The sequence below is a fragment of the Chionomys nivalis genome, chromosome 2, assembly GCF_950005125.1.
Source record: "Chionomys nivalis chromosome 2, mChiNiv1.1, whole genome shotgun sequence".
NCBI lineage: Eukaryota > Metazoa > Chordata > Mammalia > Rodentia > Cricetidae > Chionomys > Chionomys nivalis.
Window position 1 is genome coordinate 89,751,528 of NC_080087.1, and position 121,896 is coordinate 89,873,423.

The 121,896-nt window shown below is 40.1% G+C and overlaps 1 protein-coding gene across 2 annotated transcripts; it reads right to left on the reverse strand.

The window, feature by feature from the left end:
- Nucleotides 1-20,977: 20,977 nt before the first annotated feature.
- LOC130869599 (zinc finger protein 431-like) lies at nt 20,978-108,974 on the reverse strand. 2 transcript variants are annotated; one of them, XM_057761886.1, is made up of 5 exons: nt 108,862-108,974; nt 85,875-86,001; nt 85,619-85,679; nt 81,964-83,432; nt 20,978-22,360 (listed from the first exon to the last, which is right to left on the reverse strand). In XM_057761886.1, exons 1-5 carry the CDS (start codon nt 108,886-108,888, stop codon nt 21,192-21,194), a joined length of 2,853 nt encoding a protein of 950 aa, XP_057617869.1. In that variant the 5' UTR covers nt 108,889-108,974; the 3' UTR covers nt 20,978-21,191. The 2 variants fall into 2 exon arrangements, with proteins under 2 accessions (XP_057617869.1, XP_057617870.1); XM_057761887.1 differs by lacking the exon at nt 20,978-22,360 and having other exon boundaries at nt 81,806-83,516.
- Between the last annotated feature and the right edge of the window lie 12,922 nt (nt 108,975-121,896).

Sequence of the window (121,896 nt, forward strand, 5' to 3'; positions counted from 1 at the left end):
ACAGCACTTAAGAAAAAATGGAATGAAATTCTTAATCTAGGAAACATTGAAAAATATAGCAGTAATGCATTTAAAGAAAATGAATATTAAAGCCGGGCGATGGTGGCACACGCCTTTAATCCCAGCACTCGGGAGGCAGAGGCAGGCGGATCTCTGTGAGTTCGAGACCAGCCTGGTCTACAGAGCTAGTTCCAGGACAGGCTCCAAAGCCACAAAGAAACCCTGTCTCAAAAAACAAAGAACAAAAAACAAAAAAAAGAAAATGAATATTAAAAATGATACCAAAAATTGATGCATTAAAATGATTAAAAAAAAACCACAGTAGAACACTTATTTATACTAAATTTGAAAGGTAGTAGGCCCTTTCCTGATAGAGAGAATGCCATTAATAAGAGACTGTATGACTTTGTTCCATGGAAAATGTTAGCTCCTGAAGGATGTAATGTGACAGTGTTACACTCAATTGCCTGTTTCTCAAACCTTTCAGCTGACTTAACAATGTCAACTAAGATTGTACACATCTGCATAGGAGAGTTCTCTAATTGGAAACTGAATACATAGCAGTTCAAGCTATCCTCCCGAAACTGTACACACTCAAACCCTGTCTGTCTTCATTCACGTGGAAGGAATTAATACCTGCAGGGATATTACAAAGAAAGTCACTCACCATGCCCCATCAGTCCTTCTTTGTAATGGAGATCCCTGCAACTCACTGGCTTCAACTTCAGTCTGTGACCTAGCTATTATCTAGTCTGTTTCCCCCTGCAGTGAACACAGAACAATGTTTCTCCTCATCTGTTCTGAAGGGAGAAGCCATGCTCCACACACAAATCCTTTCCCTGCTCTGCAATGGAGAGTCCACTATGTGACTCAAACACAGTTTTAGAACTGTGTGGTGCTGCAGACTTGAAAACCAAGGTTTAGAGTGTTCAGTAAAGAGGAGAACAAGGACAATGTCTTGTGGGGCTACAGACAGGGTTCAAGCACATTGCAGTCAAAATAGGAGACCTTGACTCAAAATCACTTTTCAAAAAGACTGGAAATGAATTCTAGAATTAATATACCTTTATGGCACAACAGGACTTTATGTTGGTTGTGATCCTGTAATGGCCCCTTGAGCAGAATTTAGAAGCCAGCTTTTTAATGGAGGGATGTGCCTTTGTGCTGGTTGTAAATCAGGCTTGTCTCCTTTGTTATGAGAATGTAGCTGGTTAATCCTGGGGGACAAACTTGTATATTTTATCATACTAATCTCTAACTGGCAGTGTTAGAATACCATTTCCTTTGGGGTATTTGGGATGCAGTTCTCCCTTACCTAAATTCTACTTAATGTTTCCCAAGAACTGGTAATTGCTTATACCATCAATTCTATTACCATCAATTCTACTCTCCTACATCATGGTTTAGCAGTGGAGTGTTACTCTGTACAGGAAATACTGTTTACAAGCTCCACAGAATTAACTCCAGATGGATCCTAAACCTAAATAGTAAATGTCCAAGGTGCAGAGCTTCTGGAACAGAACAGACTAGGGCTATGTGACTTTGGCAAATCTGTGTTCCATTGCGACAATACAAGCACTAAGGGAGCCTGCATTTCACAGCAAAGTCAACAGCAATGGTATTTCAAAGCACAGTCCCATTCCCAAATCTGAACAGGCGCAGTAAGGATAGTGAAGTTACTCAGAGGCTGACAGCCACTCGGAAATTTCAAACAACCTGCGGAATAGTGCAGGATCACACAGGCCCTGATGGGGCATGCAGGACCAGCAGGACCAGGCAGAAACAGGATGAACTCTGCATCTGGTCACCAGCTCCCACGCGGCCAGAGGAGGATGCAGCACACTGTCTCCCATGGCTCAACTAGCCGCCTCTTCCGCTCTGAGAATAGTCCCAAGCTCACCACATTGTCGTTTTCCAGCTTGCCCATGCTCCTTGCTCAGCTTCCTGCACTCACATCAGAGCACACAAAACCACTGACGCCAGCTTCTCTTCAAAGTCAAACTTGAAAATGGCTGCCGCCGGAAGAATCATGCACAACTTCTGACTGGCAGGTTACCAGGGTGGTCTGATTGGCCAGTGAGGCCTTAGTGACATGAACACCTCCCATAGAGTTATACTGTGCTTAAAGACACAGCTCTTTTGGGTGGTGAAGGTGCTGGTTCATACCTTTCATTCCAGCACTTGGGAAGCAGAGGTAGGTGAATCTCTTTGATTTATAGACCAGCTTGTCTACAAGAGCTAGTTACAGGAAAGACTCCAAAGCTACAGAGAAACCCTGTCTCAAAAGATAATAGAGAGATGGATGGATGGATGGAGAGAGAGAGAGAGAGAGAGAGAGAGAGAGAGAGAGAGAGAGAGAGATCTAAAAGAGCTAATTCTGGAACAGTCTCCAAAGGTGCAGAGCGACCCTGTCTCAAGAAAGAAAGAAAGAAAGAAAGAAAGAAAGAAAGAAAGAAAGAAAGAAAGAAAGAAAGAAAGAAAGAAAGAAAGAAAGATTCTGCAAGAGCTAGTTCCAGGAAAGGCTCCAAAGCTACAGAGAAATCCTGTCTTGAAAAACAAAAAATTAATTAATTAACTAATTAAATAAAAATTTACAAAATGAAAATTAAAGACACAGCTCAATGATTTCTGACCCTGCCTTACATCCCAAAGACCTTTTCTAGATCAGCAGAGATGCGTTTCCATAGCATGTGCCCCTGGCTCCAATAGCTGACCCTGCTATCTTCCTGATCTCCACAGGCACTTCCCATTCTTCTCCTTGACACAATGTGGCTTTCTAGCTTATACAGGCCACAATATACTATGTCCCTGTCCCACAGGTGGAAGGATGTCCAGAATATTAACAGCTAAGGGGAGATTTAAAGATACAAAGGAGATATTTGTTATTGTGAGACCCTTACCCTGTGGAGGCCAGCCATGAAAACTAAGTCTCGGCACGTCATCGAAAGGAAATTCTTTACTTCCAACAGTTATCACCTGGGACTCTGGCCATCAATAAATTTAAATGGAGTCTGGAGTCTCAATAATTTACTTTGAGACAATGCCTGGCAGGGCGAGATTACCCAACCCCTACCCAAGAGCAGACCATTCAAAGGAAATTCCTAGCTTTCCAAGCACTGTAGATAGAAACACCTACCAGCACTTCACCAGGACACCCCTAGACAAATGTCAGCCAATCAGGGGTGCTGAACCTCAGAGACACCTCACTATAATGATCTGTCTCTTTAAGATACAAGCCATGCCCATTCCCTCACCCATCCCCTGAGGCAGGTCTTCCTTCCTGCTTACAGCCTTAGTCTCTCTCTCTCTTTTTTTCCATCTCCCTCTCAAAGAGGCAGCTTCTGCCTCTCCCAACTTTTCCATTCCCCAGCTTCTGTCTCTCCCTTCTCTCTCATCTCCTCTCTCTCTGCTCTTATCCCCCCTTTCCCTTCCCCTCCATAATCCACCTAATAAATGTTCAACCTCACTCTGCATGGTGTGCCTATCCATCTGTTTCTCACCTGCCACTGCCATTTGGCTCACTGTGGAGGGCCAGCCACCTTCGGAGACCTGTGGTATGGTCTCGATGCTGTCCCTGCCTGGGACTGGCTGCTTTTGGGACCCGTTGCCCACTGCCTGCCACCACTGGGATTCTTGCAGCAATATTTAATAATCCATTACACTTACCCCCACTTTTACTACTATAAAACCCTATTCTAATTGAGCTCCGGACTCTCCAGTTATTCCAATACGTTGGACATGTGGAGAGACCGAGTTTGCAAACTTGATTAAAATAAAGGCTCTTTGCTTTTACATATGGGACTCAGTCTCCTTTGTTGGCTTTTGTGGGGACCCACGGATTTGGAAGACATTCTCACTCATGCACAAACATATGCAAAAAATAGCAATAAACTTGTTTTCAAAAGTGCTTGTGATTTATAAAGCAATTAGAGTAAAACAATTTGCTTTAGCTGTCCACTGATTCTTTCAAAATCTGTTATCTTGTAATTTGTTTTAAAATGTTTTCATTCCCTTACTCTGATTGGAAACTTAAAGGCAGTCATCAATCAGGGGGAGCAAAATGGTGTCTAAGTGATCCCAATAGACTTTCATTATTATAAGATGAGATTTTTTTTAGTAGTCAAAACGATTTTCTACAAAGTTAAGATATGAGAAGGTTTTAAGTGAATCTCTCCAACTTTGGTGGAACGGCCCTCCTCACCCAAGCCATTTTCTATTATTGGTAAAGAATAAAGAACTGAAGTATATCACATGAGTGCTGGTCAGTGATTTCTTAAGAGTTTGATTTTGGTTAGAATCTTTTAGGTTTTATTTAAAGGAGCATAATATGTCTTTGTGTCTTTGTCAGTGATACCCATCTATGTTGTTAATTTTACTCCTTGTTAGTTAAGTATATTGTTTATTTTCTGGAAAATAAGGGTCTCACCAATTTTGTATTCAGATTTCTCATGTATTGAGCTCCTTGAGTTTTTGTTGGTTTGGGACATTTCTGTGGAGAGACCGTTTGGTTTTCTCTTCTTTATCTTAGATGTTTGCCTCTTTCCATTTCCAGGCATATCTATCTTCATGTTTGTGTTTTTGCTGCTTAAGTGATTGATATGATTAGTACATTGCCTTTGGATCTTTAATACCTTCTTGTATATTATTAACTCTTTCTTCTAATTAGCCTCAGCTGTCAACATAACATAACTTACAGTGATCTGAGAAAATACCAATTGAGAGTATGCCTAGATCAGAATATCTGATTAAGGTATCTGAGAGAGATTGTGTTGATTTTGATTGATATAGGAAGGCTCCTTCAATGAGTTGGTGATATCTCTGAGCAAGAAGCCCTGGGATAGATAGGAGAGCTTGTTCTAGAGCACAAGACAGTGACAAAACAAGAGGGAAAACCAGAAAAAAAAATGGTTTCACATATTTTGCCATTAGTTATTAGCTTGAGATCTACTCTAAGTTGTCATAAGAAGGAATTGTGAAATAGGGTTAACAACCAAATAAACATGTTCATTACCTGAGTTGTTTTTGATTGCATAATTAAATAACAGCAACAGAGAAGAAAGATGGAACAAAATGGGACTCAAAGGCGATTTTGTTGCTGCAAAGGACCTGGGAATGTTGACTCATATAAGAATGCTGAAAGCCGGATGGAGGTGGTGCATGCCTTTAATCCCAGCACTTGGGAAGCAGAGGCAGGCAGATCTCTGTGAGTTCGAGACCAGCCTGGTCTACAAGAGCTAGTTCCAGGACAGGCTCCAAAACCACAGAGAAACCCTGTCTTGAAAAACCAAATAAATAAATAAATACATAAAAAAGAATGCTGAAGATATCAAAAAACTGGACAAAGAGCTTAATCAGCTGTTCTTGTAAAACCTAGAAGATGGAAATGTTGAGAATAATGGCAGACACTGGAGGTAAAGGTCATAGGATTTTAGTGGGAAATAGGCTCTTCAGAGAACCATAGAGTTGGCCCAACCTAACTGCCTTGAGAGACCTATGTCATAGGATTTTCAGGTTAAAGTCCATGGTTCCTAGTTCACCATATATATACCCCAGTTCTTGAGAGACTTTTATATTTCCTCAGGGAGTGAAGCATTCAGGCTGATTTGTGCTTCTTTTTATGATCCCTTAGTAGTCAAGGAATCATGAATGCTTAACAGGACGATTGAACTTAGACATTAATCTTGTGTATATTGTATAACTTGAAAACTTCATTATATCCTAGATAAACAGAGGTTACTAGTCATTTTCACACTGCCAAGACCTGTAATAAATAAAACCCTATTCTAATTGAGCTCCGGACTGTCCAGTTATTCCAATACATTGGACATGTGGAGAGACTGAGTTTGCAAACTTGATTAAAATAAAGGCTCTTTGCTTTTACATATGGGACTCAGTCTCCTTTGTTGGCTTTTGTGGGGACCCACGCATTTGGACAGAACACACCCCTCATTCTCAAAGAGATGAGAACAAATTTCCTAGCAAAATGTTTTAAAATTAGAAACTAGCTTCACGTTCCCCTAAAGATAGTGGCCTTCCCTCCCATTTGGGAAATTCCAAAGCACAAGGACATCCGGCCACCTGGCTGGTGGAGACTGATAAAGATGGCCTGATTCAGGGGCAGGGTAGCCTTGCTATGAAAACAAAGAACAAGCTGCCTAAACAGGATGGGAGAGGGAGCAAAAATCTTGCCCCCATGCCAAAGCCCCATGACAGCTTAAGGGCTAGCTTGTAGTCTATACCTTTCAAAAAGCAAAAACAACAGAGGGACTCAGAATTCCTCTCTACCTTGGGATCTGTAACAACACCCAGTGCTCTTAATTGCTGAGCCATCTCTCTAGTCCCACTTTTTATTTAAATTTATTTCAATAATGGTATGGGAGGTCCTTCTGTCTATAGGTTGATTTTATTAGTTAATGAATAAAGAAAACTGGCTTGGTCTATAGCATGGGAGGAAGAAGGCAGAGTTAGGAGAAGCCATGGAGCTGCTGGAGCTAGACACTGTTTGGAATCTCGCTGGTAAGTCACAGTCATGTGGTGATACACAGATTAATAAAAATGGGTTAAATTAATATATAAGAGTTAGCCAATAAGAAGCTAGAATTAATGGGCCAAGCAGTTATTTAATAAATACAGTTTTATATATGATTATTTTGGGTCTAAGCTAGCTGGAAGCTAGGAATCAACTAGAGGCCACCCTAAAACACCATAAAATGATAATTAAAAGATATTGCATCACTTTCCCCTTTTATCTCTTCATTCCCTCCTTTCCCAAATCCCTTCCAATTTCTCCCTTGATTTTTATTACTTTATAAATAATACCAGTCATAATTCCCACTTCCTCCCCTCCTCCCACTTACCTCCCTCTCCCCCATTCCTCTTCCCCCACAGTCTCCAGTCCTAAGAGAGGGAAAGATACACTGCCTGTGGAAAGTCTAATGTCCTCCCTCCTACATCCAGGCTTAGGAAGGTATGCATCCAAACAGAATAGGATCCTAAAAAAGCCAGGATGTGCAGTAGAAACAAATCTCAGTGCCATTGTCATTGGCCCCTCGGTCTGCCCCAATTGTCAACCACAACCACTACCACAATAGAAACCCAGAAAACAATCCAAAGATCAATGAAACAGATCTGGTTCTTTGAGAATATCAACAAGATTGACATATCCCTATCCAAACTAAACAAAAGGCAGAGAGAGAGAGAGAACACACAAATTAACTTGATCAGAAATGAAAAGGGAGATATAACAGCAGACACTGATGAAATTCAAAGAATCATTAGGTGTTGCTACAAAAAAGCCTGTATGCCACAAAACTGGAAAAAGTAAAGGAAATGGACATGTTTTTAGATAAGTACCATATACCAAAGTTAAATCAAGACAAGGTGAACAAGTTAAATAGACCTATAAGTCACAAGGAAAATGAAGCTCTCATCAAAAACCTCCCAACCAAAAGAAGCCCAGAACCACATTGTTTTAGTGCAGAATTCCATCAGAACTTCAAAGAAGACTTAATACACATACTCCTTAATGTGTTCCACATGATAGAAACAGAAGAGACATTGCCAAAATCTTTTTATCAAGCTAGTTACTCTGATACCAAAACCACACAAAGACTCAACCAAGAAAGAGAATTACAGACCAATCTCACTCATGAATATTGATGCAACAATTCTCAATAAAATACTGGCAAACCGAATCCATGAACACATTAGAAAAATTATCCATTATGATCAAGTTGGCTTCATCCCATAGATGCAGGGCTGGTTCAACATATGAAACTCTATCAATGTAATCTATCATATAAATAAACTGAAAGAAAAAAACCATATGATCATTTCATTAGATGCTGAAAAGGCATTTGACAAAATTCAACACCTCTTTATATAAAGGTCTTGGAGAGGCTAAGGATACAAGGATCATACCTAAATATAATGAAAGCAATATACAGCAAGCCAACAGCTAACATCAAATTAAATGGAGAGTAACTCAAAGCCATTCCACTAAAATCAGGAACAAGACAAGGCTATCCACTCTCTCCATATCTCTTCAATATAGTGCTTGAAGTTCTAACAATAGCAATAAGACAACATAAGAAGATCGAGAAGATTCGAATTGCAAAGCAAGAAGTCAAACTTTCGTTATTTACAGATGATATTATGGTATACATCAGTGACCCCTAAAACTCTACAAAAGAAGTCCTACAGCTGATAAATACATTCAGTAGTGTGGCGGGATAAAAGATCTACTCAAAAAAAATCAGTAGCCCTTCTATACGCAAAGAACAAAAAAGCAGAGAGGGAAATCAGAGAAATATCACCTTTCATGATAGCCACAAACAGCACAAAGTATCTTGGGGGTAACTCTAATGAAAGAAGTGAGAGATATCTTTTACAGGAACTTTAAATCTTTGAAGAAATAAATTGAAGAGGATACCAGAAAATGGAAGGATCTCCCATGTCTTGGATTGGTTAGGATCAACATAGTAAAAATGGCAATTCTACCAAAGGCAATCTATAGATTCAATACATTCCCCATCAAAAGACCAACAAAATTCTTCACAGACCTTGAGAGAACAATAATCAACTTTATATGGAAAAACAAAAAACCCAGGCTAGCCAAAACAATCCTATACAATAAATAACTTCCAGAGGCATTACCATCCCGACTTTATACTCTATTACAGAGCTACAGTAATGAAACAGCTTGGTATTGGTATAAAAACAGAGACATTGACTAATGGAATCAAATCAAAGACCCAGATATTTATTCACAAACCTATGAACACTTGATTTTAGATAAAGGAGCTAAATTATACAATGGAAGAGAGAATATTTAACAAATGGTGCTTTAATAACTGGATGGAAACCTGTAGAAGGAAGATAGATCTAAATCTATCACTATGCTCAAAACTTAAATCCAAATGGATAAAAGGACTCAATATAAATCTGACCACATTGAACCTGATAGAACAGAAATTGGAAAGTAGCCTGCAATACATGGGCACAGGAGACCACTTCCTATGTATAGCCCCAGGAGCACAGACAATAAGAGAAACAATGAGTAAATGGGACCTTCTGAAACTGAGAAGCTTCTGTAAAGCAAAGGACACAGCCACTAAGACAAAAAGGAAACCCCCCGAATAGAAGAAGATCTTCATCAATGCCACATCAGACAAAGGTCTGATCTGCAAAATATATAAAGAACTTAAGAAACTAGACATTAAAATTGTAAGTAATCCAATTAAAGAATGGGGTACTGAATAGAGAATTCTCAACAGAAGTTCAAATTGCCAAAAGATACTTAAGGTCATGTAAAACTTCCTTCCTTAGTGATCAGGGAAATGCAAATCAAAACATTGAGATACCATCTTCCACCTGTCAGAATGGCTAAACTCAAAAACACCAATGATAACCTATGCGGGAGAGGATGTGGAGTAAGGGGAACACTCATCCATTCCTGGTTGAAATACAAACTTGTACAATCATTTTGGAAATAAGTGTGGTAGTTTCTCAGAAAATTGGAAGTTAGCCTACTTCAAAATCCAGCAATACCACTCTTGAGAATATATTCAAGAGATGCCAAATCATAGTACAAAAGCATTTGTTCAACTATGTTCATAGCAGCAGTATTTGTAATAGCCAGAACCTGGAAACAACCTAGAAGCCCCTCAATGGAAGAATGAATAAAGAAAGTGTGTCGCATATACACATTAGAGTACTACTCAGTGGTTAAAAAAAATGACATCTTGAATTTTGCATGCAAATGGATGGAAATAGAAAACACTCTCCTGAGATAACCCAGACCCAAAAAGACGATTATGGCATGTACTCACTCATTACTGGACTCTAGACATAATCAAAGGACATTGAGCCTCTAGTTCACAAGCTTGAGAAGCTAAATACCAAGATAAACCCAAAGAAAAACATACATAGATCCTCCTGGAAATGGAAGCAGACAAGATCGCCAGGCAAAAGTTGGGAGTATGGGTAGGAGTGGGTTGGGGAGGAGAGCCTCAGAGAGAAGGGAGAAGGTGAAGAATGGGGACAATTTAGGGGAATGGGATTATTGATATGGAGGAAGGGCAGATATGAGAGCTGGGAAGAAGCAATCCGGAGTGCCGAATTAAACACTAGTGCAAATGCACCACAGGGCCCTGGAAGCTACCGCTTCTCCCTAGTCGGATGTGGTGGAGTTAAGATGAGGCTGGAGATGAGAAATAAGTGTCCAAAATGACCTGTGGGGAGTGGACCGCCGGACATCAGGGGCCGAGCTGGGAACACTGTTCCCAGGGTCAAGCACCAGCTTCCCAGTGCCACAGCTGCCTGAGAGACCCGGGGTTATTTGCTGCTGGCAGGTTAGTTCTCCTATACTGGTGGTTTGGATCACTTCTCAGAGGCTGTGGAATGCTATGAGCTGCAAGCAGGGTGGTGGATGCCTGCCTCAGCTCACACGGCAGAACCAATCGGGGCCTCGTGTGCATGGAGCTGGCCAGGCTAAACAGAAGTAGAAGGCGATTTGCGGCTTGCCACAATCAATGAGCTGTACAGCAGTTGGTTGATTCAGAGTGAACAGAACGGGGATTGCAAGAATGAGGGGTGTAGCTTGAATCTGAGGGGAGAAGGTGCAGTTTCCATCAATGAGGAAAGAAAAAGGTCTAGAGACAGAAGTCCAGTGTCCCAGAAATATAGCACTGACTGCAGCATAAGCTGGCTTTGTGCTATCACTCACAAAGTCAAGGGGCCATGAGAACAGGTGGGCACAACCCGAATGCCTACATCATCATGTCAGGGTCTTTAAGTCTGATAGGCAATCAATCGACCAATAGTGGGTTTTTTTATGTGGGGGAACCACCGCTGTCTGATTGCACACTCATGGACGCATGGCCAGATGTGTGGGAAGAACCTAACATTAGATGTTGGGCGTAGAATTCCAATGATTTTAAGCTCAAAAATAGACATTTTAGAAGGGTTAGAAGTTACAGGATTCCTATCAGTCCTCAGCTACAAGGGATATCCTGCTGAGCTGACAGCACCAATGGAAGATTAATGGCAGTATGACCCTGGCAGGTCTCTTGGTGGGTGGAAGACTGGGGAGGGTGGGAGACAGACAGATACATTAGTAGGAGAGATTTTGAGTATAGAGTATATTAGTGGGTAAGGAGATTATGGAGTGAGGTAAAGAGAGAAATAGAGAGAAATGGAGATAGAGAGACATAGAGAGAGAAAGAGAGGGGAATAGGGGAGGGGAGGGGAAGAGAGAGGAGGGGAGGGGAGAGAAAAGCAGTGGTTTCCTCTTCAATAGAGGGACACAGAAAGAAAGTAGAAGAGAAATATGAGAACTTGGCAGATCAGCTTGCCCTGGCTAGAAGGTGGGGAGATTAGGGATGGGTGAAGCTTATCTATTAAAGGACCAAGGTACCCAGGTGACAGGGAAGGTCAGCAGAATAACAAAACTCTATCATAAATCTCTCTAGTACATGTTTTCACTATCTCTGGAACCATTGTCCTATTGTAATGCTCTAGCACAATGTCTAATTGCCTTATGGATAGCAGGGGAAAGAATCTTCAGAGAACTGAATCCAGGGGATAGGCGAGATAAGTCAAGCATCTGGGCTTAGAGTCAGTCTCAGGGAGAGTACAGGGTTCTTTTTGTCAGGTGGAAGGAATCGTCACCTATATTGTCAAGATTAGAGCTACCAGGCCATCATAGACTGCAACTTCTGACCATCAGGGCCTCCTAGAAGTAAAACATTGTCAAGCCCAAATATGGGAGGAGAAAGATCACTGACCTGAATCATCATGGCCAAATTAATTAAAGCAAGAAATTAATTAAAGCTAGCATTTTTATTCATGTACACGGGCTGTTGTTGTTTGCTGTTAATCTCTTTATTCTTTCTCATATAGCAGCCTTTACTGTAGTTCTGAAGTCAGATGATGTCACCATGTATACTCTATAATCAATATTGGCCGGGCGGTGGTGGCGCACGCCTTTAATCTCAGCACTCGGGAGGCAGAGGCAGGTGGATCTCTGTGAGTTTGAGGCCAGCCTGGTCTACGAGAGCTAGTGCCAGGACAGGAACCAAAAGCTACAGAGAAACCATGTCTCGAAAAATCAAAAAAAAATATTGTATTGATATTTTTCTTTTATTATGAACTTTTATCATCAGTTTTCCATTGGTCTTAATAACTAAAATCCCTGAGTCAGTTATTGGGGTAAATGGTGAAAGACCGGAGAAGTAAAGGAGCTAGCCACTAGAGAGACTTTTTACATCTACTGAGACCTCAGACCAAAGCAGACAAGATCCTGTCTCTACAAATCCTCAGACTGAATGGGTCTCCTGTCTCTACAAATCCTGAAATCGAATGGTGTAAAGCCCTGTGCCCTCCCTCCTTATAATCCTCTGTCTGCACAGCCATATTACTTCCTGTCTCCACCTCTCTAGTGCTGGAATAAATGGCAGGTGATTCAAAAAGTATGAGTCGCTACCACCTGGCTCTATTAGATTCTTTCAGAATGAATCTATCTCATATAATGCAGAGTGGCCTTCAACTCACAGAGATCCATCTGTCTCTGCCTCCTGAGTGCTGAGATTAAAGGTATGTGCCACCACAGCTGGTCCTCTATGGCTAACAAGAGGATAGCTCCACACTCAAAAGGGATAGCTATAATGCCCACAGAACAAAGTACTGCTTCTGGCTTCCTTTCAAGTGAAGGAAGAACCTCATAAGCAGACACTACAGTACACATTTCAGAGTTCACAGTCTTCCAATTTTTAAATGAACTTGAATTCATGGGCAAGGGAACATCTCTACTCTTGTCCATTTCCAAGGCTTCTCCTACCTGTTGTCAGGTCAAGTAGGAGGGGGCCTGCAGAAAACCTCCATTTCATAAACTGTCTAATATAGGGCAACTTTGCCAAGGAAAGACTGGCAGGCAGATTTCACTCACATGCCACCAAACATCAGAATTAAATATCCGTTTTGTACCATATACAATCACCAAAGGGACATAAGAATTCCCACTAAAACAGAAAGGGCCTCACTAGTATCAACTGTCCTCTTTGAACATATTATTTTGTTGTAGGAGTCCACTTGTTTGTTTCCAACTGCTCAGCCCCAAAGTAACCACACAGAAACAGTATTAATTAAATAACTGGTTTGTTATATTATCTCTATTTATTGATGAGATCTAACATCTTAATTTAACCCATTTCTCAGTCAGTAGAACACGAGACTCTTAATTGCATATTCTTCAATTTAATCCCCACATTGGGTGTCAATTAATTGTAGGAGGCCACTTGTTTGGTCCCAGCTGCTCAGCCCCAAAATAACCACATAGAAACTGTATTAATTAAATCACTACTTGGCCTATTAGCTCTGACTTCTTATTGGCTAGGTCTTACATCTTAATTTAACTCATTTTTATTATTTTATATTTTACCATGAAGCTAGTGGCCTACCGGCAAGTTTCCAGATAACAACTCTCATCTTTCCACTCTGATGGCTACCTGACATCTCATGACTCCACCTTCTTTCTCCCATCATTCACTTTAGTCTTCCCCACCTACCTCTATTCTGCTATGCGCATGAGGTTTTTAATTAACCAATGATACTCACAGCATACAGAAGGATATCCTACATCATTTTATTCTGTTGTGGGATATTTCTTTAACTTTGCAAAGATGTGTTATATTTGTTTATATTGTGGAATATACTTTACCTACACAAAGATGTGTTATACTTGTTTATGGTGCATTTGTTTAATTATGTAAAGATGTTTAAGGCACCTGATTTGTCTAATAAAAGGCTGAATAGACAATAGCTAGACAGCAGAGAGATAGCTGGGGTTCCTAGGTAGACAGAATATATGGGAGGAGAGAAGATGGAGAAGAGAGAATGAGGGAGAAAAAAGGGAGATATCAGGGCACAGAGTAAGACATGCAGAATGAAAGAAAGGTAAAAAGAACCCTGAGGCAAAACATAGATGAAGAGAAACAGGTTAATATAGGTTATAAGAGGTAGCAAGTAACAAACTTAACAGCACACCTGACTTAACAGCACACCTGAAAGCTCTAGAAAAAAAAAGAAGCAGACTCACCAAGGAGGAGTAGAAGACTGTAAATAATCAAACTGAGGGCTGAATTAACAAAATAGAAACACAGAAAACAATCCAAATAATCAATGAAACAAAAAGTTGGTTCTTGGAGAAAATCAACAAGATCGACAAACCCCTATCCAAACTAATCAAATGGCAGAGAGAGAACACGCAAATTAATAAGATCAGAAATGAAAAGGGGGACATAACTACAGACAGAGAGGAAATTCAGGGAATCTTTAGATCTTACTACAAAAGCCTGTATGCTACTAAACTGGAAAATGCAAAAGAAATGGACATCTTTTTAGATAAGTACCATATACCAAAGTTAAACCAAGACCAGGTGAACAATCTAAATAGACCTGTTAGTTGCGAAGAATTAGAAACTGTTACCAAAACCTCCCTTCCAAAAAAAGCCCAGGACCAGATGGTTTCAATGCAGAATTCTACCAGAACTTCTAAGATGAGCTAATACCTATACTCCTTAATGTATTTCACAATATAGAAACAGAAGAGTCATTGCCAAATTCCTTTTATGAAGCTACAGTTACCCTGATACCAAAACCACACAAAGATTCAACCAAGAAAGAGAATTGCAGGCCTATCTCACTCATTAACATCGATGTGAAAATCCTCAATAAAATACTGGCAAACTGAATCCAAGAACACATTAGAAAAATTATCCATTATGACAAAGTAGGCTTCATCCCAGAGATGCAGGGCTGGTTCAACATACGAAAATTAATCCATCTTATAAAAAAACTGAAAGAAAAAAACCATATGATCATTTTATTAGATGCTGAAAAAGCATTTGACAAAATTCAATATCCCTTTATAATAAAGGTCTTGGAGAGAGTAGGGATACAAGGGTCATACCTAAATATAATAAAAGCTATTTACAGCAAGCCGACAGCTAACATCAAATTAAATGGAGTGATACTAAAGCCATCACACTAAAATCAGGAACACCACAAGGCTGTACACTCTATCCATACCTCTTCAATATAGTGCTTGAAGTTCTAGCAATAGCAATAAGACAACATAAGGGGATCAAGGGATTCAAATTGAAAAGGAAGAAGTTAAACTGTCATTATTTACAGATGATATGATAGTATACATAAGCGACCCCAAAAACTCTACCAAAGAACTCCTACAGCTGATAAACTTCTTTAGTGATGTGTCAGGATACAAGATGAACTCCGAAAAGAATCAGTTGCCCTCCTATACACTAAGGATAAGGATGCAGAGAGGGAATTCAGAGAAGCATCACCTTTCACGATAGCCACAAATAGCATAAAATATCTTGGGGTAACTCTGACCAAGGAAGTGAAAGATCTATTTGATAAGAACTTTAATACTTTTTTTTTTTTTTGATTTTTCGAGACAGGATTTCTCCATAGCTTTTGATTCCTGTCCTGGAACTAGCTCTAGTAGACCAGGCTGGCCTCAAACTCACAGAGATTCTCTGCCTCCCGAGTGCTGGGATTAAAGTGTTGTAATACGAGCGGCGGGGCTGCTTCCCACCGCCACCCGGTTAGCTTTACCCGAAATAATTACACGGAAACTGTATTTTTTTAATCACTGCCTGGCCCATTAGTTTCAGTCTCTTATTGGCTAGCTCTTACATATTGATCTAACCCATTTCTAATATTCTGTGTAGCATAACGAGTTGGCTTACCAGGGAAGATCTTAACCTGCGTCTGTCTGGAGTGGGAGAATCATGGCGACTCCTGACTCAGCTTCTTTCTCCCAGCATTCTGTTCTGTTTACTCCACCTACCTGATTTTCTGTCCTATCAAAGGGACCAAGGCAGTTTCTTTATTACTTAACCAATGAAACAACAGATAGAAAGATGACCCACCTCCATCATTTCCCCTTTTTTTGTTTAAACAAAAAAGGCTTTTACTTTAACATAATAAAATTACATATAACAAAACAGTTATAAAGCAAGAATTACAGTTACAATATTTATATCTATTTTATCTTTTATTATAACAATGGAAAACTGTAACTATAACTAACCATTTTTTAACTCCATCAAAGACTCCAGAAGGATATAATATTACCTAAGTAAACAAGAAATAAGAAAACTCTAGAAATGACAGAGACATCTTGCTGCCTGGACAGTCACCCAAAGTTCTTTTGTACCGTTGGGGCATCCATCTTTGGCCTAAAGGCCCATAGTATCCAGCAGACATTTTCATCAAGCAGGAAATTTTAAAGACAGTTTAGTCACTTTTTGCTGTGTCCTGTAGAATGTCTCGCAGACTCTTTCATGAATCAGGAACCCCGTAAGATCATCTCACCTTTAGGCAAGTTTAGCAGTCCTCTCTCTGTGGGTTCTTTGTGTCCAGTTTATACAATAGTCCAGGCAAGAGCAGTTTCTTGCCCAAATAGCTATCAAACTCCATAAGGTGCCTCTTCGATGCCCATCTTCTTTCTTCTTGAAGTAGATTGGTGCTGCCAGGAGCAGAGTGTCTCATTGTCATGAAAAACCCTAAGTTATTAAAACATTTAAAATGCCATATTCTATAATCTTTGAAAGATATGTAGAATGCCTATCTAAAATATATCTATGCACATCTAGAAAATCTAACATGACTACAAACTTGACTATTATTGATAATTATCCATTAACAACCTATATACATTACATTTTCAAGTGAACTACACAATCACAATACCTTAATCAATATCAGAAATACATATAATAAAATTGACCTTAAATTCTATACCAATGCAAATTATTCATATCTATATCATATCCCCCTTTAAATGTAAAAGAACATTTATAAACCATATTTGGGAACATGGGCGCAGTTTTTCTCTCCAAACTGCTTCCTGCTGAATGGGGGCGTCGTTAATTAGGTCTTTTATGGTATAATCTCTGTGCCAGGGTCATCTCAGTTGGCAGTTGAGTGAAGTAATTTTTTGAGGGTGTTTACAGTAACCTTTCAGGAGGGCGTGGTCTATCATACCATATTGGGATAGAAGAAATCCACAGGGTCGCATCCTCTGTGAAAACAAAAGAAGACCCTCTCCAAAGCATCATATCCTTAGACCCATATTTTGAAATCATAATACCCTTGTATCCATCCTGGTTTAGCTTGGCAGCCCATGTAATGAAATGTCTCTCTGTACTTAGCTCCTTTACAGTCAAAAATTTTAAAGAAAACACAATAATACAAAGAATCCAGACTCTCCGCACGCAACCCACAAACAGCATAAAGCTGTCTTAAATTCTCTCTGTGTCCTTTTTAAGCCCTCTCAGGTTTTCCGTGGAGTTCATTAGCACGTTGGGTGCCACTCTGTTGTAATACGAGCGGCGGGGCTGCTTCCCACCGCCACCCGGTTAGCTTTACCCGAAATAATTACACGGAAACTGTATTCTTTTAATCACTGCCTGGCCCATTAGTTTCAGTCTCTTATTGGCTAGCTCTTACATATTGATCTAACCCATTTCTAATATTCTGTGTAGCACAACGAGTTGGCTTACCAGGGAAGATCTTAACCTGCGTCTGTCTGGAGTGGGAGAATCATGGCGACTCCTGACTCAGCTTCTTTCTCCCAGCATTCTGTTCTGTTTACTCCGCCTACCTAATTTTCTGTCCTATCAAAGGGGCCAAGGCAGTTTCTTTATTACTTAACCAATGAAACAACAGATAGAAAGATGACCTACCTCCATCATTAAAGGCTTGTGCCACAACCACCGGGCTAAACTTTAAGTCTTTGAAGAAAGAAATTGAAGAGGAAAACAAAAAATGGAAGGATCTCCCTTGCTCTTGGATTGGGAGGATCAACATAGTAAAAATGGCAATTCTCCCAAAAGCAATCTATAGATTTAATGCAATCCCCATCAAAATCCCATCAAAATTCTTCACAGACCTGGAGAGGACAATAATCAACTTCATATGGAAAAACAAAAAACCCCAAACAATCTTATACAATAAAGGAATTCCTGGAGGCATTACCATCCCTGATTCAAACTCTATTACAAAGATTCAGTATTGAAAACAGCTTGGTATTGGCATAAAAACAGAGAAGTCGATCAATGGAATCAAGTAGAAGACCCGGATTTTAACCCACAAACCTATGAACACCTGATTTTTGATAAAGGAGCTAAAAGTATACAGTGGAAGAAAGAGAGCATCTTCAACAAATGGTGCTGGCAGAACTGGTTGTCAACCTGTAGAAAATGAAAATAGATCCATATCTATCACCATGCACAAAACTCAACTTCAAATGGATTAAAGACCTCAATATCAGTCTGAACACACTAAACCTGATAGAAGAGAAAGTGGGAAGTACTATATAACATATGGAGAAAGGACCCCTTCCTACATATTATGTCAGCAGCACAGACATTAAGGGCAACATTGAATAAATGGGACCTCCTGAAACTGAAAAGCTTCTGTAACGCAAAGGACACTGTCACTAAGACAAAAAGTCAACCCACTGACTGGGAGATCTTCACCAACCCTGCAACAGACAAAGGTCTGATCTCCAAAATATATAAAGAACTCAAGAAACTAGATGTTAAAAAGTTAATTAACACAATTAAAAAATGGGGCACTGAACTGAACAGAGAATTCTCTACAGAAGATGTTCAAATGGCCAAAAGACACTTAAGATCATGCTCAACCTCCTTAGCGATCAGGGAAATGCAAATCAAAACTACTTTGAGATATCATCTTACACCTGTCAGATTGGCTAAAATAAAAAACACCAATGATAGCCTTTGCTGGAGAGGATACGGAGTAAGGGGTATACTCATCCATTGCTGGTGGGAATGCAAACTTGTGCAACCACTATGGAAAGCAGAGTGGTGGTTTCTTAGGAAATTTGGGTTCACACTACCCCTGGACCCAAGAATACCACTCTTGGGAATATACCCAAGACATGCCCTATCATACTATAAAAGTATTTGTTCAACTATGTTCATAGCAGCATTGTTTGTAACAGCCAGAACCTGGAAACAACCTAGATGACTTTCCACAGAAGTATGGATGAAGAAAGTGTGGAAGATATACATATTAGAGTACTCCTCAGGGTAAAAAACAATGACTTCTTGAATTTTGCATGTAAATGGATGGAACTAGAAAACATTATCCTGAGTGAGGTAACCCAGACCCAAAAAGATGAACATGGGATGTACTGACTCATAATTGGTTTTTAGCCATAAATATAAAACATTGAGCCTATAATTCACGATCCTAGAGAAGCTAAATAAGGTGAACCCAAAGAAAAACATATAGTTATCCTCCTGGATATTGGAAGTAGTCAAGATTTCTGGGCAAAAATTTGGGAACTGGGAGGTGGGGTGGGATGAGGGAAAGGGGAAATGGGGAGAGAAAAGTGAGAAGGGGAGGATAGGGATAACTTGGGGGAATGGGTTGGTTGGGATAATGGAAGGATGGATATGGGACCAGGGAAGTATATATCTTAATGAAGGGAGCATTTTAGGGTTGGCAAGAGCCTTGACTCTAGAGGGGTTCCCAAGGGTTCAGAGAGAGGTACCCAACTAAGTCCTTGGGCAGCTGAGGAGAGAGCCTGAAATGGCCCGATCCTATAGCCATACTAACGAATATCTTGCATATCTCCATAGAACCTTCATCTGGCGATGGGAGAACATGAGTAAGGAAGTCAAGACTGCGATGGGGGCACCCACCCACTGAGACTGTGGAGATGATCTATTAGAAGATTACCAAGGCCACCTGGACTGGGACTGAAAATTCATGAGATAAAACCGGACTCACTGAATTCATGGTGGACAATGAGGGCTGCTGAGAAGCCAAGGACAATGGCAATGAGTTTTGACCCTACTGCATGTACTGGTTTTGCGGGAGCCTAGCCATTTGAATGCTCACCTTCCTAAACCTGGATGGACGGGGGAGGACCTTGGACTGCCCACAGGACAGGGAACCCTGACTGCTCTTTGGACTGGAGAGGGAGGGGGAGGTGAGTGGGGTGTGGGGCGTGGGGGGAGGGGAGGGAAAAGGGAGGTGGGGAGGAGGCAGAAATTTTTAATTAAGAAAAATTGAAGCCGGGCGGTGGTGGCGCACGCCTTTAATCCCAGCACTTGGGAGGCAGAGGCAGGCGGATCTCTGTGAGTTCGAGACCAGCCTGGTCTACAAGAGCTAGTTCCAGGACAGGCTCCAAAACCACAGAGAAACCCTGTCTCGAAAAACTAAAAAAAAAAAAAAAAAAAATTGAATAAAAAAGAAAAAGAAAAAAAAAAACAAACGACTTCATAAATTGACAAATACATTTTTACCATGAGTTTCAAGTTCAAACCATATAAAAAGGACATAATGCTTGAAAAGACTATTAACGCTGACGAATTTATTTCTACAGAAGAAATAGTCTTGTGTTATAGGCAGAGGATTCTTGTACACTCCTGGCTGCCCAGACCTGTAATAATCACACAGAAACTATATTAATCAAAACACTGCTTCTTGGCCTATTAGCTCAGAATTCTTTTTTTTTTTTTTTTTGGTTTTTCGAGACAGGGTTTCTCTGTGGTTTTGGAGCCTGTCCTGGAATTAGCTCTTGTAGACCAGGCTGGTCTCAAACACACAGAGATCCGCCTGCCTCTGCCTCCCAAGTGCTGGGATTAAAGGCGTGCGCCACCACCGCCCAGCTAGCTTAGGATTCTTATCAACTAACTCTGACATTTTAATTAACCTGTTCCTATTATTTTGTATTTTACCACAAGACTTGTGATTTTCCAGTAAAGTTCCAGGGCATCTGTCTCCTTCAGCAGATACATGGAGTCTGACTCCACTTTTTTTTCTCCTCTGTCTCTGCTTGGAATTCCTGCCTTGCTCTATTCTGCCCAGTGATAAACACAAAGCAGCTTCTTTATTATACAATGGTAACAAAATATATTTACAGCATACAGATGGGAATCCCAAATCACTGTGTATCTGATTAAAAGTGTTTTGGCTAAAGATCTTACCAAATACTTTATAATAAGAAGTCCTCAGTATCTTTTTTGGGTACTCAATTTCTATTTTAATATACAAAGATTTTAACAGATTGTTGCATACAAAAAGTTTTACTCCTATATAAAGTACAAAATTTTATCACACTGAATACATTAGGGTTTCTCTGCAATATGATTTTTCTCATGATTTAGATTATCCATACATGCAAATGATTTATCCCACTGATTACATTCATAGAGTTTATCTCCAGTGTGTGATCTTTCATGCATTTGAAGAGTACTGTGAAGTGAAAAGGCTTTACCACACTCATTGTATTCATAGGGTTTCTCTCCAGTATAGCTTCTTCTATGTCTTTGGAGATGACAGTGACAAGCAAAGGCTTTACCACACTGAGTACATTCATAGGGTTTCTCTCCAGTATGGCTTCTTTTATGAGCTTGTAGACTACCGTGTTGTGCAAAGGCTTTACCACACTGGTTATATTCATAGGGCTTCTCTCCAGTATGGGTTCTTTGATGACGTTGTAGATGACTGTGCTGTGCAAAGGCTCTACCACAGTGATTACATTCATAGGGTTTCTCTCCAGTATGGCTTCTTTCATGAACTTGTAGACGATTGTGTTTTGCAAAGGCTCTACCACACTGATTACATTCATAGGGTTTCTCTCCAGTATGAGTTCTTTTATGAATTTGTAGATAACTGTGACATGCAAAGGCTTTACCACACTGATTACATTCATAGGGTTTCTCTCCAGTATGGGTTCTTTCATGAACTTGTAGACTACTGTGACGAGTAAAGGCTCTACCACACTGATTACATTCATAGGGTTTTTCTCCAGTATGGGTTCTTTCATGACTTTGTAGATGACTGTGACGAGCAAAGGCTCTACCACAGTGATTACATTCATAAGGTTTTTCTCCAGTATGACTTCTTTTATGTGTTTGGAGACTACTGTGACAAGCAAAGGCTTTACCACACTGATTACATTCATAAAGCTTCTCTCCAGTATGGTTTCTTTCATGAATTTTTAGATGAAGGTGATGAGCAAAGGCTTTACCACACTGATTACATTCATAGGGCTTCTCTCCAGTATGCATTCTTTCATGAATTTTTAGATTACGGTATTGTGCAAAGACTTTACCACAGTGATTACATTCATAGGGCTTCTCTCCAGTATGTGTTCTTTTATGCCTTTGACAATAACTGTGATATGCAAAGGTTTTACCACATTGATTACATTCATAGGGTTTCTCTCCAGTGTATGTTCTTTGATGCATTTGAAGAGGACTGTGATGTGAAAAGGCTTTACCACACTCATTTTCTTCATAGGGTTTCAATCTAGTATGTGTTTTCTCATGCCTGTGAAGATGACTGTCACATGCAAAGGCTTTAACACATTGAGTATATGCAGAAGTTTTCTCTCTAGTTTGACTTGTTTCATGCCTACAATGATAATGGTACATGTGAAAGCATTACTACATTTAATACATTGTTTAATTTTTTTATCTGTATAAATTAATTTTACAATTTAGTCCTATTTTAAAGAGGAATTATATGTTAAGGTTTTATCACCATGTTTACCTACTTGTTTTTCCCATTTATAAAAGCTTGCCTTTCATATTTAAAGATAACTGACAACAGCCTTTATAACATGGTTCACATTTACAGAATCTTTTTTTTCTGTATAAGAATTATCATGTATTTGAAGAGAACTGAAAAAACTCAGAGCTTCCCCGCTCTTACTGCATTCACAAGGTTTCCTATATTGTGAGTAATACTATATTTGCTAAGTGAACTAGGACAAACAGAAGTATTTACGCAGTCTTAGCACTCATGGTACTTTTCTGAAATGTTAGCTTATTGATAGATTAACAATAAGAGTAGAAAATCAATTACTTGTATACTTGTACATCAGATTCAACAAGTATACTCAGCATAGGGATGGCTACATTTCTTCAGTCTGATTGGAGAGAGAGAGAGAGGTATGTTATACCTTTTCAGATCCCTATGCTCATGTGGTTTGTGTCCATAGTAACATATGATATATCTAGTAAAGGTAGAATAACAAATATAAGGTTTTCACATTGATTTCAGTTTGACTTTCTGTCCTCATAGACTTGTGGTATCTGGATTAAGGCCTCTCCACAACAGCTACACCTTGATTCATGACTCTAACTGCCCCCTCATTAAACTTAACAAGTATATGGATTAAACTACTCTCTCTATGGACTATTAGTGTAATAGAGAGTTTGGCAGATATACTTATCACCTTTTCAACATATATATCTTTTATAATATGAATAATATGAAATAAATGGATTGGCAATTTTACAGTAGAGCTCTCATTGTACTATGATTCAAATGGTAATATAGGTTAAGACATTGTTTCCTTGACTTCTTTCTTAAAAGAATGACTTGCCCAGCAATCTTGATACTTCCAATATCCAGTAGGATAAGTACATGCTTTTCTTTGGTTTCACCTTCTTATGTAGCTTCTCTAGGATTACAAATTATAGGCTCAATGTCCTTTATTTATAGCTAGAAACCAATTATGAGTGAGTACATCCCATGTTCACCTTTTTGGGAACTCGGGGGTGGTGTGGGATGGGGGAAAGGGGAGATGGGAATAGAAAAGTTAAAAGGGGAGGATGGGGAGAGCTTGGGAGAATGGGATGGTTGGGATAAAGAAAGTGTGGATATGAGAGCAGGGAAGTATATATCTTAATTCTGGGAGCCGTTTTAGGGTTGGCAAGAGTCTTGACTCTAGAGAGGTTCCTAGGAGTCCATAGAGATGTCCCCAGCTAGGTCCTTGGGCAGGAGAGAAGAGAGAGCCTGAAATGGCCTGATCCTATAGCCATACTAATGAATATGTTGCATATCACCATAGAACTTTCATTTCGCAATGGATGAAGATAGAGATAGAGACCCACATTAGAGTACTGGACTGAGCTCCCAAGGTCCAAATGAGGAGCAGAAGTAAGGAGAACATGAGCAAGGAAGTCAGGACCCTGAAGGGTGCACCTACCCACTGAGACGGTGGGGGTGGGGCTGACATAACGGGAGCTCACCAAGGTCAGCTGGATTGGGACTGAAAAAGCATGAGATAAAACCAGACTCTCTGAACATGGTGGACAATGAGAAGCCAACGACAATGGCACTTGGTTTTGATCCTACTGCATGTACTGATTTTGTGGGAACCTAGCCTGTTTGGATGCTCACTTTCCTAGACCTGAATGGAGGGGTGAGGACCTTGAACTTCCCACAGGGAAGGGAACCCTGACTGATCTTCGATTGGAGAGGAAGGGAGGGGGGTAGGAGGAGGGGAGTGAGAAGAGGGGAGTGGAAGGAGGGGGAGGGAAAAGGGAAACAGGGAGGAGGTGGAAATTTTTCAGTAAGAAAAGAATGAATTACAAGTGCAGTTCACCTATCTGAAATCAAGGTATACGATTTTGTGAGAATTTAATCAACATTGATGCACTTTATTACTTACACTGTTGCTTTTCTTTAAAACATATAGGATACATTGCAAATCCTTCAGAGATACATTTGTATTTGGTTACACATGAAAATTACCTTTTATTTCTTCTAGAACTTTGACAATGTTCTTCAATATTATGATCTTTCCAACTGTATCCTAAAAATATAGTGACAGAAAAATTTATGTTATCTTAAAAATTGTAAAAAATTTAGTGTCCATTTGAAGCAAACCTTACAAATATGCCTGATTTATTTACCCCATTCTTTTTTCTCAATAATATTACAAAAGCGTATCACTAACCAATGAATAGTTGTCTCCTTATTTGATACATGAAAGATAATTAAGTCTTACCAATACTAGTGAGGTTCCTGTAGATCTCCCCCATCACGTCTTTGTAGAGATTCTTCTGGGAAGGATTCAGCAAAGCCCATTCTTCCAAAGTGAAGTTGACATGCACGTCTTCATAGGTCACTGCATTCTAAAATATCCCATACATGTGTACAACAGAAAGCATGAGTTTGACAACACTTTTAACATATACTTCTTTGACAGCATAGTTATATAATTCTGGTGCTCTCCATACTTATTCCATGACATAGACATCATAATTTAATCACTGAGTTACTTTAGAAGCAAACTGAATACGAGGTTCACCTCTGTCATATCTGAACTCTTTGAATGGTTCACCTTGCAAGAGAAATGCCTACTAACCAACAATAAAAGATATGTAAACAGATCAACAGTACAGCCTACAGATAATAGAAATTGTTTGAATGATTATGTTCTAACTACAAAAAAGAAAAGTAAGATGAAAAAGGCTGGATGCATTGAATCATGCCTCTAATCGTTATACTCAGAAGGCAGAGGCTTGTATTTCTCTATCTACCTCTGAGTTGAAGACAAGCCTAGTCCATGCTATCACTTCTAGGAAATTTAGAAATGCATATTAAATACCTGTTTCACATAAAAAAAATCAAACAAACATAAAAGATAGAAATAACTCATAGATTTTTGCTGAAGTTTCAACAAAGAGTTATGCATTTACTTCAACTCTTTATTCATCTACCAGAAACATGAAGTGCCCCAATTTAAACTGCAACATAAATAAGGTTTTACTAAAAGGCATAGTGTGTTTAAAAAGGTACAAATGGACAAATGAAAACAATAGCAATTAATACGCTGATGACCAATAAACACAGAGCAGGAAAGATGGTTCAACAGTACAGAGTCCTCCTGGTCTTGCATATAGGTGGGCTCATGAGGGATCACAACTGTCCATTATTCCAAGATCAGGGTTTCTAGTACCATCTTTTGATCAATATAAGAACCAGGTACTCACATGGTGCATATCCACGCATACAGGTAAAATACTCTTTTTAAAATAAAAATTCAAGACAAACAAAAACAGGCAGGAAAAAGGTTATGCACCTGCAATCCAATGACTAAGAAGGCACAGGCAGTATTCCAGGACAGGATCCAAAACTACAGAGAAACCCTGTCTCGAAAAACCAACAAAAAAATGATACACAGTCTGTAAAAATTTTAAAATTCAAGATATGGGTGAAACTCAGTACAACAGCATATGCTTGATAGGAACAAAACCATCATACAACAATATAAAAACAAAAAAGTCAGGAATGCTGGCCTACCTCTAATCGAAGCACTTGGAAGTCAGAGTCAGAGGATCTCTGAGTTAGGAGCCATCGTGGTATATATATAGAGCTACTTTCAAGATAGCTAGGGATACACAGAGAAACCTTGTCTTCAAAAATAAACAAACAAAACTGAAAAGAGTACGCTAACAAACCACCTTAGCACTAGACAGCAGTTAATTCTACTGAATCTTATGTGATTTAGTGATAGAGTTCATAATGGTGGGGAAGTTATGACAGCAAAAGAAAGAAGCTCACTGTTTAGTTTCAACCACAGCACAATAGGCACAAAGAACAGGAAATGGGTTGAGGCTGTAGAAACTCATATTGTGGGATTCCCCTCTGTATGCTGTGATTATCGTTGGTTAATAAAGGAAATACTTTCAGCCTGTAGTAGAGCTATAGGATCTTAAGAGATCTTAGAGAGCTTGGAAAGGAATTCTAGACACTAAAAAATGAAGTTTAGCTGCATTTATTTCCCCAGATGGGCTTTGCTTACTGATGACATGCTGTGGCTTCTTTAAGAGAGGTTTTCCTGATTTAGCGATAGAAATCAAAATCAAAATCAAAAATCAAAGAGCTGTGCCATTTCTAAATGCCAGCATTCTGGGTCATGTTGCCAGCACAGACTCTCACTCTTTCTGGAAGAACAGCTATGGGATCTGTGAGCAGATTGCTAATTGCAACTTAGATTCCCTGTGTACCTGAAAATGGGACAATGTACATGGCTCTGAGAGGCAGCAAACATGCCTCTGTTATGTTGGACTGGGTGGAGCAAGGTGGCAGGCCATATTTGCTCTACCAATGGCACAGCCTAAGTTCATAAGAAATCCCCAGCATTTTAAGAAGCACTCCTGAACAGTAAAGAATTGCAGATACACAATAGGACAGATTCATACATAAAAGACCTCTAAATGAGACACAGTGTGTTTAAAAAATGTACATAGGCTTGGGAGAGAGACGGAAAAAAATAGAGTTATAAATACAGGTAAATGGTTTATAAAAAATGAAATGAAGTCTTTAAAAAGACAGAGTACAGACAATCATAAATTAAAGGGGTAAATAGAATAAAATAAATATCACAAAGTAATAGAATAAAAACAAATAAGGCACATAAAGATGGACTATATACAGAGTGTCTAGATTATGTATATTATTGTGTTTTCTTTGAATTTTTTGACTATAAAGGAGTTAAGTAACCAACATATATGCTTTAAAGGAATGATGTCTTCACAATTTGGGTCTAAGGATTTATTGCTTTGGAAAAGAAGTTGTTCTTTTGTGTCCATAGAGGATGAGAACCTGTGGAATCCTTCCAGACTAATGTGGTTTGATGAATCAAGACTACCCAAAAGGTTGCTGTGAACACCCCTAAAAAAATCACTTCACCAAATAAAAAGCAGGAAGCAGTTTGGAGAGAACTTTGTCCATATTCCCAAATACTATTCATAAATGTTTTTTATATTTAAAGGAGGATATGCTATAGAAATTTGCATTGGTATGGATCTTGGTTTATTGATACAAATTTAAGGTCAATTTTATTATATGCATTTCTGCTCTTGATTAAGGTATTGTATTTGTGCAGCTCATTTTGAAATGTAATGTATAATTAAAATATAGGTAAATAGAGAGTCATCTATAATAGTAATAATCAAGTTTGTAGTCATGTTAGTTAGATTTTCTAGATGTACAGAGATGTATTTTAGATATACAGGGATTCTTCAAATCTTTGAGAGACTTGCAGAATATGACATTTAAAATGTTTTAAGAGCTTAAGACTTTTCATGACAATGAGACACATGTGATCCTGGCGGCACCAATCTACTGCAAGAGGATGATGGGCATCGAAGAAGCTCCTTATGGAGTTTATTAGCCATTTGGGCAAGAAACTACTCTTGCCTGGACTGCTTGATGAACTGGATGTGTAGGACCCATAGAGAAATGACTGCTGAACTTGCCTAGAGGTGAGATGATTCTTCTGGTTTCCTGATTCATGAAAGAGTCTGCCAGATATTCTGCAGGACACAGAAGAAACTGATGGACTTTTTCATTGCAAGGCAGAGCAGGTTTTCAAATTTTCTACTTCCTGCAAAGGTCTGCTGGATACTATGGGCGTGTGGGCTAAAGATTGGATGCCCCAACAAAGCAGAAGAATTTCGAGTAATTTCCCGGCAACAAGATATCTGTCATTTCTAGAGATTTGGAAGTTGCTTACAATATACTTCCTGTTTATTTAGGTAATATTATGTCCTTGGGGTCTTTGATGCAGTTGAAGAATTTATAGTTGTAGTTAGTTTTCCTTAGTTATGAAAAGGATAACATAGATATAAGTATTGTAACTGTAAATCTTGCATGATACCTGTTTTGTTATTTGTAATTTTACTATGTTAAAATTAAAAACTTCTTTTTCATTTAAAAGGAAAAGGGGAGGTGATATACAATTCCCCGATACATGCTGTGATTATCATTGTTTAATAAAGGAACTACTTTGGGCCTAAAGCAGAGAGGGCTATAGGGCAGAACTTTGGCAGGGTGTAAACTAAACTGAATGCTGGGAGAAAAAAGGTGGAGTAAGTGAGAAGTTATGTATCCCAGCCAGACATGGATGCTGGGAACATTACCTGGTAAGTGACAGCCATCTAGCATTACACAAATTAACAAAAATGGGTTAAATTAAAACGTAATAGTTAGCCAATAAGAAGCTAGAGCTAATGGACAAAGCAGTGATTTAATTAATACAGTTTCTGTGTGATTACTTTGGGGCAAGCAGCTGAGAACAAACAAGCAGCTATCGTTACTATATCATATCACATCCCCAATGAGAAATTTCATCCAGAAAGGCTTCTCTTACTAATAGTTTCACAAGCAATCAAATGAAAGTTACCAAGAAGAGGCATATATTAAAATATATCTTCCTATCTGGGAGGTTTTTATTCAATAAATTACATTCTGACCTGGTTCACTATAGGCTCCTGGTTATTTATGAGGAAAATTAATTTAGTAACTCATAGTCCACAATAGCCCCTACCCTGTTCAAAGGTTCAAAGTCTCTTCTGATGTTCATGATGATCACGTGACAGTGACTTGTCCCACAGTCATTCAGTCCCAAAGAAACACACAGAGGTCTACATTAATTATAAACTGGTTAGCCTATTAGGACAGGTTTCTTATTAACTAATTCTTACATCTTACATTCGTCCATAATCTTATCTGTGTTAACCACATGGTTTGGTACCTTTTATCAGTGAGGCATTCTCATCTTGTTTCCTCTGCCTCTGGGTGATGACTGCAGACTCAGCCTTTCCTCTTACCAGAATTCCTGTTTTGATCACCCCACCTATCCTTCCTGCCTGGTTACTGACCAGTTAGCATTTTATTAAACCAATATGTGACAAATCTTTACAAGGTACAAGACCATTGTCCCATGGTAAGTAACATTTGTAAAAATCAGAAAACAAGTACATCTTTCCTACATACAATGGTACAGAATACCATTCACACTCCAAAGTAGAGAAATGGAAACATAGTGAGAGAAGATTGAACCAAGGCACGACTGAAGCATAGCAGGACAAACATCAAATCTCATAGCTCTGTCTCAGATGGACAGGGCTTCAGTTTCAAAGGGCTTAGATGGCCATATCCCTGCATCTTCTCATACATCTCTCTTTGGTTACTTCTACTCCCTAAATTCAGCTAGCTCTCCATAGAAGATGTCTTATAGTTTAGGCATCGCTATATCTTGTGGTATCAAAATGCAACCTAGGCTGTATCAAAATAAAACTCTGGCTGTTGTGGAATATTATTGTTAAGATGCGTTGTTTTTGTTTATGTTGTGAAACAATTGTTTCAATGATGCAAATATGTAATGCATTCTTTTATGTTGTATTTGTTTAATTCTGTAAAAATATGATACTGGGTTGGTCTAAAATACATGTTTGGCCTAATGAACAGTCAATAGCTTGGTAAGAAAGATTAAGAAGGGTGGGAAGGCAGAGAGAATAAATGGGAGTGTTTTTCTCCACAAAACTGACTTTTCATTTCTTTCTACATGACTCATTTTTTTTTCTGCTGTAGACCTAAATAAATAAATCAAAAGACAGTGTTCCCACATTCTACCCAGCAACAAAATCACTTTGGGTGTACAACATTTTGACCTAATTATGTTTGTTTCTTGCTGTGATTAAATTCTCTGAATAAAAGCATACGAGGTAATAAACAGGCTTGTTTGACTGTTATTTCCAGGTCACAACCCACAACTGTGGAAGTTTAGGATAGAAACTCAAGTTAGTAACTGAAGGCAAGAGACACAAGGAAAAAATGTTTACTGGCTTTCTCTCTTGCTTAGCCACTCTCTCAGATTCAGCTAGCTTTCTTATCCCACTCAGTTACACTTGCTTAGTGTGTGATGACCTCCACCATCAGGGAAAGAGAAGAGCCTTCCCACATTAATCACCAATCAACACAATTTTCCCCAAACATAGTAAGTAGCAATTTCGCTCTGGACAAAGCCTCAATTGATGCTCTCTAACATGACTCTAATCTAAATCGTGTTGACAGCTGAAGCTAATTAAGGTAGAGATGAAAATATATGAGAAGATTCTTTTAAACACAAAATCAATATATTAACCATAACAAACATCAAGTTTTCATAACAAATATGTGTTTCCAAAAACCCAGATTGGTCAAGAAATGGGAAAAGAGAGCCTGTAAGATCAAGAAGAGAAAACTAAAACTGTCTTTGCAAAGAAACTTCCTAAACCAAGAAATGCTAAGGGACCTCATAATATAGTATATTTTCTGAAAAAGAATCATGAAGATCTATCATTTTGTACAGAAACAACAATAAATTTAGATGATAATTAATAAAATAAAAATATATACGGTATTATAGGCAAAACAAGACACAAAGACAGGCCTACAAATACATATTATGGTTCCTTAAACAAAAATGACGAGATACTCACAAAAATTAAATGACAAGAAACCACTGGCCAGTAGTCTTCCTGTGCACTCTAGTTCTCTCCTTTGCTGATAATAGAAAATGGATTAGGTGAGGAGAGCTGTTACACCAAAATTGGAAAATTTGCATGAAACTTTCAAATGTTTTAATTTTAAACAATAGTTTTGATTACTAAAAGAATTTCATTATGTTATAAAAAGAAAATTATATTGATTAAGACCACTTAGGAACACTTTTGTTTCCTATGACTGAAGATTGCTAGTAAGTCTGCACAAAGTGAGGAAATAAAAACTTTCTCAAACCACTAGCAATCAAACAATATAGAAAAAACCAGTGTATAATTTGTATTATACACCTAAAGCAATTTGTTTTGCTCTAATTGTTTTATGAGGCAGAGTACTTTTGAAAAGAAGTTTATCCCCACATTTTGTGTATGTTTATGTGTGAGAAAGAATGTCTTCCATGTGTAGAAGAACAGAGGGTGTCATGTCAGATCCCCTGAATCTGGAGTAGCAGGTGGTTCTGAGCCTCCCAACTTGTATATTGGGATATGAACAGGACTAATAATGTCAAGTCAATGAAAAATTCTTAAAATATAGACTGGCATGAGCTGAGCAACACTTTAGCTATATCACTCTGGTTATCTATCGGGGAAAAAAACTTCTACAAACTTATAGAGCTACAATGAAAATTAAGATGGCAGTTCCTCAGATTTGGGAATAGATCTACCACAGGATGCTGTTGTACCAGTCTGGGGCATATACCCACAGATGATCCATCCTGTAGCTACTTTTTTTTACTCTTTGGCTAATTTGGGAGCCCACCATCCAGCTCCCAAATGTATCACATGGAAAATTATTTTTACCTATGAATGCCCAGTCTTAGCTTGGTTCTAGTCAGCTTTTCTTAAGTTAAATTATTCTATCTACCTTTTGCCTTTGGGCTTTTATCTTTATTCTATATACCTTTCTTTATTTCTTATTGTAGCTAACTGTGAAGTTGGTCCCAGACATTCTCCTCTTTCTTTTCTTGGTCCTCAATCCTTCTCCCTTTTTCTCCTTTTATTTATTCTCTCAGTCTGGCATCCCAACCTATCCCTCTCCTGCCTAGCTACTGGCCATTCAGATCTTTATTTGACCAATCAGATGTCTTAGGCAGGCAAAGTAACACAGCTTCACAGAGTTGAAAAATGGAACATAAAAGAATGCAACACACTCTTGCATCATTAAATAAATATTCCACAGCATAAATAGATATAATGTTTCACAACATTTCCCCTTTTGTCTAAATAAAAAAAAATGAAAGGTTGTAACTTTTCACTTTCTCCACAGCTGCCGTTTCCTTTTCATTAGGATTAAAAAATTAAAGTTAATAAACTGTGCAATCTATATTTAGTGGTATTAATTACCCCTTTCTGTTTATTAAGCATATGTTTTAGGGGGCCAGATAAAACATTAACTAGTTAATCTTTATCAATCAAAATTGGGAGTCAGATATCACGGGTAAAAACCTGAAAGATCAGAGAAGCAGTGAAGAAACCACCAGTGACTCTCTGTTCCATTTCCCTATCCAAAACAGGCCAAGATCCTCTCTCAGCCCGACCTTATTACTTGTCTCCTTTCTATCCACAGTCCTCCAACTTCTATAGTAACATTGTCAGTAAATAGCTAGCACTGTTCTCTGACTCCAAACATGCTTTTTTTTAATCAGAATATGAAAAAAATATCACACAACACCCTGCAACCTCTTATACATCTCACTCTTGCTACTTCCACACTCCTATGCAGCTCTCCATGGAACTTGTCCCATAGCTTGGGTATCTCAACATACTGTGGTCTGAAAAGTGATGCAGTTTCATATCCACCACTTCATGTAATAAACTCTCCAAATCTCTTCTTCACTGGGGATCTGATTCTGCCAACATAGTTTGGCAAAATAGTGATGACCTGATCAAAAAAGAAGAATCCTTGATCTTTATATTTGCATCTTTTATGCTTCCTGAATCAGTATGACATAGGTAATCCTGCCAAGATTTGATAGACTCTACCAAGCTTGGACCAATTTTGCTGCAAGTTCTATATGATGATGCTCCTGGGACAAGGAATTACTTTGTGTACTTCTTCCAAAAATTAAGGGCTTAGTTAGATGCAGTCTTACACTTGGAGCATCTTCCTAGGCTTCAAATGCACAGCCAGGCTCTTTCCTTTGATGGTGCTAAAATCTTTTATAATCTCTGCACCTTTTTTCACCACTGGACTGCCATATAAAAGTACCTAGTATTGTTTTTCTTAACATAACAGACTTTTTCTGATGTAAGCTGTGAATATGTGCTGCTTTTATTGGTTGATGAATGAACCTGTTTTGGCCTATGACAGGACAGAATATAGCTAGCTAGGAAATCCAAACAGATACAGAGAGAAAGAAGAATTCAAAAAGACTCCAGGAGCTTCAGGAGGGAAAAGATGTGAAGTAATAAGTCATGAATCATGTAGCAAAGCAGATATACACAAACTATGGGTTATGGGTTAATTTAAATGAAAGAGCGAGCCAGTAATAGTCTGAGTCATTGGCCAAATACTTATAATTAATATAAGCCTCTGAATGGTACTTTGGGAGCTGGCACATGGGAGAGAAACTTGCAGCTACACTTGTTGTCTCTTTCTTCTTCATTTTTTTCACTATAGACCTGAATGAGTCATCAGTAATCACCATCCAATAGAAGCAATATTTTGTACAGAAAATCAGTTTATTCCTTTGTAATTCTACCTACACACTTTCTCAAGACATGGGGAGAATAAGAAAGATTAGGACAAAAATATCACACAAATGATCTCTAGATAAATTTTTCATGAAGTCTTCTAAGCACCTCTGCTTATGTATCAAGCTAAGATCACCTGATACATAAGGGGCCACGAGGAATAAATACAGACTTGGGCTGGAAAGGCTACAGCAAGACAAGGCTGTGACTGTTTTACTGAGGACAATCAGACTTTTCATTTATCAAAAACAGAAGATAATGGCAATTTCTAGAATCACTACAGTTATAGCTTCCAGGAAGATGTGGGATTCCCCTTTGTAAGCTGTGACTATGTTTTATTCCCATTGGTTAATATAAAAATCTACTTTGGAAGCCGGGCGGTGGTGGCACACTCCTTTAATCCCAGCACTTGGGAGGCAGAGGCAGGTGGATCTCTGTGAGTTCAAGACCAGCCTGGTCACAAGAGCTAGTTTCAGGACAGGCTCCAAAACCGCACAGAAACCCTGTCTTAAAAAAAAAAATCTACTGTGGACTTATGGCAGCACAGAATAGAGCAAGGTGGGATTTCTGAGCAAAGAAAGAGGTGAAAAGAAAGGAGAGTTAGGAAGACACCATGTAGCTGCTAAGGAGACAGATGCCAGATAGAACCTTACCAGTAGTCCACAGCCATATGGCAATACAAAGATTTATAGAAATGAGTTAATCTAAGATTAAGTGTTACTTAATAAGAAGCCAAAGCAGTGTTGTAATCAATAGACTCTGTGTAATTATTTCTGGGCATCCAGAAACAAATAGCCTCCATTAACCAAATGGTGCCAAAATGAGGCAACTACATCAACACAAAATCTGACAGAGTAAAAAAAATCTAGACACAAAGAACAGAGTAATGCCGACTTCTTGGTAGCCACATATTTTTCCAGATGGGCTTTGTTATCTGGCAGCAAACAAGGGTGATACAGCTCCTGTAAGAGACATCATCCTGACTCAGACACAAAAGATGCACAGCTTTTTTAGGGAAGGGCTTCCTGGTTTGTGCTGGCAAAAATAGCTCTGACTCTCATGGGAGGTACTACACCTGGGGTCTGTGTGCAGCATGCTACAGATTTCTTAATGGAGACATAGACATGCCATGTCTCTTGTGCTTGGTCAGAGATATCACCAACTCAGTGGAAGAGCCTTCCTACATCAACAAAATCAACACAATCTCTCTCAGATACCTTAATCAGATATTCTGATCTAGGCATACTCTCAACTGGTATTTTCTCAGATCACTCTAACCTATGTGATGTTGACAGCTGAGGCTAATTAGAAGAAAAAGGTAATAATATACAAGAAGATTTTAAAGACCCAAAGGCAATGTACTAATCATATCAATCATTTCAGTAGCCAAAACACAAACATGAAGATAGATATGCCAGGAAATGGAAAGAGGCAAACATCTAAGATAAAGAAGAGAAAACTAAAACTGTCTCTCCACAGAAATGTCCCAAACCAACAAAAACTCAAGGACCTCAAAACATGAGAAATCTGAATACAAAATTGGTGAGACCTATATTTTCCAGAAAATAAACAATATACTTAAATAAAACAATGAGTAAAATTAACAACATAGATGGGTAGCACTGACAAACAAACACACAAAGACATATTATGCTCCTTTAAATAAAAACAAGATTCTAACCAACATCAAACTCTCAGAAATCACTGACCAGCACTCATCTGATACACTTTAGTTCTTTATCCTTTACCAATAATAGAAAATTGCTTGGGGGAGGAGGGCTGTTCCACCAAAATTGGAGAGTTTCACTTAAAACCTTCTCATATCTTAACTTTGTAGAAAATAGTTTTGACTAAAAAAAAATCTCCTGATCTTATAGTAATAAAAGTCTATTAGGATCACTTAGACAACATTTTGCTCCCCCTGATTCATGACTGCATGTAAGTCTGCAATTAGAGTGAGGAAACGGAAACATTTAAAAACAAATTACAAGATAACAGATTTTTAAAGAATCAATGGACACCTGAAGCAACTTGTTTTACTCTAATTGCTTTATAAATCACAAGCACTTCTGAAAACAAATTTATTGCTATTTTTTGCATATGTTTGTGCATGAATAAGAATGTCTTCCATATGTATACAAGTAACAAAAAAGATGTGTTCAGATGCCCTGGATCTGAAATGGTATATGAGCCTCAAAACTTGAGTGCGGGTATCTGAATTCAGGTCACCTCAAAAAAGAATATGTGCTAAGCCACCTGCCAACATTCATAATAACTTTTATCCAATAAACCAAAAGTCTCTCACAGATTAACAACAAAAGCAACAAAACCTAAATAAATAAATAAAGTAAACAAATAATCCTTAGAAACATGAAGCATCAAATTTAAGATAATGTATGGTAAATTTGCACCATAAATAAATACAGTACAATGGAAATTCCCAATAATTTTTAACAGGAAAGCTGATTACAAAGCTACATTCATGTTCAAGCACTCATAGTAATCAATGGGATTATGAAAAAATAGTACACACATTGACATAATATGACTTCTTTCTGGGTGGTGGTGGTACATCCGTTTAATCCCAGCACTCAGGAGGCAGAGACAGGAGGATCTCTGTGAGTTTGAAGCCAGCTTGGTCTACAGAACAAGTTCCAGGACAGGCTCCAAAGCTACAGAGAAACCCTGTCTCAGGGAAAAAAAATCACCACAACAAAGCTGAATAATCAAGAATGTGTATGGTACTTGGGAAAGAATAAAGAGTATGGAGAAAAGGCCTAGAACAAAGGCAAGTAAATATAATCAGCTATTAACTAAAAGACCAAAGGAAACTAGTCAGGAAACATGTGATCTTGACCAATGATACCCAGCTACCTATGATTCTGTGTATAGAAATTAAATAAATAAAGACTTCACAATATTCACCAAATACTTCAAAGTGACGCTTAAACTGTTGTTTCTGACCCTCCAGCTACTGGTATTTCTTCCAGAGAGGCCCCATGCTCTAGAGCTCTCTCTGCAAAAGAGATGCTCTTTTGCTATGGTTCTGCAGCCCCTTAGACCTCCTTGTGGTTTCAGGTAAACCCAGCCCCATTGATGGCCAATCCCAAAACAATATAGAATAATTTCTGCCTCCTGTAAAATGGATTATAGCACTAGGTACAGATTCTGCTCTGTCTATCTGCCCAATACCATACACACCTAAGAAACCTCTGAAGCGCCGGGCGGTGGTGGCACAGGCCTTTAATCCCAGGACTCAGGAGGCAGAGGCAGGCGGATCTCTGGGAGTTTGAGGCCATCCTGGTCTAGAAGAGCTACAGAGAAACCCTGTCTCGAAAATTAAAACAAACAAACAAGCAAAACAAAACAAACAAACAAAAAAACCCAGAAACCTCTGAAGCTCAGAAACTCCCTTTGTCCCCTGGAACTAAACATCACTGAATCACACCACTGCAGCTAGTGGTAGCAGAAAGTTAGAAGCATTTTAATCATGTATTGCTAAAAGACAATCAACATCACCATAGTTCTACCAGCTTTTAAACTATTTCAAACATTTATAAGACAAACTTGAAAGTAGACTGTAATATTCAGAACTTATAGAAGCCAGAGTTTTCAAATCTTTCTTCCCAGTGCACACCGAAAGCATGTCCCTGTGTGTACATTGGACAATGATATTACAAGCACTATACTACCATGCCAGTGCTGCAGAGTCTTCCTCTCCCCAGGAAATCCGTACACAGGGAGGCTCAGAGGACAAGGAGCCCTACCCATGCCATTACATAGAGCAACAGAACCACAGCCTGGTTCATGATCCATCCAAACCTCAGCAGAAATGACAGCTCAACAGACCTCCCCTGAACACCGTACACTCACTATGGCATAGCTTGTGTGTGGTCTTCCTTATGTAAGACTTTAAGACAATCCTAAAGCCATTTCTTGACTAATCTGAATCCTCTTAGCCTCTGTGCCAAAGTGCTTCCCTTCCTCCCCTGGGAACCAACGACCTAAGAGCTACACATGCACGTACTCAGTTCCTGAACAATTACCCATATACGTGTGTTTTGGTTCAGTCCCCTGGAAAACAGGGTCAAAATGACCTCTTACCTCACCTGATCTGGCAACAGCTTTCCACTCAATTATTGGTAATAGCCCTTTTAAATAAGCCAATCAAAATAGTCAAAGAACAACCCCCCCTTGCTTCTGTGGCCCCTTTAAAAGTAGACTGTACCAGCTATTCGAGGTCCCTCGGCTTCCCGAATGCTGGGGGACTCTGTCATTACAGAATTAATAAAATCCTCATGCTTTTGCATCTGCTGTGGTGTATGAAGTGGTCTCTGGGGGCGACTCCTTCTTGGTGTTAGGACTCTAGAGTCCAACATTTGGTTCCCTGACCAGGAATCAAGTCGCTCCCAGACATGCTCTAGACCCAGTTGGAGGTATAAAGAAACGAGCTCATTTTTTTGTCTGTCTGTTTGTGTATTGTGTTTCTGTTTCTGTGTAATTGTGAATCAGTAGTCTGAGAATTGTACTTGCGCAGGGTCTGTATTGAAATGGGGCTAAGGGAGGAGGCAGACATGTCCTGAGATCCCTTACCCTAACCCTGAAAGACGTTTCATGGGCATTTATGGGAGGGAGGGGCGACCAGGTCGCCCAATCTCCAGGGGAGACGTGATCCTCCATCTGTATTTTTGGATCTGCTACTGCGCGGCTTCTGCTATGTCTGTCTTTTTGTTCATGTGTATTTTCAGTTCTACATCAGAGTGGTGGTAAGAACACCAGCTTCTGGTTTTGAGTTTATGTCTGTCTCTTTGTATTTTTGTTTTTGTATGTTGGTTTGTCTTTGTTAAAATCCACCTGCAGGAATTCAGAACGTGGCACCGGCCCGCTGGCCATCATCAGTTCCCCTGATTCTGAAAGCAGCCCCACTGCTGGAGGAGGTGGTGGCTGCCCATCCCCGAGACTTTTGTCTTCTCTCTTCCCTGTACAAGAGTGAAAGAAACCCAGAATCCAGGCACCTCTGGTTCTTTCTGATATCCAGCCGAGCATGGCAGACTTCTCCCTCCTCCTCCCCCAGAGGAAGAAGCACTTCGTTCCTGCGGAGCCCCACTGGTTGGGCCCTAGCCCTGAAAACTTCAGTACTCAGCGTCTATGCTGGAACAGGAGAAGGATGAGAGTGACTTCCCACACATTTCCCCTTTGCTCAGTAGCAGGCCAATTACAATACTGCCTTTTTCTGCCTCTAATCTTTACTTGTAACCCTTCCTTTTCTCGCGACCCTCAGGCCATGACCGGGCTTATAGAATCTGTTCTGGTTACCCATCTGCCCACTTAGGTGATTGCCAGCAGCTCTTACAGGTGCTCCTAACTACAGAGAAAAAGCAGTGAGTTCTCTTTAGAGCTCAAAAAAATGTTCCAGGAGCTGACAGCAGGCCAACCCAATCACCAGAGAAGATAGAAAATTGAACTTCAATACTTCAGCTGGTAGGGAGCAGCTCTGTCTTTATTGGCAGAGTTCAATTGGTGGGTCTAAAAAAGGGGGGGGGGAATTGCAAAACACCCCACTAATTTGCTATTTTGGCTAAGGTAAGAGCAATAGTATAAAGGTCTGATAGTACTCCTACAAAATTTTTAGAAAGACTATTGGAGGGGTACAGGATGTACACCCATTTTGATCCCATGGCAGCAGATCACCAAGCCAATGAAGTGATGTCTTTTATAGGCCAGTCAACATCAGACAGCAAGTTGCAGAAAATGGAGGGACTGCAGAGATGCTCCCTCCAGGACTTAGTAAAGGGAAAAAATTAGACAGATAAGGAGGCAACAGAAGAAGACAGCTGCAGAGACTGTGCACCTCAGACAGAGCAGCCCCTGAGTGGCCAAATGCAGACTTTAGTGAGGAGGAATGGCCCTACAGGACTTTAGGCTCCAGACACTTCCCAAAGCAGCTGCTGAGCAGAAACGGGCCGGAGAACAGCACCGGCACCGAGCACATCCGGCTACTGAAGCAGCGCTCTGCTCACCTGAAAGGCAGCCACAGCGACAGTACTGAAATTCCCCCCCTTGCTTACGCTGTGCACCCAGGTGTCCGATTCTAGGATGTATGGGGGGGGCGAAGGGGGAGGAGTTTCCCCTCACTATGTCTAAAACATTTGACCATGGACACAAGGACTGATTATCCTGAGTGTCCCATGCTTTTATTAGAAAAAAATAAGTTGGAGACTTTGACTTCCCCTACTGTTCTTCAGGGCTGTGAAAAAATAGCAGGCTGCTCTCTGCCTTTGCCATGTCCACCTTGCTGAGGAAGGCTTTGCAGCCACTGCCAGCTGAATCCTCCTTCCTGCAGCCTTGGTCACAGCCCAAGCCTGGGAGCTCTGCTTACAGCCACCTGCTCTGGCAGGTAGCAACTGACTAAAGCGAGGAGGGTCCTGGAGATGCCAAAGCCCAATTCCAAACAGCCTTCCTGAGCTGCTTGCAAGTCTCAGAGAACAACTGCCCCCAGCTCCCAGACCGCAGCTTTGGGAAGCTTGGGGTACAGCGGTACAGCAATGCCCAAGCAGAGCTGGTTTTAGTGACACACGCTGGTAAGAAGACAGGGCAACATTGGTAAATGAGCTGGGCAGCTTACTTAAAAAACATTGACCGGATGGCAGAAAAGCTTCTTCTTAGCAGAACTAAAAAGATCAAAAAAAAAAATCTTCTCGAGGTTTGGCCTGCTCAAGGTAATCGAGGTTGATGGTAAAACTGCCTTGTTGCCCAAAAAAGTCAGGGCATAGGTAAGAGTGGGGAAAATTACATTGTACATACAGACCCCAGAGTTCAGGACAGGTAAAAAGGTTAAACAAAACCAGATTAGCCTTTAAAATCTGACACTAGAGACTGGGTACAGCTCCTTCTCCTAGCCCTGTTCTGTGTGCGAAACACCCCGTCTCAGCTTGGACTAGCCCCCTATAAGATCCAAAATAGGGGACCTCCCCTCCTTGGTTTCCTAAGGCCCCTCATGACCCATTTGCTCACAAACTCCGATCTTCAGGTGCGATTGAAGGCTCTCCAGAACTCCGAGCCCAGGCATAGAGACCCCTGGCCACCCTAACACCTGAAAATCTCGCAATCGTTCCAGAATTGACGCCTGGGGTATATCCGGAGGGACATGAGAAAAGCTGCAGCACCCCACAGCCAGAACAGCAGCTGCCCGCTCATACCTGCAATCCACGCCTCCTCAAGCCCTTGCTTTTTTTTTTTTGGGGGGGGGGGGGGTTTCGAGACAGGGTTTCTCTGTGGTTTTGGAGCCTGTCCTGGAACTAGCTCTTGTAGACCAGGCTGGTCTCGAACTCACAGAGATCCGCCTGTCTCTGCCTCCCAAGTGCTAGGATTAAAGGCGTGCACCACCACCGCCCGGCAAGCCCTTGCTTTGATACCCCTGCCCTCACCCCTGATTTCTGTCAAGTAGTGGCAGGGCTAGCCTCCTGGGATATCCAAGATACCTATCCCCCACAGCTGCCCCTGGTGGCTGGCAAAAAATATTCCCCTGGAGGAGATATTTGGGCATGGGGGTCCAGAACATAGATGCCACTTAAAAGAGCTAAATTTTTATACTTGCCCAAAACAATGCACCATATGGAGCACAGAGACCTGTGACATCTCCATCACTTGTCTTTCAGGGGCGAGCAGCGGGACTGTCTCCATGGGTGTCGGGAAAGACTTGGGGCATAAAATGGTATTTAGCTGACCAGAGCCTGCTGTTGCCCACTGGACTAAGCTACTCTTCCTGCTTCTCTGCCGGCATCTCCCAACATCAGCCCGGACACCCGGAAATCTCACACCCATTCCAGGTTGGTGATTCTGTGTACATTTGGAGACACCAGTCCCAAAACCTTAAACCTCGCTAAAAGGGACCCTACACCTATGTCCTCAATGTGGACGGTATTGCAGCCTGGATCTATCCGTCTCACATCAAGCCTACATCTCCACAGGATGATCCAGGACCTTTCAAATGAAAGCTTCAGCATACCCAAAATCCTCTCAAGGAGGCCTGATTCTGCCAGGCTTGTTGATCTTTGCCCTGATGTTTATCCCTCAGGACTTAACCTGGACCTGGACTAACTTTGATACTGGGCGAGCCTTAAGGAGTTCATCCCCTAAATACCTGGTTCCCCCAGCTAACTTTTGACCTATCTGTTTTAACAAAAGCCTCTTGGGAGGATACTGAGCAAACCCCTGAAAACTTTTATCCTGTATGCAAATATTCTAAATGATATATTTGTCCGGGGGTGAAAAACAAACTCTGCAGTATGGGGGGCCTAAAATATTTTATTGTGCTGCCTGAGGATGTAAAACCAATGTCAATGTCTCCTGGTTGAGGGTTAACAAGCAAAACTTAGTCTCTTTCACCTGTATCACACCAGAAAAAATCTAAAATCACAATCACTTTCACTGAGGACAGGCAATACTTGGGGTTTATGGTTATATGATCCAAAAAAAAATATATAAAAATTCTGTTCACCCTGTGAGTTGCTGTAACATCTCCAGTGACCATAGTACTAGGGCCCAACCCGGTATTACCTGACCAGGGCCAGCTAGCCCCTGCTGAGGTAGCCCCACCTGCCAGGGCCCTAGGCCCCACTCCTAGTGCTAAGAACCCTTCTGCAACCCCTGCTTCACTGCTGGCAAGCTCTAATACCGGCCAGCGACTGTTTAATCTAATAGTGGGAGCCTTTTCTTTGCTGAACAGTACTGACCCCAGGCTTGACACAATCTTGCTGGCTATGCTTGTCAGCAGGACCTCCCTAGTATGAGAAAATAGCCTCATCTGGCAGTTTCAACCAGATCAGTTCTTATACGTCCTGTAATTGGGGACAAACCTAACTCTCCCAAGTCCCATGATGACAGGACCTGGTGCCTTCTATTGATCTATGATGGGCCTACAACACTGGTTTCCTAATTTCTGTGTACAGATCCAGATAGTCTCCCAAATTTACAGATACCTCAAGAGTGAGATATTTGACCAAATAAGAGGAGGGAATGTAAGACTTTAAGACAATCCTAAAGCCATTTCTGACTATTCTGAATCCTCTTAGCCTCTGTGGCATAGTGCTTCCCCTTCTCCCCTGGGAACCAACGACCTAACAGCTACACATGCACGTACTCAGTTCCTGAACAATTACCCATATACGTGTGTTTTGGTTCAGTCCCCTGGAAAACGGGGTCAAAATGACCTCTTACCTCACCTGATCTGGCAACAGCTCTCCACTCAATTATTGGTAATAGCCCTTTCAAATAAGCCAATCAAAATAGTCAAAGAACAACCCCCCTTGCTTCTGTGGCCCCTTTAAAAGTAGACTGTACCAGCTATTCAGGGTCCCTCGGCTTCCCGAATGCTGGGGGACCCTGTCATGACAGAATTAATAAAAATCCTCATGCTTTTGCATCGGCTGTGGTGTATGAAGTGGTCTCTGGGGACGACTCCTCCTCGGTGTTTGGACGCTAGAGTCCAACACTTACAACTCATCACAACGAAAGTAGAGAAGAATCCTGGAGAGAACCTGAAAGCTACCTGCCACTATTCTTCCTGACTGCTAAGACTTCCCAGAGTCCCTCATTGGCAAAGACCTCCCTGCTGGGCCTCAGAATATGATCAGCTCCCCTAATGGATGAGCAGAGATGTAATGACTCAGACAGCATAGCACTTCCCGTTCTGCCCTTCCAGCTCAGTAGGCAGGGCCCTTGTCCACAAAGTTTGTATTTTAATAGACATTCATCCACTTTCCTAGAGCATACCCTGATCCTCATCCAAAGCACATTCCATTACACACTCAATGTGCAGTGCGGCCAACCCATCGCCTCTCACCTGGGAAATCCTGCAGCCAAACACAGGTCACATTCACAACTGTTGTTAAAGAAAAATGGGCCATAAGTTAGAAGATAATAAGGGGTCTTGGTAAGGCTTGGGGACAGAAAAGAGAATGTGGATATGATATAATCACAAAAAATTATTTTGAAAAGTTGAAACAGGATTTATGGCCATTTGCTTCATAAACTAGGTATTTATATTAGAGAAAATCAAATATTTTTTAAACTTTTGATCTCAGGCTTTTTATATTTAAAACCAGTAAAACAACAGTCCTGTTAGGCAGTGCCATATTTTACTCAGCTCTATTTTGGTTGAACTACTGCAACTATAGCAATTTGGTTTCATGCGATGGTCAGTTCTTTATCCAGATTCTTGATAGCCCTGGCCGTGGACAACAAGAAATGGCTACCAGGACATTTATGGAGCATCTAAAATTGATTACCTAATTGCTAATTAGGTAATTAGTACATAGCTAAGCATTGCTTATCTCAACTACTGTTGAAGTAGGTAAGTTCTCAACCACTGTCCTGTCTCTCCCTTTCTGCACTGTGAAGCTATCAGCTTCAAGCTTGATCTATATAGTCAATTCTTGCACAGATCCCTCTTCATTTATAAGGAAGTACTTAAAAACAGAGATACTGGAGGTCACTCATTAGCTGGTCTATTCTTCTTTCTCACAGACCAGTCAAGATCTGGTCCTGAAGGAGTTGCAGGACTGTCTATCCAGCACTGGGCAGCAGAGGCAGCATTAGGTGTTTAAATCAATTTTCAGTTACATAGCATGAGGCAACAGGATTATAAGCGCAGAGTCTCCCACACCAGTATGGCAGAGCCTCCTTCTCCCCCAGGGAATCCACACTCAACAAAGCTCAGAGGCCGAGGGCCACTACCCAGGTCACCATACTAATTAACAGACCCTGTCTGGCTCATGGTCCATTCCTTTCCAAGCAGCTCTGACAGCTCAGCCAATCTTTTCTTCTTGGTCTGGAGACAGTGGCCGCTACATCCACCATGGCATGGCTTTGTGGTCCTCCTTACAGCTCCCTTCAGCAGAAGAGAATCCTGGAAAGAACATGTAAGCTACCTCCTACTGATGCTCCTGATTGCCAAGTAGAATCCTTCATTAGCTAGAACCACCCAGCTGGGCTTCAAGACACTAGAAGTTACCATACTGATGAACAGAGATCAAATGTCTCAGAGAGCAAAAACCCTCCAAGTTTGTCCTCTCACACTAGCATGAGACAAGACCCTAATCTTGGAATTTTGTAGTTTAGTACAATCCTCCATTCCCCTAGAGCACTTTCTGTTCCTCCTCCAAGGCACAGGGTCCTATGTGCGCATATTCCACTACACACTTCATGTCCAGTGTAGCCAACCCTTTACTTCATAGCTGGGAGGTCCTGTAACCAAACACAGGACACATTCAAACAGTAACTGTTACACAAAAAGAGGCCATGGATTAGAGCATAATAAAGGGTCCATGGGAACAGTTGTCAGCAAGAGAGAGAGAGTGAAAATAATGTAATTATAATATCAAAAAATACAGTTAAAAAGTTGAAACAAGGTTCATGGTCATGTGCCCCAGAGGCTAGGGATCTGTATTAGAGCACACCAAGTACATCTCACATCATTTCTCTCGGGTTATACAGTCATGTTAGGCAGGACCACACCATTATATCCAGTTCTTCTAGTTTGCTTGAACTAATGTTGAAAGACCCCCAGTGAGTGGAGACTCTCACTCAATTCTCGGGATAACAGAACCCTCACCAGTAACTCACGAGAGACCATCCTTGCTGCAATCACACGAGGCTTTAATGGATGAGATGAGACAAGAGGAGAACCAGTGCACGGGGGCCAAGACTCATACCCCACTCAGGGGAAGAGTTCGACCCCGAGTGACCAGGAGAAGTGATTTTTAAGGGAAGAAACCACAGCACAGTGATCCGGAATTGGCAGGGAGTGTCACAGAAAATTCCAAAAATACCAGTGAAGATTATGAGAAGGCAACTCCCTGCCTCCCAGGACCACTCCCAAGGTCATAATCAGCTAGTTCCTAAAACACTGTACAATGGGGGAAACTCCCTGTTTCTCAAGATTATTCTCAAGATTACAGTCTAACTTTAACTTCAGGTAGTTCTTGAAACACAGTCACCAAACTGGTTATTGCTAGATTCCTGATTCTTCTCTTCCTGGTTAGATTTTTGGCTAATTTCTTCCTGCCGGGGGGGGGGGGGGGGGGGCTGGATTTATCCAGAGCTTTCTTTGGGGATACCTGGAGTTATCCAGGTCTTTCACTGTAACTACAGTAATTTGGTTTAATAATAAATTGGATTTTTATACCAATTGTTGAAGGCATGGTCTGTGGGTGTCACTACTCATTGCTAATGTCCACTGTCACAGCAGAAAAGCTTTCACCCTCTTTATTCCCCATCCTTTTCTTTTGTGACTATGCTTGCTTTACAGTTGGTCCGTGAACTAAATTCTTACACTGGTCCTACTTCACTTATAAATTCACAATAAAGTATGGAGAAGTTGGAGGATACTCTTTCACTAATCTATTTCTCCCTCCCACAGACCAGTCAAGCTCCACCTTGGAAGGAGTTGCAGGACTGTCTTTCCAGCACTGGGTAGCAGAGGCAGGATTAGGTGTTCAAAGCAATTCTCAGTTACATAGTGTGAGGGAAGCCTGAGCTACAGGAGACATTGATATAAACCAGCTGTTCTCAATCTTCCTAATGTTATGATCCTTTAAAACAGTTCCTCCTGATGTGTTGAACCCCCAACTATAAAATTATTTTCACTACTACTTCATAACTATAATTTTGCTACTGTTATGAATTATAATATGAAATATTTGTGCTTTCTGATGGTCATTTGATTCCCCAATGGGAGCTGTGACCACCAAGGTTAAGAAACCCTGCTCTAAGCAGATTAACTATTATTTATTTATTAATAAATAGCATATAAGAAAAAATCAAATGAAATCCTTAAATTGGGAAACTTTGAAAAATATAGCAGTAATGCATTTAAAGAAAATGAATGTTAAAAATGATACCAATAATTGATGCTTTAAAATGATAAAAAAAAAAACCACAGTAGAACACTTATCTATACTAAATGTGAAATACAGTAGGCCCTTCCCTGATAGAGAGAATGCCATTAATAGGAGACTGTATGACTTTGTTCCATGTAAAATGTTAGCTCCTGAGTGATGTAATGTGCCGGTGTTACAGTCAATTGCCTGTTTCTCAAACCTTTCAGCTGACTTAACAATGTCAACTAAGATTGTATATCTGCATAGGAGAGTTCTATAATTGAAAACTGAATACTTAGTAATTCAACGAATCCTCCCGAAATTGTGCACCCACCAATCCTGTCTGTCTTCATTCACAGGGAAGGAATTAATACCTGCAGGGAAATTATAAAAAAAGTCACTCACCATGCCACACCAGTCCTTCTTTGTAATGGAGATCCCTGCAACAAACTGACTTCAACTTCAGTCTGTGACCTGGTTATTATCTAGTCTGTTTCCCCCTGCAGTGAACACAGAACAATGTCCCTCCTCTTCAGTTCTGAAGGGAGAAGCCATGCTCCACACACAAATCCTTTCCCTGCTCTGCAATGGACAGTTCACTATGTGACTCTAATACAGTTTTAGAACTGTGTGGTGCTGCAAACATGCAATCCAAGGTTTAGAGTGTTCAGCAAAGAGGAGAACAAGGACAATGTCTCGAGGGGCTACAGACAGGGATCAAGCACATTGCAGTCAAAATAGGAGACCTTGACTCAAAATCACTTTTCAAAAAGACTGGAAATGAATTCTAGAATTAATATACCTTTATGGCGCAAGAGGACATTATGTTGGTTGTGACCCTGTAATGGCCCCTTGAGCAGCATTTAGAAGCCAGCTTTTTAAAGGAGGGATGGGCATTTGTGCTGGTTGTAAATCAGGCTTGTCTCCTTTCTTATGGGAATGTAGCTGGTTAGTCCTGGGGGACAAACTTTTTTATTTTATCATACTAATCGCTAACAGACAGCGTCAGAATACCATTATCTTTGGGGTATTTGGGATGCAGTTCTGCCATACCTAAATTCTACTTTGTGAATTATCGTTTCCCAAGAACTGGTAATTGCTTATACCATCAATTCTATTACCATCAATTCTACTCTTCTACATCATGGTTTAGCAGTGGAGTGTTACTCTGTACAGGAAATACGGTTTACAAGCTCCACAGAATTAACTCCAGGGGGATCCTAAACCTAAATAGTAAATGTCCAAAGTGCAGAACTTCTGGAACAGAAGACAGACCAGAGCTATGTGACTTTGGCAAATCTTTGTTTCATTGCGACAATACAAGCACTAAGGGAGCCCGCATTTCACAGGGAAGTCAACAGCAACGGTATTTCAAAGCACAGTCCCATTCCCAAATCTCTCTGAACAGGCGCAGTAAGGATAGTGAAGTTACTCAGAGGCTGCCAGCCAGCTTGAGAATTTCAAAGAACCTGCAGAATCGTGCAGGATCACACAGACCCTGCTGGGGCATGCAGTAGCAGCAGGACCAGGTAGAAACAGGATGAACTCTGCATCCGGTCACCAACTCCCACGCGGCCAGAGGAGGATGCAGCACACTGTCTCCCATGGCCTAACTAGCCGCCTCTACCTGTCTGAGAATAGCCCCAAGCTCACCACATTGTCGTTTTCCAGCTTGTCCATGCTCCTTGCTCAGCTTCCTGCACTCACATCAGAGCACACAAAACCACTGACGCCAGCTTCTCTTCAAAATGACTGCCACCGGAAGAATCCTGCACAACTTCTGACTGGCAGGTTACCAGGGTGGTCTGATTGGCCAGTGAGGCCTTAGTGACAAGAGCACCTCCCATAGAGTTATACTGTTCTTAAAGATACAGCTCTGCTGGGTGGTGAAGGTGCTGGTTCATACCTTTCATTCCAGCACTTGGGAAGCAGAGGTAGGTGAATCTCTTTGATTTCTAGACCAGCCTGGTCTACAAGAGCTAGTTACAGGAAAGGCTCCAAAGCTACAGAGAAACCCTGTCACAAAAGATAATAGAGAGATGAATGGATGGAGAGAGAGAGAGACAGAGACAGAGACAGAGAGACAGAGAGAGAGAGATCTACAAGAGCTAATTCTGGAACAGTCTCCAAAGGTGCAGAGCGACCCTGTCTCAAGAAAGAAAGAAAGAAAGAAAGAAAGAAAGAAAGAAAGAAAGAAAGAAAGAAAGAAAGAAAGAAAGAAAGAAAGATTCTGCAAGAGCTAGTTCCAGGAAAGGCTCCAAAGCTACAGAGAAATCCTGTCTTGAAAAACAAAAAATTAATTGATTAACTAATTAAATAAAAATTTACAAAATGAAAATTAAAGACACAGCTCAATGATTTCTGACCCTGCCTTACATCCCAAAGACCTTTTCTAGATCAGCAGAGATGCATTTCCATAGCATGTGCCCCTGGCTCCAATAGCTGACCCTGCTATCTTCCTGATCTCCACAGGCACTTCCCATTCTTCTCCTTGACACAATGTGGCTTTCTAGCTTATACAGGCCACAATATACTATGTCCCTGTCCCACAGGTGGAAGGATGTCCAGAATATTAACAGCTAAGGGGAGATTTAAAGATACAAAGGAGATATTTGTTATTGTGAGACCCTTACCCTGTGGAGGCCAGCCATGAAAACTAAGTCTCGGCAGGTCATCGAAAGGAAATTCTTTACTTCCAAGAGTTATCACCTGGGACTCTGGCCATCAATAAATTTAAATGGAGTCTGGAGTCTCAATAATTTACTTTGAGACAATGCCTGGCAGGGCGAGATTACCCAACCCCTACCCAAGAGCAGACCATTCAAAGGAAATTCCTAGCTTTCCAAGCACTGTAGATAGAAACACCTACCAGCACTTCACCAGGACACCCCTAGACAAATGTCAGCCAATCAGGGGTGCTGAACCTCAGAGACACCTCACTATAATGATCTGTCTCTTTAAGATACAAGCCATGCCCATTCCCTCACCCATCCCCTGAGGCAGGTCTTCCTTCCTGCTTACAGCCTTAGTCTCTCTCTCTCTTTTTTTCCATCTCCCTCTCAAAGAGGCAGCTTCTGCCTCTCCCAACTTTTCCATTCCCCGGCTTCTGTCTCTCCCTTCTCTCTCATCTCCTCTCTCTCTGCTCTTATCCCCCCTTTCCCTTCCCCTCCATAATCCACCTAATAAATGTTCAACCTCACTCTGCATGGTGTGCCTATCCATCTGTTTCTCACCTGCCACTGCCATTTGGCTCACTGTGGAGGGCCAGCCACCTTCGGAGACCTGTGGTATGGTCTCGATGCTGTCCCTGCCTGGGACTGGCTGCTTTTGGGACCCGTTGCCCACTGCCTGCCACCACTGGGATTCTTGCAGCAATATTTAATAATCCATTACACTTACCCCCACTTTTACTACTATAAAACCCTATTCTAATTGAGCTCCGGACTCTCCAGTTATTCCAATACGTTGGACATGTGGAGAGACCGAGTTTGCAAACTTGATTAAAATAAAGGCTCTTTGCTTTTACATATGGGACTCAGTCTCCTTTGTTGGCTTTTGTGGGGACCCACGGATTTGGAAGACATTCTCACTCATGCACAAACATATGCAAAAAATAGCAATAAACTTGTTTTCAAAAGTGCTTGTGATTTATAAAGCAATTAGAGTAAAACAATTTGCTTTAGCTGTCCACTGATTCTTTCAAAATCTGTTATCTTGTAATTTGTTTTAAAATGTTTTCATTCCCTTACTCTGATTGGAAACTTAAAGGCAGTCATCAATCAGGGGGAGCAAAATGGTGTCTAAGTGATCCCAATAGACTTTCATTATTATAAGATGAGATTTTTTTTAGTAGTCAAAACGATTTTCTACAAAGTTAAGATATGAGAAGGTTTTAAGTGAATCTCTCCAACTTTGGTGGAACAGCCCTCCTCACCCAAGCCATTTTCTATTATTGGTAAAGAATAAAGAACTGAAGTATATCACATGAGTGCTGGTCAGTGATTTCTTAAGAGTTTGATTTTGGTTAGAATCTTTTAGGTTTTATTTAAAGGAGCATAATATGTCTTTGTGTCTTTGTCAGTGATACCCATCTATGTTGTTAATTTTACTCCTTGTTAGTTAAGTATATTGTTTATTTTCTGGAAAATAAGGGTCTCACCAATTTTGTATTCAGATTTCTCATGTATTGAGCTCCTTGAGTTTTTGTTGGTTTGTGACATTTCTGTTGAGAGACCGTTTGGTTTTCTCTTCTTTATCTTAGATGTTTGCCTCTTTCCATTTCCAGGCATATCTATCTTCATGTTTATGTTTTTGCTGCTTAAGTGATTGGTATGATTAGTACATTGCCTTTGGATCTTTAATACCTTCTTGTATATTATTAACTCTTTCTTCTAATTAGCCTCAGCTGTCAACATAACATAACTTAGAGTGATCTGAGAAAATACCAATTGAGAGTATGCCTAGATCAGAATATCTGACTAAGGTATCTGAGAGAGATTGTGTTGATTTTGATTGATATAGGAAGGCTCCTTCAATGAGTTGGTGATATCTCTGAGCAAGCAGCCCTGGGGTAGATAGGAGAGCTTGTTCTAGAGCACAAGACAGTGACAAAACAAGAGGGAAAACCAGAAAAAAATGATTTCACATATTTTGCCATTAGTTATTAGCTTGAGATCTACTCTAAGTTGTCATAAGAAGGAATTGTGAAATAGGGTTAACAACCAAATAAACATGTTCATTACCTGAGTTGTTTTTGATTGCATAATTAAATAACAGCAACAGAGAAGAAAGATGGAACAAAATGGGACTCAAAGGGGATTTTGTTGCTGCAAAGGACCTGGGAATGTTGACTCATATAAGAATGCTGAAAGCCAGATGGAGGTGGTGCATGCCTTTAATCCCAGCACTTGGGAAGCAGAGGCAGGCAGATCTCTGTGAGTTCGAGACCAGCCTGGTCTACAAGAGCTAGTTCCAGGACAGGCTCCAAAACCACAGAGAAACCCTGTCTTGAAAAACCAAATAAATAAATAAATAAATACATAAAAAAGAATGCTGAAGATATCAAAAAACTGGACAAAGAGCTTAATCAGCTGTTCTTGTAAAACCTAGAAGATGGAAATGTTGAGAGTAATGGCAGACACTGGAGGTAAAGGTCATAGGATTTTAGTGGGAAATAGGCTCTTCAGAGAACCATAGAGTTGGCCCAACCTAACTGCCTTGAGAGACCTATGTCATAGGATTTTCAGGTTAAAGTCCATGGTTCCTAGTTCACCATATATATACCCCAGTTCTTGAGAGACTTTTATATTTCCTCAGGGAGTGAAGCATTCAGGCTGATTTGTGCTTCTTTTTATGATCCCTTAGTAGTCAAGGAATCATGAATGCTTAACAGGACGATTGAACTTAGACATTAATCTTGTGTATATTGTATAACTTGAAAACTTCATTATATCCTAGATAAACAGAGGTTACTAGTCATTTTCACACTGCCAAGACCTGTAATAAATAAAACCCTATTCTAATTGAGCTCCGGACTCTCCAGTTATTCCAATACATTGGACATGTGGAGAGTGTGGTGGCGCAAATGAATGTAGACAGATTATATAGATATATACAGCTTTAATAAGGAAATAGACTTACAGGACCACAGGTTCCCGCGGAGTACTGGAAAAGCGGAGCAAAAGAAAAGGGGCTGCTGGGCTCACGCCTGGCAGATTTATCCGTAAACATTAGCCCGAGGCGAACACGCCCCCAATGGGTGGGGCTATGTCCCTACATCTCCCCCTTTTGTCTAAATAAGATAGAACCAAACCAAATACAACTATATACAATAATAACAAATGATAAATATAACAAACAATATTGAGAACAAAACTTTTGTTAAACATTTTATCTCAAGGAGTCTAAAAAACATAGAGAGTAACTATAATTATATAATCTTTAACTCCTTCAAAGATTTGAGAAGGGAATAAATATTATTTAACAATCGAGAGATATCCAAAATGTGCAACAATTGACAGAGACAACTGACTACCTGGGCAATCACCCAAGTCTCGTTTGTAATGTTGAGTCAACCAACTTTGGCTAAGGCCTAACATAACTGGCATACCATTATTAAAGGCAAGGAACTTTTTTAGGATTATCCTACCCTGTCTTGGCAAGATAAGACAATCCTGTTTTATCCATTTAGGGATATTTTGTATCTTTGTCAGAAGTTGAGGTATGGGCTTTTTTTAACCCAAAGGCCAGTTTTGCCAAGAAGACAAGCTCCCAGTGGAGTGTCTTTGGTGCTCAACGTTCTCTCGGGAGTAGAGTGGTGTTGTCAGGAGTAATTGTGTCTCTTTGGCACAGAAATTTTAGGTTAGATTAAAGGCCATTTTTTACAGCTCTTTGAAGAGGCTGAAGATCATACTATCTATACTAAATATAATCTCTATGTAACTAAAAGACCTGATTAACTTAAAAATAAATATGACAAACATATAATTTTCAATACCTATCTAACTTTGAAGACTAAAAGAATAAACAACTGTGCAATATATGAAGACAATGATCTTTAACTGTAAACAATGTCATAGTATCAGAGGTAGAAATGTACAATGTAATATGGTAGATGTATCAATATAATATAGACAAAATTATAAGCATACTCATACAAAAATAGAGGTAGGAACATTCACATTTAATATTTAACATATCAATATACAAAAAACAGTACCAATACAATTTTCTATAAACAGTAATTCACAAATACCAATCATCCCAAAAAACCAGTTTAAATCAGTTGTTTTCTTTTTTATAGTAATGAATTTTTTTTTTAACATTAGCCTGTACCTCTTTTAAATTTTTTTTAGTTTGTCGAGTTGTGTTAAACAAAGATCTGTTTTTTGTCTGGAGAACTTTAAACTGATTTTTGAGAAGATTGTTGTCATTTTTAATTGTTTTTAAGCGTTTAACCTTGTCTCGTAAAGACTTTATTATATTTTTATTATTAAACCATATAGTACCAAGGAAAACTACGAATCCCAGAAAGATCCATATCTGTGGGCTGACAGACACTTATTGTAAAATCTCCCACATGGTACAATTGAAAAGGCTGTTAAAGTCTTGAATGGTAATGTTTTTAGACATTTTTTTTTATTTATAAAAGAAAATTATGTACCTGTAATGAAGTTTTTTTTGTCAGTGGTGGCTAAAGAAATGTACCTGAGTCCACGTGGTCTAAGCCAGAGCCGGTCTGAAACAATTAACTCAAAACAAAAATTATTGTACTGCCTGTTAAGGGAAGGGGTTGGCGGCTTTTGCTTCAAAACCATACGTGCTTCACTTAAATCAGGCAGTGAGAGTTTGGAAGAAGCAGGGAGCTATTAACTGCTCTGTGGGGGTCGCTGCTCTGTGACTGTAGTGGCCTGGAGTGGGGGAAGGGAAAGCGAACAGGGAGTGCGCTGTAAATCGCTTTCCTGAGCTCAGGCAACTAGCCGGGAAAGGTGGAGCTTGCGCCCCCCCCTGTGCCGGGTCGGGGGCAAAATAGCCCCACGTTGGGCGCCAAATGTGGTGGTGCAAATGAATGTAGACAGATTATATATATATATACAGCTTTAATAAGGAAATAGACTTACAGGACCACAGGTTCCCGCAGAGTACTGGAAAAGTGGAGCAAAAGAAAAGGGGCTGCTGGGCTCACGTAAACATTAGCCCGAGGCGAACACGCCCCCAATGGGTAGGGCTATGTCCCTACAGGAGAGACTGAGTTTGCAAACTTGATTAAAATAAAGGCTCTTTGCTTTTACATATGGGACTCAGTCTCCTTTGTTGGCTTTTGTGGGGACCCACGCATTTGGACAGAACACACCCCTCATTCTCAAAGAGATGAGAACAAATTTCCTAGCAAAATGTTTTAAAATTAGAAACTAGCTTCACGTTCCCCTAAAGATAGTGGCCTTCCCTCCCATTTGGGAAATTCCAAAGCGCAAGGACATCCGGCCACCTGGCTGGTGGAGACTGATAAAGATGGCCTGATTCAGGGGCAGGGTAGCCTTGCTATGAAAACAAAGAACAAGCTGCCTAAACAGGATGGGAGAGGGAGCAAAAATCTTGCCCCCATGCCAAAGCCCCATGACAGCTTAAGGGCTAGCTTGTAGTCTATACCTTTCAAAAAGCAAAAACAACAGAGGGACTCAGAATTCCTCTCTACCTTGGGATCTGTAACAACACCCAGTGCTCGTAATTGCTGAGCCATCTCTCTAGTCCCTCTTTTTATTTAAATTTATTTCAATAATGGTGTGGGAGGTCCTTCTGTCTATAGGTTGATTTTATTAGTTAATGAATAAAGAAAACTGGCTTGGTCTATAGCATGGGAGGAAGAAGGCAGAGTTAGGAGAAGCCATGGAGCTGCTGGAGCTAGACACTGTTTGGAATCTCGCTGGTAAGTCACAGTCATGTGGTGATACACAGATTAATAAAAATGGGTTAAATTAATATATAAGAGTTAGCCAATAAGAAGCTAGAATTAATGGGCCAACCAGTTATTTAATAAATACAGTTTTATATATGATTATTTTGGGTCTAAGCTACTGGAAGCTAGGAATCAACTAGAGGCCACCCTAAAACACCATAAAATGATAATTAAAAGATATTGCATCACTTTCCCCTTTTATCTCTTCATTCCCTCCTTTCCCAAATCCCTTCCAATTTCTCCCTTGATTTTTATTACTTTATAAATAATACCAGTCATAATTCCCACTTCCTCCCCTCCTCCCACTTACCTCCCCCTCCCCCATTCCTCTTCCCCCACAGTCTCCAGTCCTAAGAGAGGGAAAGATACACTGCCTGTGGAAAGTCTAATGTCCTCCCTCCTACATCCAGGCTTAGGAAGGTATGCATCCAAACAGAATAGGATCCTAAAAAAGCCAGGATGTGCAGTAGAAACAAATCTCAGTGCCATTGTCATTGGTCCCTCGGTCTGCCCCAATTGTCAACCACAACCACTACCACAATAGAAACCCAGAAAACAATCCAAAGATCAATGAAACAGATCTGGTTCTTTGAGAATATCAACAAGATTGACATATCCCTATCCAAACTAAACAAAAGGCAGAGAGAGAGAGAGAACACACAAATTAACTTGATCAGAAATGAAAAGGGAGATATAACAGCAGACACTGATGAAATTCAAAGAATCATTAGGTGTTGCTACAAAAAAGCCTGTATGCCACAAAACTGGAAAAAGTAAAGGAAATGGACATGTTTTTAGATAAGTACCATATACCAAAGTTAAATCAAGACAAGGTGAACAAGTTAAATAGACCTATAAGTCACAAGGAAAATGAAGCTCTCATCAAAAACCTCCCAACCAAAAGAAGCCCAGAACCACATTGTTTTAGTGCAGAATTCCATCAGAACTTCAAAGAAGACTTAATACACATACTCCTTAATGTGTTCCACATGATAGAAACAGAAGAGACATTGCCAAAATCTTTTTATCAAGCTAGTTACTCTGATACCAAAACCACACAAAGACTCAACCAAGAAAGAGAATTACAGACCAATCTCACTCATGAATATTGATGCAACAATTCTCAATAAAATACTGGCAAACCGAATCCATGAACACATTAGAAAAATTATCCATTATGATCAAGTTGGCTTCATCCCATAGATGCAGGGCTGGTTCAACATATGAAACTCTATCAATGTAATCTATCATATACATAAACTGAAAGAAAAAAACCATATGATCATTTCATTAGATGCTGAAAAGGCATTTGACAAAATTCAACACCTCTTTATATAAAGGTCTTGGAGAGGCTAAGGATACAAGGATCATACCTAAATATAATGAAAGCAATATACAGCAAGCCAACAGCTAACATCAAATTAAATGGAGAGTAACTCAAAGCCATTCCACTAAAATCAGGAACAAGACAAGGCTGTCCACTCTCTCCATATCTCTTCAATATAGTGCTTGAAGTTCTAACAATAGCAATAAGACAACATAAGAAGATCAAGATGATTTGAATTGGAAAGCAAGAAGTCAAACTTTCGTTATTTACAGATGATATTATGGTATACATCAGTGACCCCTAAAACTCTACAAAAGAAGTCCTACAGCTGATAAATACATTCAGTAGTGTGGCGGGATAAAAGATCTACTCAAAAAAAAAAATCAGTAGCCCTTCTATACGGAAAGAACAAAAAAGCAGAGAGGGAAATCAGAGAAATATCACCTTTCATGATAGCCACAAACAGCACAAAGTATCTTGGGGGTAACTCTAATGAAAGAAGTGAGAGATATCTTTTACAGGAACTTTAAATCTTTGAAGAAATAAATTGAAGAGGATACCAGAAAATGGAAGGATCTCCCATGTCTTGGATTGGTTAGGATCAACATAGTAAAAATGGCAATTCTACCAAAGGCAATCTATAGATTCAATACATTCCCCATCAAAAGACCAACAAAATTCTTCACAGACCTTGAGAGAACAATAATCAACTTTATATGGAAAAACAAAAAACCCAGGCTAGCCAAAACAATCCTATACAATAAATAACTTCCAGAGGCATTACCATCCCGACTTTATACTCTATTACAGAGCTACAGTAATGAAACAGCTTGGTATTGGTATAAAAACAGAGACATTGACTAATGGAATCAAATCAAAGACCCAGATATTTATTCACAAACCTATGAACACTTGATTTTAGATAAAGGAGCTAAATTATACAATGGAAGAAAGAGAGAATATTTAACAAATGGTGCTTTAATAACTGGATGGAAACCTGTAGAAGGAAGATAGATCTAAATCTATCACTATGCTCAAAACTTAAATCCAAATGGATAAAAGGACTCAATATAAATCTGACCACATTGAACCTGATAGAACAGAAATTGGAAAGTAGCCTGCAATACATGGGCACAGGAGACCACTTCCTATGTATAGCCCCAGGAGCACAGACAATAAGAGAAACAATGAGTAAATGGGACCTTCTGAAACTGAGAAGCTTCTGTAAAGCAAAGGACACAGCCACTAAGACAAAAAGGAAACCCCCCGAATAGAAGAAGATCTTCATCAATGCCACATCAGACAAAGGTCTGATCTGCAAAATATATAAAGAACTTAAGAAACTAGACATTAAAATTGTAAGTAATCCAATTAAAGAATGGGGTACTGAACAGAGAATTCTCAACAGAAGTTCAAATTGCCAAAAGATACTTAAGGTCATGTAAAACTTCCTTCCTTAGTGATCAGGGAAATGCAAATCAAAACAACATTGAGATACCATCTTCCACCTGTCAGAATGGCTAAACTCAAAAACACCAATGATAACCTATGCGGGAGAGGATGTGGAGTAAGGGGAACACTCATCCATTCCTGGTTGAAATACAAACTTGTACAATCATTTTGGAAATAAGTGTGGTAGTTTCTCAGCAAATTGGAATTAGCCTACTTCAAAATCCAGCAATACCACTCTTGAGAATATATTCAAGAGATGCCAAATCATAGTACAAAAGCATTTGTTCAACTATGTTCATAGCAGCAGTATTTGTAATAGCCAGAACCTGGAAACAACCTAGAAGCCCCTCAATGGAAGAATGAATAAAGAAAGTGTGGCGCACATACACATTAGAGTACTACTCAATGGTTAAAAAAAATGACATCTTGAATTTTGCATGCAAATGGATGGAAATAGAAAACACTCTCCTGAGATAACCCAGACCCAAAAAGACGATTATGGCATGTACTCACTCATTACTGGACTCTAGACATAATCAAAGGACATTGAGCCTCTAGTTCACAAGCTTGAGAAGCTAAATACCAAGATAAACCCAAAGAAAAACATACATAGATCCTCCTGGAAATGGAAGCAGACAAGATCGCCAGGCAAAAGTTGGGAGTATGGGTAGGAGTGGGTTGGGGAGGAGAGCCTCAGAGAGAAGGGAGAAGGTGAAGAATGGGGACAATTTAGGGGAATGGGATTGTTGATATGGAGGAAGGGCAGATATGAGAGCTGGGAAGAAGCAATCCGGAGTGCCGAATTAAACACTAGTGCAAATGCACCACAGGCCCCTGGAAGCTACCGCTTCTCCCTAGTCGGATGTGGTGGAGTTAAGATGAGGCTGGAGACGAGAAATAAGTGTCCAAAATGACCTGTGGGGAGTGGACCGCCGGACATCAGGGGCCGAGCTGGGAACACTGTTGCCAGGGTCAAGCACCAGCTTCCCAGTGCCACAGCTGCCTGAGAGACCTGGGGTTATTTGCTGCTGGCCAATAGGCTCTCCTATACTGGTGGTTTGGGTCACTGCTCAGAGGCTGTGGAATGCTATGAGCTGCAAGCAGGGTGGTGGATGCCTGCCTCAGCTCACACGGCAGAACCAATCGGGGCCTCGTGTGCATGGAGCTGGCCAGGCTAGGCAGAAGTAGAAGGCAAGTGATTTGCGGCTTGCCACAGTCAATGAGCTGTACAGCAGTTGGTTGATTCAGAGTGAACAGAACGGGGATTGCAAGAATGAGGGGTTAGCTTGAATCTGAGGGGAGAAGGTGCAATGAGGAAAGAAAAAGGTCTAGAGACAGAAGTCCAGTGTCCCAGAAATATAGCACTGACTGCAGCATAAGCTGGCTTTGTGCTATCACTCACAAAGTCAAGGGGCCATGAGAACAGGTGGGCACAACCCGAATGCCTACATCATCATGTCAGGGCATTTAAGTCTGATAGGCAAACAATCGACCAATAGTGGGTTTTTTTATGTGGGGGAACCACCGCTGTCTGATTGCACACTCATGGACGCATGGCCAGATGTGTGGGAAGAACCTAACATTAGATGTTGGGCGTAGAATTCCAATGATTTTAAGCTCAAAAATAGACATTTTACAGGGTTAGAAGTTACAGGATCCCTATCAGTCCTCAGCTACAAGGGATATCCTGCTGAGCTGACAGCACCAATGGAAGATTAATGGCAGTATGACCCTGGCAGGTCTCTTGGTGGGTGGAAGACTGGGGAGGGTGGGAGACAGACAGATACATTAGTAGGAGAGATTTTGAGTATAGAGTATATTAGTGGGTAAGGAGATTATGGAGTGAGGTAAAGAGAGAAATAGAGAGAAATGGAGATAGAGAGACATAGAGAGAGAAAGAGAGGAGAATAGGGGAGGGGAGGGGAAGAGAGGGGAGGGGAGGGGAGAGAAAAGCAGTGGTTTCCTCTTCAATAGAGGGACACAGAAAGAAAGTAGAAGAGAAATATGAGAACTTGGCAGATCAGCTTGCCCTGGCTAGAAGGTGGGGAGATTAGGGATGGGTGAAGCTTATCTATTAAAGGACCAAGGTACCCAGGTGACAGGGAAGGTCAGCAGAATAACAAAACTCTATCATAAATCTCTCTAGTACATGTTTTCACTATCTCTGGAACCATTGTCCTATTGTAATGCTCTAGCACAATGTCTAATTGCCTTATGGATAGCAGGGGAAAGAATCTTCAGAGAACTGAATCCAGGGGATAGGCAAGATAAGTCAAGCATCTGGGCTTAGAGTCAGTCTCAGGGAGAGTACAGGGTTCTTTTTGTCAGGTGGAAGGAATTGTCACCTATATTGTCAAGATTAGAGCTACCAGGCCATCATAGACAGCAACTTCTGACCATCAGGGCCTCCTAGAAGTAAAACATTGTCAAGCCCAAATATGGGAGGAGAAAGATCACTGACCTGAATCATCATGGCCAAATTAATTAAAGCAAGAAATTAATTAAAGCTAGCATTTTTATTCATGTACACGGGCTGTTGTTGTTTGCTGTTAATCTCTTTATTCTTTCTCATATAGCAGCCTTTATTGTAGTTCTGAAGTCAGATGATGTCACCATGTATACTCTATAATCAATATTGGCCAGGCGGTGGTGGCGCACGCCTTTAATCTCAGCACTCGGGAGGCAGAGGCAGGCGGATCTCTGTGAGTTTGAGGCCAGCCTGGTCTACGAGAGCTAGTGCCAGGACAGGAACCAAAACCTACAGAGAAACCATGTCTCGAAAAATCAAAAAAAAAATATTGTATTGATATTTTTCTTTTATTATGAACTTTTATCATCAGTTTTCCATTGGTCTTAATAACTAAAATCCCTGAGTCAGTTATTGGGGTAAATGGTGAAAGACCGGAGAAGTAAAGGAGCTAGCCACTAGAGAGACTTTTTACATCTACTGAGACCTCAGACCAAAGCAGACAAGATCCTGTCTCTACAAATCCTCAGACTGAATGGGTCTCTTGTCTCTACAAATCCTCAAATCGAATGGTGTAAACCACTGTGTCCTCCCTCCTTATAATCCTGTGTCTGCACAGCCATAGTACTTCCTGTCTCCACCTCTCTAGTGCTGGAATAAATGGCAGGTGATTCAAAAAGTATGAGTCGCTACCACCTGGCTCTATTAGATTCTTTCAGAGTGAATCTATCTCATATAATGCAGAGTGGCCTTCAACTCACAGAGATCCATCTGTCTCTGCCTCCTGATTGCTGAGATTAAAGGTATGTGCCACCACAGCTGGTCCTCTATGGCTAACAAGAGGATAGCACCACACTCAAAAGGGATAGCTATAATGCCCACAGAACAAAGTACTGCTTCTGGCTTCCTTTCAAGTGAAGGAAGAACCTCATAAGCAGACACTACAGTACACATTTCAGAGTTCACAGTCTTCCAATTTTTAAATGAACTTGAATTCATGGGCAAGGGAACATCTCTACTCTTGTCCATTTCCAAGGCTTCTCCTACCTGTTGTCAGGTCAAGTAGGAGGGGGCCTGCAGAAAACCTCCATTTCATAAACTGTCCAATATAGGGCAACTTTGCCAAGGAAAGACTGGCAGGCAGATTTCACTCACATGCCACCAAACATCAGAATTAAATATCCGTTTTGTACCGTGTACAATCACCAAATGGACATAAGAATACCCACTAAAGCAGAAAGGGCCTCACTAGTATCAACTGTCCTCTTTGAACATATTATTCTGTTGTAGGAGTCCACTTGTTTGTTTCCAACTGCTCAGCCCCAAAGTAACCACACAGAAACAGTATTAATTAAATAACTGCTTGGCTTATTATATTATCTCTATTTATTGATGAGATCTAACATCTTAATTTAACCCATTTCTCAGTCAGTAGAACATGAGACTCTTAATTGCATATTCTTCAATTTAATCCCCACATTGGGTGCCAATTAATTGTAGGAGGCCACTTGTTTGGTCCCAGCTGCTCAGCCCCAAAATAACCACATAGAAACTGTATTAATTAAATCACTACTTGGCCTATTAGCTCTGACTTCTTATTGGCTAGGTCTTACATCTTAATTTAACTCATTTTTATTATTTTATATTTTACCATGAAGCTAGTGGCCTACCGGCAAGGTTCCAGATAACAACTCTCATCTTTCCACTCTGATGGCTACCTGACATCTCATGACTCCACCTTCTTTCTCCCATCATTCACTTTAGTCTTCTCCACCTACCTCTATTCTGCTATGCGCATGAGGTTTTTAATTAACCAATGATACTCACAGCATACAGAAGGATATCCTACATCATTTTATTCTGTTGTGGGATATTTCTTTAACTTTGCAAAGATGTGTTATATTTGTTTATATTGTGGAACATACTTTACTTACACAAAGATGTGTTTTACTTGTTTATGGTGCATTTGTTTAATTATGTAAAGATGTTTAAGGCACCTGATTTGTCTAATAAAAGGCTGAATAGACAATAGCTAGGCAGCAGAGGGATAGGTGGCGTTCCTAGGCAGAGAGAATATATGGGAGGAGAGAAGATGGAGAAGAGAGAATGAGGGAGAAAAAAGGGAGATGTCAGGGCACAGAGTAAGACATACAGAATGAAAGAAAGGTAAAAAGAACCCTGAGGCAAAACATAGATGAAGAGAAACAGGTTAATATAGGTTATAAGAGGTAGCAAGTAACAAACATAATACCAAGCATTCATACCTAATAAGTTTCTATGTAATGATTTTGAGATGGTTGGTGACTCAAAAGATTTCCTGTTACATTATTTCTTGATTCAGTTTCCTCCCTTATTCAGTTTTCAAAATGAATACATCCATAATGCTTGGCAACATCAGTCTTGCAAGAAGATTGACAATGAATTCATATCTTAAATATTCTTTTACCAAGCTAATGTTTAAAATTTAATAATCTTAGTCCTCTATTCTCCAAATAACCCATAAAAGTAATTTATTTGCATGTATTAATGATGAACAATGGGTTTCTTTATGACATTTTCATATATGCATATATTTTTTTCTTTTATTGTTTTTATTAAGCAATTTTTTTGTCCATTTCTCAGACTTCCTGTCTTTTTTCTATTCCCATGGTCCCCATACTCCCAATTTACTCAGGAGATCTTGTCTTTTTCTACTTCCCATGTAGATTAGATCCATGTATGTCTCTTAAGGTCCTCTTTATTGTCTAGGATCTTTGGGGTAGCAAATTGTAGGCAGGTCTTTTTCTTGGCTTTGTGTTTAAAAGTCAATTATGAGTAAGTACATATTATATTTGTCTTTCTGTGTCTGGGTTACCTATTCAATATGATGTTTTCTAACTCCATCTATTTGCCTACAAATTTCAAGATATTATTTTTTTCTGCTGTGTAGTACTCCATTGTGTAAATGTACCACATTTTCTTTATCCATTCTTCAGTTGAAGGGCATTTAAGTTGTTTCCAGGTTCTTTCTATGACAAATATGTCTGCTATGAACTTAGCTGAGCACATGTCCTTGTGGTATATTGAGCCTTATTTTGGTATATACTAAATAGTGGTATTACTGGGTCTTGAGGTAGGTTGTTTCCTAATTTTCTGACAAATCACTATACTGATTTCCAAAGTGGTTGTACAAGTTTGCACTCCCACCAACAATGGAGAAGTGTCCACTTTATTCCACATCCTCTGCAGCATAAGCTATCATCAGTGTTTTTGATCATGGACATTCTGTTAGGTGTAAGATGGAATCTCAGAATTGTTTTGATTTGTATTTCTCTGACGGCTAAGGATGTTGAGCATTTCCTTAAGTGTCTGTCAGACATTTTAGATTTGCCCATTAAGAGTTTTCTATTTAGGTCTTTACCCCATGAAGTTATAGGGCTAACGATTTCTATGTCTCAGTGGAGCTGGCTGTAGTCAGCCTTGTTCCCAATACCTATTTAGGGCCTGGATATGTAGAAACACTGTATTTTCTCTTACACTACCCCCACCAACAATAATAAAAATAAAAAACGTTTCAACAGTTGAGCGGAAAGCTAAAGGGCAAAACACTAACTTAACATGAATAAAGTTCTTAACTAGGTAATCACTAATTAACAAGTATACATTTCACCTTTGGACAAAATATACCATGATAATTTACCATAGTAATGACTTGAGCACAAAAGTATTGGAATTTTAGTGGTGGTAATAGAGCTATTGTAATTCTAGTAAAAGAAGAAAAGGGAAGGTAACGGGACCATTCCTCAAGATTCTAGTCAATGCTCTGCGTTCCCGTAATGGTAACTGATCTCAGGAGATGCTGCAGCAGATAAGTAAAACACTAATTGAAAAGGGGACTCTATGATGCTTCTTTAATGAAGTCATCATCTATGATGAGAAAGAAATTTCTGATGTTTTGGGGTCACCTAAGTTTCTACAAATAACCCATCTTCATGTTCCATAAATATCCCCAAAAAACATTGGTTCATCTAGTTGCATTTTGATGGAACGGTTATTTGGCCTGTTACCGGTATCCTTTCTGGGTAAGCAGACATTTTTAGTCACAGCTCCCAGGAAAAGGCATTGAAACAAAAGTGGGGCAGGAAGGTTAAAGAAGCAGTGCCAGGAGTGGTGGAACATTCCTGCAATCCCAGAACTTGGATGGTGAGACCAAGAGTATCAAGAGTTCAAAGGCATTCCTGAATACATAGGGAGTACAAACAGTCTCAAGAAACTAAACAAACAGACATACATGGAAATGATAGCTTACAACTATGAACCACGTGCCCAGGATTTTGAGGAAGAAATATCACCATCAATTTAAGATCATCCTGAGATGCTCAGTGAATTCTAGGCCAGCAACTAGAGTTATACTTCAAGACCCTTATTCAAAAAGTGGGCAGAGGGGGCTGGAGAAATAATTTGCGGTAATGAAGAGTTGCTGCTGAATAGAGGACTCGGGTTTGATTCTCAGCACCCAATGGAAGACCACACACCGCTCTAACTTCAGTTTCAAAGGATCTGATGCCTTCCTCTGACTTCCATGTCTAACAAGCACCCAGTGAGTACACACTGTTCCCAAAGTCACCTTAAATGTTCAAGCACAGACCATGCTTGACAGCAAATCAGGTAGGCTACAGATCTTTGTTCTCTTCTCCCTCTCTTTTCCCAGGTACAATCCCCCAGTCCCATCCAAGTTCTACAGAACACCTGTGGCTACCTTTCCTGTACTCTCTGCTCTTATCTCCTATAGATCCCACATATCTTCCCCTTCCAAACTCTCTACCCCAACTTGCTGTTTTGTCCAGAACCAAACACCAGCAGACACTCTTTGCTAATCCAAGAACTGCTCCTGCCAGGGCAACAAGTGGGCAGATATTGTGTCCACACCTCTCCTTCTGTTCTCCAGATACAACCCCCAAACTCTTATCCCAGCTTTGTGATGGAGGTGGGTCATCTTTCTATCTGTTGTTTCATTGGTTAAGTAATAAAGAAACTGCCTTGGCCCCTTTGATAGGACAGAAAATTAGGTAGGCGGAGTAAACAGAACAGAATGCTGGGAGAAAGAAGCCGAGTCAGGAGTCGCCATGATTCTCCCACTCTAGACAGACGCAGGTTAAGATCTTTCCTGGTAAGCCAGCTCATGGTACTACACAGAATATTAGAAATGGGTTAGATCAATATGTAAGAGCTAGCCAATAAGAGGCTGGAGCTAATGGGCCAGGCAGTGATTAAAAGAATACAGTTTCCATGTAATTATTTTGGGGCATAAGCTAGCCATGTGGGCGGCTGGGTGTGGGGACGCAGCCCTGCCGCTCATATTACAACAGAGTGGCGCCCAGCGTGCTAATGAACTCCACGTAAAACCTGAGAGGGCTTAAAAAGGACACAGAGAGAATTTAAGACAGCTTTTTGCTGTTTATGGGTTGCATGCAGCAAAGAAATTGTCCTGACTCAGCAGCAGGAAAAAACTGGCTGTTTTAAAATGCCGGCTTTCTGGGCTGTGCCGCCATCGTGATCTCTGTCTGGCTCCTGCAGGATACAGAGTCTTTCAGTGGATCATTTGGAGTAAAGTGCTACGGCTTGCTTGATGGCAATGTGAACTGCTGTGTGCCTTAAACTGTGTGTGGCTCAGGGGCACCAAATGGCTCTGAGGCAGGAGCGGCTCAACTCCACCATGCTGAACTGTGGTGGTCTCAGGCAGGAACTACCGTAATTACCACAATAACAGCGCAGTTAAGGTTTCGACTGGGCAGGACACAGGTGATACCGTATTATCTGTACACGGTGCAACTTAAGTTTTTAAGAAGTGCTTAACATTTTAAGAAATGCTCCTGGATAATAAAAAAATTACAGATTCACAATAGAACTGATTCAGACACTGTTGGATGAATGTACGTAGGCTAGAGAGAGAAGAAACAAATAACAAATATAGAGAATAAAAAAAAGGGTAAAGTCTTTAAAGGGACAGAGTACAGATAGTTATAGATTAAAAGAAATAAAGAAAAATAAGCCACGTAAAAATGGAAAATTCACAAAGAGTCTGGATTCTTTGTATTATTGTGTTTTCTTTAAAATTTTTGACTGTGAAGGAGCTAAGTACTGAGAGACATTTCATTATATGGGCTGCCAAGCTAAACCAGAATGGATACAAGGGTATTATGATTTCAGAATATGGGTCTAAGGATATGATGCTTTGGAGAGGGTCTTCTTTTGTTTTCACAGAGGATGAGACTCTGTGGATTGCGCCTATCCCGATATGGTATGATAGACCACGCCCTCCTGAAAGGTTGCTGTGAACACCTTCAAAAACTTACTTCACTCAACTGCTGACTGAGATGACCCTGACACACAGGTTACACCATGAAAGATCTGAATACAGTGCCCCCATTCAGCAGGAAGCAGTTTGGAGAGGAAAAACTGCGCCCACGTTCCCAAATATGGTTTATAAATGTTCTTTTACATTTAAAGGGGGATATGATATAGATATGAATAATTTGCATTGGTATGGATTTTAAGGTCAATTTTGTTATATGTATATGTATTTCTGATCTTGATTAAGGTATTGTGATTGTGTAGTTCATTTTTAAAATGTAATGTATAATTAGGAAATATAGGTTGATGGATAATCATGAATAATAGTCAAGCTTGTAGTCATGTTAGTTAGATTTTCTGGATATATATATATATATATATATTTCAGTTGGATAGACATTCTTCATATCTTTCAAAGACAACAGAATATGGCATTTAAAATGTTTTAATAACTTAGGGCTTTTCATGACAATGAGACACGTCTGCTCCTGACAGCACCAATCTACTTCAAGAGGAAGATGGGCATCGAAGAGGCTCCTTAAGGAGTTTGATAGCCATTTGGGCAAGAAACTGCTCTTGCCTGGACTGTTGCATAAACTGGACACAGAGAACCCACAGAGAGAGGACTGCTGAACTTGCCTAAAGGTTAGATGATCTTTCGGGGTTCCTGATTTATAAAAGAGTCTACGAGACATTCTGCAGGACACAGCAGATAGTGACTGAACTGTCTTTGAAATTTCCTGCTTCATGGAAATGTCTGCTGAATTCTATGGGCCTGTAGGCCGAAGATGGATGCCCCAACGGTACAGAGGAACTTTGAGTGACTGTCCAGGCAGCAAGATGTCTCTGTCATTTCGAGAGTTTTCTTACTTCTTGTTTACTTAGGTAATATTATATCCTTCTGGAGTCTTTGATGGAGTTGAAGAATGGATAGATATAGTTTTCCTTAGTTATGATAAGAGATAAAATAGATATAAATATTATAACTGTAATTCTTGCTTGATAACTGTTTTGCTATATGTAATCTTACTATGTTAAAGTGAAAGCCTTTCTTTTTTGTTTAAACAGAAAAAGGGGAAATGATGGAGGTGGGTCATCTTTCTATCTGTTGTTTCATTGGTTAAGTAATAAAGAAACTGCCTTGGCCCCTTTGATAGGACAGAAAATCAGGTAGGCGGAGTAAACAGAACAGAATGCTGGGAGAAAGAAGCCGAGTCAGGAGTCGCCATGATTCTCCCACTCCAGACAGACGCAGGTTAAGATCTTTCCTGGTAAGCCAGCTCATGGTACTACACAGAATATTAGAAATGGGTTAGATCAATATGTAAGAGCTAGCCAATAAGAGGCTGGAGCTAATGGGCCAGGCAGTGATTAAAAGAATACAGTTTCCATGTAATTATTTTGGGGCATAAGCTAGCCATGCGGGTGGCTGGGTGTGGGGACGCAGCCCTGCCTCTCATATTACAACAGCTTTGTAGCAGGGAACCTGCTGCTGTCTCCCTTTCCTCTATGACTCCATCCCCACTGGATTGCAAAGATCTTCTTCTTGAACTCATACATTCATCTCAACCCCCAATACCAGCAGACAATCCATGCAAACATACTAGCTGAACAGGCAAGGGAAGCAGAGAAGCTAATTGAAGACCTTCAAACTCCTCCCCCTCCTCCAAACCAAGTTTCCTAGTCTCATCCTTATCTATGCAGCAGATAATGGGCTTCTTCAGTCTTCCTTTTCTGTATGCTGACATCTGTAGGTCCTATAAACCTTACCCTCCTAAACTCCCTCTCTCCATTTGTTGTTCTATATGAACCTACAACTAGGAAGCACCCCCTAATAAGCCACAGGTCACTCTGGCCAAGAAAGTAGAATGGCTGTCTGTAAATTTTCTTTTTCCTTTGTTCCTTAGACTAACCCTCAAGTCCCACACCCACTGCTATAGCAAAACTTCTGGGCTGATCTCTTTCCCTGCTTCACCCCATTCAAAAGTGATGAAATAAGCAGACAATTGCTTGCTCTGCTCTTCTTCCCCCTGAGAATGCCTTCAGACCCTAGTCTACCTCTATTCCTAACTGTAAGCTCCCAATACCCAGAAACACATTTCACCTAAAATCCCTATCTGCTTCAATGAAAATTTCCTAACAAGCAATATACAGGCATCATACATTCCAAAAATCCATAAAGAAAACAAAAACGAGGGGAAGAAATACACACCAAAATAAACCCATCAATCAGCATCTATATCTCTATTCATGCCAGTTGCAGATTCTTTCATGTCAGTGTAAAAACACAATCAATAACACTCAGGGCAATGTGACTCCACAAAATTCCTGCTATCCTCCAAAACAGCAGGCCCTGAATATTCCAATATACTTCAAGCAAAAGACAAAGACCTGAAAACCACCCAATTGAAGATTGAGGTCCTTAAAGAGGAAACTAATATAGCCCTTAAAGAAATACAGTAAAATGCAAAGAGATAGTGGAAAGGCAATGTAAAAAACTATTAAAGATCTGAAAAGAAAAATAGGATCAATAAAGAAGCCCCAAATTGAGGATATCCTAGAAATGAAAAATTTAGGAATTCAGATAAGAAGTACAGATAAGAAGTTCACCAACAGAACACAAGAGATAGAACAGAGAATCTCAAGTGTTGAAGATACAAAAGAAGAAATGGATATTTTAGTTACAAAGTTTTTTTTTGTGTGTGTTTTTTTGTTTGTTTGTTTTGGTTTGTTTTTTTTTTTTTTTTTTGATTTTCGAGACAGGGTTTCTCCATAGCTTTTGGTTTCTGTCCTGGAACTAGCTCTTGTAGACTAAACTGGCCTTGAGCTCACAGACATCCACCTGTCTCTGCCTCCCGAGTGCTGGGATTAAAGGCGTGTGCTACCACTGCCCACCTCCTCAAAGTTTCCTGAAAAAAATAATCCAGGAGCCAGGCGGTGGTGGCGCACGCCTTTAATCCCAGCACTTGGGAGGCAGAGGCAGGTGGATCTCTGTGAGTTCGAGACCAGCCTGGTCTACAGAGCTAGTTCCAGGACAGGCTCCAAAACCACAGAGAAACCCTGTCTCGAAAAACCAAAAAAAAAAAAAAAAAAAAAATCCAGGAAATCAGACTCTATCAAAAGACAAAACCTATGAATAATAGAAATAGAGGAAGAATAAAAATCCCAGCTCAAAGGCTGAAAAAATTATTTTTAACAAAATTACAAAAGAAAATGTCTATAACTTAAAGGAGATGCTTATAAAGGAACAAGAAGCATACAAAACAACAAATAGATTGGGCCAGAAAAGAAAGTATGCTTGACACTAATAATAATACAGAACAAAATAAAAGAATATTAAAAGATGCAAAGAAAAAGACCGAGTAACATATGAAGGCAGACATACTAGAATTATATGTGACTTCTCAAGGGAGACTCTAAAAGTCAGAAGGGCCTAAACAGATGTGCTTAACACTCTAAGAGACCAGATGACAGTCTAGAATACTACACATGCATAGAAACACTTTCAGTTGTCTAAGCCTAAACCCTAAACCTAAGCCCTAATCCCCCTAACCCTAACTCCTAACCCTAACTGACTGTTGAGAAGTCTTGCATTAACTGAAGCTGTAGAGGGAAGGTATGCTGATACCTAAGGCTCTGAAGAAAAAGGTATCCTGACTGTTAGAAATCAGGCCATACTTACAGCTGTGAGGGAAAGTGTATTGGATACCTCCTGCTATGAGGAGAAAAGGTATGGTCCAAAACCACAAGTCTATTCCACTTTATCTGAAGGTCAGAGTTTGAGGTTGCTCAAAGTTGTTAACAGGTGTGGTTACACGCCCTGACCTAAGGTGTGGTTGTTTTGTGTTTTTGACTTTAAGAGAGCCATACAGGTAAATCTATTCAAACATACTTCTCCTTTGAATTAAGAGGTTTGACCTAGGGAATGACTGCCTTTAGGATACTTAGTCTAGGGTAGATCTACTGCCTGAATAACAGAATGTTTTTTCTCAACAATTATGGACTTGATGTCTCAAAAGTATTGAAGCAAGTAACTGTTTTAGTTGTCCTATGCATCACATCAAAGCAGTCTTTTGTCTTCTTCCCCCTGTTGTATCGGAGTATCAAAGTATATGGAAAATTAAATGCAGGCTGACTTACAGTTTTCACTGGAACTCCCTCCCGGTACTATCCTATGTTTCTGTTTTATTCTTTTCACTTGTGTCTACATTCTCTTTACTTATTTTTCTATTCCCCAGGCCCCTACCCTGGTAAGTAGTATACTTGTCAAAGACGGTCCCTGATATATACCGACTATTGAAAAGTCAAACTATACCCGAGGCTGTGGACCAGTGGGAGAGGTTCTTCTGGCAGCATGTGGCAATACTGCTCATCTCCAAGAAAGCCATCACAGATGGGCCCTGTTTCATTCTGCTAAGAGAGCTTCAATGCAGAGATGTCCATTGCTGTTCTGCTCCACTCCCCTAAGGGGGTTTCCTGGCAGAGGTTTCCAATGCTTCTCTGTTTCACCACACTAGGGAGTTTCCTAATAGAGAGGTCAATGTCTTTCTCAGCTTCAGCCCAAATGTTACTTCTCTGCTTCAATGGAGTTAATGGGAAACTGTTGCTGAAATGTTGCAGTCTCTGGTGAAGAGTTGCTACTTCTGCCCTGCTCCTTTAAGAGAGTTTGCCAGCAGAGGTCATCAAAGCTTCTCTGTTCCAATCCACTACAAAGTTTCTTATCACTCCATTGAAAGGTCTTCACCCAAAACTCATTCAAGAAATTGATTTGGAAGGGAAGAATCCAGGAGAGGGTCTGCCTCTGCTAGGACAGAAATGGGCAGATGCCAGCTGAACAGGTACAGAACTTAGGACAGCTTTCTTATGGAGAATATTCTCAGGGTGAGGATTGGTTAGATATTAATGTCTGATCTTGAACAATGCAGAGATTGGCTGGATTGCATGCTCAGGGTTTGGTAGATCTCCAGCTTAGGGATTAGCTGGTTTTGTGCTCAGTTGGTCAAGGATAGAGTGTGTATCTTTGGCTCTTGTTTCAAAGTCAAAGTGTGTTTGTTCACTAGGCCCTTACAACCTTTTGAGTCTGGTTTCAGGGTAAGGTGTTTCTTTCATTGGCTCTGGATTCAGGAACAAAGTGTGTTTCTTTGTCTTTGTTTTGGAGTCAGGATATATATCTTTGGCTCCAGTTTCAGAGTCAAAATTATGTACTTCACTGGCTCTGGTTTCAGAGTCAGTATGTATTTCCTTGGCTGGTCCATTTACCCTATACAAAGGGCTTCATAAGGCTTTGCTTCAATGCCTCCCTGAGGCAAGTTAAGCCCTATCCTGGCCACCAAAGGAACCTGATCCTGTTCCAGGGGACCCATCAGAGTGGTTGGTGAGCGTGCTCCTGACCCATGGCAGGAGCCCAGAAACAGAGCAGGGACATTCCCCGACCCCCTTCACTTCCTAGTCATTCAGCAGGGGCTGCTCCCCTCTGCTGGGGTCTCTCTCTCTCTCTAACCCATCCCATTTTGCGCCCAGGAACCTCCTCCCTTCTTCCGCCCTTCTGCAGGGCACAGGATCTGCCAGTTCAGCCTGTTTGGGCGCTGGCACTGGCATGGGGTGCTGAGGACAAATGGGCCGACGGTAATTGCTTTGCTTCAATAGCATGTCTGCAGCAAGGTAAGCCCTTTGTTAACGAGGTTCCTGGCCACCAAGGAACCAGATCCTATTCCATAAGATCCATAGGATAGCATTTTAAGGAAGAGATGGGCAGGTGCCAAGGCAAAAATTCCTCCACCAATCTGAAAAACAACATGAAAACACCAGAACCCAGTGAACAGACAACAGAAGGTCTTGAACACCCTAATCCAGAAGAAGGGGAAAAAATTGACATTATGAAAGTGATAGAGTCCCTTAAACAGCATGTAAAAATGCCCTTATAGAAATGGATGAGAAGTATAACAAAAAGTTTGAAGAATTGAATAAATATGTAAATGATACCCTGGGAAACCAAGAAAAAACAATCAAACAGGTAATGGAAACAGTTCAAGAACTGAAAACTGAAATGGAGACAAGGAATGAAACACAAACCGAGGGCTGACTGGATATGGAAAAATCTAGGGCAACCAAAAGAGATTACAGAAACAAGAATAACTAATAGGATACAAGATATAGAAGAAAGAATGTCAGATGCTGAAGACACCATTGAGAAAACAAACGCACTGATCAAAGCAAACAGCAAATCCAACAAATTCTCATCACAAAACGTTCATGAAATATGGGACACAATAAAAAGACCAAACCTAAGAATAATAGGGATAGAAGAAGGAGAATTACAGCTCAAATGCCCAGAAAATTTATTTAACAAAATTATGGAAGAAAACATTCCCAACATAAAGAAAGATATTCCTTTGAAGGTTCAAGAAGCATACAGAACACCAAATAGACTGGATCCAAAAAAAAATCCCTCTCCATATAATAATCAAATCACAAAACATACAGATTAAAGAATATTAAGAGCTATAAAGGAAAAAGGTCAAGTTACTTATAAAGGTAAACCTGTAAGACTTACACCGGACTTCTCTATGGAAACCATGAAAACCAGAAGGTCCTGGATAGAGGTACTGCAGAAACCAAGAGACCATGGATGAAAGCCCAGAATACTATACCCAGCCAAGCTATTGTTCACTATCAATGGAGAAAACAAAGTATTCCAGGATAAAAACAAATTTAAACAATACGTAGCCACAAACCCAGCCTTACAGAAAGTAATAGAAGGAAAATCACAACCCAAGGAATCCAATATTGCCAACACTGCCTATAATAACTCAGACAACTAGCGACCCTTCACCAGCAGAACTAAAAGAAGGGAAACACACAAACTCTACTACCAAAAAATAATCACAACCTGAGTCAACAACCACTGGTCATTAATATCACTTAACATCAATGGACTCAATTCACCTATAAAAAGGCACAGGCTAAGAGATTGGATCCAAAAACAGGATCCAACATTCTGCTGTTTACAAGAAACACACCTCAACCACAAAGATAGACATCTACTCAGAGTAAAGGGTTGGGAAAAGGTTTTTCAAGCAAATGGACCTAAGAAACAAGCGGGTGTGGCCATACTAATTTCTAACAAATCTGACTTCAAACTAAAATCAGAAGAGATAGAGATGGTCATTTTATACTCACAACAGGAACAATTCATCAAGATGAAGTCTCAATCCTGAATATCTATGCCCCTAATATAAAAGCACCCACTTATGTAAAAGACACATTACTAGAACTCAAGGCAGACATCAAACCTCACATACTAATATTAGGAGACTTCAACACACCTCTCTCACCAATGGACAGGTAAATCAGACAGAAACCTAATAGAGAAATAAGAGGATTGAGGGAGGTAATGAAGCAAATGGACTTAAAAGACATCTATAGGACATTCCACCCAAATAGGAAAGAATATACCTTCTTCTCTGCAGCTCATGGAACCTTCTCAAAAATTGACCACATACTCGGTAACAAAGCAAAAAAATTTTAGTGACCACATGTGTTTTATCAGATCACCATGGATTAAAGTTAGAATGAGGCTACCCCCAGAAAGCCAACAAATTCATGGAAACTGAACAGTCAACTGCTGAACTACACCTGGGTCAAGGAAGAAATAAAGAAAGAAATTAAAGTCTTCCTTGAATTTAATGAAAATAAAGAGATAACAAATTCAAACCTATGAGACACTATGAAAGCAGTACTAAGAGGAAAGTTCATAGCACTAAGTGCCCACTTAAAACGGAGAAAGCACACAATGGAGACTTAACAGCACACCTGAAAGCGCTAGAAAAAAAAAGAAGCAGACTCACCTAGGAGGAGTAGAAGACTGTAAATAATCAAACTGAGGGCTGAAATTAACAAAATAGAAACACAGAAAACAATCCAAATAATCAATGAAACAAAAAGTTGGTTCTTGGAGAAAATCAACAAGATCGACAAACCCCTATCCAAACTAATCAAACGGCAGAGAGAGAACACACAAATTAATAAGATCAGAAATGAAAAGGGGGACATAACTACAGACAGAGAGGAAATTCAGAGAATCTTTAGATCTTACTACAAAAGCCTGTATGTCACAAAACTGGAAAATGCAAAAGAAATGGACATCTTTTTAGATAAGTACCATATACCAAAGCTAAACCAAGACCAGGTGAACAATCAAAATAGACCTGTTAGTTGCGAAGAATTAGAAACTGTTATCAAAAACCTCCCTTCCAAAAAAAGCCCAGGACCAGATGGTTTCAATGCAGAATTCTACCAGAACTTCTAAGATGAGCTAATACCTATACTCCTTAATGTATTTCACAATATAGAAACAGAAGAGTCATTGCCAAATTCCTTTTATGAAGCTACAGTTACCCTGATACCAAAACCACACAAAGACTCAACCAAGAAAGAGAATTGCAGGCCTATCTCACTCATTAACATCGATGTAAAAATCCTCAATAAAATACTGGCAAACTGAATCCAAGAACACATTAGAAAAATTATCCATTATGATAAAGTAGGCTTCATCCCAGAGATGCAGGGCTGGTTCAACATACGAAAATTAATCCATCTTATAAAAAAACTGAAAGAAAAAACCATATGATCATTTTATTAGATGCTGAAAAAGCATTTGACAAAATTCAATATCCCTTTATGATAAAGGTCTTGGAGAGAGTAGGGATACAAGGGTCATACCTAAATATAATAAAAGCTATTTACAGCAAGCCGACAGCTAACATCAAATTAAATGGAGTGATACTAAAGCCATCACACTAAAATCAGGAACACCACAAGGCTGTACACTCTATCCATACCTCTTCAATATAGTGCTTGAAGTTCTAGCAATAGCAATAAGACAACATAAGGGGATCAAGGGATTCATATTGAAAAGGAAGAAATTAAACTGTCATTATTTACAGATGATATGATAGTATACATAAGCGACCCCAAAAACTCTACCAAAGAACTCCTACAGCTGATAAACTTCTTTAGTGATGTGTCAGGATACAAGATGAACTCCGAAAAGAATCAGTTGCCCTCCTATACACTAAGGATAAGGATGCAGAGGGGGAATTCAGAGAAGCATCACCTTTCACAATAGCCACAAATAGCATAAAATATCTTGGGGTAACTCTGACCAAGGAAGTGAAAGATCTATTTGATAAGAACTTTAATACTTTTTTTTGTTTTTGTTTTTGTTTTTTTTGGGGGGGGGATTTTTCGAGACAGGATTTCTCCATAGCTTTTGATTCCTGTCCTGGAACTAGCTCTAGTAGACCAGGATGGCCTCAAACTCACAGAGATCCTCTGCCTCCCGAGTGCTGGGATTAAAGGCTTGTGCCACCACCACCCAGCTAAACTTTAAGTCTTTGAAGAAAGAAATTGAAGAGGAAAACAGAAAATGGAAGGATCTCCCTTGCTCTTGGATTGGGAGGATCCACACAGTAAAAATGGCAATTCTCCCAAAAGCAATCTGTAGATTCAATGCAATCCCCATCAAAATCCCATCAAAATTCTTCACAGACCTGGAGAGGACAATAATCAACTTTATATGGAAAAACAAAAAACCCAGGATAGCCCAAACAATCTTATACAATAAAGGAATGTCTCGAGGCATTAACATCCCTGACTTCAAACTCTATTACTGAGCTTCATAATTGAAAACAGCTTGGTATTGGCATAAAAACAGAGAGGTTGATCAATGGAATCGAGTAGAAGACCCGGATTTTAACCCACAAACCTATGAACACCTGATTTTTGATAAAGGAGCTAAAAGTATACAATGGAAGAAAGAGAGCATCTTCAACAAATGGTGCTGGCAGAACTGGTTGTCAACTTGTAGAAAATGAAAATAGATCCATATCTATCACCATGTAAAAAACTCAACTTCAAATGGACTAAAGACCTCAATATCCGTCTGAACACACTAAACCTGATAGAAGAGAAAGTGGGAAGTACTCTGTAACATATGGACAAAAGAGACCACTTCCTACATATTACACCAGCAGCACAGACATTAAGGGCAACATTGAATAAATGGGACCTCCTGAAACTGAAAAGCTTCTGTAAAGCAAAGGACACTGTCACTAAGATAAAAAGTCAACCCACTGACTGGAAGATCTTCACCAACCCTGCAACAGACAAAGGTCTGATCTCCAAAATATATAAAGAACTCAAGAAACTAGATGTTAAAAAGCTAATTAACACAATTAAAAAATGGGGCACTGAACTGAACAGAGAATTCTCTACAGAAGATGTTCAAATGGCCAAAAGACACTTAAGGTCATGCTCAACCTCCTTAGCTATCAGTGAAATGCAAATCAAAACTACTTGAGATACCATCTTACACCTGTCAGAATGGCTAAAATCAAAAACACCAATGATAGCCTTTGCTGGAGAGGATGTGGAGTAAGGGGTACACTCATCCATTGCTGGTGGGAATGCAAACTTGTGCAACCACTATGGAAAGCAGTGTGGCCGTTTCTTAGGAAATTTGGGATCACCCTACCCCGGACCCAGGAATACCACTCTTGGGAATATACCCAAGAGATGCCCTATCATACTACAAAAGTATTTGTTCAACTATGTTCATAGCAGCATTATTTGTAATAGCCAGAACCTGGAAACAACCTAGATGCCCTTCAATGGAAGAATGGATGAAGAAAGGGTGGAATATATACATATTAGAATACTACTCAGCGGTAAAAAAACAATGACTTCTTGAATTTTGCATGCAAATGGACGGAAATAGAAAACATTATCCTGAGTGAGGTAACCCAGACCCAAAAAGATGAACATGGGGTGCACTGACTCATAATTGGTTTTTAGCCATAAATATAAAACATTAAGCCTATAATTCATGATCCTAGAGAAACTAAATAAGGTGAACCCAAAGAAAAACATATAGTTATCCTCCTGGATATTGGAAGTAGTCAAGATTTCTGGGCAAAAATTTGGGAACTGGGATGTAGGGTGGGATGAGGGAAAGGGGAAATGGGGAGAGAAAAGTGAGAAGGGGAGGATAGGGATAACTTGGGGGAATGGGTTGGTTGGGATAATGGAAGGATGGTTATGGGACCAGCGAAGTATATATCTTAATGAAGGGAGCCATTTTAGGGTTGGCAAGAGCCTTGACTCTAGAGGGGTTCCCAAGGGTTCAGAGAGAGGTACCCAACTAAGTCCTTGGGCAGCTGAGGAGAGAGCCTGAAATGGCCCGATCCTATAGCCATACTAACGAATATCTTGCATATCACCATAGAACCTTCATCTGGCGATGGATGGAGATAGAGACAGAGACCCATATTGGAGCAATGGACTGAGCTCCCAAGGTCCAAATGAGGAACAGAAGGAGGGAGAACATGAGTAAGGAAGTCAAGACCGTGAGGGGGTCACCCACCCACTGAGACTGTGGGGATGATCTATTAGAAGATCACTAAGGCCAGCTGGACTGGGACTGAAAATGCATGAGATAAAACCGGACTCACTGAATATGGTAGACAATGAGGGCTGCTGAGAAGCCAAGGACAATGGCACTGAGTTTTGACCCTACTGCATGTACTGGTTTTGCGGGAGCCTAGCCATTTGAATGCTCACCTTCCTAAACCTGGATGGACGGGGGAGGACCTTGGACTGCCCACAGGACAGGGAACCCTGACTGCTCTTTGGACTGGAGAGGGAGGGGGAGGTTAGTGGGGTGTGGGGAGTGGGGGGAGGGGGAGGGAAAAGGGAGGTGGGGAGGAGGCGGAAATTTTTTTTAATTCTTTCTTAATTAAAATTTCCACCTGCACCCCATTTCCCATTTCCCTCCCCTCCTCCCAAATATTGCCCGCTCCCCCCAGTCCCCTCCCTCTATCCCCACTCCTCTTCTCCTCCCCCCACACCATTCAACCTCCCTCTCGATATTGAAGAGCAGTCCAAATTCTCTGCCCTACGGGAAGACGAAGGTCTTCTATCTATGTCCAGGAAGGTGAGCGTCTAAACAGGCTAAGCTCCCACAAAGCCAGTTCATGTATTAGGATCGAAACCTAGTGCCATTGTCCTTGGCTTCTCATCAGCCTTCATTGTCCGCCATGTTCAGCGAGTCCAGTTTCAACCCATGCTTATTCAGTCCCAGACCAGCTGGCCTTGGTGGGCTCCCAATAAATCAGTTCCACTGTCACAGTGGGTGGGTGCATCCCTCGTGGTCCTGATTTCCTTGCTCATGTTCTCCCTCCTTCTGCTCCTCATTTGGACCTTAAGAGCTCAGACCATTGCTCCAAATTGAGACTCTGTCTCTACCTCGATCCATCACCAGATGAAGGTTCTTTATAGGTAACTTGACTGCTCTTTGGACTGGAGAGGGAGCGGGAGGTGAGTGGGGTGTGGAGAGTGGGGGGAGGGAAAAGGGAGGTGGGGAGGAGGTGGAAATTTTTAACTAAAAAAAATTAATAAAAATGAAAAAGAAAAGAAAAAACCAAACGACTTCATAAATTGACAAATGCATATTTATCATGAGTTTCCAAGTACAAACCATATAAAAAGGGCATAATGCTTGAAAAGACTGTTAACGCTGACGAATTTATTTCTACAGAAGAAATAGTCTTGTGTTATAGTCAGAAGATTCTTGTACATTCCTGGCTGCCCAGACCTGTAATAATCACACAGAAACTGTATTAATTAAAACACTGCTTCTTGGCCTATTAGCTCAGAATTCTTTTTTTTCTTTGGTTTTTTTTGAGACAGGGTTTCTCTGTGGCTTTGGAGCCTGTCCTAGAACTAGGTCTTGTAGACCAGGCTGGCCTCAAACTCACAAATATCCACCTGCCTCTGCCTCCCAACTGCAGGGATTAAAGGTGTATGCCACCACCGCCCAGCTAGCTTAGGATTCTTTTTTTTTTTTTTTTTTCGAGACAGGGTTTCTCTGTAGCTTTGGTGCCTGTCCTGGAACTAGCTCTTGTAGACCAGGCTGGCCTCGAACTCACAGAGATCCACCTGCCTCTGCCTCCCAAGTGCTGGGATTAAAGTCGTGCGCCACCACCGCCAGGCCTAGCTTAGGATTCTTATCAACTAACTCTGACATCTTAAATTAACCCGTTTGTAGGGACATAGCCCCACCCATTGGGGGCGTGTTCACCTCGGGCTAATGTTTAGGGATAAATCTGCTGGGCGTGAGCCCAGCAGCCCTTTTCTTTTGCTCCGCTTTTCCAGTGCTCCGCGGGAACCTGTGGTCCTGTAAGTCTATTTCCTTATTAAAGCTGTATATATCTATATAATCTGTCTACATTCATTTGCGCCACCACATTTTGGTTGGTTTAGGGTTGAGGGGATGGGGTGATATTTTTTTTTTGAAAAAAAAAAGAAGAGGAAGAAGAAGGGGGTAACTGGTTTTTTGGGATGATTGGTATTTGTGAATTACTGTTTATAGAAAATTGTACTGGTACTGTTTCTTGTATATTGATATGTTAAATATTAAATGTGAGTGTTCCTACCTCTATTTTTGTATGAGTATGCTTATAACTTTGTCTATATTGTATTGATACATCTACCATATTACATTATACATTTCTACCTCTGATACTATGACATTGTTTACAGTTGAAGATCATTGTCTTCATATATTGCACAGTTGTTTATTCTTTTAGTTTTCAAAGTTAGATAGGTATTGAGAATTATATGTTTGTCATATTTATTTTTAAGTTAATCAGGTTTTTTAGTTACATAGAGATTATATTTAGTATAGATAGTATGATCTTCAGCCTCTTCAAAGAGCTGTAGAAAATGGCCTTTAATCTAACCTAAAATTTCTGTGCCAAAGAGACACAATTACTCCTGACAACACCACTCTACTCCCGAGAGAACGTTGAGCACCAAAGACACTCCACTGGGAGCTTGTCTTCTTTACAGAACTGGCCTTTGGGTTAAGAAAAGCCCATACCTCAACTTCTGACAAAGATACAAAATATCCCTAAGTGGATGAAACAAGATTGTCTTATCTTTCCAAGACAGGGTAGGATAGCCCTAAGAAAGTTCCTTGCCTTTAATAATGGTATGCCAGTTATGTTAGGCCTTAGCTAAAGTTGGTTGACTCAACATTGCAAACGAGACTTTGGGTGATTGCCCAGGTAGTCAGTTGTCTCTGTCAATTGTTGCACATTTTGGATATCTCTCGATTGTTAAGTAATATTTATTCCCTTCTCAGATCTTTGACGGAGTTGAAGATTATATAATTGTAGTTACTCTCTATGTTATTTAGACTCCTTGAGATAGAATGTTTAGCAAAAGTTTTGTTCTCAATATTGTTTGTTATATTTATTATTTGTTATTATTGCATATAGTTGTATTTGGTTTCGTTCTATCTTATTTAGACAAAAGGGGGAGATATAGGGACATAGCCCCACCCATTGGGGGCGTGTTCGCCTCGGGCTAATGTTTAGGGATAAATCTGCTGGGCGTGAGCCCAGCAGCCCTTTTCTTTTGCTCCGCTTTTCCAGTGCTCTGCAGGAACCTGTGGTCCTGTAAGTCTATTTCCTTATTAAAGCTGTATATATCTATATAATCTGTCTACATTCATTTGCGCCACCACACCCGTTCCTATTATTTTGTATTTTACCACAAGACTTGTGATTTTCCAGTAAAGTTCCAGGGCATGTCTCCTTCAGCAGATACATGGAGTCTGACTCCACTTTTTTTTCTCCTCTGTCTCTGCTTGGAATTCCTGCCTTGCTCTATTCTGCCGTGCCATAGACACAAAGCAGCTTCTTTATTAAACAATGGTAACAAAATATATTTACAGCATACAGACGGGAATCCCAAATCACTGTGTAGCTGATTATAAGTGTTTTGGCTAAAGATCTTACAAAATACTTTATAATAAGAAGTCCTCAGTATCTTTTTTGGGTACTCAATTTCTATTTTAATATACAAAGATTTTAATGGATTGTTGCATACAAAAAGTTTTACTCTTATATAAAGTACAAAATTTTTATCACACTGAATACATTAGGGTTTCTCTGCAATATGCTTTTTCTCATGATTTAGATTATCCATACATGGAAATGATTTATCACACTGATTACATTCATAGAGTTTATCTTCAGTGTGTGATCTTTCATGCATTTGAAGAGTACTGTGAAGTGAAAAGGCTTTACCACACTCACTGTATTCATAGGGTTTCTCTCCAGTATGGCTTCTTCTATGTCTTTGGAGACGACTGTGACAAGCAAAGGCTTTACCACATTGATTACATTCATAGGGTTTCTCTCCAGTATGGCTTCTTTCATGAACTTGTAGATTACAGTTATCTGCAAAGGATTTACCACACTGATTACATTCATAGGGTTTCTCTCCAGTATGGCTTCTTTTATGTCTTCGTAAATTATTGTGGCGTGCAAAGGCTTTACCACATTGATTACATTCATAGGGCTTCTCTCCAGTATGGCTTCTTTCATGACTTTGTAGACAACTGTGGCGTGCAAAGGCTCTACCACACTGATTACATTCATAGGGTTTCTCTCCAGTATGGATTCTTTTATGATTTTGTAGACTACCATGTTGTGCAAAGGCTTTACCACACTGATTACATTCATAGGGTTTCTCTCCAGTATGGCTCCTTTCATGAACTTGTAGGTGAGTGTGTTGTGCAAAGGCCCTACCACAGTGATTACATTCATAGGGTTTCTCACCAGTATGGCTCCTTTCATGAGCTTGTAGATGACTGTATTGTGCAAAGGCTCTACCACACTGGTTACATTCATAGGGTTTCTCTCCAGTATGGGTTCTTTCATGACTTTGTAGAGAACTGTGGCGTGCAAAGGCTTTACCACACTGATTACATTCATAGGGTTTCTCTCCAGTATGGCTTCTTTCATGAATTTGTAGACGACTGTGTTTTGCAAAGGCTTTACCACAGTGATTACATTCATAGGGTTTCTCTCCAGTATGGATTCTTTTATGAATTTTTAGATAACTGTTCTGTGCAAAGGCTTTACCACAGTGAATACATTCATAGGGTTTCTCTCCAGTATGGGTTCTTTCATGAACTTGTAGATTACTGTGACGAGCAAAGGCTCTACCACAGTAATTACATTCATAGGGTTTTTCTCCAGTATGGGTTCTTTCATGACTTTGTAGATGACAGTGAAGAGCAAAGGCTCTACCACAGTGATTACATTCATAAGGTTTTTCTCCAGTATGACTTCTTTTATGTGTTTGGAGACTACTGTGACAAGCAAAGGCTTTACCACACTGATTACATTCATAAAGCTTCTCTCCAGTATGGTTTCTTTCATGAATTTTTAGATGAGTGTGACGAGCAAAGGCTTTACCACACTGATTACATTCATAGGGCTTCTCTCCAGTATGGATTCTTTCATGAATTTTTAGATTACGGTGTTGTGCAAAGGCTTTACCACAGTGATTACATTTATAGGGCTTCTCTCCAGTATGTGTTCTTTCATGAATTTGACAATGACTGCTATATGCAAAGGTTTTACCACATTGATTACATTCATAGGGTTTCTCTCCAGTGTATGTTCTTTGATGCATTTGAAGAGGACTGTGATGTGAATAGGCTTTACCACACTCATTTTCTTCATAGGGTTTCAATCTAGTATGTGTTTTCTCATACCTGTGAAGATGACTGTCACATGCAAAGGCTTTAACACATTGAGTATATGCAGAAGTTTTCTCTCTAGTTTGACTTGTTTCATGCCTACAATGATAATGGTATATGTGAAAGCATTACTACATTTAATACATTGTTTAATTTTTTTATCTGTATAAATTAATTTTACAATTTAGTCCTATTTTAAAGAGGAATTATATGTTAAGGTTTTATCACCATGTTTACCTACTTGTTTTTCCCATTTATAAAAGCTTGCTTTTCATCTTTAAAGATAACTGACAACAGCCTTTATAACATGGTTCACATTTACAGAATCTTTTTTTTTCTGTATGAGAATTATCATGTATTTGAAGAGAACAGAAAAAACTCTTACTGCATTCACAAGGTTTCCTATATTGTGAGTGATACTATATATGCTAAGTGAACTAGGACAAACAGAAGTATTTACACAGTCTTAGTACTCATGGTACTTTTCTGAAATGTTAGCTTATTGATAGATTAACAATAAGAGTAGAAAATCAATTACTTGTATACTTGTACATCAGATTCAACAAGTATACTCAGCATAGGGATGGCTACATTTCTTCTGTCTGATTGGAGAGAGAGAGAGAGGTATGTTATACCTTTTCAGATCCCTATGCTCATGTGGTTTGTGCCCAGAGTAACATATGATATATCTAGTAAAGGTAGAATAACAAATATAAGGTTTTCACATTGATTTCAGTTTGACTTTCTGTCCTCATAGACTTGTGGTATCTGGATTAAGGCCTCTCCACAACAGCTACACCTTGATTCATGACTCTAACTGTCTCCTCATTAAACTTAACAAATACATGGGTTAAACTACTCTCTGTATGGACTATTAGTGTAATAGAGAGTTTGGCAGATATACTTATCACCTTTTCAACATGTATATCTTTTATAATATGAATAATATGAAATAAATGGATTGGCAATTTTACAGTAGAACTCTCATTGTACTATGATTCAAATGGTAATATAGGTTAAGACATTGTTTCCTTGACTTCTTTCTTAAAAGAATGACTTGCCCAGCAATCTTGTCTACTTCCAATATCCAGGAGGATAAGTATATGTTTTTCTTTGGTTTCACCTTCTTATGTAGCTTCTCTAGGATTACAAATTATAGGCTCAATGTCCTTTATTTATAGCTAGAAACCAATTATGAGTGAGTACATCCCATGTTCACCTTTTTGGAAACTCGGGGGTGGTGTGGGATGGGGGAAAGGGGAGATGGGAATAGAAAAGTTAAAAGGGGAGGATGGGGAGAGCTTGGGAGAATGGGATGGTTGGGATAAAGAAAGTGTGGATATGAGAGCAGGGAAGTATATATCTTAATTCTGGGAGCCGTTTTAGGGTTGGCAAGAGTCTTGACTCTAGAGAGGTTCCTAGGGGTCCATAGAGATGTCCCCAGCTAGGTCCTTGGGCAGCAGAGAAGAGAGAGCCTGAAATGGCCTGATCCTATAGCCATACTAATGAATATGTTGCATATCACCATAGAACTTTCATCTGGCAATGGATAAAGATAGAGATAGAGACCCACATTAGAGCAATGGACTGAGCTCCCAAGGTCCAAATGAGGAGTAGAAGGAGGGAGAACATAAGCAAGGAAGTCAGGACCGTGAAGGGTGCACCTACCCATTGAGACGGTGGGGGTGGGGCTGATATAACGGGAGCTCACCAAGGTCAGCTGGATTGGGACTGAAAAAGCATGAGATAAAACCAGACTCTCTGAACATGGTGGACAATGAGAAGCCAAGGACAATGGCACTCGGTTTTGATCCTACTGCATGTACTGATTTTGTAGGAGCCTAGCCTGTTTGGATGCTCACTTTCCTAGACCTGAATGGAGGGGTGAGGACCTTGAACTTCCCACAGGGAAGGGAACCCTGACTGCTCTTCGATTGGAGAGAAGGGGAGGGAGTAGGAGGAGGGGAGTGGAAGGAGGGGGAGGGAAAAGGGAGACAGGGAGGAGGCGGAAATTTTTCAGTAAAAAAAGAATGAATTGCAAGTGCAGTTCACCTATCTGAAATCAAGGTATACGATTTTGTGAGAATTTAATAAACATTGATGCACTTTATTACTTACACTGTTGCTTTTCTTTAAAACATATAGGATACATTGCAAATCCTTCAGAGATACATTTGTATCAGGTTACACATGAAAATTACCTTTTATGTCTTCTAGAACTTTGACAATGTTCTTCAATATTATGATCTTTCCAACTGTATCCTAAAAATATAGTGACAGAAAAATTTATGTTATATTAAAAATTGTAAAAAATTTAGTTTCCATTTGAAGCAAACCTTACAACCACGCCTGATTTATTAACCCCATTCTTTTTTCTCAATAATATTACAAAAGCGTATCACTAACCAATGAATAGTTGTCTCCTTATTTGATACATGAAAGATAATTAAGTCTTACCTATACTAGTGAGGTTCCGGTAGATCTCCCCCATCACATCTTTGTAGAGATTCTTCTGGGAAGGATTCAGCAAAGCCCATTCTTCCAAAGTGAAGTTGACATGCACGTCTTCATAGGTCACTGCATTCTAAAATATCCCATACATGTGTACAACAGAAAGCATGAGTTTGACAACACTTTTAACATATACTTCTTTGACAGCATAGTTATATAATTCTGCTGCTCTCCATGCTTATTCCATGACGTAGACATCATAATTTAATCACTGAGTCACTTTAGAAGCAAACTGAATACGAGGTTCACCTCTGTCATATCTGAACTCTTTGAATGGTTCACCTTGCAAGAGAAATGCCTACTAACCAACAATAAAAGATATGTAAACAGATCAACAGTACAGCCTACAGATAATAGAAATTGTATGAATGATTATGTTCTAACTACAAAAAAGAAAAGTAAGATGAAAAAGGCTGGATGCATTGAATCATGCCTCTAATCCTTGTACTCAGAAGGCAGAGGCATGTATTTCTCTATCTGCCTCTGAGTTAAAGACAAGCCTAGTCCATGCTATCACTTCTAGGAAATTTAGAAATGCATATTAAATACATGTTCCACATAAAAAATAATCAAAAAAACCATAAAAGATAGAAATAACTCATAGATTTTTGCTGAAGTTTCAACAAAGAGTTATGCATTTACTTCAACTCTTTATTCATCTACCAGAAACATGAAGTGCCCCAATTTAAACTGCAACATAAATAAGGTTTTACTAAAAGGCATGGTGTGTTTAAAAAGGTACAAATGGACAAATGAAAACAATAGCAATTAATATGCTGATGAACAATAATCAACACAGAGCAGGAAAGATGGTTCAACATTACAGAGTCCTCCTGGTCTTGCATATAGGTGGGCTCATGGGGGATCACAACTGTCCATTATTCCAAGATCAGGGTTTCTAGTACCATCTTTTGATCAATATAAGAACCAGGTACTCACATGGTGCATATCCACGCATACAGGTAAAATACTCTTTTTAAAATAAAAATTCAAAACAAACAAAAACAGGCAGGAAAAAGGTTATGCACCTGCAATCCAATGACTAAGAAGGCACAGGCAGTATTAATGTCATGAATACATGCCATCCTGAGAAACATAATGATACACAGTCTGGCCGGGTGGTGGCGCACACCTTTAATCCCAGCAGTTGGGAGGCAGAGGCAGGCGGATCTCTGTGAGTTTGAGACCAGCCTGGTCTACAGGAGCTAGTTCCAGGACAGGATCCAAAACCACAGAGAAACCTTGTCTCGAAAAACCAACAAAAAAAATGATACACAGTTTGTAAAATTTTAAAATTCAAGATATGGGTAAAGCTCAGTACAACAGCATATGCGTGATACGAACAAAACCATCATGCAACAATATAAAAACAAAAAAGTCAGGAATGCTAGCCCACCTTTAATCGGATCACTTGGAAGTCAGAGTCAGATAATCTCTGAGTTTGGAGCCATCATGGTGTATATATAGAACTACTTTCAAAATAGCTAGGGATACACAGAGAAACCTTGTCTTCAAAAATAAACAAACAAAACTGAAAAGAGTATGCTAACAAACGACCTTAGCACTAGACAGCAGTTAATTCTACTGAATCTTATGTGATGTAGTGATAGAGTTCATAATGGTGGGGAAGTTATGACAGCAAAGAAAGAAGCTGACTGTTTAGTTTCAACCACAACACAATAGGCACAAAGAACAGGAAATGGGTTGAGAATGTAGAAACTCATATTGTGGGATTCCCCTTTGTATGCTGTGATTATCGTTGGTTAATAAAGGAAATACTTTCGGCCTGTAGTAGAGCTATAGGATCTTAAGAGATCTTAGAGAGCTTGGAAAGGAATTCTAGACACTAAAAAAATGAAGTTTAGCTGCATTTATTTCCCCAGATGGGCTTTGCTTACTGATGACATGCTGTGGCTTCTTTAAGAGAGGTTTTCCTGATTTAGCGATAGATATCAAAATCAAAATCAATAATAAAAAAGCTGTGCCTATTGAAATGCCAGCATTCTGGGTCATGTTGCCAGCACAGACTCTCACTCTTTCTGGAAGAACAGCTTTGGGATCTGTGAGCAGATGGCTAATTGCAACTTAGATTCCCTGTGTACCTGAAAATGGGACAATGTACATGGCTCTGAGAGGCAGCAAACATGCCTCTGTTATGTTGGACTGGGTGGAGCAAGCTGGCAGGCCATATTTACTCTACCAATGGCACAGCCTAAGTTCATAAGAAATCCTCAGCATTTTAAGAAGTACTCCTGAACAGTAAAGAATTGCAGATACACAATAGGACAGATTCATACATAAAAGACCTCTAAATGAGACACAGTGTGTTTAAAAAATGTAAATAGGCTTGGGAGAGAGACGGAAAAAAATAGAGTTATAAATACAAGTAAATGTTTTATGAAAAATGAAATGAAGTCTTTAAAAAGACAGAGTACAGACAATCGTAAATTAAAGGGGTAAATAGAATAAAATAAATATCACAAAGTAATAGAATAAAAACAAATAAGGCACATAAAGATGGACTATATACAGAGTGTCTAGATTATGTATATTATTGTGTTTTCTTTGAATTTTTTGACTGTAAAGGAGTTAAGTAACCAACATATATGCTTTAAAGGAATGATGTCTTCACAATTTTGGTCTAAGGATTTATTGCTTTGGAAAAGAAGTTGTTCTTTTGTGTCCATAGAGGATGAGAACCTGTGGAATCCTTCCAGACTAATGTGGTTTGATGAATCAAGACTGCCCAAAAGGTCGCTGTGAACACCCCTAAAAAAATCACTTCACCAAATAAAAAGCAGGAAGCAGTTTGGAGAGAACTTTGTCCATATTCCCAAATACTATTCATAAATGTTTTTTATATTTAAAGGGGGATATGCTATAGAAATTTGCATTGGTATGGATCTTGGTTTATTGATACAAATTTAAGGTCAATTTTATTATATGCATTTCTGCTCTTGATTAAGGTATTGTATTTGTGCAGCTCATTTTGAAATGTAATGTATAATTAAAATATAGGTAAATAGAGAGTCATCTATAATAGTAATAATCAAGTTTGTAGTCATGTTAGTTAGATTTTCTAGATGTACAGAGATGTATTTTAGATATACAGGGATTCTTCAAATCTTTGAGAGACTTGCAGAATATGACATTTAAAATGTTTTAAGAGCTTAAGACTTTTCATGACAATGAGACACATGTGATCCTGGCGGCACCAATCTACTGCAAGAGGATGATGGGCATCGAAGAAGCTCCTTATGGAGTTTATTAGCCATTTGGGCAAGAAACTACTCTTGCCTGGACTGCTTGATGAACTGGATGTGTAGGACCCATAGAGAAATGACTGCTGAACTTGCCTAGAGGTGAGATGATTCTTCCGGTTTCCTGATTCATGAAAGAGTCTGCCAGATATTCTGCAGGACACAAAAGAAACTGATGGACTTTTTCATTGCAAGGCAGAGCAGGTTTTCAAATTTTCTACTTCCTGCAAAGGTCTGCTGGATACTATGGGCGTGTGGGCTGAAGATTGGATGCCCCAACAAAGCAGAAGAATTTTGGGTAATTTCCCGGCAACAAGATATCTGTCATTTCTAGAGATTTGGAAGTTGCTTTCAATATACTTAGTGTTTATTTAGGTAATATTATGTCCTTCTGGGGTCTTTGATGGTGTTGAAGAATTTATAGTTGTAGTTAGTTTTCCTTAGTTATGATAAAAGATAACATGGATATAAGTATTGTAACTATAATTCTTGCATGATACCTGTTTTGTTATTTGTAATTTTACTATGTTAAAATTAAAAACTTCTTTTTCATTTAAACAGAAAAGGGGAGGTGATATACAATTCCGCTATGTATGCTGTGATTATCATTGTTTAATAAAGGAATTACTTTGGGCCTAAAGCAGAGAGAGCTATAGGGCAGAACTTTGGTAGGGTGTAAACTAAACTGAATGCTGGGAGAAAAAAGGTGGAGTAAGTGAGAAGTTATGTATCCCGGCCACATAGATGCTGGGAACATTAACCGGTAAGTGACAGCCATCTAGCATTACACAGATTAATAAAATGGGTTAAATTAAATGTAATAGTTAGCCAATAAGAAGCTAGAGCTAATGGACAAAGCAGTGATATAATTAATACAGTTTCTATGTAATTATTTTGGGACAAGTAGCTGGGAACAAACAAGCAGCTACCCTTACTATATCATATCACATCCCCAATGAGAAATTTCATCCAGAAAGGCTTCTCTTACTAATGGTTTCACAAGCAATCAAATGAAAGTTACCAAGAAGAGTCATATATTAAAATATATCTTCCTATCTGGGAAGTTTTTCATTCAATAAATTACATTATGACCTGGTTCACTATAGGCTCCTGGTTAATTATGAGGAAAATTAATTTAGTCACTCGTAGTCCACAATAGCCCCTACCCTGTTCAAAGGTTCAAAGTCTCTTCTGATGCTCAAGACCATCAAGTGACAGTGACTTGTCCCACAGTCATTCAGTCCCAAAGAAACACACAGGTCTACATTAATTATAAACTGGTTAGCCTATTAGGACAGGCTTCTTATTAACTAATTCTTACATGTTACATTAGTACATAATTCTTATCTGTGTTAACCACATGGTTTGGTACCTTTTATCAGTGAGGTATTCTCATCTTGCATCTGGGTGATGACTGCAGACTGAGCCTTTCCTCTTACCAGATTTTTCCTGTTCTGATCACCCCACCTATCCTTCTTGCCTTGTTACTGACCAGTTAGCATTTTATTAAACCAATATGTGACAAATCTTTACAAGGTACAAGACCATTGTCCCATGGTAAGTAACATTTGTAAAAATCAGAAAACAAGTACATCTTTCCTACATAAATGGTACAGAATACCATTCACACTCCAAAGTAGAGAAATGGAAACATAGTGAGAGAAGATTGAACCAAGGCAAGACTGAAGCATAGCAGGACAAACATCAAATCTCGTAACTTTATCTCAGATGCACAGGGCTTCAGTTTCAAAGGGCTTAGATGGCCATATCCCTGCATCTTCTCATACATCTCTCTCTTTGGTTACTTCTAGTCCCTAAATTCAGCTAGCTCTCCATAGAAGATGTCTTATAGTTTAGGCATCTCTATATCTTGTGGTATCAAAATGCAACCTAGGCTGTATCAAAATAAAACTCTGGCTGTTGTGGAATATTATTGTTAAGATGCGTTATTTTTGTCTATGTTGTGAAACAATTGTTTCAATGATGCAAATATGTAATGCATTCTTTTACGTTGTATTTGTTTAATTCTGTAAAGATATGATACTGGGTTGGTCTAAAATACATGTTTGGCCTAATGAACAGTCAATAGCTTGGTAAGAATGATTAAGAAGGGTGGGAAGGCAGAGAGAATAAATGGGAGTGTTTTACTCCACGAAACTGACTTTTCATTTCTTTCTACACCACTCATTTTTTTTTCTGCTGTAGACCTAAATAAATAAATAAATCAAAAGACAATGTTCCCACATTCTACCCAGCAACAAAATCACTTTGGGTGTACAACATTTTGACCTAATTATGTTTGTTTCTTGCTGTGATTAAATTCTCTGAATAAAAGCATATGAGGTAATAAACAGGCTTGTTTGACTGTTATTTCCAGGTCACAACCCACAACTGTGGAAGTTTAGGATAGAAACCCAAGTTAGTAACTGAAGGCAAGAGACACAAGGAAAAAATGTTTACTGGCTTTCTCTCTTGCTTAGCCACTCTCTCAGATTCAGCAACCTTTCTTATCCCACTCAGTCACACTTGCTTACTGTGTGATGACCTCCACCATCAGGGAAAGAGAAGAGCCTTCCCACATTAATCACCAATCAACACAATTTTCCCCAAACATAGTAAGTAGCAATTTCGCTCTGGACAAAGCCTCAATTGATGCTCTCTAACATGACTCTAATCTAAATCATGTTGACAGCTGAAGCTAATTAAGGTAGAGATGAAAATATATGAGAAGATTCTTTTAAACACAAAATCAATATATTAACCATAACAAACATCAAGTTTTCATAACGAATATGTGTTTCCAAAAACCCAGATTGGTCAAGAAATGGGAAAAGAGAGCCTGTAAGATCAAGAAGAGAAAACTAAAACTGTCTCTGCAAAGAAACTTCCTAAACCAAGAAATGCTAAGGGACCTCATAATATAGTATATTTTCTGAAAAAGAATCATGAAGATCTATCATTTTGTACAGAAACAACAATAAATTTAGATGATAATTAATAAAATAAAAATATATACAGTATTATAGGCAAAACAAGACACAAAGACAGGCCTACAAATACATATTATGGTTCCTTAAACAAAAATGACGAGATACTAACAAAAATTAAATGACAAGAAACCACTGGCCAGTAGTCATCCTGTGCACTCTAGTTCTCTCCTTTGCTGATAATAGAAAATGGATTGGGTGAGGAGAACTGTTACACCAAAATTGGAAAATTTGCATAAAACTTTCAAATGTTTTCATTTTAAACAATAGTTTTGATTACTAAAAGAATTTCATTATGTTATAAAAAGAAAATTATATTGATTAAGATCACTTAGAAACCATTTTGTTTCCTATGACTGAGATTGCCAGTAAGTCTGCACAAAGTGAGGAAATAAAAACTTTCTCAAACCACTAGCAATCAAACAATATAGAAAAAAACCAGTGTATAATTTGTATTATACACCTAAAGCAATTTGTTTTGCTCTAATTGTTTTATGAGGCAGAGTACTTTTGAAAAGAAGTTTATCCCCACATTTTGTGTATGTTTATGTGTGAGAAAGAATGTCTTCCATGTGTATAAGAACAGAGGATGTCATGTCAGATCCCCTGAATCTGGAGTAGCAGGTGGTTCTGAGCCTCCCAACTTGTATATTGGGATATGAACAGGACTAATAATGTCAAGTCAATGAAAAATTCTTAAAATATAGACTGGCATGAGCTGAGCAACACTTTAGCTATATCACTCTGGTTATCTATCGGGAAAATAACTTTTACAAATTTATAGAGCTAAAAAGAAAATCAAGATGGCAGTTCCTCAGATTTGGGAATAGATCTACCCCAGAATGGTGTTGTACCAGTCTGGGGCATATATAAACCCACAGATGATCCATCCTGTAGTTACTTTTTTTTACTCTTTGGCTAATTTGGGAGCCCACCATCCAGCTCCCAAATGTATCACATGGAAAATTATTTTTACCTATGAATGCTTAGTCTTAGCTTGGTTCTAGTCAGCTTTTCTTAATTTAAATTATTCTATCTACCTTTTGCCTTTGGGCTTTTATCTTTATTCTATATACCTTTCTTTACTTCTTATTGTGGCTAACTGTGAAGTTGGTCCCAGACATTCTCCTCTTTCTTTCTTGGTCCTCAATCCTTCTCCCTTTTTCTCCTTTTATTTATTCTCTCAGTCTGGCATCCCAACCTATCCCTCTCCTGCCTAGCTACTGGCCATTCAGATCTTTATCGGCCAATCAGGTGTTTTAGGCAGGCAAAATAACACAGCTTCACAGAGTTTAAAAATGGAACATAAAAGAATGCAACACACTCTTGCATCATTAAATAAATATTCCACAGCATAAATAGATATAATGTTTCACAACATTTCCCCTTTTGTCTAAATAAAAAAAAAAAGAAAGGCTATAACTTTTCACTTTCTCCACAGCTGCCGTTTCCTTTTCATTAGCATTAAAAATTAAAGTTAATAAACTGTGCAATCTATATTTAGTGGTATTAATTACCCCTTTCTGTTTATTAAGCATATGTTTTAGGGGGCCAGATAAAACATTAACTAGTTAATCTTTATCAATCAAAATTGGGAGTCAGATATCACGGGTAAAAACCTGAAAGATCAGAGAAGCAGTGAAGAAACCACCAGTGACTCTCTGTTCCATTTCTCTATCCAAAACAGGCCAAGATCCTCTCTCAGGCCGACCTTATTACTTGTCTCCTTTCTATCCACAGTCCTCCAACTTCTATAGTAACATTGTCAGTAAATAGCTAGCACTGTTCTCTGACTCCAAACATGCTTTTTTTTAATCAGAATATGAAAAAACTATCACACAACACCCTGCAACCTCTTATACATCTCACTCTTGCTACTTCCACACTCCTATGCAGCTCTCCATGGAACTTGTCCCATAGCTTGGGTATCTCAACATACTGTGGTCTGAAAAGTGATGCAGTTTCATATCCACCACTTCATGTAATAAACTCTCCAAATCTCTTCTTCACTGGGGATCTGATTCTGCCAAACATAGTTGGGCAAAATAGTGATGCCCTGATCAAAAAAAAAGAATCCTTGATCTTTATATTTGCATCTTTTATGTTTCCTGAATCAGTATGACATAGGTAATCCTGCCAAGATTTGATAGACTCTACCAAGCTTGGACCAATTTTGCTGCAAGTTCTATATGATGATGCTCCTGGGACAAGGAATTACTTTGTGTACTTCTTCCAAAAATTAAGGGCTTAGTTAGATGCAGTCTTACACTTGGAGCATCTTCCTAGGCTTCAAATGCACAGCCAGGCTCTTTCCTTTGATGGTGCTAAAATCTTTTATAATCTCTGCACCTTTTTTCACCACTGGACTGCCATATAAAAGTACCTAGTATTGTTTTTCTTAACAAAACAGACTTTTTCTGATGTAAGCTGTGAATATGTGCTGCTTTTATTGGTTGATGAATGAACCTGTTTTGGCCTATGACAGGACAGAATATAGCTAGATAGGAAATCCAAACAGATACAGAAAGAAAGAAGAATTCAAAAAGACTCCAGGAGCTTCAGGAGGAAAAAGATGTGAAGTAATAAGTCATGAATCATGTAGCAAAGCAGATATACACAAACTATGGGTTATGGGTTAATTTAAATGAAAGAGCGAGCCAGTAATAGTCTGAGTCATTGGCCAAATACTTATAATTAATATAAGCCTCTGGCCGGGCGGTGGTGGTGCACGCCTTTAATCCCAGCACTCGGGAGGCAGAGGCAGGCGGATCTCTGGGAGTTCGAGGCCAGCCTGGTCTACAAGAGCTAGTTCCGGGACGGGCACCAAAGCTACAGAGAAACCCTGTTTTGAAAAAACCAAAAAATAAATAAATAAATAATATAAGCCTCTGAATGGTACTTTGGGAGCTGGCAGATGGGAGAGAAACTTGCAGCTACACTTGTTGTCTCTTTCTTCTTCATTTTTTTCACTATAGACCTGCATGAGTCATCAGTAATCACCATCCAATAGAAGCAATATTTTGTACAGAAAATCAGTTTATTCCTTTGTAATTCTACCTACACACTTTCTCAAGACATGGGGAGAATAAGAAAGATTAGGACAAAAATATCACACAAATGATCTCTAGATAAATTTTTCATGAAGTCTTCTAAGCACCTCTGCTTGTGTATCAAGCTAAGATCACCTGATACATAAGGGGCCACGAGGAATAAATACAGACTTGGGCTGGAAAGGCTACAGCAAGACAAGGCTGTGACTGTTTTACTGAGGACAATCAGACTTTTCATTTATCAAAAACAGAAGATAATGGCAATTTCTAGAATCACTATAGTTATAGCTTCCAGGAAGATGTGGGATTCCCCTTTGTAAGCTGTGACTATGTTTTATTCCCATTGGTTAATATAAAAATCTACTTTGGAAGCCGGGCGGTGGTGCCACACTCCTTTAATCCCAGCACTTGGGAGCCAGAGGCAGGCGGATCCCTATGAGTTCGAGACCAGCCTGGTCACAAGAGCTAGTTTCAGGACAGGCTCCAAAAACGGCAGAGAAACCCTGTCTTGAAAAAGAAAAAAAAATCTACTTTGGACTTATGGCAGCACATAATAGAGCAAGGTGGAATTTCTGAGCAAAGAAAGAGGTGAAAAGAAAGGAGAGTTAGGAAGACACCAGGTAGCTGCTAAGGAGACAGATGCCAGATAGAACCTTACCAGTAGTCCACCCATCTGGCAATACAAAGATTTATAGAAATGAGTTAATTTAAGATTAAGTGTTACTTAATAAGAAGCCAAAGCTATTGGCCAAGCAGTGTTGTAATCAATAGACTCTGTATAATTATTTCTGGGCATCCAGAAACAAACAAATAGCCTCCATTAACCAAATGGTGCCAAAATGAGGCAACTACATCAACACAAAATCTGACAGAGTTAAAAAAAAATCTAGACACAAAAAACAGATAAAGCCGACTTCTTGGTAGCCACATATTTTTCCAGATGGGCTTTGTTATCTGGCAGTAAACAAGGGTGCCACAGCTCCTGTAAGACACATCATCCTGACTCAGAAACAAAAGATGCACAGCTTTTTTAGTGAAGGGCTTCCTGGTTTGTGCTGGCAAAAATAGCTCTGACTCTCATGGGAGGTATTACACCTGGGGTCTGTGTGCAGCATGCTACAGATTTCTTAATGGAGACATAGACATGCCATGTCTCTTGAGCTGTGGCACAGAGAATGGCTTGCAGAGCTGGCAGTAAACATACCTCTGCCATGTTGTACTAAGTAGAGCAAGCAGGCAGAGCTGAGGACTTGGTCCTAGCCATGCCTGTTGAACATTTGTTTTTGAAAAAAAAGTACTCCTGGTCAGAAAATAATTACGACTATGCAAAAAAAGCCAGATTCAGATAAAAAGTATTGTAAATGGGTCACAGTGCATAAATGTATGTAAGCTTCAGAGAGTGAAGACAGTCATAGATTAAAGTATAGAAAAATAAGCCATATAAAGATGGGAAATACACAGAGAGTCTAGATTAAGTGCATTATTGTGTTTTCTTTGAGTTTTTTGACTGTGAATGAGCACAGAGAGACATTTCATTGTATGGGCTACTAAGGCCAACCAACATATATACATTAAAAGTATCTTGACTTCAAAATTTGGGTCTAAGAATATGTTGCTTTGGAAAAGAGGTTCTGCTTTTGTTTCTGTAGAGGAGGAAAACCTCTGGATTCCTTCCAGAATAAGGTAGTGTGATGGACCAAGATCCCCTGAAAGGACTCCATGAACCCTCAAAAGACTTTGTCCAACAAAAAGCAAAAGCAGTTTGGCGAGAATTCCTCCAAAATGCCCAAATATTGTTTATAAATGTTTGTTTACATTTAAAGGAAATATGATATAGGGATAATTCTTTGTATTTGTATAGACCTTGGTCTATTGATACAAATTTAAGGTCAATTTTGTTAAATGAATCTCTGCTCTTGTTTAAGGTATTATATTTGTTCAGTTCATTTAAAGATGCAATGTATAGTTAAGAAATACAATTTAATACATAGTCATTTACAATAGTTAAACTTGTAGTAATGTTAGTTAGGTGTTCTAGATGTAATGAGATATATTTTATATGGATTGGTATTCTTCAAATCTTTTAAAGACATACATAACATGGCATTTTAAATGTTTTAAAAACTTAGGCCTTTTCATGACAGTAAGACATGTCTTCTTCTGGGAGCACCAATTATTTCAGAGAGGTTGATGGGTATTGAAGAAACTCATTATGAAATTTGCTTTCAATCTGACAAGGCTAGCCATTTGGGCAAGAAACTGCTCTTGCCAGGATCACTTGGTGGTATGTTGTGTAAACTGGACATGCAGGACCTAAAAAAATGACTGCTAAAGTTGCCTAAAGAAGGTGAGACAGTTTCTGCTTCATGAAAAGTCTGGTAGACATTCTGCAGGACACAGAAAAAAGGTGACTGAGAAACTGGCAATATAGGTGGAACTGTCTTTGAAATTTTCTGCTTCATGGAAAGGTCTGCCAGATGCTATGGGCCTATAGACTGAAGATGGATGCCCCAATATTACAGAAGAACTTTAGGTGACTGTCCAGGCAGCAAGATGTCTTTGTCAATTCTAGAGTTTTGGGTGTGCTTATAACTACTTAGGTAATATATGTCCTTCTGGAGTCTTTGATGGAGTTGAAGAAAGACAGTTTTATAATTATAGAAGATAGATTAGATTTAAAACTTTAGACTCACAAAGATAGAATAGATGATAGAGTATTTTCCTCAGTTCGCCAAACGTAAATGGACTAAATACTGTAACTATAATTCTTGCTTGATAATTGTTTTCTTGTATGTAATCTTGCTATATCAGAGTTAAAACCTTCCTTTTTACTTTTTACTTTTTACAGAAAAGGGGAAGTGATGTGAGATTCCCCTCTGTATGCAGTGAATATGTTTTATTCCAGTTGGTTAATAAAGACACAGCTTGAGCCTATGGCAGCACAGAATAGAACAAGGTGAGAATTCCAAGCAGAGATAAAGGAGAAAAGAAGGCAGAGTAAGGGAGATGCCACCTAGCCACTGAAGGAAACAAATGCTGGATGGAACCTTACTGGTAGGCCACAGCCATGTGGTGATACATAGATTAATAAAAATGGGTTAATTTGAGATGTAAAAGTTACTTGATAAGAAGCCTAAGTATTAGATGTGCAGTCTTGAAATTAATACAATTTCTGTATAAATATTACAGGTCTGGGCAGTGAGGAAATGACCAAGCAACCTCTGTTTATACCAGGATGTAATGAAGATTGCAAGCTATATAACATACACAAGATTAATGCCTAAATTTAATTGTCCTGTTAAGCATTCATGATTCCTTGACTACTAAGGGATTATACAAAGAAGCACATTTCAGCCTGAATGCTTCACAGCCTGAGGAAATTTAAAAGTCTGTCAGGAACTCAGAGGTATATAGTGACACAGGACCATGAACTTTAACCTGAAAAACATACAACATAGGTCTCTCGAGACAGTTAGGTTAGGCCACATGGTTCCCTAAAGAGCCTACTGCCCACTAAAATTCTATGACTTGACCTCTACTCTCTGCCATTACTCTCAACATTCCCATCTACTAAGTCATACAGATGAAGCTGATTAAGCTCTTTGTCCAGTTTTCTGATAGTTTCAGCATTCTTATAAGAGTCAACATTCCCAGGTCCTTTGCAGCAACAAAATCTCCTTTGAGTCCCATTTTTGTTCCAACTCTCTTCTCTGTTGCTGTTATTAAATTGTGCAATCAAAAGCAACTCAGGAAATGAACATGTTTATTTGGTTGTTAGCCCTATTTTACAATTCCTCCTTATGAGAGCTTAGGATAGATACTCAAGCTAAGAACTAAAGGAAAAACATGTGGAACCATTGTTTTCTGGCTTTCCCTCTTGCTTGGTCAAGGTCTTGTGCTCTAGAGCTAGTTCTCCTATATATCCCAGGGCTGCTTGGTCAGAGATATCACCAACTCATTGGAAAAGACTTCCTACATCAATCAAAATCAACACAATCTCTCTCAGATACCTTAATCAGATATTCTGATCTAGGCATACTCTCAATTGGTATTTTCTCAGATCACTCTAACCTATGTTATGTTGACAACTGAGGCTAATTAGAGGAAAGAGGTAATAATATACAAGAAGATTTTAAAGACCCAAAGGCAATGTACTAATCATATCAATCATTTCAGTAGCCAAAACACAAACATGAAGATAGATATGCCAGGAAATGGAAAGAGGCAAACATCTAAGATAAAGAAGAGAAAACTAAAACTGTCTCTCCACAGAAATGTCCCAAACCAACAAAAACTCAAGGACCTCAAAACATGAGAAATCTGAATACAAAATTGGTGAGACCTATATTTTCCAGAAAATAAACAATATACTTAAATAAAACAATGAGTAAAATTAACAACATAGATGGGTAGCACTGACAAACAAACACACAAAGACATATTATGCTCCTTTAAATAAAAACAAGATTCTAACCAACATCAAACTCTCAGAAATCACTGACCAGCACTCATCTGATACACTTTAGTTCTTTATCCTTTACCAATAATAGAAAATTGCTTGGGGGAGGAGGGCTGTTACACCAAAATTGGAGAGTTTCACTTAAAACCTTCTCATATCTTAACTTTGTAGAAAATAGTTTTGACTAAAAAAAAAATCTCCTGATCTTATAGTAATAAAAGTCTATTAGGATCACTTAGACAACATTTTGCTCCCCCTGATTCATGACTGCATGTAAGTCTGCAATTAGAGTGAGGAAACGGAAACATTTAAAAACAAATTCAAGATAACAGATTTTTAAAGAATCAATGGACACCTGAAGCAACTTGTTTTACTCTAATTGCTTTATAAATCACAAGCACTTCTGAAAACAAGTCTATTGGTATTTTTTGCATATGTTTGTGCATGAATGAGAATGTCTTCCATATGTATACAAGTAACAAAAAAGATGTGTTCAGATGCCCTGGATCTGAAATGGTATATGAGCCTCAAAACTTGAGTGCGGGTATCTGAATTCAGGTCACCTCAAAAAAGAATATGTGCTAAGCCACCTGCCAACATTCATAATAACTTTTATCCAATAAACCAAAAGTCTCTCACAGATTAACAACAAAAGCAACAAAACCTAAATAAATAAATAAATAAAGTAAACAAATAATCCTTAGAAACATGAAGCATCAAATTTAAGATAATGTATGGTAAATTTGCACCATAAATAAATACAGTACAATGGAAATTCCCAATAATTTTTAACAGGAAAGCTGATTACAAAGCTACATTCATGTTCAAGCACTCATAGTAATCAATGGGATTATGAAAAAATAGTACACACATTGACATAATATGACTTCTTTCTGGGTGGTGGTGGTACATCCCTTTAATCCCAGCACTCAGGAGGCAGAGATGGGAGGATCTCTGTGAGTTTGAAGCCAGCTTGGTCTACAGAACAAGTTCCAGGACAGGCTCCAAAGCTACAGAGAAACCCTGTCTCAGGGAAAAAAAATCACCACAACAAAGCTGATTAATCAAGAATGTGTATGGTACTTGGGAAAGAATAAAGAGAATGGAGAAAAAGCCGAGAACAAAGGCAGGAAAATACAATCAGTTATTAACCAAAAGACCAAAGGAAACTAGTCAGGAAACATGTGATCTTGACCAACATTACCCAGCTACCTATGATTCTGTGCATAGAAATTAAATAAAGACTTCACAATTTTCACAAAATACTTCAAAGTGACACTTAAACTGTTGTTTCTGACCTTCCAGCTACTGGTATTTCTTCCAGAGAGCTCTCTCTGCAAAAGAGATGCTCTTTTGCTATGGTTCTGCAGCCCCTTACACCTCCTTGTGGTTTCAGGTAAACCCAGCCCCATTGATGCCCAATCCCAAAACAATATAGAGTAATTTCTGCTTCCTGTCAAATGGATTATAGCACAAGGTATAGATTCTGCTCTGTCTACCTGCCCAATACCATACACACCTAAGAAACCTCTGAAGCGCCGGGCGGTGGTGGCACAGGCCTTTAATCCCAGGACTCAGGAGGCAGAGGCAGGCGGATCTCTGGGAGTTTGAGGCCATCCTGGTCTAGAAGAGCTACAGAGAAACCCTGTCTCGAAAATTAAAACAAACAAACAAGCAAAACAAAACAAACAAACAAAAAAACCCAGAAACCTCTGAAGCTCAGAAACTCCCTTTGTCCCCTGGAACTAAACATCACTGAATCACACCACTGCAGCTAGTGGTAGCAGAAAGTTAGAAGCATTTTAATCATGTATTGCTAAAAGACAATCAACATCACCATAGTTCTACCAGCTTTTAAACTATTTCAAACATTTATAAGACAAACTTGAAAGTAGACTGTAATATTCAGAACTTCTAAAAGCCAGAGTTTTCAAATCTTTCTTCCCACTGCACACCAAAAGCATGTCCCTGTGTGTACATTGGACAATGATATTACAAGCACTATACTACCATGCCAGTGCTGCAGAGTCTTCCTCTCCCCAGGAAATCCGTACACAGGGAGGCTCAGAGGACAAGGAGCCCTACCCATGCCATTACATAGAGCAACAGAACCACAGCCTGGTTCATGATCCATCCAAACCTCAGCAGAAATGACAGCTCAACAGACCTCCCCTGAACACCGTACACTCACTATGGCATAGCTTGTGTGTGGTCTTCCTTATGTAAGACTTTAAGACAATCCTAAAGCCATTTCTGACTAATCTGAATCCTCTTAGCCTCTGTGGCATAGTGCTTCACCTCCTCCCCTGGGAACCAAGGACCTAACAGCTACACATGCTCGTACTCAGGTCCTGAACAATTACCCATATACGTGTGTTTTGGTTCAGTCCCCTGGAAAACAGGGTCAAAATGACCTCTTACCTCACCTGATCTGGCAACAGCTCTCCACTCAATTATTGGTAATAGCCCTTTTAAATAAGCCAATCAAAATAGTCAAAGAACAACCCCCCTTGCTTCTGTGGCCCCTTTAAAAGTAGACTGTACCAGCTATTCGAGGTCCCTCGGCTTCCTGAATGCTGGGGGACCGTGTCATGACAGAATTAATAAAATCCTCATGCTGTTGCATCAGCTGTGGTGTATGAAGTGGTCTCTGGGGGTGACTCCTCCTCAGTGTTAGGACTCTAGAGTCCAACATTTGGTTCCCTGACCAGGAATCAAGTCGCTCCCAGACATGCTCTAGACCCAGTTGGAGGTATAAAGAAACGAGCTCATTTTTGTGTCTGTCTGTTTGTGTATTGTGTTTCTGTTTCTGTGTAATTGTGAATCGGTAATCTGAGAATTGTACTTGCGCAGGGTCTGTATTGAAATGGGGCTAAGGGAGGAGGCAGACGTGTCCTGAGATCCCTTGCCCTAACCCTGAAAGACGTTTCATGGGCATTTATGGGAGGGAGGGGCGACCTGTTCGCCCAATCTCCAGGGGAGACGTGATCCTCCATCTGTATTTTTGGATCTGCTACTGCGCGGCTTCTGCTATGTCTGTCTTTTTGTTCATGTGTATTTTCAGAGTGGTGGTAAGAACACAAGCTTCTGGTTTTGAGTTTATGTCTGTCTCTTTGTATATTTGTTTTTGTATGTTGGTTTGTCTTTGTTAAAATACACCTGCAGGAATTCAGAACCTGGCACCGGCCCCCTGGCCACCATCAGTTCCCCTGATTCTGAAAGCAGCCCCACTGCTGGAGGAGGTGGTGGCTGCCCATCCCCGAGACTTTTGTCTTCTCTCTTCCCTGTACAAGAGTGAAAGAAACCCAGAATCCAGGCACCTCTGGTTCTTTCTGATATCCAGCCGAGCATGGCAGACTTCTCCCTCCTCCTCCCCCAGAGGAAGAAGCACTTCGTTCCTGAGGAGCCCCGCTGGTTGGGCCCTAGCCCTGAAAACTTCAGTACTCAGCATCTACGCTGGGACAGGGGAAGGATGAGAGTGACTTCCCACATATTTCCCCTTCGCTCAGTAGCAGGCCAATTACAATACTGCCTTTTTCTGCCTCTAATCTTTACTTGTAACCCTTCCTTTTCTCGCTACCCTCAGGCCATGACCGGCTTATAGAATCTGTTCTGGTTACCATCAGCCCACTTGGGTGCTTGTCAGCAGCTCTTACAGGTGCTCCTAACTACAGAGAAAAAGCAGTGAGTTCTCTTTAAAGCTCAAAAAAATGTTCCAGGAGCTGACAGCAGGCCAACCCAATCACCAGACAAGATAGAAAATTAAACTTCAATACTTCAGCTGGTAGGGAGCAGCTCCGTCTTTATTGCCAGAGTACAATTGGTGGGTCTAAAAAAAAGGGGGGGAATTGCAAAACACCCCACTAATTTGCTATTTTGGCTAAGGTAAGAGCAATAGTACAAAGGTCTGATAGTACTCCTACAAAATTTTTAGAAAGACTATTGGAGGGGTACAGGACGTACACCCATTTTGATCCCATGGCAGCAGATCACCAAGCCGATGTAGTGATGTCTTTTATAGGCAGGTCAACATCAGACAGCAAGTTGCAGAAAATAGAGGGACTGCAGAGATGCTCCCTCCAGGACTTAGTAAAGGGAAAAAATTAGACAGATAGGGAGGCAACAGAAGAAGACAGCTGCAGAGACTGCGCACCTCAGACAGAGCAGCCCCTGCGTGGCCAAATGTGGACTTTAGTGAGGAGGAATGGCCCTACAGGACTTTGGGCTCCAGACACTTCCCAAAGCAGCTGCTGAGCAGAAACGGGTCGGAGAACAGCACCGGCACCGAGCACATCCGGCTACTGAAGCAGCGCTCTGCTCACCTGAAAGGCAGCCACAGCGACAGTACTGAAATTCCCCCCCTTGCTTACGCTGTGCACCCAGGTGTCCGATTCTCTGGTGTACAGGAGGGGGAAAGGGGGAGGAGTTTCCCCTCACTATGTCTAAAACATTTGACCATGGACACAAGGACTGATTATTCCTGAGTGTCCCACGCTTTTATTAGAAAAAGACCTGTTGGAGACTTTGACTTCCCCTACTGTTCTTCAGGGCTGTGAAAAAATAGCAGGCTGCTCTCTGCCTTTGCCATGTCCACCTTGCTGAGGAAGGCTTTGCAGCCACTGCCAGCTGAATCCTCCTTCCTGCTGCCTTGATCACAGCCCAAGCCTGGGAGCTCTGCTTACAGCCACCTGCCCTGGCAGGTAGCAACTGACTAAAGCGAGGAGGGCCCTGGAGATGCCAAAGCCCAATTCCAAACAGCCTTCCTGAGCTGCTTGCAAGTCTCAGAGAGAAAAACTGCCCCCAGCTCCCAGACCGCAGCTGTGGGAAGCTTGGGGTACAGCAATGCCCAAGCAGAGCTGGTTTTGGTGACACACGCTGGTAAGAAGACAGGGCAACAATGGTAAATGAGCTGGGCAGCTTACTTAAAAAAAACATTGGCCGGATGGCAGAAAAGCTTCTTCTTACCAGAACTAAAAAGATTTTAAAAAAAATCTTCTCGAGGTTTGGCCTGCTCAAGGTAATGGAGGTTGATGGTAAAACTGCCTTGTTGCCCAAAAAAGTCAGGATATAGGTTAGACTGGGGAAAATTACATTGTACATACAGACCCCAGAGTTCAGGACAGGTAAAAAGGTTAAACAAAACCAGATTAGCCTTTAAAATCTGACACTAGAGACTGGGTACAGCTCCTCCTCCTAGCCCTGTTCTGTGTGTGAAACACCCTGTCTCAGCTTGGACTAGCCCCCTATAAGATCCAAAATAGGGGACCTCCCCGCCTTGGTTTCCTAAGGCCCCTCATGACCCATTTGCTCACAAACTCCGATCTTCAGGCGCAGTTAAAGGCTCTCCAGATCTCCGAGCCCAGGCATAGGGACCCCTGGCCACCCTAACACCTGAAAATCTCGCATCGTTCCAAAATTGACGCCTGGGGTATATCCGGAGGGACATGAGGAAAGCTGCAGCACCCCACAGCCAGAACAGCGGCTGCCCTCTCAAACCTGCAATCCACACCTCCTCAAGCCCTTGCTTTGATACCCCTGCCCTCACCCCTGATTTCTGTCAACTAGTGGCAGGGCTAGCCTCCTGGGATATCCGAGATACATATCCCCCACAGCTGCCCCTGGAGGCTGGCAGAAGATTTTCCCCTGGAGAAGATATTTGGGCATGGGGGTCCAGAACACAGATGCCACTTAAAAGAGCTAAACCCTCCAGGTTTGTCCTCTCACACTAGCATGAGACAAGACGCTAATCTTGGAAATTTGTAGTTTAGTACAATCCTCCATTCCCCCAGAGCACTTTCTGTTCCTCCTCCAAGGCACAGGGTCCTATGTGCGCATATTCCACTACACACTTCATGTCCAGTGTAGCCAACCCTTTACTTCATAGCTGGGAGGTCCTGTAACCAAACACAGGACACATTCAAACAGTAACTGTTACACAAAAAGAGGCCATGGATTAGAACATAATAAAGGGTCCATGGGAACAGTTGGATGCAAGAGAGAGAGAGTGAAAATAATGTAATTATAATATCAAAAAATATGGCTAAAAAGTTGAAACAACCTTTCATGGACATGTGCCCCAGAGGCTAGGGATCTGTATTAGAGCACACCAAGTACATCTCACATCATTTCTCTCGGGGTATACAGTCATGTTAGGCAGGACCACACCATTATATCCAGTTCTTCTAGTTTGCTTGAACTAATGTTGAAAGACCCCCAGTGAGTGGAGACTCTCACTCAGTTCTCTGGATAACAGAACCCTCACCAGTAACTCACGAGAGACCATCCTTGCTGCAATCACACGAGGCTTTAATGGATGAGATGAGACAAGAGGAGAACCAGTGCACGGGGGCCAAGACTCATACCCCACTCAGGGGAAGAGTTCGACCCCGAGTGACCAGGAGAAGTGATTTTTAAGGGAAGAAACCACAGCACAGTGATACGGAATTGGCAGGGAGTGTCACAGAAAATTCCAAAAATACCAGTGAAGATTATGAGAAGGCAACTCCCTGCCTCCCAGGACCACTCCCAAGGTCATAATCAGCTAGTTCCTAAAACACTGTACAATGGGGGAAACTCCCTGTTTCTCAAGATTATTCTCAAGATTACAGTCTAACTTTAACTTCAGCTAGTTCCTGAAACACAGTCACCAAACTGGCTAATTCTAGATTCCTGATTCTTCTCTTCCTGGTTAGATTTTTGGCTATTTTCTTCCTGCCGGGGGGGGGGTTGGGGTGGGGGCTGGATTTATCCAGAGCTTTCTTTGGGGATACCTGGAGTTATCCAGGTCTTTCACTGTAACTACAGTAATTTGGTTTAATAATAAGTTCGATTTTTATACCGATTCTTGAAGGCATGGTCTGTGGGTGTCACTACTCATTGCTAATGTCCACTGCTGTCACAGCAGAAAAGCTTTCACCCTCTTTATTCCCCATCCTTTTTTTTTTGTGACTATGCTTGCTTTACAGTTGGTCCGTGAACTAAATTCTTACACTGGTCCTAGTTCACTTATAAATTCACAATAAAATATGGAGAAGTTGGAGGATACTCTTTCACTAATCTATTTCTCCCTCCCACAGACCAGTCAAGCTCCACCTTGGAAGGAGTTGCAGGACTGTCTTTCCAGCACTGGGTAGCAGAGGCAGGATTAGGTGTTCAAAGCAATTTTCAGTTACATAGTGTGAGGGAAGCCTGAGCTACAGGAGACATTGATATAAACCAGCTGTTCTCAATCTTCCTAATGTTGTGATCCTTTAAAACAGTTCCTCCTGATGTGTTGAACCCCCAACTATAAAATTATTTTCACTACTACTTCATAACTATAATTTTGCTACTGTTATGAATTATAATATGAAATATTTGTGCTTTCTGATGGTCATTTGATTCCCCAATGGGAGCTGTGACCACCAAGGTTAAGAAACCCTGCTCTAAGCTGATTAACTAAATAAATAAATAGCATATAAGAAAAAATCAAATGAAATTCTTAAATTAGGAAACTTTGAAAAATATAGCAGTAATGCATTTAAAGAAAATGAATGTTAAAAATGATACCAATAATTGATGCTTTAAAATGATAAAAAAAAAACACAGTAGAACACTTATCTATACTAAATGTGAAATGGAGTAGGCCCTTCCCTGATAGGGAGAATGCCATTAATAAGAGACTGTATGACTTTGTTCCATGTAAAATGTTAGCTCCTGAGTGATGTAATGTGCCAGTGTTACAGTCAATTACCTGTTTCTCAAACCTTTCAGCTGACTTAACTATGTCAACTAAGATTGTACATATCTGCACAGGAGAGTTCTCTAATTGAAAACTGAAATACTTAGTAATTCAACGAATCCTCCCGAAATTGTGCACCCACCAATCCTGTCTGTCTTCATTCACAGGGAAGGAATTAATACCTGCAGGGAAATTATAAAAAAAGTCACTCACCATGCCCCACCAGTCCTTCTTTGTAATGGAGATCCCTGCAACAAACTGACTTCAACTTCAGTCTGTGACCTAGCTATTATCTAGTCTGTTTCCCCCTGCAGTGAACACAGAACAATGTCCCTCCTCTTCTGTTCTGAAGGGAGAAGCCATGCTCCACACACAAATCCTTTCCCTGCTCTGCAATGGATAGTTCACTATGTGACTCTAATACAGTTTTAGAACTGTGTGGTGCTGCAAACATGCAATCCAAGTTTTAGAGTGTTCAGCAAAGAGGAGAACAGGGACAATGTCTTGTGGGGCCACAGACAGGGTTCAAGCACATTGCAGTCAAAATAGGAGACCTTGACTCTAAATCACTTTTCAAAAAGACTGGAAATGAATTCTAGAATTAATATACCTTTATGGTACAACAGGACTCTATGTTGGTTGTGATCCTGTAATGGCCCCTTGAGCAGCATTTAGAAGCCAGCTTTTTAATGGAGGGATGTGCCTTTGTGCTGGTTGTAAATCAGGCTTGTCTCCTTTTTTATGGGAATGTAGCTGGTTAGTCCTGGGGGACAAACTTGTATATTTTATCATACTAATCTCTAACAGACAGCGTTAGAACACCATTATCTTTGGGGTATTTGGGATGCAGTTCTGCCATACCTAAATTCTACTTTGTGAATTATCGTTTCCCAAGAACTGGTAATTGCTTATACCATCAATTCTATTACCATCAATTCTACTCTTCTACATCATGGTTTAGCAGTGGAGTGTTACTCTGTACAGGAAATACGGTTTACAAGCTCCACAGAATTAACTCCAGGTGGATCCTAAACCTAAATAGTAAATGTCCAAAGTGCAGAACTTCTGGAACAGAAGACAGACCAGAGATATGTGACTTTGGCAAATCTTTGTTTCATTGCGACAATACAAGCACTAAGGGAGCCCGCATTTCACAGGGAAGTCAACAGCAATGGTATTTCAAAGCACAGTCCCATTCCCAAATCTCTGAACAGGCGCAGTAAGGATAGTGAAGTTACTCAGAGGCTGACAGCCATTCGGAAATTTCAAAGAACATGCAGAATCATGCAGGATCACGCAGACCCTACTGGGGCATGCAGGACTAGCAGGACCAGGCAGAACAGGACGAACTCTGCATCTGGTCACCGGCTCTCATGGGGCCAGAGGAAGATTCAGCACACCGTCTCCCATGGCAAAACTAGTCGCCTCTCCCGGTCTGAGAATAGCCCCAAGCTCACCACATTGTCGTTTTCCAGCTTGCCCATGCTCCTTGTTCAGCTTCCTGCACTCACCGCAGAGCACACAAAACCACTGAAGCTGACTTCTCCTCAAAGTCAAGCTTGAAAATGGCCACAGCTGCCAAGGCGGCCGCAGCTGCTGCCGCCTCCGTAGCCTCTGCTGCCACTGCTGACTCTGTTAGAATCCTGCACAACTTCCTGGCAGGTCACCTGGAATGCCTGATTGGCTAGTGAGGCCTGAGTGACAAGAGCACCTCCCATAGAGTTATACTGTGCTTAAAGACACAGCTCAGCAGGGTGGTGGCAGTGGAGGTGCATGCCTTTAATTCCAGGACTTGGGGGGCAGAGGTAGGTGAATCTCTTTGATTTCTAGACCAGCCTGATCTACAAGAGCTAATTACAGGAAAGCTCCAAAGCTACAGAGAAACCATGTCAGAAAGACAATAGATAGATGATGATGATGATGATGATGATGATGATAGATAGATAGATAGATAGATAGATAGATATAGATAGATAGAGATAGATATAGGTATAGATATAGATATAGATATAGATATAGATATAGATATAGATATAGATATATCTACAAGAGCTAGTTCCAGGACAGGTTAGAAAGGTGCAGAGAAATCCTGTCTCGAAAAACTAAAAGTAAAAAAAAAAAATTAAAGAGAGAAAGAAAAAATGAAAGAAATCTACAAGTGCTAGTTCCAGGAAAGGCTCCAAAGCTACAGAGAAATCCTGTCTTGAAAAACAAAAAATTAATTAATTAACTAATTAAATAAAAATTTAAAAAATAAAAATTAAAGACACAGCTCAATTATTCTTGACCCTGCCTTTCATCCCAAAGACCTTTTCTAGTTCAGCAGAGATGCGTTTCCATAGCATGTGGCCCTGGCTCCAATAGCTGACCCTGCTATCTTCCTGCTTTCCACAGATACTTCCCATTCTTCTCTTTACACAATGTGGCTTTCTAGCTTATACAGGTCACAGTATACTATGTCCCTGTCCCACAGGTGGAAGGATGTGCAGAATATTCACAGCTAAAGGGAGATTTAAAGATGCAAAAGGAGATAGTTGTTATTGTGATACCCTCACCTTGTGGGGGCCAGCCATGAAAACTAAGTCTGGGCAGGTCATCGAAAGGAAGTTCTCTACTTCCAACCATTATCACCTGGGACTCTGGCCATCAATAAATTTAAATGGAGTCTGGAGTCTTAATAGTTTACTTTGAGACAATGCCTGACAGGGCGAGATTACCCAACCCCTACCCAAGAGCAGACCATTCAAAGGAAATTCCTAGCTTTCCAAGCACTGTAGATAGAAACACCTACCAGCACTTACCAGGAAACCCCTAGACAAATGTCAGCCAATCAGGGGTCCTGAACCTCAGAGATTCCTCACTATAATGATCTGTCTCTTTAAGAGGGAAGCCACGCCCACTCACTGTCCCACACCCTGAGGCAGCTCTTCCTTTCTCCTTACAGGCTTAGTCTCTCTTTTTTTTCCATCTCCCTCTCCCTACTTCTCCCGTTCCCCTGCTTCTATCTCCCCCTTCTCTCTTTCTGCTCTTCTCCCCCTTTCCCCTTCCCCTCCATAATCCACCTAATAAAATTCAACCTCACTCTGCCTGGTGTGCCTATCCATCTGTCTCTCTCACCTGCTGCCACCATATAGTTCACTGCTGGGGACCAGCCACCTTCAGAGACCTGCGGCTTTATCTCACGCTCTGTCCCTGCCTGGGACTGGCTGCTTTGGGACCCTCTGCCCACTGCCTGCTGTTGTTGGGATTCTTGCAGCAATTTTTAATAATCTGTTACACTCACCGCCACCTTTACTACTTACTATAAAACCCTATTCTAATTGAGCTCCGGACTCTCCAGTTATTCCAATACGTTGGACATGTGGAGAGACCGAGTTTGCAAACTTGATTAAAATAAAGACTCTTTGCATTTTCATATGGGACTCAGTCTCCTTTGTTGGCTTTTGTGGGGACCCACAGATTTGGCCATAACACACCCCTCATTCTCAAAGGGATGAGAAGGAATTTCATAGCAAAATGTTTTAAAACTAGAAACCAGCTGCATGTTCCCGGAAAGATAGTGGCCTTCCCCTCCCATTTGGGAAATTCCAAAGCACAAGGACACCTGGCCACCTGGCTGGTGGAGACTGATAAAGATGGCCTGATTCAGGGGCAGGGTAGCCTTGCTTTGAAAACAAAGAACAAGCTGAATAAACAGGATGGGAAAGGAAGCAAAATCTCCCACCCATGTCAAACCCCTGTGATGGCTTAAGGGTTAGCATGTAGTCTATACCTTTAAAAAAGCAAACCCAACAGAGGGACTCCGAACTCCTCTCTACCTTGCTGTGATGGAGTGTTGGAAACAGTTCCGAACTAGTTAGTATTACACTAATAATAAATCTTGCTTATTGCAGTCTGGGTTTCTCTGGTTTCTGGTGGTCCCTCTGGTGGTTGTAATCTGGGCACAACAGGTATGTGACGCCATACTGAGGGCAGATGAACTGAAGGCAATTTTTACCTGGTTGTCACAGGGACATCAGATAACCAGGAAAGAAAAACAAGAACTAGATCACAGATTAAAAACAGATAATAAGTCTTTCTCCTGCCAGAAAGCTGCATGATGGCTCCATTTCCTTGGAGTTTCATTCCTGAAATTCAGAACAAACTGTTGGCAAATGGATAATAACAAAGAGTAGTCTTCAGGGAAAGTTGAATACTTAGAGAATAATGAGACTAGGAAAAAAGTGTTTATGAGCACTAATGCCATCACCTCTTCCTCAATGGGCAGGTTAAAAAAAAAACTCACAACAGCATTATTCAAAGTTGTCTCCATGAATAGGACTGGTAGAATGAATCTCTCCATGTATATAGAAAGTGGATTTATTAGACTGTCTTACAAGCTGTGGTCCAGGTAATCCAAAAATGGCTGCCTAACAATAGAAATTTGAAGAGTCTAGTAGTTAAGTTCATGAGGCTGGATATCTCAGCTGGTCTTCAGTATATACCAGAATTTCAAGGAAGTAAGCTCTAATGCTGGTAATGGAATGAACTTGGTAGCCAGAGCTAGGGCAAGCAGGCAAAGAGAAAGCTTCCTTCTTCAATAATGAAGAGTCCAGGAATAAAATATAGAAATTAAGGGTCCATTCTAGAAATACAGAAATATAAAGTTGTAAGCCCAAACACATTACACATTATGAGAGAGAGAGAGAGAGAGAGAGAGAGAGAGAGAGGAGAAGAGAAAGCTGGCAGCCACTTTTAACCTTTAACAAACACTTTCTGCCTTAAGAGCAGACATTCTGGCAGCCACTGTGTACAGAGGTAACCTTTTCCAGCTAGACAGGTACTAGCAAAAAGGTTAGCTTCTAGCTATTGCCTCTATGGAACCCTCTTCTTGTACTCTTCTAATTTTTAACTGTCCCTTTATGTAACTCTTCTCTCTGCCTTTTATTCTTTCAGGCACAGTGAAAAGTGGCTGTGCCAGCCACTAACTTTCACAAACACTCTAAGTTAACATTCTAATGTTCTAGAAACAAAATTTGCAAAACTGACAATGTAATGTGACATCAAGCCTGATCTCAAGGTTGTAAAAGCTCTTTGACACACACCTGGTGCTTGACTTTACTGTAAGAAGAGGCTCCAAACCAGCCCCCAGGGCCACAGTTTTAGAAGCTGATCTCTGGCTGTGGTCATAGCTATAGGTGACAAGCTTTGTGTGCCCATGGTGGTTTTAATCTTTCTCTAGAATAAAGCTTGCTTCTGGTCTAATGGGTTGTGGTAGTCTATCCCAACATCGTTGTGCAACCACCAAACACAACAAACATCCTTTATATATGTAGGTGACTACCAGAAAGTGTGATCCAGATTTAAGGCAGATCTTATTCTTTGTCTGATTGGTTCTTTTTGTTGTTGTTGTTGTTGTTTTTGAGACAGGATTCAATTCTGTGAATCCCTGGAATTCATTTCTGTAGATAAGGCTGGCCTCACATTCCAAAAATCTGGCTGTTTTAGCCTTCTGAGTGCTGGGGTTAGATGTGCACACAACAGCCAAGCATCTGAAGGTGGATATTGCCTCAAATAATCCAGATTAAAGACAGGTCTTTAATTTCAAAACCTTTAGAAAGATCCCTCATCGGTATACCCATTGGGTTTTAGTTAATTCCAGATATAGTCGCTATGACTTCCAAGATTAGCCATTACAACACTGAAGACAAAGAAAAGAGAAAAATTGTTACCTGCAGGAGGCAGGGAAAGCATGGGAGTTATTTCCAGAACAATGCTTTTCAAAACAAAGGAACTGGGGCTGGAGAGATGGCTCAGTGGTTAAGAGCATTGCCTGCTCTTCCAAAGGTCCTGAGATCAATTCCTGGCAACCACATGGTGGCTCACAACCATCTGTAATGAGGTCTGGTGCCCTCTTCTCACCTGCAGACATACACACAGACAGAATATTGTATGAATAACAAATAAATAAATATTTAAAAAACAAAAACAAAGGAAGCATGTGGATTTTATTAAGGGGTCTCTACACATTTATGTAGAGTTCCGTCTATTCCTAAGCAGGCTCAGTTAACAAACCCGTTTTAGAACATGACGACAATGTAAAAACAGGACATCCTCACGTCAAAGTCATGTAGAAACATATAACTTATAAAAATGATGTAAAGAAATGCCTCTGGCATGTTCATCTTGTTCCACAAGTGTTAGTATTCAGGCATCTGTACTGGGCTGCCCTTGGGGTTCTGACAGGCTATGTCCTCAGCTGCAGCCACTAAGAGCACCTCCTATGCACCTTAAAGGTGTGCCATGCCCACTTCCTCTCTCTCCCTCTCCCTCCCCCTCCCTTTCTCCCTTTTTTCTTTTTCTTTCTACTTCTTTGCCTCTCTCTCTCTCTCTCTCTCTCTCTCTCTCTCTCTCTCTCTCTCTTCTGCTGCTGCTGCTGATCCTCTACCCAAACTCTGGTCTTCCCACCTTTTTTCACATTCCCTTTACCATAATAAAAAATCCTTCCATGTGAGGTCTCTTTTTGTGACACTTTTTAAATTTACAACAACAAGGTTGTAGCTGAAAATCAGGTAAATGACACAGTGAAAGAAAATTGCTTTGGAGCGTATGTGACCTGTCAATCTTGATGTTTGATCTAAAAGATAACTGTACCAGTGCCACAGTTCTTACAGATACAAAAGATAGAAAACATAAATACAAAAGATTTTAAGGAAAGGTCATTTAATAGCACTGTGTACTCTGCTCTTAGACAGAGATTATGGTGAACTCTATTAACCTCAGAATAAAGCTGCTTTCACCAGTGAGCAGGCTGCCTTGGCAGAAGACCACAACTGTTTCCATGCAAGCTCAGAAAGAGTTCATTTTAACTAACCCTGGCTGCTGTCTCAGGACTATGGCATCAGTGTAGAGAATTCTATTCTTTCCTTTCTCTAACTTTAAAAAATAAATAGTTGTATGGCTATTTTGCCAGCATGTGTCTGTGCACAGTACTTACAGAGGCCAGAAGAAGGCAGAAGATGCCTGGGACTGGAGTTACAGCAAATGGTTAGCTACCATATAGATTCTGGGAAAGGAACCTTGGGATCTGTAACAACATCCAGTGCTCTTAATTGCTGAGCCATCTATCTAGTCCCTCTTTTTATTTAAAACTTATTTCCATAATGGTGTGGGAGGTCCTTCTGTCTATATGTTGATTTTATTGGTTAATGAAAAAAGAAAACTGGCTTGGTCTATAGTATGGGAGGAAGAAGGCAGAGTTAGGAGAAGCCATGGAGCTGCCAGAGACAGACACTAGTTGGAATCTAGTTGATAAGCCACAGTCATGTGGCGATACACAGATTAATAGAAATGGGTTAAATTAATATGTAAGAGTTAGCCAATAAGAAGCTAGAGCTAATGGGTCAAGCAGTTATTTAATCAATACAGTTTTATGTGTGATTATTTTGGGTCTAAGTTAACCAGGCAGCTAGGAATCAACTAGTGGCCTCCCTTCAACACCATAAAATGATAATTAAAAGATATTGCATCACTTTCCCCTTTTATCTCTTCATTCCCTCCTTTCCCAAATCCCTTCCAATTTCTCCCTTGATTTTTTATTACTTTATAAATAATACCAATCAAAATTCCCACTTTCTCCCCTCCTCCCACTTCCCTCCCCCTCCCCCACACCTACTCCTCACCCTTTCCAGTCCTAGGAGAGTGCAAGGTACCCTGCCCTGTGGAAAGTCTAAGGCCCTCCCTCCTACATCCAGGCTTAGGAAGGTATGCATCCAAAGAGAATAAGATCCAAAAAAAGCCAGTACATGCAGAGAGACAAATCTCAGTGCCATTATCATTGGTCCCTCAGTCTGCCCCAATTGTCAACCACATTCAGAGGGTCCAGTTTGATGCCATGCTCGTTCAGTGCCAGTCCAGCTGGAGTTAGTGAGATCCCATTATCTCAGGCACACTGTCTCAGTGGATGAACCAACCCCTTGTGGTACTGACTTCCTTGCCCAGCTGGTACAAAGTTTGCCTAGAGATCAAAGGGCAGAGCTAACCACTATATACAGCAACACATATACAGAAGGCCTTTCTACATCATCTCCCATTTTCTGCTTAAATAAAAAGGAAGGCTTAGCTTTAACATAGCAAAATTACATATACAATACAGGTATCAAGCAAGAATTACAGTTACAATATTTATATCCACTTTATCTTTTATCATAATTAAGAAAAACTATAACTATTATTATTATTATTCAACTCCATCAAAGATCCCAGAAGGATAGAATATTACCTACATAAACAGGAAGTACATTGTAAGCAACTTCCAAAACTAGAATTGATGGAGACATCTCACTGCCTGGACAGTCACCCAAAGTTCTTCTGTATTGTTAGAGCATCCATCTTCAGCCTACAGGCCTATAGTGTCTGGCAGACTTTTATATGAAGCAGGAAATTTCAAAGACAGTTCCACCTATATTGGCAGTTTGTCAGTGGCTTTCCTCTGTGTCCTGAAGAATGTCTGGCAGACTCTTTCATGAAACAAGAATGCCAAAGGGGTCTCACGTTTAGGCAAGTTCAACAGTCATCTCTCCATGGGTACTGCATGTCCAGCTCACACAGCATAACATCAAGCAATCCAGGCAAGAGCAGTTTCTTGCCCAAATGGCTAACCAATGCCATAAGGAGCCTCTTCAATGCCCATCTTCCTCTTGAAGTAATTGGTGCTGCCAGGAGCAGATGTATCTCATTGTCATGAAAAGTTCTAAATTATTAAAACATTTCAAATGCCATATTCTGTAGCTCTTTGAAGTGGTTGAAGAATACTTATCTATCTGAAATATATCTCTAGATCTAGAAAACCTAATTAACATGTCTATAAACTTGATTATTATAGATGACTATTAACCTATATTTCTTAATTATATATTGCATTTTTAATGAGCTGCACAAAAATAATACCTTATAATCAAGAGCAGAAATATATATATAACCTAAATTTGTATCAATAGATCATGATCCATACCAATGAAAATCTCTATATCATATCTATAGCATATCCCCCTTTAAATATAAACACACATTTATAAAAAAATATTTGGAAATATGGGTGTAATTCTCTCCAAACTTCTTCCTGCTTTTTGTTGGGCAAAGTAATTTTTTGCAGGTGTTCACATCAACCTTTCAGGGGATTTTGATCCATCAAACCACATTACTCTGGAAGAAATCCACAGGTTCTTGGCTTCTATGGAAACAAAAGCAGACCCTCTTTTCCAAAGCAACAAATCCTTAGACCCAAATTTGGAGGTCAAGATACCTTTAAAAAAAATATATATATATATGTATATATATACATATATATATATATATATATATATATTGGTTTGGCTTAGCAGCCCATACAATGAAATGTTTCTCTGTACTTAGCTCCTTCACAGTCAAAAAATTCAATGAAAGCACAATGTTATACATAATTCAGACTCTCTGTGTATATGCCATCTTTACATGATTTATTTGTTTTTATTCTTTTACTTCTATATTTTATTATCTTTACTCCTTTAATCTATGACTGTCTGTACTATGTTTATTTAAAGACTTTGTTTTATTTTTTTATAAACCATTTACTTCATTTTACAACTCTCTAAACTTTTTTCTTCTCTCTCCCAAGCCTACATACCTTTTTAATAACATATTGTCTCTCATTTATAGGTCTTTTTTTTGTCTGACTCTATCCTATTGTATACCTGAAATCCTTTTTTCAGGAGCTTCTTAAAATGTTAAGCAGTAATTAAGGCTGCTTTGTCTTTTGGCTCTGCTCAGTCCAACATGGCAGGGTGGGGGTCTGTTTAGCACAGGCCATGCTCACAGTCCCAGGTATGCAGTAGATCTATGTCATGCCATTAAACATATTGTAACATGCTGCTCACAAACCCCATTCCAGTTCTAGGCCTCCTGAAAGAGTCAGAGTTTGAGCTGGCAGCATGGCCCAGGAAGTTGCCTTTTTGAAACTGCACATTTTATTTATTTTTTCTGCTATCAGTGAATCAGCAATACCTCTCTTAAAGGAGCTGTGGCATGCTGCCAGCAAAATGCTGGCTACCAAGAAGCCATGCTTAACTCTGTTCTTGTGTGTCTAAAATTACTTTTTAAACTTTCTCAGGTTTTATGTGGATATAGTTGGTGTGAAACTGCTTTGACCTATAGCAAGGCAGAATTTAGCTAGGTGGGGAAGACTAAACTGAATGCTGAGAGAAAGAAGGTAAAGTCAGGGAGAAGCCATGTAGCCCTGCCTGAGACAGATACTGGAACTTTACCCAGTAAGCCACAGTCTCATAGTGATACATAGATTAATAGAAATGGATTAATTTACTATGTAAGAGCTTGCTAGGATTATGCTAGAGTCGTTGGCCAAGCAGTGTTTTAAATAATATAGTTTCTGTGTGATTATTTTGGCAGTCTAGGTGGCCGGGAAACAAACAAGCAGCCTTCCTATAACAGTTAACCATAGAGGCCAGGCAGTGGTGGCACACATCTTTAATCCCATCACTTGGGAGGAAGAACAGGAGTTCAAGGCCACACTGGGCTACACAAGATTGAGTCAGTCTAAAAGAGAAATGTAGCCAGGTGCCCAAACCTTTGATCCCAGGACTGGGAAGGTGGAGACAAGAATATAATGCAGATGGAGACAGGATCTCGGCTGCCCATTCAGTCTAACGATTTGTAGAGACAAGATCTACACCATTTAGTCTGAGATTTCATAGAGGCAAGAAGTCTCTGATAACTGGCTGCTCTGATTCTCTGCTCTTTCGGCTTTCACCCGGATATATTACTCTGGGTTTCATTGATTAATAAGGAGGGGCTGGAGAGATGGCTCTGTGGTTAAGAGCACTGACTGCTCTTCCAGATGGATCCGGGTTCAATTCCCAGCACCCACATGGCAGCTCACACCTGTCTGTAATTCCAGTTCCAGGGAATCTGACACCTTCACACCATTGCACATAAAATAAAGTTTGTTTAAAAGAAAAAAAAAGACTAATAAGGATTCAACTTCATACTGTTGAAGGGAAATCTTCACAGCGGGCAGAAATTTGGGCATTACACATGGTCATACAGTTTGTTTTGAAGGAGAAATGGCCAAATGTACAATTACTCACTGATTAACCAGCTGTAGCTAATGTATTGATTGCATGACCAGGAACTTGAGAAGATCATGATTGTAAAATTGGCGAGAAAGACATCTGGTAAAGAATTATATGGATATATATCTCCAAAAAGTATGAAGATACTTGTATCCCAATGTAAATGTTCACCAAAAGGTGACATCAGATTAGGAGGAGTTCAGTGATCAAATAGATAGGATGATTCTTTCTGTAAATAGTCAGCCTCTTTGTTCAGACATTCATGTCATTATCCAATGGGCCTATGGTTGCAGTGATTGTATCTAAGCATGAGCCCCAAAACATGAACTTCCATTCACACAGCTGACCTGAATACTGCTGCCAAACCAGCCAACAGCACAGACAAACATGTAGCCCCAGGTAAGGCACCAGTGGCAGGTAGACTACATTGAACCAAATCTCCTACGGAAAAGATACAAAATAGAACTACAGAAAATTAGATCCTAAAAGATAGAAATTAGAAGAGATCAATTGCTGACTCTTAATGACTTTTTTTTTTTTGGTTTTTTTTTTTTTTTTTTTTTTTTTTGATTCAGGGTTTCTCTGTGGTTTTGGAGCCTGTCCTGGAACTAGCTCTTGTAGACCAGGCTGGTCTCGAACTCACAGAGATCCGCCTGCCTCTGCCTCCCGAGTGCTGGGATTAAAGGCGTGTGCCACCACCGCCCGGCTCTTAATGACTTTCAAAGGTTGCTAGGAGACATATTCTATTGAAGGGCCACTATTGGAACAGAAAACAATGAACTGAATAATTTATTCAAAATCTTAGATGGTGACAAGGACTTAAATAGTCCAAGAGAATTATCAACTGAAGCTGAAAGAGAATTAGCTTTTGTGGAAGAAAAATTAGAGAACACATATGGGGATCATGTGAATCTGAGGCTTAAACTGCACTCTAATCATATTACCCTCCCAACATTTCCTTACAGGAATTTTAAGGCAGAGGGATGATAGGATCTGAGAATGGATCTTTTTAACACAAAAAGCAGAGTAAAAAATTAAAAACTTACATGGAAAATGTCTCTCAGTTAATTATAAAAGGAAAATTGAGAATATGTCAATTAACAGGAATAGACCCAGCAGAAATTATAGTACCTTTTAATAAGGATGAAATTGACAACTTATGGGCATAAAGTGAAACCTGGAATAGAGCTTATAGTTATTTTGGAGGAGATATTTAACAAAAAAAATATCTGAAAAGCAAGAGAATTGAATCTATAAAGAGAACTAACAGCATCCTTCCTCACATTGTAAGGGACACACCAATACATTCTATATTGATACAAATAAATCAGGAAACACAGGTTAAAAATCATAAAATTTAAGTGAAGTGAACCAAAGCCCTTATGATTCTTTCCAGAAGTCAGAAATATATGGTATTCTCATGTGATTAGTAGAATTTACAGAACCTCTCAACAGTCTACATTAATCATAAACTGGTTGGCCTAGTAGCTCAGGCTTCTTATTAATTAATTCTTACATCTTACCTCTGTGTGTTTATTTGGGACTAAACGGCTGTGGGACTTGGTGGGTCAGAAACCTCAGTCAACAGCTCATTGACGTTTGACAAAAGCGGGAGGAGACTCAGTCTTCTGACAAACTAAAGTCTTCTCAACAAATATTACTAGAATACGCGGGCATCCACGCACACAAGACTTTATAAAGTTCACAAAACTAACTCAGAGTGGATCCTAAACCTAAATGCGAAGTGGAAAGTACAGAAATTGTGCAAGAGAACCCCGAGAAACTAGGGGCTAACAGGCATGCCTCACAACTAACAGGCAATTGGAGCCTGGTAAGAAATCACTCTATCAGCTAAGCTACAACACCATTCCAGCCGTCCTTTCCAAATTTAAGATCTGTGCGCATAGGCATACACTGAACAGAGATGTCACCTATTGGGACGCTTAGGGCAGAGCCTTGCTGAGAGGTCTGTGCAGCTCGCGGGGGCGTGGCCGCTGACCAGGACTTCCATCCCATCGGGTTGCTGATCCAGTCCCTTCCCAGCCACGGGGAGGATCTACAGTGTCAGACTCCAGCGACTCAGCCTCCTGCTCCTTCCTATCAGGGTCTGAGACCCTTCTTTCCCCATGGCCGGCTTCAGTGCTCTCAAACTTTTCACAGCTCAAGGCAGCGGCGTTCACAGGGTGGCTGGCTGGCTCCCCACGACCCTCAGGGCAGAGTCCACAATTTGGCGATCAGGATAAGTCCGCCTCCGGCCGTTTCCTGGCGTTTGTAATTGGACAACGTCGTCCAGATGTCCTGATTGGCAATAGAATAGAATGACAGGAACAGCATCCTTAGGGGGAAGTGCAGTGGAAACCTTTGGGTCAGTCTGGCTGGTAAGGTTGGCTCAAACCTGGCCCAGCTGACCATAGATTTGCAGCTAAGCAAAAAAAAAAAAAAAAAAAAAAAAAAAAAAAAAAAAAAAAAAAAAAAAATGTTCCCGGGACTCTGAACTCAGACCATTTTCCACTCAGTAGGCACCTTTTGTTACAGGGTTGCTAACAAGTAACGCCATTAAACATCCAATGTAGGGCCTGGGTCTACCCCTGCTCCTGGGGTTACTTGAGGACAGTTTCTGGTCAGGCAGCTCAAACATTCTGTTTGGTTTTGTGCTCCCTCTGCCCCGCCTGGTGATTAGCTGTAGGGCATTGTTTACTCCATCTTGGGTGTGGCAATTTCCCACTGCTTGGGGGGAATTTTTTGTGCAGCAGCTAGGTAAGGAAGGATTTCCCCAAAGTTGAATAAGCGGCATTTGGCTGATCTCCTTTTGAATGATCCAGGTCTCTTGTATGTTCTTTCTATTTCCAGGCCCTTGCCCGGCTCGCGTAAGGTGCAGGGGAGTGTGAACTGTACCAAGAGGGTAACTTTAAAATCCAAAGTCCAAAAGAGTGATAATATTCACTTAATTGCTAGAAAAGAGCCCAAACTCATGCCAATTTTCATTCAAACCCCACATGATTTCCAGGGATCAGGAATTCACACCAAGGATTGCTCACACCTTGTCTCTCAGGCTGCATAGGTTCAGCTAAAAGAATAAGATCAAGTGGGGTTCCAAGTTTGCAATTCCAGTGCTCAGGACAAATGGGAAGAAAGCTCATGAGTTAGAGTTCATCCTTGGCTACAGGAGAACGTTTGTTTGTTTAAAAACAAACAACCTAACAGATACCAAAAAAAAAAAAAAAAAAAAAAACTATTAACGTATGGGAAAAGTGAAGCTTAGAAAAAAGATTAGAGAAGTCCATCAAATAGGCATTTTGGAGAAAAGAAAACATTGATACCAGATTTTGATTCTATTTTGAAGATAAATATAATTGTCATAACCTTGGCTATACTGATTTCGTTAAA

What these genes read in the sequence shown, in the direction of transcription:
- LOC130869599 (XM_057761886.1), bottom strand. Translation starts at nt 108,888, where the DNA reads ATGGGCAAGCTGGAAAACGACAATGTG. An exon ending in AGCTGGAAAACGACAATGTG is followed by an intron (nt 86,002 to 108,861) that starts GTGAGCTTGGGG and finishes GGGATATTTTAG; the next exon opens with AATGCAGTGACCTATGAAGA. An exon ending in AGTTCTAGAAGACATAAAAG is followed by an intron (nt 83,433 to 85,618) that starts GTAATTTTCATG and finishes TCATCTTCACAG; the next exon opens with GTATGAGAAAACACATACTA.